Raw genomic sequence first — 144,179 nt, forward strand, 5'->3', positions numbered from 1 at the left:
GCACTCATTTCCTAAGGATAACAGCTTGTATGCTGGAAGATATTATCATAGCCAAGCTACTGATGCTGATACACTCAAGCAACCGAGTACTTGGGCTAAAGCAACATCAATCATATTGTTCTTTCACAGCTGGACCAACTTCTTTACTGCTATTTCCCTCTCAAAACCCAGAATTCCACATCTCTATAATTTTGTCATTTCAAAAAATGTTTTATTAATACAATCATACAATATAGAACCTTTTGTAATTGGCTTTTGCTCTCAGCATAATTCTCTGGAAATTCACTACTGTTGTATGTATCATTTAATTTCTTTTTTATTGCTAAGTAGTATTCCATGATAGGAATGTTTAACTAATAAAAAATGGTTTAACAGTTCACTCATTCAATGACATTAAGCTTGTTTCCTGCCGGGCAGTGGTGGCACATGCCTTTAATCCCAGCACTCGGGAGGCAGAGCCAAGCAGATCTCTGTGAGTTCGAGGCCAGCCTGGGCTACCAAGTGAGTTCTAGGAAAGGTGCAAAGCTACACAGAAAAACTCTGTCTCAAAAAACCAAAAAAAAAAGTTTGTTTCCAATATGCAACTACTATGAAAAAGGTATCTATAAGTATTTGTGTCTAGATTTTGTTGTTGTTGTTGTTGTTGTTGTTTTTTCAAGACAGAGTTTCTAGCTTCTAGTTTCTAGCTAGACAGAGTTGTAGCTTTGGAGCCTGTCCTGGAACTCACTCTGTAGACCAGGCTGGCCTCAAACTCACAGAAATCCACCTGCCTCTGCCTCCCCAGTGCTGGGATTAAACGCATGTACCACCACTGCCCAGCTCGTGTATATAATTTTTGTGTGTGTTTTCATTTCAGTGGATTAAGTCTCCAGTAGAGAAATAGCTGGATCACATGGTAGTTTTGATCTTTAAGAATCTGCAAAATATTTGAGTGCCTGTACACTTTTACATTTCTATCAGCAATGTATTAGCAATACTTTCTTTGCATGACATCTTTTTATTAGTGCTGTACTTATAGGTATGTGCAGTGGTGTATCTTGTGACTTCAACTTGCATTTTGCTTATGCTTAATAATTTTTGAATTTTTGTATATCCTTACCTTCCATCTCTATATCCACTTTAGTGAGATGTTTCTTCATGCCCTTTTCTTGTTTATTAGATTGACTTGGTTGCATTTTAAGAGGTCTTTACATATTTTAGACATTAGACCTTGGCCAGATATGTGGCTTATAATTACTTGACCCAACATGTAGTTTTTATTTTCATCCTGTTGACGAAGTCTATCATAAAACAAAATTTTTGTAGATTTTCAAATTAATTCCTTCTTCAATAATTTCAGACACATATGACCCTATCGCACATTTTCCTATTTGTTTTGTGACCACTGTGTTTAAACAAGGCCATCTGTGTGACCATGGATTTTGAACAATCCATTGGTGCCTGGTGGGCTAACCAATGGGTACTCAACTGATAAAAATGACTCTAGCTCCCCTTGAATTAATCAGTAACCAGTAGTTCAGCACTGAGGGATTGTACTCCCTGAACTCCTACCCTATCCCATCCCTGCTTGACTGTTGACAAACTCATTCTTGTTCAGTCCCAGCACCAGCAAACACAGGTGCTGTGATGTGAGTTCGTGATTGTGTAATCATCATGTCTTGTCTTACCTAGAAATGGTATTTCCCGGCCTTTCTATCTTTCATCTCTTACATCCTTTCAGTTCATTCTTTCACATTTCCTAAGCCATAGATGATATTGCATAAATGTCTTGTTTAAAGGTGAGCACTCCTTATTTGTCATTTACTCTTGGAACCTCGAGAAGCCATGAGTCTCTGTATTCACTGGAGGGGCTTTTCGATTAAGTATGGCAATAGCATTTGTCAGAATATTAATGTACATATTTAGTAGGTAATTTGATATACCAATTTAGCTAAACGACCATATTAATTCCTACTTCCTTGGTGAGTGTGGGCGTATGACTTCCACAGTCATGGGTTTTTGACCTGATTTACAGAGTTCTGACCAGATATTGATTCCCTCTTGTGGAGTGACCCTTGAATCCAATAATTGTTGTTACGATACTGAACAAGTGTATACATCTTACATGAGAGGTATTGTAGTTGGTAGAATTCCAGTTGTGGTATACTGTTGATACATTTTCTCCACCCCTACCCCTGAAGCCTGGATAGCACTTTCTGTCACTATGAAAGACAGCCATCAGGGAGGAAGATGCCAGTATTATTTAGGGGCCTTTGTTGGTAACCAGCAGCTTTCTAACTGAATGCAAGGCTTATCCAAAAAGGGGGAAATCATGCTTGGTACTGAAAACCTAAACAACTACCTTGGGATAGTGAAGTAATGGATCTTGGCAGAGAATCTACAATAAATACACAAGGAGGTATCCCACACTTGGCATTTGGGACTTTTGTTTAATAACCCACAGCTTCCAAGAGTAGCATTATCTAGCCTTGCAAGGTATCTCCCTATAAATGTTTTTAAGTTACATTTTTATAATTAATTCAACTATAAAATAGTAGATTATAAGTGTCCAACATCATTAGACATATGAGAAATGCAAATAAAAACTATTTTGAGAGTCCATCTTACCCTAATCAACATAGCTATCATAAATGAGTCAAAGGACAACAAATACTAGTGAGGATGTGGGGAGACACCTGTACTCAGTGTTGGTGTGAGTGCAAATTGCTTTGTTTAGCCATTATGGAAACCAGTATGGAGGTTTCAAATACAATTGAAATGAAACTACAGTATGAGGCAGTTTTTACCACTCCTGGACATATACCCAAAGGACGCTATATTCTACTACAGAGATACTTGCTCAACGGTGTTCATTGCTGCTCTATTCATAATAGATAGGAAATGCAATCAGCCTCTATACCCAACAGATGATGAATGAATAATGAAAGCATGGTACATATGCACAATACAATTTATACAACTGGATATTATTTAGCTGAAAAGGGAAACAAAATTATGAAATTTGCAGGAAAATAGATTGATGAGGAAAAAAAAACTATACTGAACGTAGGCACAAAAAGACAAATGATTCATGTCCTCCTTCATATGTGGATCCTAGCTTACAGTCTCTATTTTTGTGTGTTCATCCTGGTTTACTTGTGAAATATAGGCAAATAGAAGGAAGCCACTATGGGGATGCATAAAGAGGAGAGGGAAGTAGAACATAGGTGATATAAAAATATAGAGGGGAAAACACTGAGCTTGGATAGGTTTAAGTGGGGAGTGTCATGGAATACAGGAAGATGGAGTATGGAGAGGGAGGGTTAACCAAATCAAAATTGTTTTTTCCTTGTTGATTAGACTTTTTCTAAAAATTCTAAATCACTGTCTAGGCATAGAATCTAAAGATTTTTCAAAACAATATTATACTTTATATTTTGAATTTACATCTGTGTTGGCTAGTTTGGTGTTAACTTGACACAAGAAGGAATCCTTTGGAAAGAGGACCTCAGTTGAAAAAATGTGTCTCCCGTCCCTCCCCCCCCCCCCCAGATTGGACTCTGAGTAAGCCTGTGGTGCATTTTCATGATTGATGATTTGTGGAAGGACCCAAAATACTGTGCTTGTGCAGGTGGTCCTGGGTGCTACAAGAAAACAAACAACATAAGTACAACCTAATCAAACTGTACAATGTTGTTTGTATACGTTTTCAGGACTGGCCAATTGGTAATGAATAACTGATCGGTGGTCTTCCCTGAGGAAGACTATTTCTCCTACTCTCTGGATTCTTTAGGGTTATATGTGAGGATTTGGAGGGGCAAAAGGGGAAGGGGGGATTGATGTGATTATATTATATATCAAAAATAAATGAAATAATTTTTAAAGAAATCAGGCTGAGCAAGTGAAAAGGAAAAAGCCTGTACGCAACATTTCCCCGTGGCCTCTGTACCAGCTCCTGCATCTTGTTCCTCCCCTGATTTCACTCAGTGATGGAGTGTGACTTGAGAGTTGTAAAATGAAATAAACCTTTCTCTCCCCAAGTAGCCTTTGGTCAGTGGTATTTTATCATAGCAATAGAAACCTTGACTAAAACAACATCCATGCTTTGAGTTAATAGATTTGATTTCATAAAATATATGAGGAGCATAAGGCGACTTTCTCTCATCTTTTGTTTTCATTTTTCTAGACAGTGGATATTTAATTGCTCTTTTGTTTCACTATTTAAGAAAAGGTTTCCTTTTCTCTATGAAATGATTTTCTACTTTTGGCAAAAGTCAGTGTGGCACATTTGTGTCTCTGCTTCTGGATTCTCTCTCTCTCTGTCTCTCTCCCCCTCCCCCTCTCTCCATTCATCTGTGTTGGTGCTCTTCAACCAATGCAATACAGTCTTTACTACTTTAGTACTATAGTAAGTCTTGATCAACCAATGCAAAAGTCCTCACTACTTTAGCAATATAGTAAGTCTTGAACTAAATCTTTCCCACTGCAATATTCCTTCTCAAATTGTTTTAGCTATTCTACTTTCCTTTTCATTAAAAATTCTGGTGAGTGCTGTGGGATGTTCTGTATGGCAAATGTGTTGCTAATTAGTCAATAAATAAAACACTGATTGGCCATTGGCTAGGCAGGAAGTGTAGGCGGGACAAGGAGGAGAATAAAGCTGGGAAGTGGAAGGCTGAGTCAGAGAGACACTGCCAGCCGCCATGATGAGAAACAGCATGTGAAGATGCCGGTAAGCCACGAGCCATGTGGCAAGGTATAGATTAATGGAAATGGATTAATTTAAACTGTAAGAAGAGTTAGTAAGAAGCCTGCCACGGCCATACAGTTTGTAACCAATATAAGTCTCCTTGTTTACTTGGTTGGGTCTGAGCGGCTGTGGGACTGGCAGGTGAGAGAGATTTGTCCTGACTGTGGGTCAGGCAGGAAAACTATAGCTACAGGTGAGGATGTAGGGAAAGAGAAAACCCTACTGTAAAGATGTTGTAGGGAATTTCATAGTGGTGTTATTAAATACACAGATAAACTTGAAAAGAATTGATGTTTTTTACCGTGTTCACTCTTCTATTGTTTTATTAAGAGATTTTCTACTCATTTTACATACCAATCACAGATTGCCCTGTCCTTCCTCCTGCCCCCCAGCCTTTATAAATTGGCAAGTGTTTTAAATTTTGCATAGTTACAAAACTGTTTGTTACCTCTTCTATATTGTAGTTTCTGTTTTTGTTTTTAAGGGCTTGAACTAGTTCATAAATGTTGTGAAATGTTTTAGTATAGAGGTGTCTGCAACGGCCAGTTGCTAACAGGATATGTGTACTTACAAGACCTCTATTATTTCTGATACTGTTAATTTATCTATTTTCTTTGGTTACCCTGCTAGAGATGTACACATTTTATCAATCTTTTCAAAGAAATTTTTTTATTGATATTTGTTCTTTGGTCCAGTTTTATTGAATTGCACCCATATTTATTTTCTTCCTTCTACTTGTTTTCATTATTCTGCTTTTGTCAAATTACTCAAATGAAAACATAGATTATTCTAGGATCTTTTTTCTAATATACACACATGGTGCTACTCATTTCTTTCTCAGTACAGTAGTAAGAGAGATATTTTATTTTTTACATTTATACTCACTGCGATGGTTTATTTTCAGTTTCCTTCCAGAATTCTTCTTTGGCTCATGAATTGTTTACCTTTAATTTAAACTGGTACATTAAAATTGCATGTATTCACAGAGTATCATTATTGCTTCAATCAATTCATGTATTGTGTAAAGTTCAAATCAACACATAGCAATCATTTCACTTTTTACTGTGAAAATGTTCAATCTTTTCTTTTGAAAATATATAGTACATAGGTTTTATCAATAATTACCCTATGTGTTCTATTGTTTACAAGTCTTTCTCCAAACCTTCATGTCATAATCTCCTTAATTTCTATTGTTATTTCATTGTTGGTTGATAGCTAACATATTTTCAATAATTTTAATGGTTTTAAATGTTTTGAGGTTTGTTTCATAGATGGAACAAATGGTCTACTTTGTATATATGCTCTGGTGATACTTGAAAGCAATGTGTATTCTTCAGTCTGAGGATGGACTGTTATATAAATGTAGATCTTGTTGACTGATAACATTGTTGAGTTTGCCTCCACCCTTGCTAATTTTATCTTTACTTGTTCTTTTAAATGCTATGAGGTTTGCGGAGAGTTGCAAATATAACTGGGGATTTTCTATAGGTCTTTTAAGTTTCATTAGTTTGTATTTCTGTATTTTGCTTTTTACTATTTGATGCATCCATATTTAAGATTTGTATTTCTCCATGAATAGATTGCCTCTTTTATTATAGCATATTCAATATCTAATATATATATGAATATACACACATATATTTCCAATCTTTTATTTTCAACTTACGCTAACATATACCATCATATCTTAAGTAAATTCTTTATAGTAAAGACAGTGTATATGGTTGAGTGATGTTTCTAAATCAACAATGATAATATGCTAATTGGCACATTTGATTTACCTTTAAGATTCTTAAACTGTTAAACACTATTAGAATTTACGATTATTTTTTCTTTTAATAGGTATTTTATTTCATTATTTTTCACAAACAGAATGCTGTTTCCCCTCCTTCCTCTCTTCCCAGTCCCTCCCCCCATCTCCCCTCTGCCTTCCCCATGGATATCAACCAAACATGGCAGATCAAGTTGCAGAAAGACTAACCACCTCCCCTCCCATTAAGGCTGGACAAGGAAATCCAGTATGAGGGTAAGGGTCCTAAAGGCCAGCAAAAGAGTCAAAGACAGTCCCTGATCCCAGTGTTAGGAACCCCACAAGAAGATCAAGCTACACAATTTTCACATATATGCAGAGGGCCTAGATGAGTCTCATGCAGGCTCCCTGATTGTCGGTTCTGTCTCTGTGAGCTCCTATGAGAACAGGTTAGTTGATTCTCTGGATATTCTTGTGGTGTCCTTGACACCTCTGGCCTCTAGAATCCTTCCTCCCCTTCTGGAGGACTCCCCGAGGTCCGCCTAATGTTTGGCTGTGGGTCTCTCTGCATCTCTTTCCATCAGTTGCTGGATGAAGAGTCTCTGGTGACAGTTGGGCTAGGCACCGATCTATAAGTATAGCAGAATATCATTAGGAATCATTTCATTGATTTTATTCATTCATTTATTTTTTTATTTTTTGCCAGTCGTGTTTGGTTCTGTCCTAGTTCTCTGGGTCCTGGCCCTCCAGGCATATCAGGGGTGGGTTCCCTCTGATGGCATGGATCTCAGGCTGGATCAGTCATTGGTTGGACACTCCTACACTCCCACAATTTCTGAGCACAGCTTGTAGGCAGGACACATTATAGGTAGAAGTTTTCATGGCTGGGTTGGTGTCCCAATCCTTCCACTGGAAGCCTTGCTTGGTTACAGGAGAGGACCAGTTCAGGCTCCATATCCCCCACTGCTGTAAGTCTTAACTAGGGTCACCCTCATAGATTCCTGGTAATTTCCATTGCACTAGGTTTCTAGCTCATCCCCAAGATGCCCCCCAATTCCAGTTGTCTCTCCCAGTACTCTCTCCATCCTTTCCCTCACCTGGTCCCTCCTGTTACTGTCCCCCCACACACACCCTCTCCTCACCCTCGATGTCTATTCGATTTCCCCTTCCCAGGGAGATCCAAGTGTTCCCCCTTGAACCCTCCTTGTTACTTAGCTTCCCTGGGTCTATCAATTGTAGCATGACTGTCTTCTTCCTACGTTCTAGGATTGTATATACTTTTAATAATTCCAATTTATCTATAGCATTACTGAGTGTACCTGTATGAATTTTAGTGGTAGCTATATGCATTATATTTATATAACTTAAGATTTAGCTAATGCCATTTTAGCAGATATCATGAAGTTTAGAAAATTAATCTCACATAACACCAATTTATTCTCTCCATAATTTCCTGCAGTATTTTTCTACCTAACCACATGACAATGTTATATTTTGCTTCAAAAATAAGGCATAATTTATAGAGTTTAAGTCTATTGTACTCATGCCTGTTTTTTTTTTCTAACTGTGTTCTTTCTTCCTTCCTAATAATCGTTCAAGATTCCTTCAGTTGTGCTTATCACTGCTTCTTGCATCCTTTTATTCTAATCATGGCTGTTTAGATGGGTCAGATAGGTCTCACAGCACTGCTTTCCTGCTGTCATCATCTACTAATCTACTGTCTTTTCCCATACACTGCGATCTTTTTAATATCATTTTTATTGAAACCTGAATGTTTTGTGTTGTGAGACTCTGGATTTGACTGAAACTATTTCTTTTCATTGGATTTCTGACACCACTCCAACACAGAAAGTAAAGATGACACCCATCCCTTCAGTGCCAGGTGAAGGCAAAATCCTGGTTCCCCCTTAGACTCAAATGAGATCCAAGGAAATAGTAATCCTCAATAGTACTGGTTACGAGTAAGAATTACAGCTCTTGGGCTGGTTAGATGTCTTAGAGGATAAAAGCACTTGTCAGCAAACCTCACAACCCCAGTTCAATCCCCAGAATCTGTGTAAAGAAAGGAACCAACTAGTACAAGCTGACCTCCACAAACATGCTACGGCATGTGTACACCCATATATGTACACACACAAAGGCATACAAAGTAAATACATAAATGTAAAAACAAACTGAAAAAACACAGATCTTCCAACCCTTCATAAATAACTAACACACTGGCTAGAGAAACAGAGGGTTATGAATAGTCCACACGTAACATTCACTAATGCTTAAAAGGGAGGCGGGATTGCCTCAGTACACTGCTGTTCGATGGTGGAAACTGTGTCTTCTCTAACATTACCCAAACAATGGGTATGAAGTTGCCTCATTGATAAAGGATTTAAGTGGTAATATAGACTTTTATCTCCCATTGGACAGTGAGTTGTTATTACAGATTAGCAGGAAATGAAAGCCTGGTCTCTCCATTCCACCTGTACTGAAAATGATAGAAGTTCTGTAGTATCTCACAGCATAGGAAAGGAGAAAATGTAGACTTTCTACATAACTCTTGGTGGCATAAGAATGGATTGGCAGTTATCTCTGGTGATGAGCCCTAACACAGATCTTAGGGTCAAAGGTTTTCTATTCTAGTAACTCCCCCTTTTCCTGATACTTTGATGATACAAACAGGCTTCTGCTGAGACTTATGGAGTCTATCAACCTGATATCACTTCCAATGTATTTAAAATAACTTCACTTATGATTTTCTTTGTTCTGTTAGTATAAAACTTCCATCAATCTGTTACTACCCTGGAACAGATGTGAGCTAACCTCAGTTTGTGTTCCAGGCCATGGTCACTCATATTTGTCTCCAAAATAAAATATCCTTTATCCCTTTTAATATGGGAATTGTTTTTTCACAAATACTTGACTGTCTTTTTTTTCATATTTAGTTTGGCAGAAGACTCTGACGCTTTATTTAAGTTATGATGTATCATCATGTACCCCTTACAAAGCTGAATAAGAAAAAATATTAATTTTCTGGTTTATGTTTTATATTTCCAGAAAGACTAATTCTTCTCTGGTAAGATTATTTTAATCCACTATCAACCCACTGATGTTAATGAAAAGTCAACTATTAGTTAAGCGTTTTTCATCTAAAAATTATATTTACAGTATCTATTTGGTTATGTAATGCAATTTTATGACTTTTTTCTCTTAGTTTACTTTGAATAACTGAATAAACAAATTGGACACCTTGGGAAGGGAGTACTAGAGTATTGTCTTTTATGTATTCTTTCAGTTAAAAACGTTAACATTGGAACATAAAGATTTGATACAATATCAACTGATGTCTTAGGGTTTCTATTGCTTTGATAAAACATGACCAAAAGCAAATTGGGGGAAAAGGGGTTTAATTCACCTTAAAGCTTGTTATCCATCAACCAGCGAAGACATGGCAGGAACTAAGGGCAGGAACATGGAAGCAGGAATTGGAGTAAGACTAAATTTCTGTCTTTGCTAGTGTTTCTTTGGCTGTGATAAACACCATGACAAAAAGCAACTCGGGGAGAAAGGGTTTAATCTCACTTTCACATCACAGTCCATCAAGGAAGGACATCAGGGCAGGAAATGAAGGCAGAAAACTGGAGGCAGGAACTGTTACAAGGGGCCAGGGAGGAATGCTGCTTAATGGCTTGCCCCTTGTGGCTTTCTTAGCCTACTTTCTTATACCACCCAGAACCACTTGTCCAGGGGTGGCACTGCCCACAGTATTCTTGGTCCTCCCACAACATCAATCAAGCAAATGAATCACAACTTGCCTACAGGTCAGCCTGGTGGGAGAATTTTCTCAACTGAAGTTTCTTCTAAATGGATTCTAACTTGTGTCAAGTTGACATAAAACTAGCCAACACAACTGGAATTACTGAAAGTTATCTAAACTTAATTTAAGTTACCAAATCTACAATAACTCATAGAAGAATCATGGACTGAAAGCATTATATAATCTTGTGGGAAGAAGATAATAAATCATGTCAAGATTCCTTTAAACTAAACTTGGAACAACAATATGAAAAAAACATGAAAAAACAAAATAAAAGATACCACAAGTAAATTCTATGTCATTTTAAGGAAAAGATTGTTAGTTTTAGAATAATATTTAGATGTTTTAAAATTTACATAATTTACAGGTTATAAATTCTAATGTACTTACATGACACTAATTCTATCTATATTAATTATACTTATGAAACAAAGAACCTCATATAGAACCAAAAGTTAATATCTTATTCAAACCCAATCTAATCAAATGTGATAGAAATACGTTTGTGCTCAGCCTCATACAGCTTTGAACAGTCTTAAGAACCAATCTAAAATACAATTCTTCGTGTGAACCCTCTCTATAAAATTAAAAATTGGTCATCAAGTTTTCTTTGAATATCAATAGTAACAGAATACTCATCTCACAAGTGAGTCTTCTCTATGTATGAGCAGGTGTATATACCTATATAATGAAAAGCTGGTGGCAGTCCTATGATTAAATATGTGGATGATAAGGCTAATTGTTAAGCAATGTTACAATATACTATAGAATAGCCAACCTAACTAAAGCACTTGTGTTGGTCTCCTGAGATTACATGGAGAGACAAAGGAGTAGTGTAATCTTGACAGAGAATGTCACCTCTTATGAAGATGTCAAATGTGAAGTCTCATTTCATTAAAAACTGTGCTCCTAAAAACTCATTACTTGCCCAGGTGAAAATTTCACCTTTCAGGAGACAGAAACACAAGAAATCTGACACTCTAAATTAAATTTTGATCACCAGGGGAAAACTAGTCAGTCAGATGAAAGTGGTACAAACATTGAGAACCAGGTTTCATATCAGGTTGACATTTGTGATATTGAATGAAGAAAATACTGGGAGATAGTCATGCACATATTTTAGATGTAAGAAGTCATCTTAGAAAAAGTCACAGATAACTTTGTCAAAATATATAAAGTATAGAAGAAAAATGCAATGAATATTATAGGGGAGTCAGCTAAACTCCGAAATTAAAAAAGAATGATTGAAAGGGAGATTCTGATGAACTTATGTATATAAACAAAATGATATGCTCAAAAACTAAAAAGTAAAGATAACTTTTTTAGCTGTAGACCTCATTTGAGTTTCATACTTAAAATCATTTTTTTTTTACTCCCTTCTTTCATCTTTTGCACTCTCCTGCTGAAATGCAATATATAGAGATTTTGTTTGGCCAGGGTAGGATAAAGTAGATTTTATTTTTAACATGTGTATAATAAAGGGCTGGAAGACGAGGAGCACTGTGAAACACTGGCCTCTGGAATGACATGGCTGTTACACACATGAACTCACACAAGACCTCCACAAGATCAAGAGTTACAAATTTCAACATAGAATGTGTGTGTGTGTGTGTGTGTGTGTGTGTGTGTGTGTGTGTGTGTGTGTATGTTCCTAAGGTCCCACCCCCTTCTTAAGGAGTTATTGACAGTTGATGGCTTCTGAAGAGTCATTTTTCTTTGGTGGGAGTGGTAACTGCTAAGTTTCTCATGCCCTAGTGGGTGACCCATACATATGCATACACCGGCGTCACTAATTACTTACTGGGTTATTATTTTAAAGTCATGAAGTTTGGAGCCAGTTGGGAAATATGTTGGAGTGGTGGTGGAGAGGAACTGGGGGAAGTGTTAGATATGACCAAGATAAAATACACATGTTTTAAATTTTTAAAAAATGCTTACAACAAAGTTGGTGCTCTTGTGCTTTTTAGCACTTTTTAAAAAATATGTAAGGACTATTAGACACATTGCTTATGGAGTATCATACAACTTAAGAATTCATGGCATGGATTTTCTGGCTAACATCTTGTCTATATTTTGCTTACCAAAAATAACTAGCTTCATACTGGAAAGGTGAAGGTAGTAATAATTGAGGCATCAAAAACAAAATAAAATGCAACATGTAATCCCTATGCTATATTCTATGATCAAATATGATTTAGCAATTCTGGGTTTGGCAGCTTGAACATACACTAAACTCAGCTGAATAATCACCTTGTTAAATCACAGGTTGCTGGATCCCAGCCTCCACTTTTAGTAAGTTCTCAGATGAAATTACTGCTCTTGACAACTACTGTCTAAAAATAAATGCTTTCTGACATTTCTGGGAAGAATGCAAAATAGCCTAATGTCAATGGAAGATATTTTGGCAATATCTTAAAAACAATTACTTGTGATGGTTAATCTTTAAAAAGTCAGTTTTTTTGAGAGCTTGAACTACCTGGGAGACAAGGGCCTCTGAACATGCTATGGGAGATGATTTTGACTAGGTTAATGAAGGTAAGGAGATCTACTGTGGGTAGCTCCATTTCCTGGCCTGGGATCCTGTACTATATAAAAGGGAGACAGTGAGCTGAGAAGAAACATTACTCTCTGCTTGACTGTGGATACATGTGGCCAGCTGCCTTCAGTCCCTGCCTTGACTTTACCATGATGAGCCAACACATGTCCTTTATCTCTTAAGTTGCTTTTACTGGGGTATTTTTGTTACAGTAACAGGAAAAGCAACTAAGACAGAATTTATTAAATCAAGAAATCTGGGTTCTAAATTTTTATATTAGGGTAAATAATATACAAGTTAGGGATACATCAACAACATAAAATGTATGTATGAACTTTACTGTACCATTATTTGTGATTGCAAAACATTGGAAACTATCTGTCAAAGCATAGGAGCTTAAATAAAATATAAGAAATATACACAATGAAGAAACATGAACCTGAAAACAAGAATATGAAGGATACGTATAAGCTAATAATTTCCAAAATACATTAAGTGAAAAAGCAAAGTGCAGGAGAGTACAAAGTCTGAGACCTTTTCTAATGAAGAAAGGAAACTGGGAGTGGTTAGCTTTATATAAAGAACATGAATCAAAAAACCAACGATGTTGGTTACTGTTATGGTTTGAATCTGCAATGTTTCCCATAGGCTCAGGGTTTTAGTGCTTTATTTCCAGATTCTGGCCTTACTTGAGACTGTAGAGACTTTGAGAGGCAGAGCCTGGCAGACAGAAGTGGGCCTCTGAATGTCCTATTAGCCCACCAGGATTGTGAGGAGCTTTGGCATATATTCTCATTGGCACAAATTGAGCTACCTTGTCATAGACTGAAATCCCTATGAAGCTGTGAGCTTTTCCTCTTTTAGTTGTTTCTATCAGAGGTTTTGGTTACAATGATGCAAAAGTTACCTACAGGAGGTGTGCAAGGAAGGATACAGTACAGATGACATCGATGGCATGTTTAGTATACTTATCTATGTAGTGATAGCCTTCAGAACTATGTCATTTTCTACATAGTAAACAAACAAACAAACAAACAATTAAATTAGAATGAATAGGAAAAGGAGGTTAATATAGAAACTCAGAAATAGAAATTAACTAAAAATGAAAAACTAAAAAAACATACAAAAGACACAATCAGAAAAGTTAATCAAGGGACTATGTATCACCTAGAGTTCTTGGTCCTAAAGTTACATTATAGAAATAGATGCAACTTTAGGTATTCTCTAGGGAAGACTGGGATAGTATATGCATTTTATGAAAGCATGCATATTTAAAATGGACATGCATACATGTTTATTATTTAAATTTCTATTGATATCATGAAATATAATGATTAAAAATGACTTATGGAAGAATTTATTTTGACTTACAGTTCCAGAGGGAGGAGTCCATCGTGATGAGGAAACATAGAAGCAAGTGGTAGGAGATACCTTCTTCCTGCAAGGCTGCACTTCCCCATAACCACCTCAAACAGTACCCACCCAGGGAACAATTCTTAAAATGCCTGAACCTATGGAGGACATTTCTCATCTAAGCTACCATGATACAGGAAAGGTACTGGGTAAGCAAAAAGAGAATAGCCACTACCACCCTGTTTGCCTTTATATAGTACATCACATTCCATTAGAAATGCCCTATCCCTTTCCAATTTCAGTCAAGTATTCCTTAGTTAACTCTACCTCTAGGAGCTAGGCATGAGAGGAACTAAAGGTTAGACCTGTTATTTCCATCTTGGAATCATGCTGAGTCTGAGTATGGGTTAGTTTCAAAAGTATATTTGAAAGATTGAGGAAACAATAGTTCCACAACAGTGATCAAGACATGAAGCCAAACAATAAATTGCCTTTGTATGTTCAACTCATGAGTTAGGTATTAGCATCTGTAACCAAAAAATCTTCAAAAAAAAGCTGTAACACAATGTGTTAAATCATTATTCTCTTCAGTGGTCCACCATAAGGTTGCTACTGCATTCTTTTTTAAATAAGCAGTCGAAAGTATCTCTTGAAAAATTAGGATGCTTGTCACATAATTATTTAATCTGTTGTTCTTTTCTTGCCTCTCCTATTAGAAGCTCAGATCTAAATTTAATGCTCAAAATTAATGATCTGATAGTTGTAGATATTGGCATAACTCTCATTTTCATAGCTTTGCTGAAGTGTTTCATTTTAAAAGCCTTATTTGTCATTATTCAAAAAAATTAATCTTTGTTTAAAAGAAAATCAGCACCAGTATCTGGCACAAAAATACATGACACATTTGTTGAGTAAAATTGCATCTATTAACAAAGAATTCATTTTGTTCAGAAACTGAGTAATCTGTTATCAAGTATGGTAGTTTATTTAAAACTTTATAAACAAGATAATCTAAAATAGCTATGTTCAGAAAATATATCAACTGTATCTGAGAACCCTGAAACAGAAGGAAGAAAAAGTATAGTGTCTAATCTACACAAAAGCATGGAGATCTGGCAAGTGCAGGAAGGAAAGGCAGGGCTTCAAAGTAGAAGGCTGCCTTGTGCTTAGGTAGAGAAGGTTCGAGGATCCACAAAAATCCTGTGAAACATATAAATTGTACCTTCAAAAACAGGTCCACAGTATTTTCAACCTGTTGCTTCAAGTAAAAGGGAGAACACTACGGGAATCAAAGGGACAACAAACTCTAGTCTGCTTCTTTTATCCTTTTCGATCAGGCTGCGAGGCCTAAAACTTCCCCAAGACCCACTGGCTAAAACTACACTCCCTTATTTGACATGAGAGAAGCAAATGCAGAGCATATTTTTTTAAGGTAGCCAGTGGGAAAGCAAATTCTACAGACTCCCCCAATCTGACCTGGGATATGCCCTGCTTACCTCTAAGAAGCTGGGAAAGAGGTACATGAAGATTTTGATCACTGCATAGGAACTTATGTTTTACAGGTGTACACAGTTGTTACAATGTAACATGCCATTGCTTCCTCTTCAGTTACATTTTTGTATTTATTCTAAGCATACAAGAATTGGTCAGCACTTGGAGACAAATATATTAATGCTCTTACTATAGAAAAGCCTGTCACTTTAACTTGAAGATAAATGCATTCTCCTGATAAGATCTAAAGTATTGTATATCTGCATGCATATTTTCTTGAATATTTTATTTATATTTTATCTTATAAGGATACTAGAATAAGAATCTTCAAGGAAAAAATATTACAGTTCTGGAAATATCAAGCAATATGTATAACCAAGCAATATTTTTAAACAACTGTTATATTTGGATCCAGAATCTTGTGTATACATACACATTCATATTCTCTCTCTTTCTATCTTCCTCTCCCCACTCAATGAATTGTGTAATTTAGCTATGTATTCGATAAAAGCAGACAGTTTTGCATCCATAAATGATCAAGCAAGGTCAAGTATAAAATGTTAGAAAGTTACAGCCTTTTTATTTAGTACCCAGAGAATGCCAGTAACTTAACATAATTTCTTGATAATTGTTGCTCACAGTTTTAACAAGAACAAAAATAAATATAACTTGATGTCATCTTTGGCATGTTGTAAATTCAAAAGGATAGCCATTTCTTTAGAAGCACTGTGAGGTAAAAGAATAATGTAGAATGCACTACTAAATCTAATCTTACAAGATGAAAAATGTACAATGAATGAAAACATCAACGTCAAGAGGAAGTGTCTTAAAGAAAAAATATTTACGAAATAAATGATAGTATAAAACCTATACTAGTTTGGAAAAATCACAGTTTATAGCAACCTGGGGACTTTTTCGTCAATCTCAGCTTTTAGATTTTTAAGTTCCTGGGAAGTAAATCTATATACAATTTCTATTTAACACCATTTCTGTTGAAACGTGCAATGAAACTCTAGTGAATATAAATGCCTGTATCAAAACAATAGGTACATGAATTGCTAAGTGTTTGGGAAGTGTCAGAAAAATGAACTTTTTAAAGGTATGGCAGTAGCAAACTATGCTATTTTTGCATAAATCCTAGCCAACTCAAGACTAGCGATACCAATTCTGTTTTTCCACATACTTTTTTCTCCTTTATATTATGGACTATAATGCAAGATAAATTTGCATACACACAAACCATGCTGGGACTTGAATATTTAATTAAAAGTTTGTGTACAACTTTTAAAAGTGGTGATTTCTTCCTAGATTGTTTTCCTGGTAGTGAAAATAACTTTACTGTACTAAGAAAAGTTTATACCTTTGATATAAGTGGTATGAGTTTTAGAAACAACAAATTTTAAGCAAGAAGTAAAATGCTATCTGAACAATATTAGTTGAGTAAAAGAAAAAGGCAACAAATTAGCCAAATAATATCAATTATTAATAAATTAATGCACATATTAATATATTCTCTAGAACTGTTCCACATAAAATTGGATGTTTAATTACCATTTTCAAGAATAATTAATAGTTATAAATAATCAAAGTAAAAACAAAACAGTCATTTCCAGGTGTCCATGGTTAAGAAATAGGAATATAGAACAAACCTTTACTTGGTATATGTTCAGAGACATATACTAAACATTTAGCTCAAGGTTTTTTTCCTAATCAATTACTAAAATGTATATATTTTCTAATACAATGTAAGCAATTTTGAATTTCTTGGTTTTAAAAGTACTTTAAGTACTTTTCTTTTTGTAATTTTCTTAATATTCCAAAGAAACATGTGCTTGTAATCTAAAATTTATTGTATATCCAAGTATAGGTCTTCTACATATTAGCAGTTAAGTTGAATTTTAGATGATAAAGCAAGATTATTTTACAGAAATTATAGAATAGACTCCATTAGATTGTAAGACTAAAAGCAGGAAAAAATTACTCCATGAGCATAATGGGTATTGTAAATAATCACTAACACAATACTTAATCATCATCTCAGCAATCACTGATCTCAAGATAAAGAAGAAAAACTCCTTAACAAGCACTGAAATGAAAAAAAGGACATTAAATAAATTTAAACGTAACTGGTCAATCTGAATTTACTATGGCTTGAATTATTGTTGCAAAACAATGTAATACAATAGATCTCTGGGTCCTAAAATCTAGACAAAGAGTCTAGAAAAGGAATCCATTTAAAAATAATTTTCGCTGGGCGGTGGTGGTGCATGCCTTTAATCCCAGCACTAGGGAGGCAGAGGCAGGCTGATCTCTGTGAGTTCGAGGCCAGGCTCCAAAGCAACACAGAGAAACCCTGTCTCGAAAAACCAGGAAAAAAAAAAGAAAAATAATTTTCATTTGAATTTCTGTGCTTTTTTCTATTAATACAATTGTGGGTTGAATAAATGTCCTTATGTTACTAAATATGCATTGGGGGAAATTAAAATACAGAAAAATATGAGTTTAACAACATGTAAAGAAATGACTACCAATACCTTTCTCTCTATATACCACTTTGTTATAGAGTAGTTCAGTATATGAAAAAGCTTGGAATATTTTAAGACAAAATACAGAATGCCTGGAAAGGAAGGAACTCTACAAATACGAAACATTTTATTGAATGACTTAACCCTGGGAACTTCTGAGTATGTTCCTTAACCCCCAAACTTCAACAATAACTGAATTTAAAATTATTCTCATTTGATGAGATTGCCTGAAATTCCTGCAACTAGAAACACATTTGCCTAGTAGCATTCTTCACTGAAAAATGCTAATTCTCTACTAGCCACTAACAAGAAAATGTGCATTAATTTAGTGATGCAGCTTTCCTGCCACCTTATTAGCTGAACTCCACTGTTCTTAAAATGGAAGTCTTGATTTGCGGAAAAAAGAAAGGAGTAGATCCTTTTGGAATACTTAATCCTTGTGAGGATTTGGTAAATCTTAATGGTAAAAAACTGTTGTGAGGTGATCAAGTAGGATAGTGAGTGGTTTAGAAAACCACATGAAAGCGAATGTATGAAATGGATAAACTGCCTACTGTAAAGTATATTTTTGCAGTGTGCCTTTTGTTGCTTTTCTTTTTTCTTCTATATATATGAAGGGCCTTCTTCTAGTTCGGATACTACTAATCAAGTGATATTAATGAGTTTCTATGAGCAATATTATTTTAACATGTTTCAGTGTGGAAATAATCAATACCAAGCACCATTGTTAACTTTGTGGGTTGCAAAACAAATTCAATCACTAACCAGAATTTCTACTAAAAAAATCAGAAAACAAAAATAAATAATAATTAAAAAAAACAATATTCAGGCATTCCTATCAAAATAGGTTAAAAGTTTGATACCAGAAAATCAGTCACCAACACTGCTTTCTAATTTTCTTGGAAATCGTTTCCTGAATATTCACTCATGGTACTGTGTGCTTTCAGACAATGGATTCTTAGTCTACCTTAGTGACCTAATGTTTTCTCTTCAAGAAAAATAAGTTCAATATCTTCTCCTTTCTAGAAGAGTAAAACACCTCAAAGTTTTAGCTCAAAATGTGCTGCTGTTTAAATACTACCAAATAATGCAAAATAATTCGTCATGAACCCATCAGGAACTACAGTATGCTAAAGTCTTATAGAAAGTTTAACTGGTCACTCATTTATAGAAGCCTTTTTTTGAGTATTTGAACCTTCACTCACTCTATTTGGACTTATTCTAGCCAAAAAGGACATGATTAGATACCCCACTTTTACAAAACAAGGGTATTGTAATGTCTTTCTTTTATAATAATGTTGTCTCTCTACTACTTTTGTTAAGCTAGTACATCTGAAATTTCTAACAGCAAGTTTTTCACAATTAGGTAAATGCTCTAGCATGCCTGTGTCTTCTGCACAGTAAATACTCACTGGGGGATAAGGAAGTATGATATTCACTGCTTATTCCTTAGTGTTCCTTTCATATCAGGCTGTACAAAAAAACCCTCTGAGCAAACAATTGAAAATCATGATAATCTTTTTAACCCATTCATTATACAAAGGCTGAAGGGCATTTTATGATGATTTTTCATTTTCCAGTTTCATTTTCTCTAATTTTATGAGCTGGAAAATAGATATGGAAACAGTATGTGTCCTAAAAATTCAATAGAAAATTACATCTTTGAGTTTGACAAAAATACTGATAAAAATGTGTAACTGCACAAATGAGACAATGACAGGAACACAGTAACTCAAAGTATATGGACACAGATTTTTAAATGCAAGTACTTAATGTAAGAAAGCAAAAAAAGGGGAAATGAACCACATTGGAACACCAAATTCACAAAATAGGACACTAAGACTAAGTAATGCTACTATGTGGCATCAGATCAGCTGTTACTTAATATTGTTCAATTATTTTAAAAAAGACACCTCAAAGTAAGAATACATCCTTTTATATATCAAGTGTAGGAAACATATTTGTGCATGGATACAGATCTCTTACATTTTAAAGAGAATACATATAGTTTGTTTTATTAAATACCAACATTACATGTCTCCTAGCATAAATCATATACTCAGTAATCAGTTCTTTCTGAACTAAGCAAAGTAAAATGCACAGCAAATAGTACACCTAGCACAAACAAGTATACATTTCTAGTCACTAAACAAAACTGACATCCTCCAGTTTACATTCATGAGTTATTTCTGTCAGTAGTAGTAGTTAACGGTATTTTTCTGGATAACATAAAATGATTTTTTTTAAAATTTCAGCATTCAAAGAAAACAATACATTATTATACAGTGGTTCTGAATCATAAATTTAGTAAAAACAATTTGGCTGGTTTACTATAAATATGATTTTTAAATGTGCTCAAATTTCTGTGTGAATCATTAATGTTTTCCTATTTAAAATCTTAGATTATCTTCTTGAAGTACAACTATTACGTAGAATTGTCTAACGATTACTGGAATGCATTATACGGTTTCATATGTGCTAAGTGCACAAGTCCACTATAATAAAACTTCAACTACATCACCATAGGATTCAAGGGAGATCAATCAATACACTATACTGTAGCTCAAATCACATGGAAATTAGAAATAAAACAGTGTATCTCCATTTATAAAGGGGAAAGATGATCATGAAATTGAACTGGTTAACTTCAAAGTCAGTTTATGTAACACTAAGATCACATCAACACCATGTACTTCATATTCAAAGACTTAACTATGACATATTTAGGAGATTAAAGACCAACATGAAACCTTTGAATAAAAATTTCTTCACTTTTACTACAATTCCATTAGCTGTAAAACACTAGAAGCCTTATGAAAATTTTGTCTAGATGAAGCCACTTACAGATAATATACAAACCTGTCTGCACACATTATTAGTGATTAATTATTCTATCAGAACTTTGGCACCAACCATAACAGGACTTCATGTATCAGCACAAATGGATTTTACTCTGGCACCAAACTACTTTTGCTACATTTAGTATCTAAACAGACTCAAACGAATGGAGTGCTTTGGCTATGCACAAGCTACTAGAATACTTCTGTTTTTCTTTTAAAAACAAAAAAGTTTTTCTTCAGGATATGATATTAAAAAACACTGTCATTGTTTGGCATTATAATATTTATAACATATGAAAAGCATCTTGATTACTATTAATGACTCCCTAAACCAATTTTGTGTAAAATAATAATAGGATAACTTTGTTTGAAAGGAATTTGGAGAGTTAATGTGCAGAGAAGTTGTTAAGACCTTGTGGGCATCAATTATATAGTTAAACATTTGGATACTACTGCAAAATGACATAATATGAATATTATGGACCTATGTATGTTCGTTTAAAATTCAAACCTCCCAAAAAGAGAGGCTTAAATAGAATATTCAAGTAATGTGAAAGGAAAAAAAAATACCTTTGATATAAAATTAGGCAAAAATAAAACAAAACCAACCCACAACACATTTAATTTTCTCTTCATCCAGTTAGCTGAGGAATAGTATGAATCTTACAAGGCAGTTGATGTTCGCTTTTTCATGCTCCGTCTCTGAGCTAAACTTGAAGCAGCAACAGGCTCTAGGACTGGTTGGAAAGTCTGGCGAGTCAAGACAGAGTATGTTGCAACCATTGCTTCCTAAAATAATGACAAAACATTACAAGTTCACTAACAATTTCTGTAGGAAAGAAGTATTTAATAATACACAGCAAGACCTCAACCTATGAAATTTGCCCTTTTATATAGCTGATATAGCAAGGACCCAACTTATAGAACCAGCTAAGTTGTGCGCGCACACATACACACACACACACACACACACAGAGTTTGGAATGCTTGTACATTAGTAGTTGTATTTAGTCATAAAAAAGAACAAAATTATGTCATTTGCAGAAAAATGGGTAGAGCTGATAATAGTCATGTTAAACAAAATAACTACAATCTAAAAATAAACACTGCACACTTTTTCTCATATATGATATCTATGCTTTAAAAAGACAAAGGTACTATTACTATTACCAATGTAGAGCAAGAAAAAGGGGATGAGAGAAAGGGATATCAGAGGGCATTAGAGAGTAAGTATGATCAAAGTACATCATATGTATATAAGAAAATGTCACCATAAATCCCACTATTTGGGGAAATTCATATAAGCTAAAAGATAATTTTATCATAAAAGACATAGTAAAAAAAATAGTTCATGAATGTTTACAAAAAAATCTATCTTCAAGAAATAAAGATACTTAAATAATCATCAGTGGGTAACATGAGATACATATTAAGTGTGTGTCTGTTTTACCGTAACAATATATGGTATGTCATCTGTCTTTGGCTCATCCCTCGGCAACTGTTCTCTGTGAGTTATCCAAGAGTGCTTTAATACTTCTTCCGCAGTATAACGCTGATGTGGGTCCATGTGAAGCATATGAGAAAGCAAATCCTAAATGGATACAGAAATTTATATGAAAGTATATAATTCACATTTCCTCAAAATATGAAAGTATCAATAATTTTAATGTTTTGTTTTCTCAATACTCTGTATAACTAACTCTGTGTGTGCATACACACACACACACACACACACACACACACACACACACATATAATAGTCACAAATTTGAAAGGGAAAAGATGGAGAGAGAGAAGGGAGGGACAAAAGTGATGTAGATGCAGTGCTCATGTATGAAATTCTCAAAAAAATTCTATAGAAAAAAAGATAATCTTGAAACAGATTTTTCATTATGTAGTAAAGATTTATTTTATAAATCAGCGTATACCAAATTTCTAGAACTGGGATTTGGTTAGTAATGAAAGAGGGAAAAACCACTTAAGATAACAGGAGTTTCCCTGGAATGTTTTAAATGGGCAAGAAAACAGCTATAGAACTTTCGTTAGAAAGTTAGACTCCAAGATGTAATGGTTTGTATATACAAATAAAATACAAAGGAGAGGTTGTTATGCAGTTAGCTAATCCACTCAATAAGGGCTTTCTGTATTATATACTATATATACATATATATATATACACACACACACACACACACATACTGAGAACAGCAAAATATAAATTCAATGTCAGCAACTAATGTTTTGATAATGGTCCAGTCATCATAAATCTTTAGCAAATTAACTTTGAATATTTGATTTTGTTAAAATTATAACTATCATAGAACATAACTTCATAGAAATATACAAGTTTAAATACACCAAAGCATGTATGTAACACTTTGAGTAAACTATCTTTACTACTTTTTTTTTGGTTTTTCTGAGACAGGGTTTCTCTGTGTAGCTTTGCGCCTTTCCTGGAACTGGCTTTGGAGACCAGGCTGGCCTCGAACTCACAGAGATCCGCCTGGCTCTGCCTCCCGAGTGCTGGGATTAAAGGCGTGCGCCACCAACGCCCAGCTTCTTTACTACTTTTAGGAGAACAAGTAAAATCCCCTCAACAAGAATTTTCTAATAGATAAAGACATTATTTGTGCAATCTTTTATTACCCAGAATAATGAAACTAAAGATGATAGGTAATAAGAACAGATAAAGGAATAATATTCCTGTATTCTCACAACTCAATAGGCTGAGCTAGGAGGATTACAGTAAGTTAGGGCCAGACTAGGCTACATAGTACATTTAGCACCAGCACTGTTTGACCCTGTTTTTTCAAAAAAGGTGAAGAAAAAATATAATGTTAAAAAGAATTCAGGGCTCTAGATAATCAAAATAACCAACTTGGAATGGAACAGGTATGCAAAAATAAACAGACATTTACTATTAAAAATGAGACAAAGGGAGTAATGGGAAGGGGAAGGATGATAAAAGGGAGAGTGGGGTTGGGGGTATATGATCAATGTATAGTACATATTTGCATGAAATCTCCTTATAAAATCATATAAAATGAGTATATGAAAATAAAATATAAAATAAAATAAGAATTAGTAAGGCACTCTTATTTTATTCATCAAGCCCATTATTACACATATAACCAAAGGAATTAAAATCAGTATGTCAACGAGGTATCTGTACTACAATATTAACAGTAGCACTACTGACAACAATAACAAAATAAAAACAACTCATCTTTCCATCAACTGTTAAATGCATAAAGAAATGTCACGTATATAATACATGGTAGTGCATGTATATATGCATGAGTGAATATTATGTAATGTATGTACATGAATTTATATATGCACAAGATGGAATACTATTCAGTCACAATAGAATAAAATCCTGTAATTTGTGACAATATGGGTGGAACTGGAGATCATTATATTAGTGAAGCAAGCCAGGCATAGCAACATAATTATGATATGATTTCACTCAGTATGTGGAATGCTAAGGCAGTCCATCTCATAGAAGTGAGAGTAAAATGTGGGTTAGCAGGCATGATGCAGTATAGTGGGGAGGAGAGACAGGTAATTTTGATCAGTTACAGTTGGAGAGCATCAAGAATTTCTGGTATGCTACCACAGAGAAGTGTGACTACAGATAACAACAAACACCTAGGGGATTTTTCAATGTTTCATTTAAAAAAAATGACAGGTGTTTGAGGAAATAGATATGTCAACCTACCTTAAACATTACACAATGTATACATGTATTAATGCAGTATAAGTTGTATCATTAATATGATCAAGTTTTCTGGTTTATGTATCAGTTAAATACAAATATAAAATAAGCCTGGTGAAGTGTCACATACCTGCAACACCAGCACTAGGAAGGTATGAGATGGTACTGTGTTACCCAAAATGTTGTGTACCCTAATAAACTTATCTGGGGTCAGAGACAGAACAGCCACAATATTAAACAGCCACAATATTAAACATAGAGGATAGGCAGTGGTAGCACACGCCTTTAATCCTAGCACTCCAGAGGCAGAAATCCATGTGTTCAAGGATACAGCCAAGCATGGTGACTCACGTCTTTAATCCCAGAAAGTGAGCCTTTAATCCCAGGGAGTGAGGCAGAAAGCAGAAAGATATATAAGGTGTGAGGACCCGAACGAAACTAGAAGCATTTGGCCTGGTTAAGCATTTGGCTGGTTAAGCTTTCAGGCTTTTGAGCGACACAATTCAGCTGAGATTCATTCTGGATGAGGACTCAGAGGCTTCCAGTCTGAGGAAACAAGACCAGCTGAGGAATTGGCAAGGTGAGATAGCTGTGGCTTGTTCTGTCTCTCTGATCTACCAGCATTGACCCCAATAACTGGCCTCAGGTTTGATTTTATTAATAAGGCTCTCTAAGATTCCTGCTACAAAGGTAGAAGCAGGAAAGGGAGAAACAATGCCAACCTCCTATGTTTTATTATATAGCCATATCCTTCAAAACCAAACAAAAATATGGGGGAAGAAAGATATCCTGTGTCTCCACTAATCTACAATAGAGCATTAATTATAGTGGCTACAGGCAAAAAAGGCTGATGACAAGAAAAAGTAAGGGAGGGTACTAGCAACCATTAGACAGAGATGAGGTAGAATCTAGGAATGTTCAACTTTAGATTTGTAAAAGAAACAGACCCTGAAACAGCAGGAGAAGGAAAGCATCTCTCCCAGCAGAGCTTTAAGCAAAAGAGGAAAAAGAAAGTCTGTGAGTTCCATAGATACACAATATGGATCTCTGCAAAACAAACAAACAAATAAATGAAAATAAGAGATCTGCAGCCAGGCATTGAACTACAGGCTTGATAGCAAACAGGCATTGAACTACAGGCCTCCTGCTATACTACATGCTCACTGGTGCTGAGAGGGTAATCATTTTGAGGTTTTACAGTCAAAACGTTTTGACCAGAGAGAGCAGTTTTATTACCCTCAAACCCCAAAAGTTCCCCTTCTTCAATAACCGGGCAAGTAAATATCCCAAGAATCAGTATGGGCCCAGGATATTTGTTGTAATCTAGATGCAGCTCACAAACACAGGTCTGCTTAGCTGAGAAATATAGGTATGACTACAGAAGAAAGTTGATTAAATCTGGAGGCCTTCAACTGGACCTCTGGGAATAGACCAGCTGTGGGAGAATACTAGCAGAGACCATTATAGCTAGATCATGCAGGACCAGTCAGTGTTTTGTGCTCGACCCTGTAAAGTGCATATTACTTTGGTCTGATGGATTAATATAATCTCAGAGCAGTGGAAATATTTGGTGGAAACACAGCCTGTCTCAGGCATTTTTTTCTGCTCACACATGCACTGGCAAAGCATGCCTGGTATCCAACTGTTAGGATATCCCTGGGCTCATCTAGCAGAAGCAGTTTAAGGGCAGGTCCTATATACCTGTATTGCCTGGCCTCAATGAGGAAAACACTTTCAGGAATTCAGTTCAGCCAGGGTCAAACATATATTACTGTCTCTTGGAAAAGGCAGGGTTTGTATCAATATGCTACCAGCCTTTTGTTGGCCCAACCAGAGAGAAAACAATTAAATGCCCAAACGCCTCCAATACCAAAAAAATCAAAACATAAGACTGAGACCTCCACATTATGTATCTTCAGGAAGTAAGAAATGTTGGCAATTTTTATTGTTTTTTTCTTGCACTTTCTTTCACATCACTATTATTTCTTATGCTTTCATCCCATATATGCTTCTTCTCTTCCCTGTCTTCCTTCTTCACTCTTCTATCCTTTCTTCATCCACTTCCTTTTCACTACTTAATTATTCACACTTTCAACTTCAGTAAATTTGACATTCCTAGGTTTTATTTTTCTTTAAGAACCCTAACTATCCTAGCTCCTTTCTTCTCTATCTAACCTTTTACACTGGAATTGATACTTCTCATTGTTTTTTTCTACATTTAAACACTTGGTTTGCTTTTGAATTACTATTGTCTGTTTTCTCTCCTCTGAGTGGTAATGGGGATTGGGTTTTGAAGAGAAGGCTGTTTGGCCTTAATTTCAGCACTTGGGAGGTACAAGAAGGAGGATCTCTGTGAGTTCAAGGCTTCCTAGAACTACATAGTGAGACATTGTCTATAAGGAGATAGAAGGCTGTTCATTAAGAGGATATCTATTAACAGAACAGAAAGAGGTATTCATGCCACACTTTCAAGAGCCTGAACCTGAAAATCAATCCATGACGTAGAGAAAGGAAGGAAAAGATACTCAAACTAAAAAGACTGAAAGTCTATTAAATTAAACTACAGCAGAAAAATTCAATAGTGGGAAAGATACATATATCCAATACAAGAAACATTTAAAATCCCCATGGATATGATCAGAGAGAACTTTTCCATCTTATATTATAATGAAAATACTAAGCAATGAAAAGAAAACATTTTTGACCTTTAGCGGATGTGTCTCTTTACTTTTAATCACCAAAGTATACCTCAACACATAAATCGCCTACACAGACTTCAAACTTCACAAGGGAAAACAAAACAAAACTTTCATCTGCTCATTAAAGCTGATCTGAACTTTTCTACTTGCCCAGGGATTTTGAAGGATTTTTGAATGGTACAGATAGTGACAAAAATAAAGCAATGAAGAATAATTTTAGGAGGGGCATGTCTGCAAATATTGAAATGTACTGTCTTATATTTTACTCAGAAAGCTCTCAGTTGCTGATTATCTGCCATACAGCATACTACAGTCATATTCTCACTAAATACTTGAGCATTTACTAAGTGTCACATACGCAACCTGTTTTGAAGTACACACAATACTGATATAACATATATAAGGTATTTAATCTTTCTAATAACCCTGAAGTAGGTACTACTAACATCACTTTTTGATATGGCAACTGACATACAAGTAGATTCGACAACAGTCTCAAAGTCACAAACTTACTAAGCCATAGTCAGGCGATGCAATCTAAGTGCCATCCTAAGTCTTAATTGCTAGTCTGGATGACTTTTCATCTTTCCCCTATTATACTAAAAAACTGATGCACAAATTTAAATAATTACTACAACTTTATTTTTTGTTTCTCTGCTTTCATTTTAGAAACAGATTCTCATATGCTCTAGGCTAGCCTTGAACTTTCATATACCAAGGTCATCCTGTTCAGGAATGACCTGGAACTTCTCTATTGTTTCTTCTACCTACCTAGTGATAGGAACAGAGGCATGTGCCACCATGTTCAGTTTCATGTGGTATTGGGGAACAAGCCCATCACATAAATATAGCAAGCATTCAATATTGGTAGCATTAAGATATAGCAATTATGAATAAAGTAAAATCTCTTATATTTTTGGTTGTGAGTCTAGCCTTTAATGGCTGAGCCATCTCTCCAGCCTTTAGGCCGACAGCTATGGAGCCTGCATGGGACTGGACTAGGCCTTCTGCATAGTTGTGTAGTTGGGTCTGTTTGAGGGGCCCCTGGCAGTGATGATCAGGATCTATCCCTGGTACATGATCTGGTTTTCTGGATCCCATTACCTATGGTTGGACACCTTGCTCAGCCTTGATGGAAGGGGATAGGGGCTTGGTCCTGCCTCAACTGAATGTACCAGGCTTAGCTGTCACCCCCATTGGATAAAACTTTCATGATACTTTTGGCCAGTTTTTGAAAAATTATACTAAACTATAACAAAGAATAATTATGTATAATCAGCTGGGTATTTATACTTAAGGGAACATATTGAAAATATGATCAATAAAAAATTTTTTCTCATCTATATGCACTTTTAGTAAGCTTTATAACCTATATTAAAACAAAAGCACAACAGATTTTTTTATTCACTTCACAATACTCAGATGGTAAACTCACCAGCTGTACATAGTAACAATTTATAAGCTTTCAGTTTTGATCAAATATTTCTGTTCAAGTTCATTTGGTACATGTGATGTGTAACAGAAGCTACAACCAAAAAAAAAAAAATCTCACCAACACGGCTCCCCAATATGTCCTTAACTGAATGACACCAAGAGACATGCTAACATGGAAGAGGAGAAACTCATAAGAACTTAACCCTATCCAAGAACTACAGGCAACAAAGAAATGCTTTGAGCAAGAGAAATTAGTTTTTCCTAGAGAAGAGCACACCAATTAGTTATCCAATACCAGATGCTCAGCCCTGAAAATATACACACAGGTAACATTATACAGACTGAGCATGTTAATTTTCACACACACACACACACACACACACACACACACACACACACACACACACAGCGTACAACTACCAAGATCACCAACACTTAAATAAAAAGAGGCCATGAATTTAAAAGAGAAGAGTGGGTTAAATAGAAGGTGTTGTGTTCTGGGATGTCTTTCTGTATGTTGTGAATATGTGTTGCTCTGATTGGTTGATAAATAAAGCAGCATTGGCCTATGGCAGGGCAGGATGGAGCCAGGCAGGAAGATCCAAAAGAGATAGTGGGAGGAGAAAGGAGAGGCAGGGGAGAAGTTCAGCCTGTCGCCCCAAGAACAACATGCCAGCAGACCAGAACATTTGGCAAAACATAGATTAATAGAAATGGGTTAATTTAAGATATAAGAGCTAGCTAGCAAGAAGCTTGAGCGATATGCCATCCAGTTTGTAATTAATATAAGCCTCTGTGTGTTTACTTGGGTCTGAGTGGCTGCAGGACTGGGTGGGACACAGGAAAACTTCCGCCTACCAAGTTGGACATAAGAAAGAGAAGGGAAAATCAAGTAATTATAATCTCAACAAATAAAAAAAATTAAATACTGACATGACAACATAAGAATAGACATTGGGATATAGTTTCTGGATTTTAATAATTTAATATGAACACAGTAAAACTGAACATATTTATGATTTATACCTTAGCTCCATCTGAAATATTGTCCCAGTTTCCACCACTCAAAGAGAAGTTCCCATTGCCTATACGCAGGAGTATTTCTTCAGGAGTATCATTGGGTCCATTGGAAAATGGAGTGTAGCTGTTAATAAAATAGATTTTAATAAACATGAAAAGCAAAGGTACATTTTATACATAATTAAAAGTGATGACTATAAGTCTATATACAAAGATGAAAAGGAGCCAAGAGCATTACCTAATATTTCCCTTTACTGTTAATATGAAATCATGTATCTCAAACAATGAATTTAATCCTAATAAATTATTAAATGAAGTACAGAATCTTGCTGATTACTTCTTGGCTTCCTTTGATCAGCTAATAAATGCAAAATGAGGGTGGACTTTTATATAAACATACAGTATTATAATGAGACCATGATAAAACACAAAATATTCTATTTTGATAGGCTTAAGTTAGCAAGGAAATATATCTACTATGAAGAAGTTTCAATTCTTCCATATTTATAATGTATTTATTGTGCCAATTCAGCTTATTCATTAACATTTTATTCATTCATTCATTCAGTTATTTTGAGACAGGGTTTCTCTGTGTAGTTTTGGTGCCTGTCCTAGATCTCGCTCTATAGACCAGGCTGACCTCAAACTCAGAGATCTGCCTGGCTCTGCCTCCTGAGTGCTGGGACTAAAGGCATGTGCCACCACCGCCCAGCTAACATTTCATTTTTAAGACTATGATTAGTGTAAACAAGTTACAATTTTCAGTTAATACCTATTTTTTAATATTGATGTCAATGTAATAAAAACCACAGCCTCTGAATTATGTACATAAGATTATTCATGGGCTGAAAAGAGATTCATACATTTAAGGTGGATTTTAAAACTTAACCTGACAAAAGTGATCATTTTTGTTCTACTTTATTAGATGTAACTGAAATTTCTTTATACTTGGGAATCGAAAAGCTGACTTATGGTTAAAAGTATTAGGAGATAGCTTTATGCAGTAATTTTTTCATTCCTTCATCTAACAATTGGGTTTAGATAATATCAAACATATGTTTATATATAATAATTTCTTGTTTAGTCATAAAACAAACATTTAAAAGCAGCAAGCAATTATATCCCATGGTCTAAAACCTATAATATTGACTATATATGACAAGGTATACCATTCTATAAAGAGCTTATAGTATTTAAAATCCTGATATATGCAATTATGCACAGCCAATTAACTGTTTAACATCACTTTATGCTACTAATATATTTTGTTTTTATATAGCAGTCACACCTAGCTGATAGTTACAAGTTAAACATTCCTTTTTAAAAAAAATCAGAATAATATATAGAATCATAAATATTCACTTTTAAATGAAAGTGCTGCTCTCTATTAAGAGTAAACTATCATTTTCATTAACTATAAATTATAAACATTAACATAGTCTAATTATTATTACAACTGTTTTGAGCTTATCCTTATTCTATTACTGGTGGACATGTACATGCATGCTTCTCTAGGTTAATATTGTTAAGTATTATATTTTTATCAATCATTTTACTAAATCTTTGTTGCCCAGACTTAAAGCAATTTTTTAAATAAAATTATTTACTCAATATTAACAAGTCCAGTGGACATGCTCCTATTATAAGACACATCTACTTTATAGTCTAGTAAGTCTATCAAAAAGTAAAGCACTTAATATAAAAATAAAAGGTTTATTCTAAAGCATGTATTCTATATGAAAACTTTTCTATTTCTGTATCTTATTTTATAAGTAAAAACTATAGTTTTGAAAATATTAAGAGGATGTCTTACATTATTTTATTCTGTACTCTCCTGGATGAAAATATTCAGTAAAGTTCAAATAACAAGAGCTTATAAATATCTTACCCAGCCAACATAGTGTACAAAAGGACTCCTAAGCTCCAAATATCACAAGCAGCATCATACCCCTGTTGAGTAAGAACCTATGAAAAAAATACACAAAGTATGAACTATTACTTAATATATAACCTCAGATTTCTTCATACACTAGAATATTGTCTGGATTCTAATAATTTCATAAGTATTAATAATATAAAAATAAAAAACAATTTCTTAAATTTTTATGTTATTTTATACCCTTTAAGGGTAAAGGTAAAATATTCTCCAATCAGCAAACACAGCATAACCTGGGGTTACTATAAGCTGGTAAAGTTATATGAACTACACACAAGAAAACAACAACCCTGTAAGACATAAAACCTAACCTCAACAAGCTTTCATTCTTCTCATTTCAAATTGGATATACAGACACCTAAACTTAAAGCTGATATGTACAGGTGTTTGATGGAACTATAAAGAGTACTGAGGTATTAAAATTGTGATACTGACTCTATGAGTTAGATATTATTCCAATTCTAAAGATGAGCCTGAGGGAAATGTTAAGTAACTGGCCAAACACCATAAAACTGGTCAGTACTGTAGAACAGGCATTCTTACTAAAAGGCAGTGCTTTCAGTATCTATGAAAACTGCTTCATTTTTTTTTGAGATAGGGTTTTCTTCTAAAGCCCAGAATGACTGAGAACTCATTATTATAGTCCATGCTGCCCTTAAGTGTGTGGCAATCATCTTGCTTCAACATCCCAAATGTTGGGATTATTACATCAGATATGAGTCATCACAATGGCTTGATCACTCTTTGCTAGTGGTGTGTGTGTGTGTGTACAAATATTTTGTAAAAGGACTACACATTATACAACAATGAACTCTATGATTTATATCTATGTAATGTGGGTATAAATTTGTAATAAAAATGATAAAACAAGATAAGAAAAGTTGTGATCTTCTGAGATACTCTGAGACACAAGGCTGGTATCTTGAAAAAAAGCAGAATATTTCTGGTAAATTCCCAGCAGCTTTACTACTATTTATATAATAATTTGTGTAACTACTTTTGTTTGAGGGCCAGTATTAATAAAAAGAAAAACTATTTTTACTATAAATTCATGTAAGATCTCTCTATGAACCTCAACAGCATTTGCTAGAAAAACAAAGGGATGAGGAGATAGTAAGATGGCTCAGTGAGCAAAGGTGCTTGCTGCCTAGTTTGATAACCTGAGTTTGATCCTTACTCTTCCAACCCCCACATGTATGCCATGCTGTGCATTCTTCTCATGCACACAAGCACACAGAATAAACAAATCAATGTAAATGTTTTTAAAAATGGAAGAAAGATAAAATGAGGGCATTTTTTAAATTAAAAAATTAAATACACTGCTAAAGCCTATGGCATAAGAAACAAAATTTAAATTTAAAGATTATTAATTCATTAACACCGAAGGCTACATAACCATCAACATGGTCTTTTCATCTAGAAAAGGCTAAAAATATTGTAGTTTTGGCTTTCACAATTATCAGACATAAATAAGTAACTTGCTTAAAATACATTTACAATTCCAATGAATATATTTATTTATATAAGAACACACATGTGGTTATGCATGAGGATGCATGCTTTTAATCCTTGCAATAAAGTAGAGGCAAAATCAGAGTTCCAGGCCAGTCTTGTATGGTGATATTTTATTTGTATTAAAATGTTATTTGTATGTTAATAAATAAAGTTGCCCGGGGGTCAGAGCTATTAGCAAGCCATAGGAAAGTAGGGCAGTGGTGGCTTACACTTGTAATCCCAGCACTTGGTAGGCAGAGCTGGGTAAGTCTCTGTGTGTTCAGGGATACAGCCATTATTGGATACACACGCCTTTAATCTCAATACCAAGCATGGAAAACCTGGAGGCCTATACAGACAGGCCGTGAAGAGGCGGTCATATGGTTGGGTTTACAACCAATGAGAAGGCAGAACAGGGACTCTATATAAAGACTTTAACACAGGGGTAGTTCTGGTTCGGAAAGGTAGGACCACTGCAGGAGGAAGGGTAAGGTTTTAGCTCTTAGCTCTGACCTCTTGGCTTTCTTCTTTGCATTGGTTCTGTGTTTCTTATTTAATAAGAAGGTTGGTTACATCTACATTTGGCGCCCAACGTTAGAAGAATCCATTAAAAACCGCTTGGCTTGGCTTGGCTTGGCGGCAGGTCCGGTTTCTGGCCTGGGCGGTCGGGCTGCCTAGCTCGGGCCCAGGCCTGACTGACCCGCAGCTGGAGCTACTTGCAACTGCTACAAACAACTCAGGCCTGCCCTGCCGAACAGGGCCCCTGCCTGTAAAGCCAAAGCTTGACTCGGCTCAAGCGGCTACGCTTTCTCTCTCTCTCTCTCTCTCTCTCTCTCTCTCTCTCTCTCTCTCTCGCTCTCGCTCTCGCTCTCTCTCTCGCTCTCTCTTTCTCTGGATTCACACCTCCAACACCAGGTGGCTGTTTTGAAATTCCCTGGGATTCTACTGTTCTATCCAGACTTGATAAGTCAATTAACATATCTATTTAAAAGAGAATTTTTTTCTACATTAAAAAAATGGGCTTTATGTGTACATTGGAAGAAAATTGGGCTTTGTTTGAAATTTTAAGCACTCTGACAATGGAACAACTGTATGAAAAGATTAATATTGATCGAATTATTCAGTTTATTACTTTTCTTATCCTCATTTTACTATTTAAAAAGTTAGTCAATTTAAGTGCCAGGATAAGAGTCTTAGAAAAACCTGTTAAACTGGTAAAAATGAATTCTAGAGAAATTCAAATTCAGACAGAAGAAATAAATAGTGAAGTTGTTTCAAAATTGGATCATAAGGTTACAGAAAGAAAGCCAGTTTTCACACAATCACCCTTAATTTATCCAGTAGCCATACAGCAGCTACCTGATGAAGACAATGAACAAAATCCTTGGGTTCCAGTTAAAATGTTAGACTTACGAAGATTTAAGGAGGCAATAGCATCTTATGGCATGCACTCTCCATATGTAAAGCAAATGTTAAACATCAGGTCAACTTTTAATAGGATTCTACCAAAGGACTGGTGGGATTTGGCACAGGCTGTTCTTGAACCCGGACAAAATATCCAGTGGAAAATGTGGTTCAATAATGAGGCTAAAAATATAGAAAAACAATGGAGGGATAGTGGAATACAAGTCTGCCAGGTTCAGCTTATTGGAGAAGGCCAATATGCTTCAGTACAAACACAATGTTCATATGATGTCCAAACCCTAGTTCTATGTCGAACGGCAGCTTTGAATGCATGGGACAGAGTTGAAGAACCAGGAAAAAAAACTGAGTCATTTACAAAGGTTATACAGGGCCCAAAAGAATCTTTCACAGATTTCTTACAAAGATTGACTTCAGCAGTACATAAAATGGTCCCGAATTCAGAGGCTAGTCAGATAATAATTGAATCTTTGGCCTTTGAGAATGCAAATGCAGCATGCAAAAGAATAATCAGGCTGTTAAAGGCAAGATCTGCACCTTTGGAAGATTGGATTAGAGACACAGTTAATGTTGAGGCTTATGACCATGATGATATGTGGGTAGGAAAAGCAATTTCAAAAGGTTTGAGAAATGTTAGATGTTTTGGATGTGGAAAGCAAGGACATGTGAAAAGGGATTGTAAACAGGTCATTCCTAGAAATAATGTTTCTTCAAGGAACACTGGCAACAGAATGCCCCTTCCTTCTGGAGTATGCAGAAGGTGTGGTAAGGGAAAACACTGGACCAACGAATGAAGATCAACAAGGGACAGACAGGGTAATCCTCTGCCTTGAGCTTCGGGAAACTCCCAGAGGGGCCTCAGGCAGGCCCCCACAGTAAATCCAGTTCAAACTTTTCCTGCAGTTGTAGAGGAAACCCTACTCAAAGCAACTAAATAACCAAATGTCTATTGGAATAAATCATGTTGGTCGAGATGATGAAACAGAGAAAATAGGAAATTCAGGAAAAAACATAAAGAAAATTTTTTGGCAAACTTCTATTAATGAACAAAGACCAAAACTAACAATAAAGATAAATGGTGTTTTGTTGTCTGATCTGGTAGACACAGGTGCGGACATTACCATAATTGCACCAGAATTTTGGCATCCAACTTGGCCTCTTCAGGAGGTAAACGTACAACTGTTAGGAATTGGGACATTATCTCGAGTGAAACAAAGTGCAAGATGGCTTGAATGTATAGGTCCAGAAGGACAGAAAGGAAAATTAAAACCATATATGGCCAACATAGCTATGAACCTGTGGGGTCGAGACTTGTTACAACAATGGAATACTCAGATTAATATCCCTCCAATCTCAGAAACAAATCATAAATTAGTACATGTTTCTGAGAGAAATATTAAAAGATATTATTCTAATGAGTGCTCACCAGCCATCCATGTCATACAAGAACAGGGCACAACAACTGATAATCTTCCAAAAACACCAACAGCTCTCCCTTTAAAATGGTCAAGAGACAAGCCTGTATGGGTTCAGAAATGGCCTTTAACAACAGAGAAACTCCAGGCTTTAGAAGAATTGGTAGAAGAACAGTTAAATGCTCAGCATATTGAGGAATCAACCAGCCCTTGGAATTCTCCTGTATTTGTTATTAAAAAGAAATCTGGTAAATGGAGAATGGTAACAGACCTTAGAGCAATTAACAAAGTAATTCAGCCAATGGGCTCTCTACAATCTGGAATTCCTTTGCCTACTCTGTTACCAAAAGAATGGCCTCTCATAGTTATTGATTTAAAAGACTGTTTCTTTTCAATACCCTTACAAGAAAAAGACAGAGAAAGATTTGCTTTCACAGTGCCTACTTATAATAATTCTCAACCAGTTAAAAGATTTCAATGGAGGGTTCTCCCACAGGGAATTGCTATGGGATGTTCTGTATGGCAAATGTGTTGCTAATTAGTCAATAAATAAAACACTGATTGGCCATTGGCTAGGCAGGAAGTATAGGCGGGTCAAGGGGGGAGGAGGAGAATAAAGCTGGGAAGTGGAAGGCTGAGAGAGAGAGAGACACTGCCAGCCGCCGTGATGACAAAGAGCATGTGAAGATGCTGGTAAGCCGCGAGCCACGTGGCAAGGTATAGATTTATAGAAATGGATTAATTTAAGCTGTAAGAACAGTTAGTAAGAAGCCTGCCACGGCCATACAGTTTGTAACCAATATAAGTCTCTGTGTTTACTTGGTCGGGTTTGAATGGTTGTGGGACTGGCAGGTGAGAGATTTGTCCTGACTGTGGGTCAGGCAAGAAAACTCAAGCGACAGGGAATGTTGAATAGCCCAACTTTGTGCCAATATTTTGTACAACAGCCATTAGAAGTGGTACATAAAAATTTCCTAAATCTATAATTTATCATTATATGGATGATATTTTATTAGCTGACTCAAATGCAGATACTTTAGAAAGAACGTTTGAAGAAGTAAAGAAAATTTTGCCTTGTTGGGGATTACAAATTGCTCCTGAAAAGATACAAAGAGGAGATTCTATTAATTATTTAGGATATAAAATAGAACTTCAAAAAATTAGACCTCAAAAGGTGCAAATTAGGAGAGATCAACTACAGACTCTTAATGACTTTCAAAGATTATTTGCAGACATTTCTCATCTAAGAACTATTGTTGGTGTAAAAAATGATGAACTGAATAATTTGTTTAAAACCTTAGAAGGTGACAAGGATTTGAATAGTCCAAGAGAATTATCACCTGAAGCTTGAATTGGCCTTGGTAGAAAAGAAAGTACATGAAGGGCACGTAGATCGTATTGATCCAAAGCTGGATTGCATTTTGGTTATTTTACCTTCTAGGCATTCCCCAACAGGAATATTAATGCAAAGGGAAGATATTATATTGGAATGGATATTTTTACCAAATAAACCAAATAAAAAATTAAAAACTTATGTGGAAAAAATCTCTGACTTGATTTGGAAAGGAGACTTCGTCAATTAGCAGGAATAGACCCAGCAGAAATTGTCATACCTTTAACTAATGAGGACATGGAAAAATTATGGATAGGAAATGAATCTTGGCAAAAAGCTTGTAGTAATTTTTTGGGAGAAATTAACAGCAAATATCCCAAAAGCAATAGAATTGATCTTATAAAGAGAGCTGATTGGATCTTGCCTCAAATTGTGAGGAAAAAGCCCATATCTGGAGTTCGTACATTTTATACAGATGCCAACAAACAAGGAAAGGCAGGTTACAAACCAGAAAATTTAAGTAAAGTGGTTCAAAGTCCTTATAATTCAGTTCAAAAATCGGAATTGTATGCTATTCTGTTGGTATTAATGGATTTTTCAGAACCTCTCAACATAGTTACTGACTCTCAGTATGCTGAAAGAGTGGTATTACCTATTGAGACTGCAGAATTTATCCCTGGTGCTTCAGAACTAACTTCACTATTTATTCAATTACAAGATACAATTAGAAAAAGGAGTCATCCTTTATATATAACTCACATCCGATCCCATACTGGTGTGCCAGGCCCTCTAGCACAAGGCAATGATGAGATTGATAAATTATTGATAGGAAATGTGCTGGAGGCCTCAGAATTTCATAAAAAACATCATGTAAATAGTAAAAGTTTAAAAAAGGATTCTTCCATAACCTGGCAACAAGCCAAAGAAATAGTAAAGAAATGTCCTACTTGTTCCTTCTACAATCAAACGCCATTACCAGCAGGATGTAACTCAAAGGGTACTCAGATGAATGAAATCTGGCAGATGGACATGTTTCACTTTGCAGAATTTGGAAAATTGAAATACGTACACCACACTATTGATACTTATTCAGGATTTCAATGGGCAACTGCTTTGAGTTCTGAAAAAGCTAATTCTGTAATCACTCATTTGCTAGAAGTTATGGCCATTATAGGTATACCTGCACAAATCAAAACTGATAACACTCCATCATACGTCTCTGTTAAAATGAAACAGTTTTTTGTTTATTATAATATAAACCATATTACAGGTATACCACATAATCCTACAGGTCAAGCAACTATAGAAAGATCAAACAGAACTCTAAAGGATATGCTAAATAAACAAAAAGGAATAACAAAAAACCCCAGAAATAGACTACATAATGCTCTATTAACTTTGAATTTTCTCAATGCCAATGAGAAAGGAACAACAGCTGCAGAGAGACATTGGATAAGAGAAAAAAACTACAGAATTAAATCAACCTATATACTTCAAGGATGTGCTGACCTCAGAATGGAAACCAGGATATGTGTTACATTGGGGACGAGGTTTTGCTTTTATTTCTACAGGAGAAGATAAGCTGTGGGTACCATCAAAATTGATAAAGGTTCGATTTGAACAAGAGAGACCTCTTAATTAGAGGAGGTGATAGTTCATCAACTATCATAAACGTCCAATTTAAACTAACTTATACCAGTAACACATGCCTTTTCATTTAATCAGATAATAACTTGTCAAAAAGGAACATCCCAAAAAAACCTTGGGGAAAGGTTTTTGTTTTTGTCTTTTAGGAGAATGAAGGTTAAGGAATTTGAAGAACACTAGACAAATGAGACAACTGAAGAAAAAGGACAAATCGTCTATCCTAAGAAACAGAGTGAAATGGCGTATGGGTATGTTATCTAAAAAATTTTATGTCTTCCTAAATGTTTCTTTCTGTTTTTCTCTAAAGATTTAACATTATTGGTCTTCTAATAGTCCCAGTTCATTTAAAATTTAAAGTTGACTTTGGAGTTGGAGAATGGCTCTCTCCTTCTTTAAACTCAAGCATGTTGTTAAAAGGAAAATGCAAACTCCCTGCATCATGCCAGAAGAAAAGAGCCATCTTCTGCTATGGGACAGGAGAAAAGCCAAATTAATTAAGGGACTATTCTATTACTAATCTCAACGCTTTGATTCTATTCTGATTCTTTAAACTTTTCTTAAAGTATGAATTTTATATCACAATTTACAAGATTAATATATATATATAGATATATATACATTTTAAACTTTGTTAAGATAAAAATGGTCATATAGAGTACTAACTAATTCTAAAAAGCTGCATATATAGTCTTTGTGTTCGAGTCTCTTATCAGTTTTCTGCAGGAAATCACGGTCAGGCCTAGCATCAACTGACGTCTCCAGGAAGAAGATGGGGCCCCACAACAACAACAATTCCACGTGGACAATAATAACATCACTAAGCTGACAAACATCATCTACAGATCAGCTTTGAACTACAAAGTGCTCAGAGCAATTTTGAGAGAGCTAGCTGAGATGATCCAGTCTCAAAGACTACTTGAATAAGGATTTGAGATAAACCCTGAACTTTGGCATTATACACAGACTGGATAACGAAGGATATAGTTACCTTTCCTAGAATTTGACAATTAACCTAAATTTTTTCTTTTCAGGATAAAGATATCTTCACCCATACCCAGCAGGAAGCAATTTCAAGAATACAATGCCCACATTCCCAAAGACGTGGTGTGGGGCGGGTGGTTTTTTTGGTCTTTTAATGGGTTTTGGGTCTGGGATAATTTTCATTGATTAGGGGGGTTGGTTACAAGTTGTTGTCAAGGGATAGGAAAAGGGCTAAGCAAAGGAGATTAGATTTAAGGTTCTTATTTAAAAAAAAAAGAAAAATGTAAATACTTTACATTGGATTGGATTGTTTTATATTGTATACAAATTATATATATTGAAATTGATATTGTTAGAAAATGCTATATGTATATTTCTAATTGTACCGTTCATTTAACAATGTAATGCAATTTTCTGATGCTTGAATGTTGTTATTACCAACTATTAGGATAAAAAGAAATGAAAGTTAGTAGTTAGACATTATAATAGAACTTGTTGTTATATTAGGTATGTTTTCAAGATTGAGTAGATATATTTTAGATAGACAGGTTATCTTCAAACCCTTCAGAGATCTATAGAATATGGCATTTAAAATGTTTTAATAACTTAGAAAATTTTTCTTTTTTGTTATGACTATGAGACATGTCGGTTTCTGGCAGTATCAATCTACTTCAGAGAAAATATGGGCATTGAAAAAAACTGCAATTGGAGTTAACTTTCATTGTGACAAAAGTTAGCCACTGGACAACAAAGTATCCTCGAATCAACTGCTGACAAATAAGACAGATAGGACACGAAACAAAGGACTACTGATTCTTGTCAAAACAAGTATGGTTATGGCTTTATCAAAAGGCATCTTCTGAGGCCAGGAATATGGCACTATCCCTGAAGTGGCCTTCGCAACTCGGAAAAGGTACAGTGCCCTTTTCTTCGAAGGCAGCTGAACAGGCAGTGGGCCGATGGCTTCTGATGTGCAATGGGAAGGTAGCTGAAACAGTTATTCTTGAAGAGTAATTAAGCTCACACCTCTCAACAGTAGAATGGCACTTAATAGAGGGATGTGGAGAAGAACGGGATGCTGAAATGAAGCCACATACACACATAGCCAAGAAGAATGGACAGCTGAATTCAAAAAACATCAACAATTTCCAGAATTTAAAATCCTAAATCATGACATGACACTAGTGGAATTCAGGTGTTTCTGGTATATAGACTGCTCTCACCAAATGTGAGGTTGAACTGTTGACCTTGTGTACATCCTACTTCACAAATGAGTCTGTCAGATACGCTAAGCCTATAGGCTGAAGATGATGCCCCAACACTGCAGAGACGCCTCACATGATTGTCCAGGCAACTGGCTGTTTCTGTCAACTCACAATTTTTTGGAAATTGCTTGCATGTACTTCCTGTTTTTATTTTTTTGTTAGCTAATATTATTTCCTTCTTGGGTCTCTGAGGGAGTTGAAGATTAGTTAGTTATAGTTGAAGATTAATTAGGATAGAAAGTGAATTAGATACAATAGAATAGATAATGGAATTATTTTCTCTGAATTTGTCAAATACAAATGAACTAGACATTGTTTAGGTATTTATTACTTGTATATATTGTATATAGTTATTGTACTTTTGTATATAGTTTTTCTTATGTTAGTTATAAGCTTTTTCTTTTTTTTCCTTTTTATTAAAATAGAAAAGGGGAAATATGGTGATATTTTATTTGTATTAAAATGTTATTTGTATGTTAATAAATAAAGTTGCCCAGGGGTCAGAGCTATTAGCAAGCCATAGGAAAGCAGGGCAGTGGTGGCTTACACTTGTAATCCCAGCACTTGGTAGGCAGAGCTGGGTAAGTCTCTGTGTGTTCAGGGATACAGCCATTATTGGATACACATGCCTTTAATCTCAATACCAAGCATGGAAAACCTGGAGGCCTATACAGACAGGCCGTGAAGAGGCGGTCATGTGGTTGGGTTTACAACCAATGAGAAGGCAGAACAGGGACTCTATATAAAGACTTTAACACAGGGGTAGTTCTGGTTCGGAAAGGTAGGACCACTGCAGGAGGAAGGGTAAGGTTTTAGCTCTTAGCTCTGACCTCTTGGCTTTCTTCTTTGCATTGGTTCTGTGTTTCTTATTTAATAAGAAGGTTGGTTACATCTACAGTCTTGGCTAAATGTGACATTTTCTTAGAAGAAATGAAGGACGCATGTGTAAAACTGCTATGCTATGGACTACAGAAGCCCTAATGAATGCACTGTTTTTATTCTTGTAGTCTTTCTCATTTCTCATCGCCTCTTACAGTTCTAGGCATTCCATGTTTACTCACTTTGCCTACTCATATTTGTATTTTATGCTTTCACAGTCTTATTGGAAGTGGTGGTTTGTCAGAACACGTTCCATGAATGAAGCTGCATGAGGAGGACTCTGAGAGCTTGTGAGGAAACTCCAAGGAAACAAGGCAAAAGTCTTGTAACCTCTGTTTCTCTGTAACATATGCCTTCCTGCCCCTCCCAGGTGCAGTAAATAGAAGTGCATTTACTTTAGATTACCCATATCTTACCCATTATTATTCAGAATGATGTTTCCAAACATAGGTTATCCTTGTGACTGTATACAGCCTAAACTCATGTGACCTTTGCTCATTTGACCTTGCTTAACCCTTAGAATATAAGTTGTCTGGTGCTCTGAATAAAATTGGCTATTGCATGAGACTTCAGTCTGTCTCATTTTAGGCTCTGCTTGCCCATATTCATGCCACAGCAACAGTAGTAGTCCTAGATACTTGGGAGGCTGAGGTAGAAAGACTGCTTAAATCCAGAAGCCTGAGGATTTAAAAAAAAGGACCAGTATTTCTATATCTTTTCTAAGTTATGAGAAGAGCAAAACTGGGCAGTTGGTGTCACACTGTTATAGCTTATCATCCAAATCTCATTTTTGATTTCCTACATACTTAAATACATTCTGTGTGGGTAAAAAGAGACTACAATGAGACAATATTTTTTGTTCTATGATTAGTCTTCAATGTCCTACAATAATGACTATATGAAACAAGCCATGCTGGCAGAATTAATGAATGAGGATGGTAGTCAGCCTGCCTTTTATATCTCTTCACTTGGATCAAGATAAACTGAGAAAAATAAAAGTCACAATTAAAGTAGTCATTTCCATAAGTCTCTCTTTCATTTGGCTTTGCAAGTCTGCAACAGGTAATATACAGACATTGTCATTCCCTTTGCACTAAGTTTAATTCATATTCTATACGAAACATATGACCGCACAGGCCAGAGGAAAGTAAGGTAATTTCAATACTATATTATCAGAAGTTGTGAATCTATCATTCTTCAAATTTGTTTTAAGTTTGATTAATTCATGACCATTCTAAGACTTCATTACACATTTAATATCAGTCACATAATATAATATTCAAGGTTTTGCTTTTATAAAAGTAAATAATGGAGGCTATTTTAATTTTAGTGAGGCAAGTATAAAGAAATGCATATCTATGAAGTAAAACATAAGAGGTTGATTGAAGTGATACATATCCCAAAACTGAGTGAATATTATCTTTATTGTTGTTAAAATTGCAATAACCAGTGATTTTTCTTATAAAACCAGGATTCCTTGTGTATTGTGATGAAATTATGAAAGTACAGCCCTATAAATTTTATTATTTCTTAAAATACTTGCATGGCAATTTCAATCTTTATGATCCCATTTTAAAATGACTATCATATATATATAATTTGATACTATATTTTGACAGAATCTAAATTTAAAAAGAATAATGTATTTCATTTAAAACAATTTAGAAATATTTACTAACTTTTGGCATGGTCTTCAGGACTTGATAAAATATTTCAAAGCACTCAAAGGACACAAGTGTGAGCCAAAGGTAGTTCAAATGCCAGTTGTGGAGAAGCGGTCTCCACAAGCCCACCGGAAAATTCTCACTATTACAATAAACAAAGTGTCTCACTGCAATGGAAGTCTGCTAGGATTAAAAAGCAGCAGTGTACTGTGTCATACTGTGTACATATATTCATTGAAAATGACTGCCTAACCATTCATCTTAAAATGTTTACCTAACCATTAACCTAAACATGCATACACTGTGAGTTTATTCATTTTCATTTTTTTTTGGGGGGGAACACATTCATTCCTACACTTTTTCTTGTAAGTTTCTATAAAATATAAAAAAATAGAACTATACAAAATTAAGCCAAGATTAACAATTTGCCCATTGAAATAAGTAGTTAATACATTATTATTTGCATTAAAGAATCTATTTAGAATATCTATGGTGACTATGTCCCTTATATTTAACAGAAGATACCACATTTCAAATATTCTGTTCTATACTATTAAAAACAAAGTCTAGAAAAACTAAACTTTTTTTTTTATGTGCAAGGTATTATCTCATACATGTGAGGGCAGTCCAAATAAAATAACCTCTTTGGTAATATGTGCCCAAGATTTAATTTTGAAAAGCATAGTTTCTACCCAGTATAATTTGGTAAAAAAATTGTACATTCATTATGAGTTTCATTAAAGTACAGAATAAACCAGTTGTATAATTTGATACAGGCCAAATCATATCTTAAAGAGCTTATAAAAGCAAACATTGTATCTATATCTCAATAAGAGCATCTTAAAGCAAAATTTAAGAAAAATAAAAAGAGAATTGTTCATTAAAAGTTACTTTTCTATATTTTCATTTTAGGAAAATTATTTTCCTAATAGCTAATTTAAAATATAGATTTACAGGTAGTAAATATAATATCTGCTTAAAATGATCAATTATTTGAAATATAATATAAAAAATATATATGAGATAAGAATTCACCTTCAGATCATCTTATTACACTGTTCTGATTTGGCAAATTCAATTTTTCAAGTTTTAGATATGTGGATTAGTATGTAATAATTGCCATTGGTTATCAACATCTATAACACGTTAATAAAAATTCCTGAGTCATAAACAAATGTGATAAAGAACGTTATATAGCCAATGCAATCCCTGACTGATTTTTCACCAATCTTATCTTTACTGCTTCTGGAGGCATTAGTATCAGAAAGCTTCCCAAATGTGCAATCTGTACCCCTCAGCTTTTCCAGCCTTATCTTTCCTTACTCTTCATCCCCCAGGAACAACGATGATTTACCAGGAAAAACAATGTTTCTATTTAAAAACAAATCAAAAGGCAATCTAAAGCTGTATCTCAGTTGTAAAATGCATGATTCTCAGCAAGCCTTAGTGACATATGCCTGTAATCTCAGCCATTAGGAGACAAAGAGAAGAGACTTGCTGTGCGTTACAGCTATGGTAACAGCTATATAGTGAAACCCTGTTGTGAAATCATGAGTTCTGTATTAGTATATTGCCTAATAGAACAGACTACTCTGATTATGAGATATATGTTTGTTTTAGATGCTAGTAACTACCTGACTTTATATTATGAATTATTATAATTCAAATTTTAAGAGTTTTCTAGTTGTGTAAAAAGACAAGTCCGCTTTTACCTGGCTTCACCAAACAACATGACATACTTGTCATCACATAGACTAAATTTAAGGAAAACAATGCACAGGAAATAGTAAAACTTAAAGAATACCTCAGGTGCTACAAAGTTTGCAGTGTAGCAGGGAGTTAACAGAAGTCCATCTTCTCCTCGAAGCTGTTTTGCAAACCCAAAATCACAGATCTTAATGGAATCTGCGTTCGCTGATTCATCCATATACAAAATATTACTGGGCTTAAGATCACGATGAACAACCTTGAACATAAAGAAAACATGTGTTTTGTTTTTTTTTTCATGATCTTGAGTCTATTTCTTTTCTTATTTTTTTTCATTTTTCTTTATTAAAAATTTTCTACTCATTCTACATACCACACACAGATCCCGCCTCTTCCCTCTTCCCATCTCCCAGCCCTCTCTCCCAAGCCACCCCACATCCCCACATCCCCCAAATCAAGGTCTCCTTGTATAACTAAATTTTTGTTAAAACATTTAATATGTTTATAGGAAAAAAAATCTTCCCATTATTTCCCCAACCTATGGCATCAAAAATAATGAAAAAAGTATTCTGCTAGGCAGATATTTCATTATCTACCAACTTTGTTAAGTATTTCGATCTACAATTATTGGTTCTACTTATGAATATAACAGACTGAAGTTTTATCCAATGCCCCACCCTCATGCTGACTATTAACTCTTGATACAGTACAAAAGTTAAGAGCCTGCAGGTCCAAGAGAATTTAGAAAAGCAGAGAGACACTGATAAGTAACACATCTGGTTGAAGGATGAAACAGAGGGAGTTATGGGTAGGTTCTCATATCTGTGGCTTTTACACTAAGAACTAAGAGCAGTCTCTATTATACACCAAGGTAGTACACATTCATTTGGAAAAAATAGTTTTTCTGTTTGAGAAGAACAGAAAAGATATAGCAGAAAAGAACAAAATCAAAGTGGGGAATACTACACAGCAAAGAACCAGCATTGAAACATAAAACAAAAATACTTGTAAAGGGTTTAAGACTTTATATGAAAATAAAGGATATGAAGACATCAAAGCTACTAAACAAAGCAAGGAATTTTCAGTTCAAACTCAGCCAAAAATTATATTTAAAATAATAACTACTCGAGAATAGTAACAGAATATAAATATCTTCATTACTTTATATCACCATAAGATACAATCCCAAACCATCTGATTTACATAAAGAACACAAGTAGAACACAGCCACAAGAAAAAAAATAATCCAGGTCTGAGTCTCAGATGAACCAAGTTATAATTTATAGAATTTTAATAGGTTATAAAGATTCTCAACTAAATAAAAGAAAACGTCTTACAATGCATGAAACTCTCAAGAAAAAAAAAAAGAAAACTAAGTAGAAAAATAGAAATAATGAAGAAGACCCAAATAAATTGGTAAAACTGGTGGAATTCTTCATGTGATGATTTTTCTGCTATTACTATCCATTCAATCTAGTTTTCAGATAAATATGGATTACATCCTACAGTGATATAGAGTTATGAAGATATTTATATCCTGTTACTATTCTCCAGTGGTTATTATTTTGTTTTAAGTATAATTTTTGGCTGAGATTGAACTGAAAATTCCTTGTTTGGTGTATTACTAGCTCTGATGTCTTCATATCCTTTATTTAGCAATGTACAACAATATATGCTCTTTAGGGACAAAGGCAAAATCTTACTTAGTATTTAAATCTGTAATGTGCTTTGCTTACAATGCCTGTCATGTATAATTGTTCAAAATGTCTGTTATTTAAGTGTTCTAAAAACAAGATTTATAGAAAAATCAAACAGTAGATGTTTATCATATTTTATTTTAAAAATTCTAGTTTTCAAAGAAGTCTATTATCCTTTAAAGTGCTTGCAAAGAGAGATGATGAATTAAATTATACTAGAATCATAGTATTCCTTTAGTATTATGCAATTTATTTCCAACTACTGAAGTCTCATCCTTAGGTCACATACATTATTACTTTATTTTATTATTTACAGGTTGGGCTTACACATAATTTATATTTTATCGATTCTGAGTTGCAGTTTGTATTCTTTATATTTCATAGGTATTGTCAAATTACAAATGATTCAAGCTAAACATTTTAAACTATTTTTAACATATATATATATATAAAATACACACAAATGTAAGTTGTTTTTTTATTTCATCTTCTGCCTTATATATGAAGTGAGAAAAATAGACAAGTCTTCTCCACAAAATTTAACATATTGATATTTCAAATGTTTAGAATAAAAACTTACTGTCAAATTTAGGGCAGTCGGTGAGAGTCAATCTATAGTCTTTTTGGTGCTAGAATATAACAGTTATAGAATAATTCTAATAATACTTGATATTCATGTGAATATTTCTTTTTTATTATTGTTAGCTTTTAGAAGTCTAGGCTTGCATGGAACTCACTATGTTCAGGATGGCCTCAAATTTTAACCATTTATTTGCCTCAGCCACCCATGTGTTGAAATTACAGGTGCAAGCCACAAAACCCGGCTTGGCTTGGATATTTCTTTGATGATTCACACTTTAAAGTTTGATTAGGCTTAATAATACACACACACACATATTTGAAATACATATATATATTTATATATTATATACATTTCATATATATTTCAAATCACTTTCTATAAACTTCACTATAACAAAAACTTATTAGGCTATCCTGTATGAAAATATACAATATAGGTCCCATAAATGAAGGAAGAATTCAATTATAACTTACTCCTTGACAATGAAGATATTCAACTGTCTTTGTTATTACATAGAGTACTTCACTAGCTTCCTGTTCTGAGAAACACTTTTTCTTGAGAATACGATCCAGTAGTTCTCCTCCTTTCATCAAATCCGTAACAAGGTAAACATATTTCCCATCATCAAAGACCTAAAAAGGAATGTGTTTTAAGGTATTATGACTTGTAATCATTATTCTAATTTTTTTAAAGTTATTTTCACTTTGTTTTGTTAGTACAACTCTAGAATCAAAGCACACACATCATTTCTTTCTTCTTAATGTAGTACAGGCTGCACTGAAGAAAGAACTGGAAAAATAATCCCCTGTGCAGTTCTGTAAGATAACATCACATATGGAGTTTTGAAGTTGGAGGTTAGAGAGTTCATCAAATCACATAAATAAAGGAGTTCTTTTCACATAACATGTATATACTTTTTAAATTATATTACAAATACTTTTTCAAAAGTAATCATCTTTGTGATAGTAAACATAGCATTTATTAGTTAATTGATTAGTATGGTATTATAAACAAATGTTGAATGCAAATAATGCATTAAAAGAAATAGATAAGAAAACCATTTCTATTTGGTATGTGATATGTTTTTAATACATTCACACATACATGTATATACACAAACTACTGTTCACATATAACAAATCAAACTATATATCATATTATCTGAAACTGATCAAGATGATGGTTAATAGTTTTCCATATTCACAAAAAAACCTATTTTCTAATGTAAAATCATTACTCAGATATATACATCAATATGTGTGTTGCATGTTTATTTTACAAAACTGCAGACTAATACTATTTCCTTCAAGGAATGATCCATAATTCTACAGCCAATTACTCTATAATCCAGAAAGTAAAGTTTCCAGAATCAATTTTCTTTATATTTATAGAGATGAGAAAAATATTTTTAGTTGCATTATTACTGAGTTAACTATTCAGAATATATTCAGATTATTAGGATATTCTTTTATCAACAATCACAGTTCTTTACTAAAATCTTTAAAAAGAGAATTCATGTATTGAATCACTGAAGAACGAAAGTAGGAAATTGAGATTTGGCAGCATAGCATTGAAAGTATCACAGTTATAAAGTTCTAGTCCATAACTTTATTAACTTAGGTGACACTTAGATTTTAAAATACTTACATCCTTTAAAGTGATAATGTTGGGATGTTGTCCATAGCGCATCAGAATTTCAATTTCTTCTGAGGGGTCTCGTTTATTTTTGTCAATGATCTAAGAAACAGATCAGAGAAAATTCTCCAAAACAGTCAAACGATTTCCTTTATCAAGTAGAAAGAATTATTTTCTGGCTGGGTGGCAGTGACACACGCCTTTAATCCTAGCACTCAGGAGGCAGAGCCAGGCAGATCTCTGTGAGTTCAAGGCCAGCCTGGTCTACAAAGCAAGTTCCAGGACAGTCAGACTTGTTACATAGAGAAACCCTATCTCAAAACACAAAAAAAAAGAAAAAGAAAAAAAGAAAGAAAGAAATATTCTGTTTATCTATCTATCTATCTGTCTATCTATCTAGAATTTTATTGTTATTGTTTTGAGATGGATTGTGCTATATGGCCCAAGGGGTGCTGGGACTCATTATATAACCCAGTCTGGCCTTGTACTCTCCAGTGCTGGAATTATATGTATGGACCACCATGCCAACCTTCAATTGAGTTATATTATTAAAAACATACTTAAGAATTATACACCATCATTCTCTAATTGTTTCAACCTTAAAAAATTCCATACAATGGAAATTTGACAGAAAAAAAAACCACTAAGCTAGACCAAGTATATTGCTTTTAACTAAGATTATACTAAAATAATATGTAATTTCTACAGTTGCTCAGTCTTAACATAGAATGCTACAGATTAGTCAGAAAACAAAAAATAACAAAATAATGCTCTTTCTCCAAAATGAAGCTTTGCAAATAAATTAAAAATAAAACCATAAAATCAAACTGTTTTCTCATCATCTTACTTGTTTCTCCTTGTTCTAGTAAAACTGGGTATGAGCTAATCTGTGCAAATTACATACAGCCAACAATAAATTAGGCTCAGAAACAGTACCTTCACTGCAAACTCCATGTTGGAAGCTGAATGTATGCATCGCTTGCAAACAGAGTAAGATCCAACACCAATATCCTCTTGCAGTTCATAGACTTCACTAAATTGAGCAGCATTTCCATTTATCTGTTTTTTTAAAAAACAAACACTAAGGATAATGAATTTCACATTTGCTTCATTTTGTCCTAACAATCACATATCTTAAAGATTAAAAAATACAAAAATTCTAGAAATTTTACCAATACTTAAAAATCACCTATATAAATTCTGAAACAACTCTATATTGTAGGCTTTCTAAAATCCCAAAACAATGTGATGAATTGACTAGTTTATAAATAACTGACACTTTCTTGCCAAAAACAGACATATAAATATAATTAAAGGTAATTACTATCTGCTCTCCCCCCAAACATACAGAAACACCTTTAACTCAGTTACACTGATAAAATGAAGTCATTAACAATTATCTTTTAATAACTATTAAACATCCATTATTAAGAAGTGAGAGAAATACTTATCCTGAAACTAAACATTGTGATGATGATACAGAATTTACCTGGATGATTGGTAATACATTTGCACTTGTAACAGGAGTGATTTTATATTCTTCTGCAATGGAAGTTGCCACAAAGCTGAATCCTTTGAAGAGTTGATGAGTATTTGCACTGGCTGGCAGACCAGGAGAATCTAATATTTAAAAAGTTTATATTTTACTAGAATTACGCAGAATTTTATGATTAAAATATCAAGAGTTTTTTAAAAAAGGAAACACTAAATGTCACAGTCTGACACACTATAAATATGACTCATACTTTCTCTTCATTCTTTGTAGACAGACATGTTTTTTATGTGTTCAATAATTTTTATTAATGGCTGCATCCTCACTACCAAAAAACACATAGTAGGCATTCAATATTTCTTGAATGAGTACATGAAACAGATGTAACTAAAAGTAAATTAGATCAAATTCTAAACCGAACCAATGCATAGCTCATGTTTTACCTCCTACTATTACCTAGAAAATTATTAGCCTGTGAAGGAATTTACAAAAAAAAAAACAAAACAGAAAAAAAACTTCCATATTTTCTCCTTCTTCATACTTCTGTGATAAATATTTTCCAATCAAATTGTAATAATGCTGGATAGAAGACCTACATTTCCACAAACACCAAACTAATTTTCTACAAACATATTTTTACTGAAAAATTTAATTTACTTAATAATTACTAGAACAAAAGCCTTGGTTATGAACAAAAATGTATTACCTTTAGGTGTTTTGGTAGTAAATTCAGGATCAAAACAAAAAGTATCATCTGCTTTTCCAGAAGCAGGTCTGAAAGGAGGCTGGACTTCTCTTCTATATAATTTCTAAAGGTAATGTAGTAATGAAAAAACATTTAACATTTTAAAATTCATTAACACATATTGGGCATTCCTAATACAAAACCTAAAATTCAAATACTCTAATATCTAAAAGATTTTGAATGTTAACATGATAGCTTAAGTGGACAAGCTGTAGCTAAAAAACAGACACACTAAATTATGGTATGAAATTATCTTCGAGTTGTATGAATAAGGTATATATTAAACACAAAATAATTTCATATTACTTGGGTTCTAATGTCAAATTCATGCACTTCCTTTCATATATATGCACACATACATACAAACGCAATACACACACACATACAATAAATTCCAAAACCGAGAAAAATCTTAAACATTTTGAGATATGCAACCTAGACTCAGTTTGAGAAAACATCATATGATATTGACAATCAGAAGCCTTGAAATATTTACACAGGTTTCAGATAACTGTTAACTAAATTCTATAACAATTGAGATGTAATGTCCAAAATCTAATGAAGCCAGAGAACATATATGACATTATAGTGATATTAACAGTTTGCACTGTAAACAAGTAAAGATGTTCACTTCTGGATATCAAAAGAAATTCTCCCTAGAGCTATGGCCATACAAAGAATATCACAATGTAAAAATTTTGAGATAATTAACAAAATCAATAATTAGACTATTTTCATGAATATTTCATCTAAAATAGTTTGTTTCCATATAAGATTAAATACTCTTCTTACTTAATAGTCTAAGTTCCTAAACTGTGTATGTTTTAAAAACACAGATAGGTAAACAAGATCGCAGCTGAATAAGATGCTCTGACAATCTCTTGTCCATAAATGCACCAAGTGGAACTGCCATTCACTTACCAAGCCAGCTTCAACAGATAAGGAAATGAAGCAAGTGATCATAATGCAAAATAAGGACTCATTCAAAGATAAAGGCAGGAAAGAAAACTGCATGCTGTTTACAACAAATCCATTTCGCCATTAACAACATGCAGAGTGAAAGTGAAGTCATGGAGTATAACAGTTTATATCAAATGAATTGATAAAACAAATTCTGAGTGGCCATACATCAAATAAAATAGAGTTGAAGTCCTAAGTACTAAAAACAGACAAACAAGGTCTTTATATAATGAGAAAGAGTTCAAGTCAGCAAGAAAACTGACACAACTAAATGTACATTGTAACTAATATTAAACAAATAGATAAAAAATAATAGATCTAAAGAAAGACCAAGCTCACCTGGAATAATAGTCAGGAAGTTCACCACTCCACTCAACCAACAAGACACAACAATGCTAAAACTTTCCCTATAACAAATGGACTAAACATATATCTACCAAAAATTCCACCGAATAGCTTCAAATAAGCACGGTGGACTTTCTCCAGGACAGACCATAGGACAGGCCATAAAAACAATTCTCAATGAATTTGGAAGCACTTAAATCACATAAAGTATCTTTTTCATAATAGTACAATAAAACTAGAAGCCAATAACAACATAAATTTTGGAAACTTTGCAAATACAAAGTAATCAAATATTTTACATTTGAACAATTATTGGATTGAAGGAGAAAATCCAACAAGAATTTGGAAAATTTGAAACTAATAGCAGAAACAAGTAACAAAAATACTACCTATAATGCCTACATTTAAAAATCAAATAATTTTCAAATAAATAACTTATTACTATATTTTAAGGAACTAGAAAAGTTCTTCTAAGACAAGATTATCAATCTTGGCACATAAATTAAAATATGGATAATTTAGCAGAATTTCTCAATGTTTTTATTTCATATCATCCACAAACTTAAGTATCTATAGTAAGTTTTTTTTAATTTAATTTGTTCTAATGCATAACAATGAACAATCTGAAATTAAAGAATACCTGGGTTTATTATTATGATTTATAAGAATCTGTCACAGCCTGACTCATTTTTTCCTATCTTATCCTCTTTTCATCTAGAGTAGAAGTATAACATTAATCATATTATAACAGTTACAACTATTTCCATACATCTACTACTTGAAGGTATTGCCATGCTATGTGATAACTATAAACAAAAATGTGAGACTCGGCCGGGCAGTGGTGGCGCACGCCTTTAATCACAGCACTCAGGAGGCAGAGCCAGGCGGATCTCTGTGAGTTCGAGGCCAGCCTGGACTACCAAGTGAGTTCCAGGAAAGGCGCAAAGCTACACAGAGAAACCCTGTCTCAAAAAACCAAAAAAAAGAAAAAAAAAATGTCAGACTCAATATAAAACAAATGTATTATGTTTATCCACAGTCTCTACTTTGCCACTGATTCTCAAGAAGTTTGCTCATTTTAATATAACTTATTTACTAACATACTTATATTCAACTTACATTCCAGTCAATAGATGCAAAAAAACCATGTTTTTTGACTTCTTCAACTCCTTCTGATCCTATAATATGGAAATAACTTTAATGGCATCATTTTTTTAATCTTTCTAATTGGCTTCTATGCTATTAGATATTAAACAAGACTCTACATTTTCCCTAGATTCCTTATAGTGAAATATCTATGATTTCTTGTCTTGTATTAATTTGTCCTTTATCTACTATTCATAAAAAAGAAAACTGATGCACACAGTGAACGGTATAAGTCAAGACGAAATACTAAGTACTCAAATGTTTCATAACAACTACAATTTGTTTAACTATAATATTAAACTAAGTAACTGCTATTCACAATTCAACTTATGTCTCGTATTCATATACTATGTTAAACTCTACAAAAGAGAAACTAGCACTGTAATTTTAACACAAGGACATAGATATCAGGATCTAGGAAAAGGCAATATAACTTTGAAGTTTCTTAGGAGAGGTAAATTATTCACTCTCAAACATCTGAAGGGATTATCAATACACAGTAAACTGCATTTTTTTCAAAAGATAACCTATATGATGTACATGATACTACATGTTGAACAAAACTTTTCATTAACTAGACTATTTCATGTTTTAATCATAAGCAAATTTTTTATTTTATATAAATTACTAAAAGTCCACAATGCCAACATAAATATACAGTAAACATAAATGAAGTTAAACTAGAATATATAAAAATACAGTTACTTGTTTAGTATATGTAATACATTGTTATAAAGGTTAAAGAAGATTAATAATACCTAATCTATTCGCTGGATTCCTTTTGAATAACATCCTTAAAAGACTTTGTGCTTCAGCACTAAGAAATTGAGGCATTCCAAGTTTTGCTCTGAAAAACATTGTAGAAAATTTCACTTAAATCTATACACAATAAGTCAATAAATCTCAAAGTTAATTTTAAAATTTTAATGAGTCCCCAATATGTTAGAATGAGAGAAAAACACAAAAATAGTTTAAATTTTTGCTGAAAACCACACTAAGATTTTAATACTAGAGGCAAGAATTTTTTCCCTATATAAAATAGTGTTTCTACTTACTTCAGTATCATATTCATGGTCTCATTTCTGTCTTTACCTTGAAATGGCAAAGTGCCAGTAAGCATTTCAAACTAGAAAATAAAATAACCACAATTTATTACAACTTAGAATACCTAATTACATTTGTTTTAAAACACAAGACTTATGGTACATGATTATTAAGTCATGCAGGATTCAGATGACAGTGGCTGAAAACACAATTAGAAATGAGAACAAGCCTCCTAGCCGAGCGGTGGTGGCGCACGCCTTTAATCCCAGCACTCAGGAGGCAGAGCCAGGCGGATCTCTGTGAGTTCGAGGCCAGCCTGGGCTACCAAGTGAGTTCCAAGAAAAGTTCCAAAGCTACAGAGAGAAACCCTGTTTCAAAAAAACAAAACAAAAAAAACAAAACAAAAACAAGCCGGCTATGTATATCTCTATTTAGAGGTCAACAGAGTTGAGCTGCAGCAGATGGAACCAACCACTTTTATTTGACTTCTAACATTTCTAAGTTCTCAAACTAAATGCAACCTGAAAATAAGTTGTTTCATAAACAAAGGTATTACTTAGGCAAATAACAATGGAAAAATTAAACACGCACCAAAGGATCTGGGATTTACTAAGGCGAAGAAAAGTTTTAAATAGTAACCATTCCAAATTCCTTTTAATCCCAAAACAAAAATATAAAAATTAAGAAACAGAATTCAAAATTAGAGGTAAGGTCAGGCGGGGTGGTGTATTCCTATAATATCATTTATTCTGGAGTATTAAGCCAAAGAATTACATGTTCAATGCCTCCCTGAGCTACACTGTCAGTTTAAAGCCAGCCTGGATACTTTTAGAAGGGTCTTACCTCAAACTAATTTTTTTAAAAGGTCTTGGGACACCAGTCAGTGGTAGAGTACTTGTTAGCATAAGCAAGACCTTGGGATTAAATCCAGTACCCCAAAAGGTAGGAAAAAGTAGAACATAAGAGGCCCATACACATGTATGTCTATGTACAATAATACATTTTAAAAAAGAAAAAAATGGAGACATTTGCCACACAGTTTGGATCCCCAGTACCCAAATAAAATCTGGGTGTGGCAGGCATGCATCATTAACCTCAGTACTGTGAGAACAGAAACAAGTGAATCTCCAATTGTACCCCTGGAGCTTGCTAGTCAGCCCCGTCTAGCTAAACTGATGAGATACAGGTACAATAAGAGGCCCTCTCTCAATAATAAAGTTAAGTTCAACTGAGGAAGACACATGTTGTCAACTTCTGCTCTGCCCGCCGAGACACACACACACACACACACACACACACACACACACGAATATTCACACAAAAATTATAGCACTAACAATTATATTTCAAACTCAAACTGACTAATGGTTTTGGCGTCAGTCCTCTGTTCATTTAAGCTGAACTCATAACCTTAGTTACTTTATGCATTAATCTCTCTTATACCATGACAACATCAAATTGCTGTTCCAACCTCATCCTCTATCAAGAACTACGTTTCTCACCCAAATCTATAGCAATAGATTATATGATGGTATACATACAAAATGGGAGAGAACATCTAAGAATTCTACCTCCTCATAAAAAACTTGGTTAGGCAGCGTCCCCCTCAGTGTTGTATTATCTTTTCACAATCTCCAAATGATTCCAGTTTTTTCTTCAGCGTCCCTCTTTACTAACAGTTAACCTGTGCTACATGTCAACGCATTACTTCCCTATCAGTTGCCATTAGTTATTTCTACCAGTATAGCTCTTTTACTAACCTACTATTCTTTCATATCTCTAAATTCATATTTAGAAGTATATTTTAGAGGTATCATTATCTTTGGATCATCTCCTTCTTTTTATCTGTGTCATTCAGTCAGCTACTAAGGTTAGTTATATGTTATCTGAAATGCCTTCAAAATTTACTTTTTCATAAATTCTAATCTTATGACAATATTGAAAGATTTTATTTTCCTGTTTCTGGGGATTTTTTCCCTCCCATTTCCAATCTATTTATAATGCTGCCAAAGCTGATCTTCCTAAAATATAAATTTTCTTCACCATCCTGATTCAGACTATAAATAGTTTACAAATACCAAAAGAATTGCATGGAAAGTGTATAGGTTTATACCTGCACTTTCACCCTTACTCTTGACTTCTCTAGTCAAACCGGTTTCCCGAAGATTTGCTAATCAATACGATCACAATAGTCAGTTTTTCTTAACATGCAATTATGAAATTTTATCTATCCTTCAAGGCTTAAGTCCCACCTCTTTCATCTATATCAACTTTTAAATCAAGTGTTCTTCAAACTTTAAGATACTTTTGGATAGTTTCCTTAGCCAGATCGTGTGTGTTCTGTAAATTGAAAACAACGTTGTGATTTAATTAGTTTCTACACTACTGCTTTCCGGGAATGCCTCCTTTTACCAGATATTTAGGATATGGCAGTGTCGTGTCATGTATCAGACTTCATAAGAAAACTGCTGGGATTCATGCATAAACTAATATAGTATCCCCTGTATTTAGAATTTATATAAATGCCCCCATATTAGTTTCTAAGTGAGATAAAGAAAATATTATAGGATACAAACTAAGTATTTCTAGGACAGGTGTGAAACAAGTGGACGAATAAGATGGTGATAAATTCTGTGATACCTAATAAAATAGCATGTAAGTGTTGGTAAGAGCTAGAGTCACCTAGAGGTTTTCTAAAATTCAGATGCAAATAGTTTATATAGAAATCTTGCCATTTACCTTTTCAATAGCAACATTAAAAGGAAGACATTAAAACCCAGACCTTATTGCTTGCCAATCACAACATCGTAAACATTAGTCAAAAATTATCAGAAGAAACCTTTTCTGAGCTGACACAAAAATTTAACTGAATATCCTAAATAGTATTAACCATATATTGATATAATGAAGGAAAATAATACAGCTTACCATAAGTACACCATATGACCACCAATCAGCACTCTGAGAATGGCCTCGTCTATTTACCACTTCAGGAGCCATGTACTCTACAGTACCACAAAATGAATATGCCTTCTTTTCTTGATCCACTGACTCTTTGCTAAGCCCAAAATCTATGTGTTAACCAAAAATAGAGGTTGGAAAAGCTCAGGAAATAGGAAATACCAAAAGACAAAATAATTAATTAAATATTCAAACAATTTACTTTGGCCTAAATTACCCTTGAGAAAGATAATTTGAAACAAATAACAGAAATCAGTCTATATTTAATGTTAAAGCTCTTTAAGAACATTTAAAGATTGTTGAGGCAAATCTCTCCCTCAAAATACATTTTATCAGGTCTATAATTTTGAGGGATGAAAAATTTAACCAAAGCTGTCATATTATCCTAAGTATAATATAGTAATTTGTACTTTAAAAATACTACAAAATCACAGTTCGTATGGACAAACTTGCATTTGTGTCTAAAGCCTTCACAGAACAAATGGTATCAATATGAAATCAATATTCTCTGCAAAAGTAATAGAAAACTGGAAATTTGAATTTAAAAAGGAGTATTATAGTACCACTAAACACCTTGCAAATAGCTTCTCAGCATACATAAGATATATGTAAGATATTTATACTGAAACTAGAAACAGTAATGAAAGAAATGTCATTCTAAATAAATGCAAAGATATAGTGTGTTTATACACTGGTGATTCAATATTGTTAATTTTTTAATTCTTCTAAGAAAGACCAACACAATCAATGAAATATTAATAAAATTTCTAGTAAGATTTCTTTGGGAGAATCAACAATATAAAAATAATGCAGTTGTTATATACTCAATTATTTGAACATGTAAAATAGTGTTCTTACATTTACTTTCTACTTTTTTTTATCATGTGGATCTGAGTAAACATTTCAGTGGTGGCTCTTGTTTTTTCCCTAAGTCCTGTAGTTTTTGTTTTGTTTTTTAAACATGATTTTGGAAAATGAAGTGATTAGGGTCACATATATCTATCATATAACAAAATTGGCTTCATTTCTGGTGAAAATGAAAAGCAATTCCATTGAGGAAGAGCAGCCATTTAAACAAACAGTGCCAGAACAAATTTGTATATAAATATAAAAAACATTGTATTTATATCATAACCGAACCTTAACTGAAAATGCACCACAGAATTAAATATAAAAGTTAAAACTACAAAAAGAAAGTAGGGAATAAAATCTTTCTGATTCTGTGTTAGACAAAGATTTCTTGGGCATAACATCAAAAGTATAATCCACAGAAGAAGAAAAATTTAATGCACACCATGTCATCAAAATAAAAAAATGTGCTTAAAAATAACTGTGGAGATATTTGCAATTGTTAGCTGCTGAGAGAGAGGAAGCCAGCTGGCTCAAAGAGTATAGCCTTGGTAGGTTGACTACTCTCCAGGGGAAAACCACACATCCATGAATATTTTGGCAGCACACATTGGTCTTGAAGGATTTTTTTTAAAGGGGTACAAAATTTTTAACAAGAAGGGCACAAACTTGAGTAGGTAGGAATGGGTGCATGAATCTGGGAAAAGTTGGGGGAGAAGATGGAATATGATTTAAAAAAAACTATATGAAACTCTGAGAACTAATAATTTTAAGATATATTAAAAAAATAAAAAACAAGACTATAGAGACATATTTGTATATAGCATTATCTGATTTGTATTTGGACCATTAAAAAAAATCTAACATTAGCAAGAAAACAATCCAGTTTTTACAAATGGTCAAAAGATTTTTGTAAACATTTTTGTAAAGACATAAATACATGAAAAATGACAATATCATTAGTTATTAGCAAGAGAAAAACATGTTGAGAGGTGTGCTTTTTAGAATAGCTAAAATAACTATCACACTTTCAATAGGTTTGGAAAATGTACAACCACTTTGGAAAAGAATCTGGAAGTTTCTTATTAAATATATATTTACCATAAAAGTAAGTAATGGAGTTCTTAGCAATTTACTCAAATAAAACTGTTCATTAATGCTTTTCCAATTAATTAATTAATTGCTTATTATAGCTTTATTCATAATTGCTCAAAATATGAAACAAGTGTCCCTCAAATGGGAAACACCAAGACACCATCATAAATTCTAGTTTTTAAAACACTAGTAAATAATTTTAAAGAAAGCAAACCACTGACCATATAACAGGATGGATGAATTTCAAATGCACTATCAATCCTAAGATAAAAGCTAGAGTTAGAAGTCCTAGAAGTCCTCCATGCACCACCTAGTTATCCCTCTCTACTCCTCCCTCCCTCATTCCCTGGAGAACGCTCATCTTTCTTACTATCCCTCAAAGCTCCGCTTCAATAGTGTACCATGGTGGACTCAGTGTGTGACCATTTTACCATAGCTTCTTTCAATTTAGCAACAGGTGTTCAATGTTCCTCCATGCGCAGTAATCACTTCATATTGAATTTCTTTTTAAAATTTCATTTCCTTTAAATTTTTAATTGACATAAAATATTCATTGACAGGTTATGGTATTAAATGTGATAGTATATAGTAAAGCAATTATTAAATTACAGTAATTAGCATTTTAATTTCCTCAAATATTTTAAATGTGTTAGAATCTTCTAAATCTCCTGTGGTTATTTTGAAATGTATACTTAATTGAATGCTATAGGACATTAAAGTTACTTTCTCCCCTATAAAAAAGGAAAATAGAATAAGGATCCATCACTAGAAAGATCAGAACAATGATTTTACTGTATGCAAACTACTCCCAATTTCCAAAATGAAAAAAATATAATCCCAACGTTATTCTCTTCAGTTAATTAATTCAGGCTCTCAAAACTGATTTCCAAACCATGTTCAATATTTTCATTTAGACAATCACTTGTATAAGTTTGTGATCTTATTAAACTATCTCCATTCTCTTCATTTCAGACATAATGCATGCCTATACTTAGAGCACTTAGAAGACAAAGGCAGGAACTCTACAAGTTCCTGTCTCAAAACATACATATGAAAGAGATGGAACAGGATATATTTGAAGTACTTGGAGGTGTATACTCTCAAGTTCATGTTTACTTCAGTCTACAAAGTAACAGCTTGATCCTTTCTTTTTACATTGATACATTATATTCCATAATTTAGAGTGACTTAACTTTAAAACATTACCAATTCAAACTTCTTTGTAAAAAATACATCTTCATTTTCTTGGTTATAGCTTTCCAAAACTTAAACATAGAATTTACTATGTAGTGAAAACATATGTAACTTTTTGAGCTTAACTCACTCAATATAATGCCTTTGTCATCTACCTAAATTATTGGGAAATCAATGGTTCCAGCCTTTAATTGCTCAGTAGCCCATCACAAGGTAATAACACATGGGTTGTTTATTTATTAACCCTTTAAAAACATTAAGGTCGCTTCCAGTCTTGACCTATTGTAAACAGATGTCCTGAGAAGTGCAAATATCAAATTGCTCCACAAAACTGTGTTATATAACACTTTCAAAATAGCAAAATCATTGAGATATAGAACAGAAAATTTACTGAAAATTTAGGGATATATAGGAGTTTATCACCATTTTTTCAGATGTGACAAGTACTTAGTTAATTCCTTCAGTATAGAATAAAACTAAAATCTACTATTTTTACCTAAAATAATTTTAATTAGTACAGTATCTCCACTGTAGAATTTTGAAATGTATTCAGAATTCACTGAAATTAAGTAACCTTTAAATGAATCTTAATAAACTAGAGACACAAAATGCAACTTAAATAAAGCCCAAAACAGATTGTAGGTTTAGAAAAATATGTACCAGAATGATGAAAAATAATTAAATAATATGCTCAATAGTATATAAGAAAATATGCATACCTGTTAACTTGATATGTCCTATTTCATCAAGCAAGATGCTGTAAATAAAAATTCAAATTAAATATGATAAAAACAGAATACATAAAAATCATAAATATAAAGTTGGTCACTATTTTCACATTCAGCATTTTGAAACCAAATACATAAAAGTGATAAATATAAAATTACTCACTATTTGATATACTGGGAAATTTTCAATTATTATTTTAAAAATAAAAGTATATTATGGAGATTATTTTGAACAAGTAAATTTTATGTAACTGTATCATGCATCAAAATTTCAGATAATTTGTAAATGCTTAATAAAATATGACAAAATATATTTGAGTTTAAAAACTGTACCGTATATATGTATAAGGATGGGGACACAGGAAGGCACTTGCAACCAAGATTGACAGACTGATATCTGGCTCCCACATATGGAAGGAGAGAAGACTCCCAACGAGTTGTCCTCTGACCTCCATATACATGTCATACCATATACATGTACATGATCACACATACAAACACACACAATAAGTCAATGGAATAAAAAAATCTTCAAAAGCAATATAGATAGCAAATAGGAAATAGAACTTTACTTCTCTGGCTTCAGGTCTCTATATACAATTCCCAATCGATGCAGATGATCCAAAGCCAGGGCCAACTCTGCAAGGTAGAATTTCACATCTTCTTCTGTAAAAAGAACCTAAAATAAAAGAATAATTCATCACTTGATATTTCTTCTAATATGTACTTTTTAATTTACTTCTTTAAAAACAAGCAGACAGAAAAATCTGGGTATATAGTAAGAAAATAGACATAGTTAAATCTTATTTGATTGGTACAGCCATTAAGTATACCAGAGAAATTTTCTAGATTAATGGTATGTCTTTAAAAATTCTTCTCTTTAAAAATAATTAGCAATTTATGTATTAATTCTTTCTGAAACACATGCTGTTTATATATCATCTTACATTAAATGCTCTTCAAAAAATTTGGGGTTTTATTGAATCTTTTTAATTTTGGTACACTGCATTGGCACAGTGGCTGTGCTCACACAGAGTAATTGAAGTATTAGGGGTATTTTGTTTTTGTACTCGTACTTCCATTTTTCCTACAATTCTCTCTGTTACCACCTATTCTCAGTAATTTCACATTTAGTTCTACTAACTCTAAGCTTCTAAATCTACCACTACAAGTTGTAAAATTAATAAACCTTATATCAAAATTTTAAGCTTACATCTGACCTAAAAGGGATCCACCTCTTCTCACCTGTAAGTAAATTTTGTGAATTTAATGACAATGGATTTCTCAATCTTTGTGTGTTAGGAAATAAAGACATTAAGACAAAGTGAAAAGCATATGAAACTTGAAGTCAGAATTAGAGGTTCAGCATCAGACATGCCATTTAACAATCTGGACCTGAGTTTTTAAATTTTTAAAATAAAACAGTATCTACTATATTTAACTAAGAACATTGTTCTAAGAATCAAATTCATTTAAACGTACCCAAATGTGCAACTGTATGGTGTTATTAGTACAGGTATGTATCTTCATTCATAACTGAGTATTTAATCTTTACACACATTTGTAATTACTCAATCACTAGACATTAGAGTTATCAAGGGTTTTCAGATCGGCCAAAATACTTTTTTCTAGAAACATGCTATTTTCATTAAAGAAATCTGGTTTATTTGAAAGGCTCAAATTTGAATAAAATACCACATAGTTAAAATCAACTTGCCCATTTAAATTATAGTCACTGTATTTCACAATGCAGATTCATGCTACTACTAAAACTGAAGAAAATGAAGAGTTAATATTATTTGTTGTCTAAGTTTTAGGGACATTTCTTTGAATACTCTAATGGTAAAAGTATAAGAACATCAGTTTCAACTTCTTATTGTGAATAAAAGTACTTGTTACTCATTTAACTTCTGTGGAAGAACAATCAAAATGTTCACTGAAACCTAACACATGACAAAACTCCAAATACTAACTATAATTTCAAGGAAAAAACACTGCCTAGGTTACTTACACATTATGTCAAACAATCTTATCCTGATGTTGTCTTGGTAGAAAGCCTCATGATGGAAATAAATGATAAACTTGCTAAAAAGCAATGATGCACCAGACGCAATTAATTATGTGCGAGCACTACATATTCTTTCTGTGATTACACTCTTCCAAACAACTCTATACTGTACTATTATTAACATCGTACATATGTGAACAAGACTCAGGGTGACTAACTTGTCCAAAGTAACTAGTAAGTAGGAAGCATAAGATCTGAATTCAGGAATACTTGTCCCTAAAAATAAACTTTTCTCCAGAAACCACTTCTATCTTACTTATAGTATATTTTTCCCTATGTTTCAGTTCACAATCAATAATGCTTTTATATTTGGTAATTATCCTCCTCATACCCCCCCCCAAAAAGTGAAAAGTCCTCTAAGATTCTAGTACAAGGAAAAGCATTTTTAACCTGAGGCCTATTAATGTGTGAATGGGACTATGTATATTAAAATAATTGAATCCTTACTACATAGATAATACAGATATCTCCATTATTCCTACTTAATATTATATCATAAGCATACTCCCATACATTTCAAGCTATTTTATGAACATTATTAAATAAATGCATATCAATCATATTAATTCACCATGATTTACCTAAATGTCCTCATTCTGAACAATTAGAATATTTCTAAAATTAATTCCTATAAATATTATAGCATGCTATATTATAAATGTATTAGCAAATATGCATAATTCTTTGTATTTTGCCAGAATGGATGCTTAAGTAATAAAACAGGTATTTACTGGGTCAAGGAACATAGTCTGGATTCCTGACATATACAATAAAATTACTTTCCAGTAAGGTTACAACAGTTCCCGTGCCCATCAGCAATTTTTTGAATACATATTAGCCTTACTTCATCTATGACAGAACCAAATTATCTTTTATTGAAATTTTTAATTTAATATATAAAAAGAATATAAAATTTGATTTGATTAAATTTATTCATAGGCCAAACAGTTTTTCATGTCCTGTGGCCTTTCCTGTTTTCTTGAACTACAAGAAATTTGTTGTCTATTTTCCATTATTAACCTACTATTTTGTTCAGTTGGTATAAGCCCTTCAAGTATTAAAAACGTCATGACTTTATCATATTAAGTACAAATGTTTTTCAAATATTTGCTGGTTTTGATGAGTTGTTCTTAATTTTATAGTCAAATTTATTTTATACTCTTTGTTTTTCCCTTTATTTTAAAGGGTACCAAATGTCTATTCAGCGATTAACTAAATACTCAACTGTATTTTCTTTTAGGATACAGTGATTACTTTTAAGATACAGTTATATCATATAGATAAAATTTAATTGGTGTGTGATACAGGTGGTGTTTTACATTAGTTTTGAAATATCTATTCAAATTCTCATATACTGTTTTTATTGAACAATCAATCTTTTTAACGTAATATATGATTCATCCTTTAGTCATAATTGTATGTTAAATAATATATAATAAGATTCATGGCTTATACAATATGTTCCTGATCCTGTGTTGAAACTATGATATTTGGTTTACAGAAACTTTAAAATATACACACGTGTATAAAAAACAGGTATAGAAGAGCACACCTATAATCCTATCACTTAGGAGGCTGCAATAGGAAAGAGTCTTCGTTCAAGACCAGTTGGCTCTCATAGATAGACTCTCTCAAAAACCAAACGAACCAAAAGTAAATTTTAAGGAAGTTTTATCAAATGACTTTTTTCTGGCATTTGTTTACTTCTCTAGATAAACTGTGAAACTACGCTGTAAATTTTAAACACACACAAATTTCTATTGAGAATCTGTCTGAAATTTTATTAAACTAATAAATGAATTTTGAAAGCACTGTTAGCTTTATAATAATGAATACAAGATTTTTTTTGATATTAGCAAAAAAGAAAGACGTGGCTTAAAATTTTATGTGTTTATGTATGGATTTATTTGAGTTATGTCTCTGTGCATTTATAGAGAGAGAAATCTGGGAGGTACTTTTTCTTTTAAAATGTAAGGAACAAGCGATATAAAATTTCTTAATACATACTAAAATGAATTTTAAAATTCTGTTTCTAAAGCACAAATACTTCTTCAGTTTGGATTACTCAATTTTTTATTAACAAGTGAAATATAACCAACAATCAACTACTTATAATATGCTGCCTATAGAATTAATCACTGAATCAGTTTTTTAAAGTCTATTCAATGAATAAACTAATTTATTGTCTTTGGGGAAATGCATTTAAAATGCTTGCTCTTACCTAATATTCCAGACTTAGGAATCAAAACTTACTGACTGCATCTCTGTGCTAGTATGAGTTTAGATAGTCCCACATCGAGAATGGAGGTCTGAAGAGTTTAAAAGAAAATTAGAAATGACTACAGGTAAGAATTTTTCAAAAACATTTGTGACACTTCTATAATCTAACACAAAAAAATAATGAATGCTGGAGCCTTGATATACCATTGTCCTTCTACACTTTCTTTAAAGACTTTCCTTGGATGAGATTCATAGACAGATCCTATTACATACTAAATTCTGTCCTAGACTACAAAATAAACACTCATGCATGCCAAGTTCTGCACTGGAGTTAAACAGATATAAGCCAGAGACCTCAGGCACTTAAGCACTGACTATCATCTCTAAGTACATTTTTCCTTTATCACAAGTTCCAAAGCTCTCCTACACTTAACATGATAAATTCTGTAAGTTAGATGTTGAAATACAGTCATCCAATTTAATCTCTGCTACCAGACTACCATTTCAAGACAAAACATCCAAAACACAGGACAAAATGTATGAAATGATATTTCTTAAGACACTGGACATCTAGCAACAAAAGACAGTGAATACTGAGATATGAGTAACAAATGTGGTATGCCCTATAATTTTCCTAGCTTACTACCTGGAAAGTTAGTGGTAGTGTAGAGAGGTCTAACTCAAGTAGAGCTCAGAGATTTTCTGAAGTAATTAGTTAGAGCCAAGAGTCTTAAAGAAGAAAATAATTCACAGAGGACTGAAGCAAAGGAAATTACACAACAACCTCTCAAGATATGTATTCATTCCCAAGTAATCAGTTGCGGATGCATAGTATGTAGGAATGAGGACACTATGCTGAACCAGAAAAAGAACCAAGGGCTACACAAAACAATCCATGCCACTCACATTGGGCAAGTGACAGTTCCTCTTATATTTAGGTAGAGCAGGAAAGATCTCACACACACAGAATCAGAATAACCAGAAGGACTTTGTTTCAATAATAGATCAAAATTAATCCTGAATAAATGATGTTCATGTTCATTCTAAAAACTTTAAATTTAAGGAAGATATGAAACAATGAAACTAGTTCTAAAAGCATCAGTGTATTTCTAGAAGCACAAAATACTCATCATCCAATACCTTAACTTTCACAAAGACTGCCAAGAAACAAGAAATTTCCAATCATGGATCAAAGGGATCTACCTGCCATCAAGGGAAAAATATAGTCTTAAGGGATTAAAAGAACTCACTAAGCTCAAAAAGATGAAAGCTATGCCTCATTTGAAAAGCAAGATAATAAATCATTGTAAGTCAAGGATGTTGGTTAGAGTAATTAAGAAAGGTCATTGTTTGACTAGTGAGGAAAATTAACTCCATACTAAATGCTGTCTTAGCCTTAAATGAAACAAACTTAAATGCAAGACCTAGAGTTGGGGGTACAGCTGAAGTGTAGAGTGGATCCCTACCATGAGAAGCTCAATGTTTGATTCTCCAGCACTAAAGATAAAAAAGTAAGATCCTAAATGATAAAAATGACAAAACATTTAGCATGTAAGAAAATTAAATCCACAGTCTACCACCTAATACAAATAGTTATAACTATGTGTTGGTGCACACCTGTAATCCCAACACATTGAAGGCTGAAGAGGAAAGATTTGGATTCACATCCAGTTTGGGCTACACAATTATACCTACCATGTCTTAATAAATGAAGGGAGGAATGGAAGGAAAGAAAGAATGAGAGAGAGAGAGAAACAGAGAGAAAAGAAAAAAATTTGCAAGTATGTTGTCACTGAGCTACAAAAGAAGTCATAGAAAACACTTAAATGTTTGTAGCTTTGTTTCTATAAAACTTTAACTTATAAAGAAAAGCAACTGGTCTGAAGATAATATATCCTTGATCCCAAGTTAAAAATTCATATTATAAAACCTAATAGAACTACAAAATAACAAAGCAATGTTAGTTAATATTGCCAAGCTAGCATAACTAAAAATGTAATTGTAACAGAATAACTGATTATAATGCATACTTGAAACAGTTAAAAACACCAAGAATAAATGATACTTACAATTTAATAAGATGGAAGATCTAAATACTACCATATCAAGATATAAAATTACATGTTAAATGTATTAAGTCTAATACCGCACTTTAAAAATCATATATTTTCATACTGGATAAAAATCAAGGATGTCATATGTACTTAACTGCTACATGGAAAACTACAAGTAGTTTCAAGTGAAGACACAGAAGAAGGTATACTGAGCTCATACAGCTATTTTAAGAGAGTCATAAGCTAATATTAATGCATTAAAGTAAATCATTTAATAATGATACCATGTCCTTATCAAGAAAGAATATCACTCATAAAAAGTTCCTTTAAAACTTTGGTAGAAATTCAAGACATACACAAATCTATAATTATAATAGAAGATTTCAGGTGTTTCTCAAATATAAAAACATGTATAGACATGTATCAAATTCTCAATTAACAAACCTGATCTAACAGACATTTAATGAACCTTCCACCACCCAACAGGAGATTACACATTTACAAACATATATCATGTTTGAAGGAATACAATAAGTATAAACAGATTTAGTAGGATTCAGGTCATGAAAGGTATCCTTTATGATTACAGTAATATTGGGTTATGAAACAATATTAGAAATATATCTGGAAAATAACCAAATATGGATAAATTAGATAACATGTTTTCAAATACCCAATGAGGCAAATAAAGGAAATTAGAAAGTATATTAAACAAAGCAAAAGTGCCACATTACAATATATCATGAACAAAATGAAAACGGTACTTCAAGAATTTGTAACACTAAATAGTTACATAAGAAAAGAAAGGCTTCAAATCAGTAACCTGTTTCCATCTAGGAACTAGAAAAAGAAAAAGCTAGTAACTACAAAATAGTAATAAAGATTAAAGAAACGGAAATATAACAAAAATCAATAAAGCCAAAAGCTCATATAATAAAAAGAAAAAATAAAACTGATAAACCTCAAGCAATGCCAAGCAGGACTATAGAAGAAAAAGACAAACTACCACCATCACGAGTGAGAGCCTTTCAAAAATAAGGATTCTACAGCTATGAGAAAAGATAACAATGGAATATAATGAACAGTTGTGCCTGGAGTGAGAACTGTCTCATAGAGGCTCATGTAGTTGTCACTTAGTCCCCAGCTGTCGGCACTATTTGAAGAGGTTATGAACCATTTAGGGCAAGAAATATTGCTGGAGAACTTCTTTTAGCCAAACACCTTACCAGACCAAACTGCTTTCACACATGAATTCTATCAATCATTATTAACAATTAATACTTAATCTAAATAAGTTCTACTGGAAAGTTGAAGAAAAAGAAACTATCCAACTTAGGAAGCAAGAATTACTCTTACTAATAAATGAAGAAAACGTGAAACAAGGAAATAAATATTCCTTATGAACGTAATTGCAAATATGGAGAGATGGTTCAGCAGTTAAGAGCACTGGCTCTTCTTTCAAAAGAGCCACATTCAGTTTCCAGCAACCCCATGACTGGTCACTATCTGTAACTACAGTTCCAGGGGAATCTAATATCCTCTTCCGGCCTCCACTGGCACTACCTGAGTGCAATGCCTAGACATACATTCATGCAAAACACCCATAAAAGCTGAAGGAAAAAAGTAAAAAAAAAAAATTGCAGAGATCATCCAATAATATTTCAAAATAATTATTCTGGATGTCTATGGGGGATTCCTTCACAAATGCAAGATTGGGTTACCATTTCACTTTCATTTAATTCACTTTTTTTAAATTTCAAATTAATATGCTTCATTTAATTGACCATATCAGAAATTAAGCAGGAAAAAGTCTCAATTAAATGCATGTGACAGTTTGTAATATCTATTAAAACTTCTTTCCACAACTTAATAAGAGATGTTAACTCAACCCAATAAAGTACACATAAATATACAGCTTTAAGTTTTAGAATGAAATTAAGCTTCCCTCTGTTTTGAAACACTAAGAAGACAAAAATGTCTGCTTCCCATCAAATTTATTCAACATCAGAATGAAAATTCAAGCTAGTGTTAATAAGTTTATTAATAAAAATAAATAAATACAATATATCCAAAGTGGAAAGAAGTAAAGCACTTTGTCAAGAGTAATTAATATAAAAGCTTTTGAATCTACACAAGAATCAGCCAAAATATGTAATTCTACTAGATTAATTGATACAAGCTCAATATAGAAAAACTCTATTGTTTTTCCTACTGAAACTGAAATTAAAAGAACAATTTCATTTGCATCATTAAAACAGGAAGCACTAAAAGATAAATCTGACAAAAGTTGTGCAAGACCTATATGCTGAAAATAATCATTGCTAAACATAGGCAACTTCTAATGGAGTGGAAAGAGAAGCCACGAAGTCAATATGTTTTAAATATCCATCTTGTGCAAACTGACCTACAGGTTGGATGAAATGCCAATCAAAATCCAAGTAGGCTTTTTTTAGAAAGTAAAAGTTGACTTTAAAATTAATAAAGAAACACAAATGACCTACAAGAACCTAAACAATTTTCACAAGAAAAGCAAAGCTTGTGGATTGGAATCACTGACTTCAAGATATATTCTAAAGATTCAGTAATCAAGACAAAGGGCACTGTCATGAAGATAGACAAATGAGTCAGTGAACAGAACAGAGTATCCAGAGATAGGCAGGCCTTCACATATATGAAAATCTGATTTTAAATGAAATTACAAGATAAATCAGTGAAGAAAAGATCATTTTTCACAACTGTGATGTTAGAAGTGAATACCTCTATGAATTTTAAAAAGATTTCAGTGCATACCTAAGTAGCCACATATTAAAATAACCCAAAATGAATTAAGAATACAAATATAAATAAAAACTACAGACTCCTCTAAAATACACAGGAAAATTCATCACCTAGAATTAGGGAAACATTTCTTAATTAGAATTATTAAAAACCATTAATTTAATGGGTAAATTATAAAACAGACTTCACCAAAATTAAGAAATTCTGCTTTCAAGAGATATGAAATTAAGAACAACCTACACACCAGAAGAAAATATTTAAAAACAACATGTATGATAAGAGACTTCCATCTAAACTATATCAGAAACTCTGGAACCTCTATAAGAAAACAAATAATTCACTTCAAAATGGGCAAATGTTTAAACATTTTATCAAAGAAGATCGATAGCAAATAAATGCAGGAAAAGATGCCCAATATCATTAGTCTTTAATGTGATGAAATTCAGAACCACAATTAAGTAACACTATATACTTAACAGATGTTCAAAATTTTTTAAAAAGAAAAATAAAGACTGATCATACCAAGTGTTGGCAAGGATGTGAAGCAATTGAAATTCTTATTTGCTGCTGTTGGGAGTGTAAAAATTATACAAGCACTTTCGAAAACAGTTTGGCAATGTCTTTAAAGTTAAAACATACACCTACCATGTGACCCAGCCATTAAACTCCTAGATATTTATTCATGAGAAATGAAAACATATGTCAATACAACCATTTGTACATGAATGTTTACAGCAGCTTAATTGGTAATACCCAAAAACTGCAATAACTCAAACATTCATCAGGTAAATAAACAAAACATGGCACATCCAAATAATGGGTACTACTCACCGATAAAAGTGAATGAACTGATACACACAACATGGATAAATCAAAATAATTAAAATGATTTAAACCAGACAAAAAGAATGTGTATATATGTCTATGTACATATATACATACATATATGTACATATACATATATATATATATATAAAAATAACAGTTTTACTTTTATAATCTATTAGAAAACACAAACAGTGGCAGACAGCAAATTCAGTAGAGGTAGAGTGGGAAGAATACATTATAAACTTTTGGAAATAATGTTATTTTATTTTAATAATGATTGTACAGTTACATGAAAAGGCATAAAGGTATCAAATAGTGTAATTCGTTGTACCATTTATTGTATGTCAATTATAACTCAATATATCCACTTTAAATGAATTAATTAAACACTCCACCAAGAAGCAGTTAGATAGCTTGAGGAGCCAAAGTCCTAGGGCTTGTTCCTATCTATTTCATTCAGTTATTCATAATGCCCTTTTGTCTCAGAGAAAAGTAAAAAGAACACTGTGATTACCTAAAAGACACACAGACAAACTAAATACTATATACAGTGATTTCAAATTTCTACAGAAAAAGTATATGACTTTTTAGCTTTGTTGGAATAAAAAATACTAACAAATTTATAAGGAAATTCTCACCTCTTTGGATAATCTTGTGAAGACATCTCCCCCCCTGAGGAAATCCAAGATTAAATACAGCTTTCCTTCAGTCTGAAAGGCTAATTAGAAAGCATAATGTTATAGCAGACTAACCCTAAAGACTGAAAAATTTACCATGCTTTTATATTAACATGTTTACAATTTTATTATCAAACATTATAAAACAATTACATATTAACATGGACCATTGGTAGATAATGTATCAAAATTAAACCCACTGTTTAATCGAGTGTTAAAATAGCTATAACTCCTTTCCAGAATATATTCAATGATGCATGTGGCTTTACAAAATCTCCTAACACTAAAATTTTCCTGTTAAGGAAGATTTTTTTTCTAGTGCAGTTGCTTAAAATTTGTCTCCCAATCCCATCTATTGTACTCTACAAAGCTCAAAAAGAAGGTCACCTCTTCTAATAAGCCTCCCAACTTTTCACATTTCCCTATAGCATCTTTAATCTCCCTCAAAATTATCCACTAATTCTTTTGATATTTAATTGTACTTCACGCCTCTTTTGTGGTATTTATTTCACTTTCATTTGCACAGTTTCACTCTTTTTACATTACTAGAAATTAGAGATTATTTCACTTCAGTATTCCACTTCATTTAATACAGTATTTTGCCACAATAGGAGTTTACTATTAATCTCATGGCATGTGAGAGACTCAAAGACATTCTATAATACTGCAATTTTTATTCCATTACATTAAAAAAGGAGTTAAAGGGGTCAGAATTTCTTGTACTGTTTGAATAAATTGGGTAAATATTTAAAATAATTTTTTGTCAAAACTTGCAGTAACAATAAAATCAATATGTGCTACATTTTAAATGCACAGAATGAAATGGTATCGTAAACGGCATTAATGCTTTATTTTGGTCTATGTATTCCTCAATAAAATCATATCTACAATCTATTTCATATATTAACAATGGAGACATGATTCAAATTCATAAACATCTGACTCCAAAACTCATCCTCCCATTATTTCTGCTGCTTCTTACTGATCTCGCCTCCTACCTAATATTACAAAACAGTTCAAACTAACATAACCTCATAGCCTTCTTGATTAGAACTGGAAAATAAAAATAGTATTACACTTATAAATAAACATCTGAATGCTTTACATAATTTATCATAGTAGCCTATGATCACTGGAGGTACTATCTCATCTCTCCTAGAAATACTACTAGTTAAACAAGTTGAAGACATTTTCATTTTTCATTGTTTGGGAATTTCATATATACATATAATGTGTTTTCATATATACAAACTTACCCCCATTTCCTTCTCTCCAATTGTTCCCATAGCCTCCCAACACTATTACCTCCCAATTTCATTTGCTCATTTTAAATTGATAGTCCACATAGAGTTACTAGTATGTGCATGGGTGCAGGTCCATCTACTGAAACATGGGTAGTCTCTAAGATTCTGCATAGCTGAAGAAAACTGACTCTACCATGCTGGGCGGTGGTGGCGCACGCCTTTAATCCCAGCACTCGGGAGGCAGAGCCAGGCCGATCTCTGTTAGTTCAAGGCCAGCCTGGTCTACAAAGCGAGTTCCAGGAAAGGCACAAAGCTACACACAGAAACCCTGTCTCGAAAAACCAAAACCAAACAAACAAACAAACAACAAAACCTGACTCTACCAGTAGTCATCAACTGCCAATAGTTCCTCAACTTAGGATGAAACTTCATGACCCCCCCTCCATGATACTTGATGGGGTTTTGGAAGAAATTATCATGTTACCTTAAATGAGTAAATAAACTTAAGACAATGAAATTCAACTAAAAGGTAGATATTGATACATTAAATAACTTTGAAGTGTTTATTTGTTGTTGTAGTATCTGAAAAAAATGCAGTTCTTTAATAGTAAAAGGGTTACATACCATAGTGTAATTTGACGATAAATGGATGGTTTACTTCCACCAGAATATCCCTCTCCATCTTTGTGCGAACTCGGTCTCGAACTAAAATCACAAAGATTGAAATGTTATACTCATTCATATTCTCAGTAAAGACCTGTCATTTACTAATCAAAATATAAATACATAAATAATTTCATAAGTAACCAATGTAATTAAACCTGTGTAGTCCTAGACAATAACGATTTTCAGAAACAAGCAGATTTTGTTTAGATCTACAGAGAGGCTAAAGTAGCATATTTGGCTAATATGTATTTCTTGAATTTTTCATGTGAAATAAAACTGAAATTAGTTATAAACTTTGTCCTCTCTCTTCCCCCCACCTCTCCCTCATTCTCTCTTTCACTGGGTTTCAGAAAGTCCATGCTGGTCTTGAATATGTTACACAGCAGAGGATGATCTTGAATCCACCTCTCTGAAGCTAGGATTACAGGTACATATCATCATATCAGGGTCAGTATTAGTTTTCTAAGACTAGAAGACAGTACATATAAATGTATGGAGTAGTCGTGCTTTCTACACGTGTAACACCCAGACAAAACAGTAAAAAAAAAAAAAAAAAATGTTGAAAGAAAAGAGTAAAGATTTTAAAAAAAATGTTGAAGTTCAGACTGAATTGAATGAAATATGTCATATTTCCTGGTTTTAAACTTTTATTCAAGTACACATTCAGCAAGTTAAGTTATATGACAAAAGAGGACCCCAAAAGTATAAATTTATACTAGAAAACTGTAATAATTAACAATGCTAAAAGCAACTCCAACTATTCTCCTTATAAGCAATACACAGTGTATTTCTTAAAACAAGTTATGCCAAATTATATTCTAATATTCTTTTTAATTTGATACCTTTTAAACAAGCTTTTCTTAACACCTTCATTGCATAGAGCTGCCCAGCATCAGGACCAGTCTTCTTTCTAACAAGAAAAACCTAACAGAGAAAATATTTTTAAGTGAAATTTCAGTTGAAGCCACTTCATCACTTTAAATATATTTTCTTATATATTCATATCAATTTCAAACAATGCATTCTGATTACATCCACCCACTATGCTCCCCAATTTGTCCCACATCCATATCTCTCCCAATGTTATGTTCTCTTTTTATATTGAACTTAATCCAAATAGTGCTTCTAGCATGTGCACAGGTTTAGAGCCAACTATAAGAACATGAACAACTTACTAAACAAAACTGACCCTCCCAACCACATCCCTGTGGAATTTTGACCAGCTTGATACTGTGCAAGTCCCCTACTGACAACCACAGTTTCCATGAGTTCATGAGTGAAAGAGTCTTGTCATACTCAGAAAATACTGTTTCATAATAGTCCTCCCCAACCTCTGGCTCTTACATCATTTGTTTGTTGAGGTTATTCAGGCTTTACTACGTTACATAGAGAAGAATTAGAAACTATAGTAGTTGACAGAAGATAATAAAGGAATGTACATCTCAAAAACCTAAAAGATGGAATGAAATCATTCACTTTTTTTTTTGAGATTATAATTACATCACTTCTCCCTTCCCTTTCTTCCATCCAAATACTTCCATATTACCCCTCCCTGCTCACTTTCAAATTCATGGCCTCTTTCTTACTGTTATTGCATATATATATACTTTTAAAACTATAACCTCAGTTCACACGATGTTCCTTGTACAGATGTTTTCAGGACTGACCATTTGGTAATGGATAGCCAATTGGTATGCTCTTCCCTGGGAGAGACTTCTTTTACAAGTTATTGTTTGAGTATTTTGTACAAACATTACATGCATATAATGTGTTTGGATCAAGTTTATCCCCTCATTGACTCCCCTAAAAATCCTTCCATAGCACCCCACTAGTATTCCCTCCAAACTTGAATGTATTCTTGTTCTCTACATACTAATTATACATTTTCTCTTACATTCTGTTATAAAACACAGAAAATATAGTTATGCTATAATGTATATTTAGTTAATTTATATTTGCTTATACACCTCTTGATTTAGCAAATCAAACTCTGTATATACATTACTTTAAAAAGGAAAATTTTATAAGTAGATGGCCTTTTCCTGGACTTAGAGAAGTTTGTAGCTCAAGAAATTAATAAAATGAAACAGATTTGAGGCACAGATTTCCTTTTAAGACTGCATTGCCTAAATAAAGACTGACCAAATGCTATCACCATGAATATTCATTTGTTTTAGAAGTTCCTAGACATTTTCTTTTATAACAAACAATAATCAAAGGCAATGCTTACCTGCCAGGTAAAATAATCATAGCGGTAAAATAGCTCAAGAAAAAATATGAACAATAAATCTTAAGTTTACCAAATGAGCTTAAATAATATTTTTTCAAACTGAAACTATAATTCATAAAAGCTAGAATTTTACAATGCTTTAATTATAAAGATAGATATAGATACAATTTTGTATGAAGTGAGGTGAGGTGAATGAGCAGGTAACAGTGCTTGGTATCAACATCTGAGTTTGGTCCTTGGGACCCACATGGTGGAAGAGAGAACTAACTACTGCAAGTTGTCCTCTGCTGAGCCTGACTCTTGCACATGTATATTCATAAACAGAGGGGACACACATTAGGGATGGACTGTTTTCTTTTTAAATTAACAGAAAGACCTTGTTTTATCTGCCTAAGCCTGACATCACCAGCAGCACACTTCATACACTGTAATCAAGTAGTGTCACTAAAATTGGAAACATACCTAAATAAATAAGATAGCTTATAAAAAATTGCAAATGGAAGAGCTGTTAATTGGCATGCCTCCTCTGCTGTGGGATGGACTGTATGTCAAATGCTCTGATTGGTCAATAACTAAAACACTGATTGACAAGTGGCCAGGCAGGAAGTATAGGCGGGACTAACAGAGAGGAGAATTGAGAGAACAGGAAGGTGGGAGGAGTCACTGCCAGCCACCGCCATGACAAGCAGCATGTGAAGATGCGGGTAAGCCACGAGCCACGTGGCAAGGTATAGATTTATGGAAATGGATTAATTTAAGCTATAAGAACAGTTAACAAGAAGCCTGCCACGGCCATACAGTTTGTAAGCAATATAAGTCTCTGTGTTTACTTGCTTGGGTCTGAGCGGCTGTGGGACTGGCGGGTGACAGAGATTTGTCCTGACTGTGGGCAAGGCAGGGAAACTCTAGCTACACTCCTCTTTGACAAGTATATCTATATCAGCTATGTAACAATTACATAGCAGCAAAATCTATGACATACTATATATACCTGCTGTGGGATGTTCTGTATGGCAAATGTGTTGCTGATTAGTCAATAAATAAAACACTGATTGGCCATTGGCTAGGCAGGAAGTGTAGGCAGGACAAGGAGGAGAATAAAGCTGGGAAGTGGAAGGCTGAGTCAGAGAGACACTGCCAGCAGCCAAAATGAGAAACAGCCTGTGAAGATGCTGGTAAGCCACGAGCCACGTGGCAAGGTATAGATTTATAGAGATGGATTAATTTAAGCTGTAAGAACAATTAGCAAGAAGCCTGCCACAGCCATACAGTTTGTAACCAATATAATTCTCTGTGTTTACTTGGTTGGGTCTGAGCAGCTGTGGGACTGGCAGGTGAGAGAGATTTGCCCTGACCGTGGGCCAGGCAGGAAAACTTAAGCTACATATACCTTTCACTCATCCACTATGGTTGAGCACACAGCTACCTATGTTTTTGTATCTCATGGGAGCTCTGCTTTTTTCTCTTCAACTGTACCTGAAGTATCACTTCAAGGTACAGTTTTACACTTACCCAGGGTGGTACTTTTCACATATTCTGATTACAAGAACCAGTCTTTTGGTTCCTTTCCCCCAATCCATTGCAGATCATACTTTTACAAAATATAATCAAATGAATTTAAAATAATGAAATTTAAAGCTATATAGAATACAATCATTACTATCCTACAGATCAAAAATTACTCCTAAGGAAGTTTTTAAATGTTTACTATCTCTTTTTAACCATCTGCAATAATGAACTACTAATTAAGGGATGATAACCACACTTGGAGTAGACTAATGAAGAATCCACACATTAACAAATGGAACAAATATTGGTGAACAGAGAAGCTTCAAAGTCAAACCCAACCACATTTTGCAGATCAATATTTGTGTATTAAATGAACAGATTAAAACTACTAGCCGGGCGTTGGTAGCGCACGCCTTTAATCCCAGCACTCGGGAGGCAGAGCCAGGTGGATCTCTGTGAGTTCGGGGCCAGCCTGGGCTACCAAGTGAGTTCCAGGAAAAGGCGCAAAGCTACACAGAGAAACCCTGTCTCGAAAAACCAAAAAAAAAAAAAAAAAAAACTACTATAGTATGTCACTTTCTAATTTCAAAACTAATCTGAATGAACTCCAAGCAAGTTTTCCCAAATAATGTACAACTGAAAAAAAATGTGGCTAGTACCACAGATACTTCAAACTGGCTGTTCTATTTGTTTCTTTTTCTTTAATACAATAAGCATTAGAGAAAATAGTGTCAAAATCAGCACACCCATCACCCACCATCAGAACCATTTATAATGGAAGCATTAAAAAACAAAATTAAAGTCTTATAATTTATTAGTGCTGAGTCAGTACTTTTAATCACAGAAACTTATTTTGAAAGCTGGTATACAGAATAGACCAAAGAACTTGATCAGTTATGAAGACAAGATGTCATATAAACCCTATATTGTTTAAGGTAAAGAGTTACAACTCCATAAGTATATTTATGCTTCTAAGTTTTGGCCAAGTTTTGTCTGTCAGTGAACAGATGGGTATGTGTTTATACAACTGATTAAAGAGGTACTCTTTACCACCTTTAAAGCAGTAGGTAAAATGGATTTTCATAACTAAAAAAATAAACTGCAAAGCAAAGCAAATGTCATTAACCCTAAGTACCAGGCTCAAAGGTTTCAGGGTTTTACTAAGTACAGGAAAAGTTTCCTTTTATATAATCAAAATCATATTATGAGGAAATTCCAAACAAAGAAGCCAACTCATCTGACAGGTTTTGACTCCACCACATATGAAATTATGTTTCATTTTTATAGAAAAGCAGTTTTCTCAATCTTTGGGGCTTAAAAACATCTTTTAAAAATTTTTAAATTATTGGAAGACTCCAAAGACTTTGACTGTGTGGGTTACATCTATTCATATTTACAGTATTAAAATTAGAAAAGAAGAATATTGACTATGTATTTATTAATGGAATAACACTAAACATGTTATATATAATCATATATGATTTTGTTTTGTCTTGTTTTTTTGAGACACTTTGAGACATGGTTTCTCTGTGTAACAGCTCTGGCTGTCCTGGAACTTGCTTTGTATACCAGGCTGGTCTCAAACACACAGAGATCCACCTACCTCTGCCTCCGGAGAGCTGGGATTAAAGGCATGCGCGACTACCACCCATGTTCATCTATGTTTTTTTTTAAGATTTATTTATTTATTATGTATACAGAAGAGGGTTCCAGATCTCATTACAGATGGTTATGAGCCACCATGTGGGTGCTGGGAATTGAACTCAGGACCTCTGGAGGAGCAGCTGGTGCTCTTAACCTCTGAGCCATATCACCAGCCCCTCATCTATGTTTTTAAAGGTAATTGTATTTTCTAAAATAAGTAAATGAAAAGTGTGACACTGAACTACATTTTTACTAATACCTATTATCTAGCTTAAAATAAGACAATTGGATTCATATATCTGCCTCTATATTCAACATGTTGAAATCAAGTTGTTTTGCAGGAAATAGTTTTGTTTTGTTTTGTTTTTTGTTTTTTTTTTTTTTGGTTTTTCGAGACAGGGTTTCTCTGTGTAGCTTTGCGCCTTTTCCTGGAACTCACTTGGTAGCCCAGGCTGGCCTCGAACTCACAGAGATCCGCCTGGCTCTGCCTCCCGAGTGCTGGGATTAAAGGCGTGCGCCACCACCGCCCGGCTTGTTTTTTTTTTTTTTTTTTAATCGCGGTTCACAAGTATGATTTGGGAAAGAGACAATTTTAATAATTTTTTCTTATAATTTTGACTATTCTGATAAAACATCAGAAACTGGCAACTAGCAGTTTCATTAAATGTTTCCTTGTAAACAAGAATCTGAAACCATATTTATTTTAGCTAGCTATGACCTGTTACACAAAAATATAATGGTCCTTCTTGCACTTTCAATGTATTTGGTACCTATACTTGATTTGATGCACAGGTCAACTGAAAAACACTGATTCACTGAGTTACAAACACCTTCCAAATACTGACATAGCTATCTCATCAGAAAATTATATAAGCGATTGAAATATTATGATTCTGTGGAAGAAAAAAACTCATGGACACTAGTTATGGAAAAGTATGTAAAGCTAATTGTTGTTCTAGTCCTAATTTTGTCATGGATTTTTTTTTTGTTTGAGTGGTGGATACATTCATAAAATATATTTAATACTGAAAGTATAAAATTTAATGTGAAGCTTTGCAGCTTCCATTTCAAATGCCAATTTGAACTTAATGAACTGTAGATAAGTGATTCAGCTGTATAGACTTTCAGTCTGACTAATTTTGGTATGACATTTTTCTTTATTTACAAGCTCTATATAAAAAGATTTATAAATTAAAAAATAAAAATTTAATAATCTATTTTTCTTCAAACTTCTACTTTTAACAGACAAAAATATGACCAGAATTTTTTTTTTTATTTTGCAATACAATTCAGTTCTACATTTTTATTTTGCAATACAATTCAGCCACGGATTCCCTTGTTCTCCCCCCTCCCGCCCCCCTCACATTCCCCCCAGCCCACCCCCCATTCCCATCTCCTCCAGGGCAAAGCCTCCCCCAAGGATTGAGATCAACCTGGTAGACTCAGTCCAGGCAGGTCCAGTCCCCTCCTCCCAGGCCGAGCCAAGTGACCCTGCATAGGCCCCAGGTTTCAAACAGCCAACTCATGCAATGAGCACAGGACCCGGTCCCACTGCCTGGATGCCTTCCAAACAGATCAAGCCAATCAACTGTCTCACCCATTCAGAGGGCCTGATCCAGTTGGGGACCCCTCAGCCATTGGTTGATAGTTCATGTGTTTCCATTCGTTTGGCTATTTGTCCCTGTGCTTTATCCAACCTTGGTCTCAACAATTCTCGCTCATATAAACCCTCCTCTTTCTCGCTAATTGGACTCCCAGAGATCCACCCGGGGCCTAGCCATGGATCTCTGCATCCAGATCCCTCAGTCGTTGGATGGGGTCTCTAGCACGACAATTAGGGTGTTTGTCCATCCCATCACCAGAGTAGGTCAGTTTGGGCTGTCTCTCGACCATTGCCAGCAGTCTGTTGTTGGGGTATCTTTGTGGATTTCTGTGGGCCTCTCTAGCACTTTGTTTCTTCCTATTCTCATGTGGTCTTCATTTACCATGGTCTCCTATTCCTTGTTCTCCCTCTCTGTTCTTGATCCAGCTGGGATCTCCCCGCTCCCCCAAGCTCAGCATTTTTTTCCTATTAAATAGAATCAAATCATTCATTTTTTTTTGCATAAACAATGACAAAAAACTTATCAATACTTAAATTTAAGTAAGTATGTTCGTAACTCCTTTTTTTCTAGTAAGACTAGAGATCCACAAGAGGACAGTTGCACAGATAAACTCCCTTCAATTACGACAGAATGCAGAAGACTGGTGCAAGCTCAAGCCAGATAAATGCCCGCTTAGAAAATGAGAAGTTGGCATGAAGTTCCACCTCTAGCTTTTAGGAGCCTTTGGGCCTTTGATCGCTAGGAGATGGATAGTCAGTTTTCTTTAATGGAGTGATCCACGAGTAGGCTGACCACACTATAGGACACGCCCCACTCTCAAGAGTAATTGGACAACATGGGATAGATTCGATGGGTTTAAAAAAAAAAAAGCAAGAAAAACTCAGAAGTTGAGTGGGTAAGAAAATGAGGGTGGATCTGGGAGGAGTTGGGGTAGGGTAGTTATTATGAGCAAAATAAATTCTTATGCAATTTTTAAAAAAATTAATACAGAAATATAAAATAGTGATCCATGAAAAAATGGCTAGTTCACCTCATAATTCAAAAATGTACACTTGTATTCTGCTTTGAAAAAACTTGTTATGTGATCTGCAACTAAGATGTTTTATTGTATTTTCTGTTCAATATAGAATATGAAAAAGATGTGAATTCAATGGTTGAGATATAATAAAGGAAATAACTGATTATATCTCATCAAGGACATTCTTTAACTAAGTGTGAGGCAGTAAAGAATCTGATGACAAATGTACTATTGGGAGTGTCTTCTTTTATTGTGCCAGGGTATAGCAGTTCTAAAAATACTGGGATTATTATGAAATCATTTTGACCTAAGGCCTCCTTGAAAGGGTTTGGAGGTGCCTAGCAACACACAGATTGGAGAACTACTCTTGTAGAACACAGTCATTAATAGTATTGCAAAGAACAGCATATAAAGGAAGAGGCAGTTAAGGAAGGGTAAAAGAGCCCCTGATTCAAGAAAGAAAATGTTGTGCAAAGTAGTCACTTCTCATAGCTCTTCAAGTGTTCCCTGGTATTCCTAAATGTCAAATAAAAGATATCATCATTCATAATCTGAAAAAGTGACTGTTTACTAATTCCATAATATGCCATTTTCAACAACAACAACAACAAAAACCTAGCTCTATCTTCTCACAATCAACTACAAATATAGCTACTGTATCTATCATGATCTTTCTAGGTACATTAGACTGTGGGAACCCGTCCAGAAGGGAAATGAGTGAGTTACCTCAAAGTATTTTTTTTCAAACACACGGACTTTTATATTGTCCATTAAGAAGTACTGAACAAACACTTGGAGATGAATTAGATCACATATACTTAAAAGTTGATTGCGGAGACAAGACCAACTATAGACTATTTCAAGACACAACCATGTATTTTAAAAAAAAAAAAAAAACTATCACTTGATAATTGATCAGTTATATAAAAATAAAACAGTTCAATGTTCAAAATTCATTAAGTCCTATATCTAAAGGCTTATCATAAAAAGAAATAGTATTTGATAATCCATGAGTATATGTTTTTATTGTATAATTGATTTGGCCCATGCTATAAAATCTAGTCTGACAATGCCAGATTTTTATGTTTGTTTATATTTTAAAATAATGTAAGTTCAGGTGTACTACCTTTCATTAGTGGTCATAAGTAAAATTATATTTCACATGATCACTACAGAATTCCCCATACATTCTTCATGGGGATACTGCTTTTTCTATATTTTACTCATATAAACAGGTTTCATTATGCCATAGTCATATATACATAGCATGATGTCTTGTTCTAATTCACTTCCACTCTGACTCTTCCCATCCCTACTGCCTCTTGCTGGACCTCACTCTCCACTCAAGCAGTTCTCTTCATTTGATTTAATAGTACATATCTTTTATTGCTCACTCTTTTTCAACACATTCCCCACTCTCTTTGAACTTCTTCATCCCTCTTTACCCTCCTATTCCACTCCATATATACAAGCACATACATGTTCTGCATATGAGTGAATACATAAGGAGTCCATCTGGTACAGGACTTTTTTATTTAACTTGGTAATTCCTGCTTCTCATTCTTGGTATAGGCATATTTGCATTGTTTGTGTACTTTTGGTTTAATTCTGGTTTATATGTCAATCAATTCATCCATCCATTTCTTCTGGATTTTTCAATTTATGAGTACAAATTTTTAAAGCACTACCCTAATGATTTTGTGAATTTCAGTAGTTTGTTGTCCCCTTTTCTTTTCTACTTTTATCAATCTGGGTCTTCTCTATATTTCTATTAGTTAGTTGGGCTAAGGATTTGTCCACTTTGTTTACATTCTCAATGAATCAGTTCTGCTTTATAACATTTTTTGAATTGTTCTTTTAATCTCGTCCCCTTTTCATTTCTACTTTTATCAATTTGGGTCTTCTCTATATTTCTATTAGTTACTTTGGCTAAGGATTTGTCCATTTTGTTTACATTCTCAATGAATCAATTCTGCTTTATAACATTTTTTGAATTGTTCTTTTAATCTCCATTTAATTAAACTTGTTTCATTAATGTGCAGTTTTTATATGACTTTGGCATTAGTAGGATTTTGGTCCCATTAAATAGACTAAAACATTTAATGTCATAAAACTTTATAAGATCTAAAACTCCCCTTGCTTGAATGTTAACAATGGAACCTTTGCTGAAAAACTTAAGATTGTACAGCCCTAGGTTTCTTGGAATATGGCCTACACATATCTGATTCACAGCATTGGCCAAATTCTTGAATATGTTCAGCATATTCACACACAAGTCACACCCACACAATGCCTACACAAATGATGCAATATTGGCAAGCAAGTATGTTCATATCGTAAGAAGCAAAACAAAAGCTACCTTCTTAATAGCTTTGGTTGATGAACTGCATAAATCTCACTATTCTACATCTTATTACTATGCATTTAAAAGGGGTTTCAACAATGTCTTTGTTAAAGAAACCTTTTTACACAAAGTATTCCCTAAATTTAAGGACTACACTGACAATTTGTTAGCATGTTGTTAAATTTAACATGAAGATAATATGAGAAAAACTCATTTTGTTATACATTATTTTTTTATGAAAAGCAATAAAAAATTTTTTTCTGGTCTGTTTAATGTTTCTAACTTAAAGATATTGTTAATACTAATGCATTTGAATATGTAAGCTTTTTTATGATGGCTGCCAATCTTATTTCTGACCTGCTTAAGAAAGGCTTCCAGGCCTTATGTTATACATTTGTAAACAACAGTGTATAGATCAGACTTTATCTAATCTTTCCTGCTCTGATTTTTCTTTTTCCATCTACATTGTCACTTGTTTTTAGTCTTGTTTGTGTTTGTTTTTTTTCTCCTGTCTTTGACTTTTGGATTTGTTTGAGAATGGGTCTCATTATGTACTCAAGCCAGGCTCAAACTACTCGGTAGCCCCCCCAGGCTGGCTTTAACCACAGAAGCAGCCTATTTACTCAGCCGCCTGAGTGCTAGGGTTATAGGCAAACAATACCATATCCAACTTGTGCTACTTACTTTCAATTTTGATTGTTGTTTATCTATGGAATTTATAAATCTTTTATGAAACAAAGCAAGTAATAAATGCACAGATGAATACATATATATATATCATACATATATATTATATATTGAGTAACAAAACTTTTAATAACTTGAAATGTTTCTGTGGTATCATTTTGTCAAATAATTAAGCATTTAGACTTTGAGATATAAAAAAAATTATCTTTTCTAAATTAATATCTCAGAAACATTAAAAATAAAATTATATAGCATACACACACACACACACACACACATATATATATATATATATGTATACCTAATTTACAAGTTAGTTTTATAATACCTGTGTAGATGTGGTAGGATGAAAGGGTAGATTGATGAACCTACTTTTAGAGAACAACAACTTGTTTAGAAATGTTTTACATTGCTATGGATTTTAGTTTATTGGTACAAGTTTAAACTTAATTTTGTTATACTGAATATATATTTCTACTCTCATTTGAGTATTATGTTTATGTAACTCATTTAGATTGTAATGGATAATTAAGAAATACAGAATAATAATTAGTGTTCTATGATAGTCAAACTCGTAGCATGTTAGTTAAGTTTTCTAGCTATACATAGATATATTTCAGATAGATAGGTAATCTTCAAACACTTCAAAGACCTACAGAATATGGCATTTAAAATGTTTTAAAAATTTAAACTTTCTGGACAGTGAGACATGTCTGCTCCTTGCAGCACCGATTTACTTCAAAGAGAAAAATGGGCATCGAAGACACTCTGTATGGAGTTTATCTTCTTCTTGGCAAAAATAGCCATTTGGGCAAGAAACTGTTCTTGCCTGGACTGCTTAAAAAAATGTATCGACTAGACATGCAGGACCCATAGGAAGGTGACCACTGAACTTGGCAAAATGATCCTTTGGGTTCCTGCTTCACAGAGGAAATTGCCAGACATTCTACAAGACACAGAGAGAAGTGACTGAGACTCTAGGTCTGTGGGCTGAAGACAGATGCCCCAACTTTACAGAGGAACTTTGGATTTCTGTTCAGGCAGCCAGCTGTCTCTGTCATGCTAGATTTTTGAAAGTTGCTTATAATGTACTTCCTGTTTACTTAGGCAATATTATATCCTTCTGAGGTCTTTGATGTATTGAAGACTAGACAGTTATAATTTCCTTAGTTATGATAAAAGATAAGTTACATATGAAACTTTAGACTCACAAATATAGGATAGATAGGGTATCTTCTTTAATTTTGCCAAATACAAATAGACTAGATATTATAAATAGACTAGATATTGTAACTGTAATTCTTGCTTGATAATTGTTGTTATATGTAATTTTACTATGTTAAAGTTAAAACCTTCCTTTTTGAAAAAAAATAAAGAAAAGGGGGAAGTTCTGTGGATGAGTGATTGATAAATAAATGCTGATTGGCCAGTAGCCACACAGGAAGTATAGGTGGGACAAAGAGGGAGGACAATTCTGGGGAGTAGAAGGCTGGGGGAGGGAGATGCTGCCAGCCACCATGATGAGTAGCAAGATGTAAGTTACCGGTAAGCCACAAGCCACATGGCAAGGTACAGATTAATAGAAATGGGCTGAGTTTAAGTGTAAGAGCTAGACAGTGGTAGGCCTGAGCTAATGGCCAAGCAGTTTAAGTAATATAAGCATCTGAGTGATTATTTTATAAGTGGGCTGCAGGACTGCAGGGGCTTGGCGGAACCCAGAGAGAAACTCTCCAGCTACATACCTCTTCTACCAACACCAGCAACCTATTAATAGGCCCTTCTAGTTTTTCTTTCCAGGCTACTCTTTATGTTTTTATCCCTGTCTGACTTTGTTTTCTGCTACTGTGATAGGCACCACCACAACAAAAAAAAAAAAAATTTGAGGGTCAAAGGGTTTATTTAGCTTACACATTACAGTCCATCATGGAGAGAAGCCCGGGAAGGCTCTCAAGGCAGGAACTGAAGCAGAGATCATGGAGGAATGTTGCTTACTGTCATGCTTCCTCTGCCTTGCTCAGCTACCTTCCTTATACAGAACGAACTCAACTATGGTAGCACCTATAGTGTGCAGGGCCTTCCTACACCAAACATCAATTAAGATAATACCTGACAAACATGCCCATGGGCCAAACTGATGGATGCAGTGTTTCAACTGAGGTTCCCTCTTTCCAGGTGTGTCAAGTTGATAACCAAGATCATTCATCACAATCACTTTGTCATTCATTGAAAAACCATAAGCCATCTCAGTTTGTCTTTTGTATCCTAAAAATATTTCTATGTATTTCATATATTCTATACCATATATATACCAGACTACATTCAAATAATGTCTAGTTTGTAATCACCAATATATTTCATAAAACTACTGTGCACACGCTAAGTACTCAGTAAATATATTTTCTTAAAAATGTCTTAATCACTGTAATCACGACCAATTGCTTTAATTTTCCTCCTTGTAATGAACTCTCAGCTACTGTGATATTTTATTTCTCCCATCTTTCTCCCAACAAATAGTGATTGCAGCTGTTTCCTAAAGGCTATTACTTACTGTATGCATTCAATAATTTTCATGTCTTAGATTTTAGGTATACAAGCTACAGGATCCATATCCGCATACTTCCTTTCTGAGAACATATTACCAAATACTTAACAAATACAATAATGAGTATATGAATTAATTTTTCTCAAAGATTCTTCAAAGCAAGAATCTCATATCATTTCCAAATCATCTACGCTAGTTCTACTTTACTGTAAGAAATGGTGGGTTAGCTCCTGATTCCATACATAAATTATAGCATAAACTCTAAATTCTCATACAGAGCTAAGAAACAAAGATAATATTACCAGGAGATAGCCATCTATGTTACATACAAAATATCTTCATAAAAATCAAATATGTGATTTAGACAAGCAGCAATGAACATGCCATGTTTTTTACCTAGAGAAATATAAGCTCAGGTGATTAGAAAACAGTGACTGCTATAGAAGAGTATAAAGAAATCTGAATAAAAAACAGAAATAAAACATATAAAACTAAAGAATCATTTTTGCATCCTTTGAGAGCCATAGAAATGATTTCTATGGATGCATACACATTTTTTGTTAAATATCAAGAAGAAAAGCAAATGTAGGAAAAAGTATTTATTACCTTTCCGAAAGATCCCTGACCAAGAACCTTAAGCAAGTCAAACTGTGCAGGATCTGCTTTCTCATATCCTTCTTTCACATGCTGTGTAATAGGGATTTCTTTAAGATCTTCATTCTGAAAAAAAAATAATAATAATTCAAATAATACTAATGTACAGTTCCAACATCTTGTGATTAGTACCATTTCAAAAAAAAATCACACCATAAATTATACAATAATAAACCTTATCAGTCTTGCAACTCCCATCTCCTGATATAACATATAGATATAATTTCATTTCTTTTGTTGGTGGGTTTTGTTGTTGGTGTTAATCATTTGAGGCAGTCTTGTTATGTATACCTAGCTAGATTGGAACTTGCTATGGGTATCAAATGGGCCTCAAACTTTTGACAATTCTCCTGCTTCTGCCTTCTGCCACCAAGCTCAGCTCCTACTACATAATTTCATGTAAATGAAATCATCTGAAATGAATTTATGCAACAGCTTTACAAGTAGATAACAATAACAAAATAATACTAAGAACTAAGACTTTAACAAAATAATATTAAAAACTAAGACTTATTTTAATTTTTATTTGTGATTTTTAGATGACTACTGTATTTACATAATTCCCTCATCCTCCAACTTCTATGTACTCCCTACCATGCTCCCTCTCAAATTTATACTGCTGTGGGATGTCCTGTATGTTGTGAATATATGTTGCTATGATTGATTAATAAATAAAACACCAATTGGCCAGTAGCCAGGCAGGAAGTATAGGATAGGCAGGACAAACAGAGAAGAGAGGCTGGGAGGTAGAAGCTGGGAGAGAAACCAGCCTGCCATCCAGGGAGTAGCACGTAAAGGCAGCAGGTAAAGCCACGAACATGTGGCAACATATAGATTAACAGAAATGGGCTGAGTATAAGTGTAAGAGCTAGACAATGGTAGGCTTGAGCTAATGGTCGAGCAGTTTAAATAATATAAGCATCTGTGTGTTTATTTTATAAGTGGGCTATGGGACTGCCGGGGCTTGACGGGACCTGAAGAGAAAAACTCTAGCTATATTATACCCTGTTTTATTATTATTATTATTATTATTATTATTATTATTATTATTATTATACATATATCCATATAAATATATAAATAAACCTGCTGAGTCCATCTAGTGTTGCTCATATGTATATGTTGTTAGAGTTGGTGACTTGGCACTAGATAATCAACTAGTGAACTCATCTGGGAGAGGTACACTTATTCTCCTCTCTCAGCAGTCATTCATTGCCTGCAGCACTTCATCTAGGGGTGGGACCTTGTAAGATTTCTACCATCTATGATGGCATGTCAGCTAGTGTTATCATTGTTTAGGTCTCGTTTATGCAACCTTACTGTTGAGATTTCATGGGTGCAGCTTCCCTGTCCTATAAAGAGAATACTATCTTGCATCAGACAACATCCCCTGACTCTTATGATCTTTCCAACCACTCTTCCATGTTCTTTCAGCCTTAGGTATAGAAGTTGTACTGTAGATGTATCAACTGGGGTGGAACACACCAGTCAGTTGAGAAACTAAGATGTTTAAGCACCTCACTGAAGTGCAACTTATGAGACAAAGACAGAGGAAGTAAAGATAAAAACTTGCAAATCATGAGAAAGCAAACATAAAAATCTCAAAAGTCCTTTTGAATAGTAATTTACTATATTCTTAAGTATCTTAATACCCAGATCAATGCAAAGGAAACTCACAAAAATATAATTTACAGAACTCAAAATGTTCCCATGCCATGAAGTTTTATTAACAATGTGAATATAAATGATATACAAGTTTCCTACCATCTATGTTAGAAAGAAAGAAATACTCCCAGGAAATATTTCTGCCCCATAATAGAAGACTCCTCTCAGGTGTTACGACTATACTCAAATGACTTGTAATTCTAGTCCCTATGGAAAGCACAGCGACTAACAATTTTTTTAATCTGCATGAATTCCCTATCACAAAATAGCAAAATATAACCTCTGATCCAACTCCATCACTGTCTAGAAAACAAAATTAACACACTCAAAGCTTGAGTTCTACAATGTCAAGTCAAATGTTCTTTATCTATTGGCCCTTTGATTATCTGACTAATTAATGGTGGCTGTGTCTAAAGTGGACAAGAGAATAGTCCCAGTGAGCTAGTCTTGACAGTTAAAATCACATCAATGTCACAAAAAGTCAGATATACACACTCAAGAGTATTATGTTGAACTGAGTATTACTGTATTAGGGACATTTAAGAAGATGATTAAGAAAAAAATAACATCATATGGCTGTGCCCTAATCCCAAATGACTGATAATCTTACACACAAAAAAGCCTGTGCAAGCAAGCATGTGTGTACACATACAACACACACACACACACACACACACACACACACACACACACACACACACAGACACACACACGGGGCATAGGGGGTGTGAAGCCACAGACCATCACAAACTCAGGAGAAAGTCCTCAGAAAAATCAATTTTGCCAACACCTTGATGTCAGACTTAATAGAATTCAGAATTGTGAGAAAATTAATTTCTGCTGCTTAGGACACTCAGTCTGTGGTCCTTTATTAGGGCAGTCCTAGAAAATATATACAGTGTCTATTCTTAGTTGATCTGTGAAAATGAAGTTCTTACTGTAAAATAAACATTTAATAACTTCCAAACAGTGTTCACTACTTTTTTCACATTAAATGACAAATCTGAGGCACAAGTGTCTACAGGGTTAAGTATAAAGTATATTTAATATTAAGAAAAAATTAAGAAGGCTGAAAAACAGCTTCTATATTCTGATCATTTTTGTTTTACATAAAAGAAGCCAAGAATGCTGTTAACACTAGAAAAATGCACTAATAAGCACAAAACAATTAATCAAATACAGTACTGCTTCATTCATTTGACAACCGATTTGCTTATGGGGAAAGAGATCAACTGTTAGGATAAAAAGGAGAGGAAGACAATCTAATAGCAGTCTATTATACCTCAAATACAGAAGGCTCACAAGACTATAAGACTAGCCTCCACAACAAAAGGCTAAACAAAAAAAATGGAGGGATATTTAAAGACTAAATACATTGGGGTTTATATAATAATGCAACATCCATCTGTTCAAGCATTTGTTTTATTTCAAGGCAGAAAATATATTTTAGTTAAAAAAAACCCTAAAATTCAAAAAGAAGACATTTTGTTGTGGACTTGTGAAAGCACATGTGGAAACACAAAAGAACATGTGAGAATACTGCAGTGTCATTAGAAGCCATGCCAGTATCAATGCTCTCTGAACAAAGGCTAACAATAATGATAATAATGTAGATAATGCAAATAAAGTGCTACTAGCTTGAACTAAACACATGAAAATAATGAACACATTGGAAAATAATCACAGAATACTTATACTGCAAAATTTTATACCGATGACTGTAAACCAAAGGATGACAGCAAACTAATTCTTACTTAGGTTTGTTTATTCTAATTACATCAGTCTTGGTTCCCTCATCTATAAAATGAAAATAAAACCTCTATCTATTTCAAATCTCAGTCACATAGGATCTTTACAAAAAAACAAAATAACTATAAAAATAAGTTACTGAACTTATATGTATCATCTTTGTATACTTTATTATGAAGCATAAATTCCACCTAATAGTAACTGTTCAACAGTATTGAGTTATGATTATTCATGGGAGAGTTTTGCACATTTGTAGTAGAAGAGTTTTTTTAAGATTTTGAAAGAAAGGAAGTTGAATAGAAGGAAAACTGATTACCACCACTGTAAGAGAACAAAATACTGAAGCACAGTAAGGCTTAATATCCATCAAAAAAGAAAGGCAACCAAGCCCAGTGGCATAAGTCTATAATCCCATCTACACAGTAGGCTAAGCCAAGATAACTACAAGCAAATCAAAGCCACCCAGGGCTACAGAGTGACTTCAAGTCTAACCTGAACAATTTAGTGAGCTTCTATCTGAAAATAAAAAGCAAAAGTATAGCTAGGTCTATAGCCCAGTGGTAGAACACTAACAGCTACCTAGCAGGTATGAGGCCCTAGATTCAATATCCAGTATTACCCAAAAGGAACAGAAATGAAAACAGACAAGCAAAATCTACTATGTATGAAGCATCCATTACAGGCCTGAAATACTCTGTATCTAATGTTTTGTGTGAATTTAAGTAAAACATACTTAAGAAAGATTATTTTTGAAAGAATTTGTCTGAGAGACATATTTCAAGCATGGTTTTTAATTTTTGAAATTTGGAGCTAAAATATGGAGAAACTTACTGGAGGTTTTCAAGTACATTTTTAGTTAAATATGATATTTATATTTCTGATTAATAAAAAATAAACACCTGATCTTAGAGGAGTGGCATCAACAAGATATCTAAAAGTAAACGTTCTTTAAACTCCCTAAGGTATTGGCAGCACTAAATAAGAAATATTTTATGAAGCTGTAAAAAGTAAACATAAGCCACATAAATTGGGCTAGAGAGATGGCTTGGTGGTTAAGAACATTTGCTCTCGCATAGGATCTGGGTTCAATTCCTAGCACCTACATGGTGGCTAACAGCCATCCGTAACTACAGATCCAAGGGAACCAACACTCTCTTTTGACTTCCAAGGGTATGCACACAGTCCACACACATGCATGCAGACAAAACACTCATATAAAATAAATATAAATATCATATTTTAAAAAATAAACATAAATGAATCACAAACTACCAAATACATAACTATGCTTATTTCAGCAGCATGTATGAAGTTAATTCATGTCAGCCACCTAGTAATGAAGAACAAAATACTTATACTTTTAGCCTTGATAATGTTAGAAGCAGAGGACTACGTGGTAAAATGTTATATCAAATACCTTTTAAATGCACTAGATATTTAGAGAATCTAAGAAACACTTTATTTAATTTTCCTTGTTTTAACTGGATAAAATATATCAAGTGAATGTGAAAGTCTAAGGTACCAATAAATGAGATAGAGTAAATTAAATCTCTAAACACAAAACAGCTTTAGACCACATAGGCAATACCAGCAATTTAATTTTGTGTGTGTGTGTGTATGCATGCCTGTGGTTTGTGTGTAATACTGGGGATGAAATACAATGCTTTGGAATGAAAGCATATATTTTACCACTGAGTTATATTCTCAGCCCCTCAGGTTCACATTTACAGAACAACCTTTAAAAAAATCAATATATTGCACAGCAGCCTCTACTATCCCACACTATTTTAAAATGACAAAAAGTCAACAACAAAAAATAGCTATAAACATTCCACTGAAATCCACAATCATAACTCTTAAATTCTACATTAAAAACACTCTAGTGATAAATTTATATGGCATTATTACCACCTATGTAGTTTTAATGATACAAACTGTTTTATCAATCAAATGCCAAAGTACATGGTTTTAAGTTTGGTTATCAAACTAAAACAAATCTCTACACATTCTACTATTAAGATTGACAGTATGCAGCAAATGATATTTATATCTAGTACTGTATATGTTAAATGTCTTCCTACTAAAAAGAATACTTTCATATTGTAATTAGAAAGGCAAATATCAGCCGGGCTATGGTAACACATGCCTTTAATTCCAGCACTTGGGGGGCAGAGGCAGGCAGATTTCTGTAAGTTCAAGGCCCGCCTGGCCTACAAAGTAAGTTCCAAGACAGTCTTGTAAAGAAAAAGAAAGAAAGAAAAGAAAAAAGAAGACCCTATAGGTCTATGTTTTGAATTTTATATTAACTATATACACACACACACACACACACACACATCTACATACATACACACTTTTTCCTGTCCTGTGGTGTGGAGTTTGGTGTTTCCTTGCTGATCACTGCTAAAATATGAGCCATTCTTTTCCAATGCCTTTGTAGATACTTATAATTCTTATCTTTAAGAAAACAGCAAGATAATTATCACTATACCCTTTAATGTTCATATGATCTGTACATTTTTAGATGTTCTTGATAGGAGTTTAAATTTTATTATCCTCAAAATTAAAATGTTACTGATATTAACTAAATTGTAAATGCCAAAGTGACATCATACTTTTCATCTTGTCAACCCTAAGTGAAAGGGATGTTTCAAAGTCACTGTCTACTGAGTTAGTAGCAAAGAACATTTCAAAGGGCAGTCTTAAATTCAATTTAAATACCTCTGCTGGTTTCTATGAAATCAATTTACCGATGGTCACGTTTTCTAAGGGATTTCTTGACTATCTGCAACACTACATAAGAAAAGAATGGTACTCTTATCTATACAATACAGTCATCTAATGAGACAGATTCTAATATGTACTGGTCTTACCTCTCTAAATCTCAATAAATAAATCTATACTGTGAAGAGAAAATAACAAAATAATTTATTTGAAGTTCCTTCTAAATAAAAAAAAAAAAGGCTATGAAAATACCTAAAAAGATGATAACTATAAAAGCATAACATTAATGGAAATGCCTATATTAGTCTGACCGTCCTGAACATCTTAAGAATACTTTTCACAAAAACTAGATCGTATAGATTATCTCTTTTATACAGGCCTTAAATACAATGACCTAATGGGTAAACAATATTTAAAACTAGCTAGAGACTTCTGAAATACTTTAAATACAATCCTTTTGAAAGCTAGAAAATGGATTTTAAATATTTCAAGCTATCTATAGTCCAATTGTGTTAAAGATAGATCTTTCTATTCTGAAGTTGATGATAATCTCTTTCAATTTAACCCAGGGGATACTTCATTTAAATACCTACTTTTCTTATATACTAATAAGTAAAAATGCCATTTGTTATGCTTAAAATTGGTGATTCTTATGGCCTGTATATTTTCAACAAAGCTGGTTTTTGAAAAGCCACACATGGGGCAGGCTGAATCTGGAGGTGTGTTAAATGTTTAAGGTGAGCCTGAACTATAGAGTGAGATTCCATATCATCCAAAAAAAAAAAAAGAAATCACAGGCTAGGGATGGAGCTTTGTAGTAGAGTATTTACCTAGTGCATTCATAAAAAGAAAATAATTTTTTTTAACTTCAAATGTGAAGTATGGTGGCACATGCCTGTAATCTCAGAAATCAGAAGGCAGAGGTTAGAGAATCAGGAATTCAAGGTATACTCAGCTATAGTAGAATATTTTAAGGTGTGTTGCTTTTGTTTATATTGTATTTGTTTAACTCTGTGAAGCTGTGTTATTGTGCCTGTGTAAAACATCTGATAGTTTAATAAAGAACTGAACAGCTAAGAGCAAGGCAGGAGAAAGGATAGGCAGGGCCGGCAGGCAGAGAGGATATATAGAAGGAGAAAACTGGGAGGAGAGATCTAAGAGCTAGGGGCCAGAGAAGGACTCCAGGGGCTAGCCACCCAGCTACACAGAGAGCCACAGAGTAAGAGTAAGATTTACAGAAGTAAGAGTATGGGAAAAGCCCAGAGGCAAAGGGTAGACAGGATAAGTTAAGAAAAGCTGGCTAGAAATAAGCCAAGCTAAAGCCAGGTATTTATAATTAATAAGTCTCTGTGTGTAATTTATTTGGGAGCTGGGTGGCGGGCCCCCCAAAAAGACCAAAGACCAACCAACAATACTCAGCTACATTAAGTTTGAGGACAGCTGGAAGCACATAAAACCATCTCAAAAAATTGACATTTCTTACCAAGTTCCTTAAGTACATTTCTGTAACTCATTTTCTTTCTTTATATGCTACAAATGATGTTGACTAAATTAACCTGAGTACTTACCAGGCCAGGTGCTGGTTCTCCCTCTTCCATTGGCTCCTCAACCATTCTAAGATCATTTACCTGAAGAACGATTTTCAAAAAGTGAAGTTCAGTGCTATCAAAACTAGAATAATAACAAAGAAAAATACAACTCTGGGCATTTCTCATCACAATTTACTTACTAAAAAACAAAAGGTCAAGGGTACAAAGAAATTATTTAGAAAAGGAAATTTATACATATAGTTCACACATTGTCCTTAAAGCCTTAATTTTTCAGAGCTTTATGTTTCACTACATGTTTCTTAAGGCTATGCTATGACCAATGACCTTCACATACAAATAAATCTCACAAACATCTACCTTAGATACATTCAAAGAACGTTAGAATAGGAACATTTCATATGATTGCACAATGGAAAATCTCATATGGTTCAATTTTGAATTCATAAGATACCATACAGAACAAAGCTTAAATTACAGGAGATTTGAGCTGCTATGGAAACATTTTCACGTGCAAAACTTTAAAAAAAAAAGTAAATAAAGAAGGCTTTGATCAAGGGTCTATAACTATGACCCATAGGCCAATCAGGTTAGCTATCTGGTCCTGAATAAATGTTATGGAAATACAGTCACACTCATTTATTTCCATAATATCTATGGTGGCTTTCACATTACAAGAGCAAAGTAAAGTAGTTGTGACAAAGATACTAGGTGTTAAATATTTCTTGTTTGGCCTATTACAGAAAATGTATAAAATGATCTCACTGATCTAAGGAGTTTGCAAATTAAATAACAGTAAGTCGGTCTAAATGAAAAGGAATTTAACCAATGCCCATTTGTAAGAGATCACAGAAAAGTAAAACTAGATGGATAGACAGAAAGAATGATGAATTAAATAAAGCTACCAGTGACACCAAAAATAGAATAAGCTCAATAAGTCTACCTCTCCCCTGATTATCAACTAAAGTATCCTATTTAGAATACTAAAGAAACCATCTTTGGACTCTAGGAAGTAAACACTAACAATAGGAAAAGATACCAAAATTTGAAAAACAACTCAAGAGTTTATTTTCTACCTGTATCTCCTGGCTTTGGCCTGTGGGGAGACTGAGTCATAGAACCCCTCTACTATAGGCCTAAACAAAATTTCCCAAGAAGGATATAGTTCTGAAGTAGTTAGCATAAGGATAATACTAACTTTCTAAATTTATCCATACTTTTCCCTTTTCAATATCCGACCACATTAAGACATGTACCAATCAAAAGGAAAAAAACCTCTCTTATTAGAGGAAGCAGGGAAATAGGTTCCTGTGCTAAGAAAGGTATAGGTATAATTCCTTTTTATTCACTCTCTTTGTCACTAAAGGAACAATTCCAACAGTACAAAGGTATGTGAACCAGGGCTTTGAAAGAAAACCCTATTTCTGGCCAGAGGAACAGACTAAAGCCCCTGGAAAATGGATAATTTATAAGAAATTACAAAGGAGCTATTTCTTGATTCTAGGTTTGAACTAATCCAAGTATGGGCTCCAACAACAAACTGTATGTGTAGGGACTACAACATCAAAATACAAGAGCATCTTTGAAAACTGAACTACAATATTAACCAATACTCAAAACTCAGACTAACCATGAGTGAGAAATTAGATTCCAGTAAACAGTGGAAGAACATTTATCTAAGACTCATGTTAGCAAATCACAGAGCAGCTTTATCAGTAAATGCCATAAATTGTACACAATCTGTGTGTCCGTCAAGCAGTCCTGGACAAGCACTAAAAGATCACACGTCAACAAAAAGGAAGAACTACTGAAACTTCTGACAGATCACATGATTCTTTGGACAATTCCTAAGTGTTCATTACTGAATGGATGGCTCTAAGAATGCAATGCTGAAAAACAAACAAACTGTAGGGGATCAATAAAAAATAACTGATATAAAAATTAATCAGGGAGCCATTCTGTATCAGTTCTTTACCCAGGGTTCCCACTTTCTGTATATGACACCACTGTCTTATACCTTGCCTCAACAGATTGAGAAATGTGGTATTAAAAACACAAGCTATAAATCTGTCATTAACAATCAACTTTCAACAAACAATACAAAACTCAGGAAGATAGTATCCTGATAGTCAAAATTTTACAATAAAGTGATTCTCATATTTATCTATACATAAACAGTTATGCATGCAAAAAGATTATCTATACAAAAAGGAAACTACGACTATGACCTTCCTCTGTTACCTAGCTACTGGTTACATCCTAGTCATATCTTATGACTAATTTATCATGAAGCTGTTAGTCTGGAGGAACTAGAAAGAAAATGAATCAGGATGAGTCAAAAAATATCACTGCATCCTGGGACTCATCCCAGTCACAAACAAACACCTAACTTTTCCTACTTCATCGACCTTCAAAGAGCAGGTTTTCAATATAAGAATATTCATCTACAGAATACCACAGAAGTCACTGGTGCTTACTAAAACCCAAATCATTTTCACTCATGGGAAAATATTTTGCCCCCAAAAAGTATGACATGAAACCCCAGCCTGGTACCTATAATCAAAGCACTTGAGAGACTGAGAGGAGAATTGTGAGATCAAGTTCACTCTGGTTTACGTAACAAGATCTTCTCTCAAAACAACAAAAGAATTAAATAGCCAAAACCCTAAGTGAACAGCTCCCATCAGTCTAATAAAGAATATTTTTAAATTATCTTAATTTTCTCAGAAAAGAATGTTATCACTTTCTAATAGTCTGGAAACACCATAAAAATAAAGATATACAAATAAGAAAGAGGCTAATGATAAGGTAAGAAATAATAGATGATGTAAATTAATAATTTCATTAACAAAACATATATATGTCATCAGTTTTCACAACAAATATTATAGTATTATTAACTTACTAATAGTTTCTAGGATCCCCCAAAATACACCTACCAAGGAAAATGACTGTATGCATATAGTATACAATATTAATATACTAAGAATGTGATAGTCTAAAGAAATTATGTTCTCAAATAACCTTCATGACATGTTAGGTACTGATGGCTTCTGGAAAATGTCAACTATTATTATTATTATTATTATTATTATCGGCTTCTGGAAAATGTCAATTATTATTATTATTATTATTATTATTATTATTATTATTCCTTCTCCTCTACATCCCCTTCCTTCTTCACTTAAAACAACTAGAGCAAATTAGATCTAAATTTAGAGGTACATTCACAATACCTAGAATAATAATAATCTATGTCTACATATTGATTCAAAAGCTTGACAAAACTGAGAAACTTTCAAGTTATTCAATACAGCAAGCACACTCTAAGATACTCCCCATGATCCTCACCTCGACATGCTCATATTCATGCATGGCCTCCGTTGTCCTCGGAACAAACACAATCTGTGGCTGGATTCCAAAGAGAAAGAATAATTACAAAGGTGATGGGATTTCATCTGTATGGTTACATTATGCCAAAAAAAGTCTAGAGACTCTCCTTATTGTCTTGATTGAACTAAGTGATCATGTTGAAACCCATATGACAAAGAACTATAACCATCTTGTTGCAGTACTAAGCAACTTGAGGGAAGCCTCCAGCCAATACTCATCAAATTGGCCAGGCTTTTGACCTTACAGGCACACAGAAAAGAACTGTGCCAAAAACCTTTGAGAGTTTAAAAGTAGACCTTCCCCAGTGAAGCCTCCAGATAAGAATGCAGAAAAGCCGAAACCTTGATTACAGGTTTGTATGACTAAGCAGAAGACTTAATTGAGTCATGCCCATATTTCCAACCCATACAAACGGAGTGATAATAAATATATCTTTGTTTAATCTGTAAATTGGCCGTGGAGTCTTATGTAGCAAGAGATATTTATTATAACCAATATTACTGTTCAAAAGTGCCTAGGAATAAAAGTTCTCTTCTAAAAGATTTTCTAGGGAAAAATTTTACAGCTTTAATATTTTAGAAATATCTTTATTAAACTCATATCTTTGTTCTCATTTTATAGACAAATTGTAAATTACATCTTACTATCTTACTAAGTAACCTAGGAAAAACAGCTAAAATTTCAAAACATTTGCATGATAGTTAAGACTAAGAAGTTATGTTGTCCTTTAATGCTGTTTTCTTAAAAATAAGTTACTAAGTTAATAAGCACAGTATAGAACACATGTCATATTTCTTTCATACTCACAGATCCTTGAGAAGTTGAGGCAGGAGGACTACTATGGCTTTGAGGACAGCCTGTGCTGCACAGCAAATTCCAGGCTAGAATGGTCTACAAAGTGAGATCATTCTCACTATATCGTTACTTCTGAAATATTATTCATTGAAAGATAAATTATAAAAATCACAAAAATACAAGTTCAATTAACAGCAGACCTCAGAACACATCCTAGAATTTGCTTTTTAAAAGGACAATTCCACCATAGCTACAGATGTAAATAAACTGGAACATTTGTATACTGCTGATAACCATGTCAAACAGCATAGCTGCCATAAAAATGTAGCTGTTCCTTGCTGTGGGATGTTCTGTATGTCAAATATGTTGCTCTGACTGGTTAGTAAATAAAACACTGATTGGCCAGTAGCCAGGCAGGAAGCAAGTATAGGCGGGACAAGCAGAGAAGAGAATTCTGGGAAGTGGAAGGCTGAGTCAGAGACACTGCCAGCCGCCACCATGACAAGCCACATGTGAAGATGCAGGTAAGCCACGAGCCATGTGGCAAGGTATAGATTTATAGAAATGGATTAGTTTAAGATATAAGAACAGTTAGCAAGAAGCCTGCCACGGCCATACAGTTTGTAACCAAATATAAGTCTCTATGTTTACTTGGTTGGGTCTGAGCGGCTGCAGGACTGTCCAGGTGATAGAGATTTGTCCTGACTGTGGGCCAGGCAGGAAAACTCTAGCTACAAATGGCGCCCAACTTGTTGGCAAGAGTTTCCACCTAAAACCTGAGAAAAAAAGATTCTAAAACAGAGCTAAAAACAGTTCCTTGTTTTCTCTCTCAAGTTAGCTGCAGCCTGCATGTTTGAGCTACTATGGCAGGTTCCTGGCATGCGAGCTTGACCTGCAGTATGGCGGGAATGAGGCCTCTGCAAGTGGCACATTAAGCTGCGTGGTGGATTTAGCCTTTGCTAGTACAAAACAAAAAAAGAGGTTTCTGGGCTACACGCTGCTTTGATAGAAGCATAGACCCACTATTTCTGAGAGTTGATAGCTCCCAGAGCTGGCGGAAAACGTACCACCTCCATGTTGGGAAGCTAAAGTGGGCGGAGCCAGCAGCCACAGTGCTGTTTCAGGCTTAGAAGGCTGCAGTTTAAAGCAATAGCTTCACAATAAGACTGATTCAGATAAAATAGTTTACAATGTATGTAAAAATGTACGTAGGCTTAAAAGAGAGAAAAAAAGGAAAATATACAGTTGTATAAACAAATAGTTTTTAAAAATAAAGTCTTTAAAGAAACATTAAAGATAATAAGCCGCCGGGAGGTGGTGGCGCACGCCTTTAATCCCAGCACTCGGGAGGCAGAGCCAGGCGGATCTCTGTGAGTTCGAGGCCAGCCTGGTCTCCAAAGCGAGTTCCAGGAAAGGCGCAAAGCTACACAGAGAAACCCTGTCTCGAAAAACCAAAAAAAAAAAAAAAGTAATAAGCCACGTGAAGATGAATGTTACACAGAGAATCTGGATTGTGTTGTCTTTGGGATTTTTAACTGCAGAAAAACATTTGATTGTAAAAGCTGTTGAGTTATGCCAAAATGTATATTTTAAAGGTACCTTGACTTCAAAATTTGGATATAAGGATATGTTGCTTTGGAAAGGAGACTCTGCTTTTGTTCCCACAGAAAGCCAGAGGCTATGGATTTTTTCAAGATTAAGATACATCAGGTTTGACCAGCCAAGACCCCCTGAAAGGTCTCCGATGACACCATGGCCCAAATGATCCAACATCCAGAATGGTTTCAAGGCAACTGGCTCAGAAAATACAGCCTCATGGACTAGTCCATAATCCTAAAATTTTCTTTGTGTCCCCATAAGATACAGCGCCCCCCTCCAGCAGGAAGTAGTAAGAGAAGCTAAGCCCAAATTCCCAAATTATATGTAATTTTACTTGGTTAAGGTTAAAACCTTCCTTTTTGAAAATAAGAAAAGGGGAAGTGCTGTGGGATGTTCTGTATGTCAAATATATTGCTCTGATTGGTTAGTAAATAAAACACTGATTGGCCAGTAGCCAGGCAGGAAGCAAGTATAGGCGGGACAAGCAGAGAAGAGAATTCTGGGAAATGGAAGGCTGAGTCAGAGAGACACTGCCAGCCGCCACCATGACAAGCAGCATGTGAAGATGCAGGTAAGCCACGAGCCATGTGGCAAGGTATAGATTTATAGAAATGGATTAGTTTAAGATGTAAGAACAGTTAGCAAGAAGCCTGCCACGGCCATACAGTTTGTAACCAATATAAGGCTCTGTGTTTACTTGGTTGGGTCTGAGCGGCTGCAGGACTGTCCAGGTGATAGAGATTTGTCCTGACTGTGGGCCAGGCAGGAAAACTCTAGCTACAGTTCCTCAAAAAAATAAGTAGAATTAGCATATTATACATAATTGTACTTCTGGTTGTGAAACCAAAGGAACTGGAAGCAAAGTCGCAAAGACATTTTTGTGTACTGCATGAACAGAGCAGCATCCATCTAATTTCATAAAAAATAAACCTGCATTTTCTTTGTGTGGGGTGGTGATAATGGTGCTACAGGCCCATGTTATATAATATAAATGGCCCGGTACTCCGTATGTATCCCAGACTGGTCTCAAACTTAAAGAAATCCTCCTGCTTCTGCTCTCAGATACCGATATTACATGTGTGCCACCACAAACCATATCCAATTAATTTTCTTTCTTTCTTTCTTTTTTTTTAGATAGCACCTCACTATGTAATTCAGGCCAGTGTAGAATTTTCTACGTACTCCATGTTGGCATTGAATTCATGATGCTCCTGCCTCTGTTTCTCAAGAGCTGGGATCATAGGCTTGTACTTAGCTCAACCTGTAATTTGAACTTACTTTTCTGTAGTGTTTTTTAAATAAAAATATACAAGAGACAAATATTGTGGTACACACATGTAATTCCAGCACCTAAAAGACTAAGACAAGAGCATCACAAATTCCAGACCTTAAAAAAAAGACCACCAAAATGGATTCTTAAGTTTTAATGCATTTTAAATGCTAGCTAGACAATCATAACTTTAACTGCAGAAAACTGCAAATGTATCTCCCTGAATGTAGGAAAGTCATTGCATTAGATTTTTGAAGCTGTTAATCCCATTAAGAGACTAATGGGTTAAGAATATTTAGTTCAATTGTTGGAAACAGCATTAATTCAGCCAAATCACTTTCAATATTTTAGTTGTGGCATAAATTTCAAAAGGATTTAACACCAAAAAATGTCAAGCATGCTGCATTATTAAAAAAATAATTAACATTATTTAAAAACTTTCAAATAATGCAGAACTTAAAAATATAAAAGCTAAAAATATGATTATACTTAACTTTCTATCATATGTCATCAAGTTGTAACATTCATCTTATTTGGATACCTTGCCAAAACACTACAGCAATTCAAACTACTACCTTCAGAGACAGAGATGCTCTAATTTTATAGAAAAGAAATGGCTACTGTGGTCTTAACAATCTTCCTGAATCATGGCACCTAACAGTTTAAAGAAAATGGCTGAAATAAAATGTCATCTCTGTGTTATCTAACCAAGGTCATGTCTAAATCTACCAAGGACTGCTTACACATATCTCTCAAAGCCTTGGGTTCAATACCTAGGGCTTCTGAATATATAAATAAATAAACAAACAAATGAATAAATGCAGCAAAGAATCTGACAAGCTGTCACACAACATTCTTTCAGCTATTTAGGAGGATCACTTGAGACAAGGATAATGAGATCACTCTGGCAACATAGTTAAACCCTCCCTTTAAAGTCATTGTTCATTTTAAAAACTTCATTATAAAGTTATGAGAATCAGCATAAATGTTAAAATCTACTGCTATTCCTACAATAGCTATTTACGTCTTCTGCCATAATTTCTGCATATACTTCTCCAATTTGACATGGTATGTATAAAATCAAACATGACTAAATTAAAGAGCTAGCATTAGTTCCAGAATAGCTTGCTAACTTAGAAAACAAACCTCTAGAACTCTTATTGTTTTACTATCCAGGAAGTCTAGTGTACCTATGAGAGCTGTGACAGTAAATCTCCACAAAGAAACCCTGTCTCGAAAAAAACAAAAACAAAAACAAAACAAAAAAACTTTTCTTTCATATATGGCAGAAATAATTTCAGAACACTGAAAAACAAATCAAGATGGGCATGTTTCTAAGCCCTCTCAAGAATAATGGAAATAATGTAAGGTAATAAGGCACAAACTGAATTGAAAGATGTACACTGAAGCTGCATTTTCTGCTTTTAAAGCTCTACTTCCTTGACAGCTTATTTAAGTAGGGAGAAATCAAGTACTACTATTTTTTAAAGCAAAAGAGTAAAATGCATCACTTAGTCTATGAGTAATGGCATAGAAACTAAAACATTAACACCACAGAAAAATACTTTAAAGCTTTCTGTAGGCCAAAATTTGTTGGTATTTATAACATAATATACTGTCTATTTAGACATTTCCTTGTGATTATAAATGAATGAACACACATACACAAACATGTCACTCATCTTCAGTTATAAAGGCAGGAATCTGGAACAATACCCAATGAAGCCTATAAAGCAACTATCATTATGTTATGCCTCATAAATAGATACCACTCATTTGATAAAGGAATATCAAATAACATTTAGAATTAATTAAAACAAATCCAAAAATCATTATGCTTTCAAAAATACTACTACTTATAGCAGTACTAGGTGGCTGCTGAATAATACTAAGCATATCCATACAATATACATTCAAATGTATTTGGAGATCTTCTGGGTTTTGTAATTCATTTAATCACACATTAAAAAAAATCTGCTTTCTATATGGGCAGGAATTTGTTTACTATGCTTAGCTGACATCAGAGCTAATAAATTGAACACATTTGAATAGGTTCAACGTATTACAAAAGCCAAGGCATATGCCATCATGCCAGACTCATAAGGGCTATGGCATACACTTTTGGAAAGTTACTTGCAAAGAATACATGTATGATATGTGGCATAAATGAGTACATATATACATAAAACCTGTCTACATCCCTGGTATTCTTTGTAGAAAATTCTCACTGTAATAAGCTCTTAGAGATATAATGTCCATATAATTACATTATAATGTCTTGAGAATATGCAATGAGTATAAATTGTCCATTATTTTTTTCTCAAGGTTAAAGAATTTTGCTATGACAAACATTTTTATTTTGTTCAAAAACTCTATACTGTTCTTATCAAACATATATAAAGTACAACTACTCTATTTCTATCTCAAAATAATCATAAACTAATTTACATTTTATAAATGAAAAATTTCAAGTAACTAACACCTAAAAACATACATCAAACCAATCCCAACCCAAGTCACAGTCTGTAAACATACAATACCATAGTCTATTCACCTCATGAAAAAAATGGTTAAAAAAAAGGATAAAAGCTATTTTAAAAATAAGTTTCTGCATGAAGAAAGCTACTACAAACTATTAGCTGAAGATGAATTCTTACCCAAAATGTTTTTCATTAGTAAAATTTTGCTTTTGTTTTTGTTTTTCGAGACAGGGTTTCTCTGTGCAGTTTTGCGCCTTTCCTGGAACTTACTTTGTAGACCAGGCTGGCCTCGAACTCACAGAGATCCGCCTGGCTCTGCCTCCCAAGTGCTGGGATTAAAGGCGTGAGCCACCACCGCCCGGCTTTCATTAGTAAAATTTTGTGTCAAAATATTAACTGGAAGAAATCAGGATTCTAGTCTATAGGAAATAGTAGCTTAGGTAACATAACAAACATGTTCTATAAAAGCAGCACTATCCTCTTATAAAAAGAATAAGAAAAGAATTCTTACTCTAACTAATCTGGCATACAATATTTCAAAATTCAAGCCACATAGAAAATCAAATATGAAAGAAACACTGATTTGTCAATAAAATGCCTTTAAAGAAAAATTATAATCACTTCATACACAGGATACTTAGAATCATCTTGTACAAAAGCCATCAAATAGTTAATTTTTTAATTTGAAAATCTATTAATCATCAATATTTGGACTGCAAATGAGAAACAGTTAAAAGCAATATTTTTTTACTGAATTCCCACAATTGGAAAAAAGTACCCTTCTGAGTAGTTATATGTATTATGTCTTATCATTAATCCCAATTGTACATATAAAGCAACTAAGTCAAGCAACTTACCAAAGGTCACAAAGTATAGAAATAGAGAAGATGGAACCCATATTCCGGTATTCTAGCTTCAGAGCACTTACTGTAATAATATTATACGTTCCTGAATTCCTAGACAATCTGAGAGGCCTAAGTAACACTTTATTTTTTTCCTAAAAAAATGATATGTACATTATCAAATTCTTCTTGAACAGTATTCAGTGGAGAACAGGTAGTATTTTTAATAATGGCATAAGAATACTGGATATCAATATGGGAAAAAAAGTGAACCCATCATTTATAAAATTTACCCTTCATTTATAAAAATTAATCAGAAGTAGGGCCGGGCGGTGGTGGTGCACGCCTTTAATCCCAGCACTCGGGAGGCAGAGCCAGGCGGATCTCTGTGAGTTCGAGGCCAGCCTGGACTACCAAGTGAGTTCCAGGAAAGGCGCAAAGCTACACAGAGAAACCCTGTCTCGAAAAACCAAAAAGAAAAAAAAAAAATCAGAAGTAGATCAAAAGTCCAAGAAAAGCATACACTTCAAACATAACATCAATGAAATAAACAGGGAAATTTCATGACCTTGGATTCAGGCAATTTTTTCATATATATATATATATATATGCAAAGTAAGATTCACAAAAGAACAAATTCATAAATTAAACTTCATTAAAATAAAAAACTTCTACTCTTCATTAAAAAAAATAAAAATGCAGGCCACATAATGGAAGGAAAAGGTCATAAGTCAAAGCCTGATAAAGGACCTATTTCCAAAATTCTCAAAACTCGTAAGAAAGCAAACAAGTCAATTTAAAAATAACAAAAATTTTAAAAAGACAATTCACTGGGAAAAACATGTGCATGACAAATAAGTGTTTCAAAAAATCCCCAACAATATTTTTAATAACAGAAATGGAAGCTCAAAAAATAATGTGATGCCACCATACACCTATCAGAATGAATAAATATTTTTATTTTAACTGGCAATATCAAGTACTTACAAAAATTCAAAGAAGCTGGAACTTTCACATGGTAACTTCATAAGTATGTGCCCAAGGTAAATGAAGTTCCATTCAAATCAGTATCTCCACACAAATTTATATGACTTTAGTTATAATTACTACACACTAATAACAATCCAAATGTTTTACACTGAATAATGGATAAGCCAAACTTATTAAGACCACATAACAGAACACTGTACAAGAGTGAAAAGAAAGATCTGGACACATACAGCATCACACACAAGGAACAAATGAAATCAAATTAATACTGTTTAAAGATCTGATCGACTAAGTGATCCTATCTTTTCTGAATATCTATATCTCCTCTAAAAGGTTCTCTAAGCATTCATTTATTCTTGCAGTCTTGATTTGCACACTCTAAAAGCAAGGAACTGAGCTGCTCTAGCACGTATTCCCTGCCATGACAGACTGAAATCCTGACAGTGTGAGTCAAAACAAGTGATTACTCTACTTGTTTAGCTAGCTAATACAAATGAGATATGTGTTAATCAAATTGGCTGCTATTCCCTTACTTAGCTAATATTCTGGGCTTTGGATCTGAAATGGCCCCCAAAAGCCATATGCTAAAGACTTGGTTGCCACGTGAGAGTGTGGTATGAAGGTGGCGGAAGCTTTAGGATGTGACACCTAGTAGGGGGAAGAAGGTGGCTGAATGTGCACCTGACAGTAAGTCTTATTTTCTCATTCCCTTTTCTTTCCTTCTCCCTCTCTTTCTTTGCTCCCTGGCAGCCACACAGAAAGTAGTCTTCATCTACCGTGGCCTCCCCACCACGATGTTTTACCTGGACACAAGCCCACAACAAAGAGACAAAATGATTGTGAACTGAACTCATGGAAACTGTGAAGCAAAATATCTTTCCTCTTTTTAAGTTACTTTCCCAGATATTTTATTAAGTGACAGAAGAATGACTAATACAACTTTCTAATTACATGGCCACACTATATCTAAATAATCTATAACTCTACAATTTTGTTTTTCATGCGATGGAAAAGTAAACCACTTTAAACTAAATAGTACTAGCCTATAAAACAGCTCAAACATCTCCTTTGGTCCCAGTCACATCTTTAAAACAACAGAACAAAAACACTCAGAAGCAAATCAGAGTTCACAGAAAATTTATTTCTCTAATTGCTACCTTAGGAATTGACTTTTTATCTTATTGCTTAACAAGAACTACAGGACCATTTTTCTTATTACTTTGGCCTAGAGTTGTTTTCTTTACAATGTCTGGATATCATAATCGTCTGGAAAATGATGCTGAGGTCCTTTCCAAAGCAGTTAAGTATCAACATATCTAAGAGTACAGCACTGGCATGGGCAACTTTAAAAAAAAAAAATCCCAGTGTTAATCTGAAATACAACCAGAATTGAGAACAAAGAAACTGAGGGCCAAATTTTATAATTCAATTCTATTAAAACATAGAGCACCCTAAAGTTTGCTTACCTGGCTTCTACTTCACCCTCTACTTCCATCCTCTCTCTACCCTTTTCATATATTTGCTATTTCCATTTTAGTAGCTAGCAAAAGTTTATTAATTACATTTCCTATAAACCATCTCAAATACCCTGTGAAATAAAACTTAAGCCGCAAGCTTGCTTTCTGTCTCACACCCACAGGGGGTCGGTGAGGGGCAGACGACTTCAAATGTGCAGGTTAAAACACAGCAGTAAAATTAGTTACACAAGATACCTGCAGGAAAATTCAGAACATACCTCTATGATAAGCAAAAGCTAGATTAAGTAGTTTATCTCTTAGATCTTTTTCCTGTGTAACTCTTTTCCCATCTAAAGAAAAAATTTTAAATGCATATATAAAATAACTATCAACAAGAAAAGCAATTAATCCTTAGAAATAACGTAAGTAAGCATATGTCAAATGCTGACAAAGTACTGAACTTGGTGTGCTTACTAAGTCTTTAGAACTATCAATAAATACAATGATAGCACCAACTAAGAAAATAATCTCAGGAAGAAAAACACCTTGATTGCCTTCTCTAAAGTAGAAATGAGAAGACTATGAGTGGGTAGTTCTAAATAATGTGGCCCAAGAAAGCAGCTGTACCATTGGTAGGCCCCATTATGGAACATCAAGGTAATGATTACTTCTCATGATGAATTAATCAAGGTAGGGAAATGTAGAGGCCCTGCCCTAGAATGAACTGACCTAAATATTTCGAGACCAGACTGCCTTAAAGACAAACTTGGAAGAACTAGGAAGTGACCTGCATGAGAGAGAGGTGTATTTGATATAAACTTGGCAAAAGTATATAAGAAATGCAGATGTTCCTCTTTTTCCTAGATTCTAGAAAAGCATTCAGCATATATGACTATTCACTACTTCAAACAAATATTGGTGAAATAAGAATAATGTACACGAGGATCATTTTAAAAGCATGAATAAATTTAGCTAATAATAAGTATATCAGTACTAAATATTTTAAACCATAACAAAGATGGCCAAATAGGAGCAGTCTGCTATTGTTCAAGCCAATACTAGAGAGGAAGGGTGTTCACCTTACTTTTCTTTCTCTTGCTACTTGAAAGATGTATTTATCTCTACTAGTCTGCTGGCTAGCATAGATTTACATTAGCAAGCACACATTAACTACCTGTTAAACTTAATTAATTCCTACTATCAGGCTTCTAATGCCAGCTGTTCTGTCTACTCTCTTTTTCCCAACATCTATTTATTTACTATGCTCTACCTATTTTTCTTCTGCAAGATCTCTCTGATCAGTTTTCTTGCTACCCTGTAAGTTCTCCTCCAAAAAATCTTACTCTCTTTCTATGAGTACATCCGTCTCCTAACTGATATCCTCACCTTCAGTGCTTCTCCTGTGCCAATCTATCCCCCACACTGCCACTGGTCATTTTTCAAAGCACAAATGTGATGTTATGTAATGTTCTAAAAATAGTTTACATTTATAATTTTATAAAATTTTAGCCATAAACTTGCTTTAAAAGGCCCATACAATCTGGACACATGCAATTCACAAACTAGTCCCACTCCTAGAACACAGACTCATATCCCAGGGATACCAAATCTCTCCTTTCCAAAGTAAGTACAGTTTTGCTTATAATGTCTCCATCCATTTCAATTGTTTCTTTCACCACTATGGAGATATTAGCACTCTAAAAAACCTCAATGAAATCCAACCTCCTTCACAAGGCCTTAGCAGATCTATCCCTAAACCACCATTGCCATCACTGCACTCCTTTAACGGTCCTGGGTCATTTACAATAACAATTTCTCAGACTCCTGTCTTGCTCACCTAAATTAAATAAATGAAGGAAGAATATAATTCAGGAATGCATCTTCAGGCATTTCATATTATTGCACTATGTGTTGTCTGTACTCAATACACACTGTAAGAATTCCAAATACAACAATAACAACAACCTAACAAAACAGAATGTCAATGAAATACCTCATTAGCCACTTGCAGGAATAAAATTTGTCTCTTTGTATCCCTCTAAGTATTCCTAAATATGAGCTCCTATTTATTTCTGTATCATCTTATCTGTGATCACAAAGATGCAAAGTGAGAACTTCAATACCTTTGAATGAAATTATCAGATTTAGGGAGGTCTTTAAAAAAAACATCATTGTAGAAAGGCTGGGGCTATGGTTATAGCTATCTAAACCCCCAGGGTTTTTATATAAATGATAATAAGAATTTAATGGGAAAACAAAGGAACTATTATATATTAGACATATTCTATATGAAAGTCAACTTGCTAAGTGTATTAAACCCAGCACTGAATTTCTTTTACATAAAACTTTTGAAAATATTTTTTCTTCCCATTTATAAAGGTAACATGTAATATTACATATCTATTTGGGGGATGGAATACAGATTCATCTGCTTTCAATGCTCATGTTCTTTCTTTTATTACTACAGAGTATCATAAAAATTTATCAAAACTTGCAAGTTTTCTCAATCTACCCTGGTTAAAATTTTAATGATTATAGCTTTAAGCTCAAACTGCTTTCATCAATGAATTAAATTACTCCCCAAACTAACTTCCTTAAACAAAAGCATATTGATAACATATAAATACCAGAATTCTAGTACAATATTTATTATATGGTATGCAAGTTTAAAACACTATAATCAATTCTTCCATAAGGAACCAAATATTCCCTCACCAAAAAAAAAAAAAAAATCAAAAAACAAACCCCACAAACTACTATACAAACTGTAATGTTCATGGAACTAATTCATGAAGAATTCATGGTACTCAAGCTGTTCTTTATGACCCTTGCCCAGGAACAACCAATACCATCTCAAGTAACACCTCTTCCCTGATCCTGACAGAATCCAGGCAAGAGCTAAAATTGCAGCTGCCTGAGGGGTGATGCCCTTTGAAGTCATTATTCCCAGCAGACCTAATTGAGACAGTCCCTGCAAGGGCTCTCACAACCAGAGCTTCTTGCTTATCTCATGTCCCTGTTTCTAAGAATTTTTCCCCAGGAGCCAATGGAGCCCATTTTTCCTTTCTGCAGGCCCATTTTCTACTTACTATTCACTGGAACCAAACTAGTTTTTGATTGAAACCTTGACACATTTTCCCATAGGAAAAATTTTCAAACAGTAATTAGGTTCTTCATTGTATGGCTTGCTATTGTGCATTGATCTAAAACTGTTACTGCCCATGGTTTTCTTGTGGGAAAACATGTTAAGATTCTGAAACAATCAATTTACACACTGCTGAAAGATAATTCTAAAGTTGTCAACTGCTCATATAAGCAAGAAAGGGAAAAGACACTGGAAAACACTTTGAAATATAAGAATGGCTATAATTTAATAATTCTTATTTAATCTTACCAGTATTTAACACACAGAAATTATTTCTTTTGACATCAGAATTAACCCTACATTTTCTTTAAGGATTCCAGCACATTTTATATATCCCATTATATATAATAAATAACATAGCCACATATATAACACAATGAAAATACCTTTGTTCTAAAAACTATCACAGTTGAGGAATGTAAAGTTCAAACTTAAAAAGCTCCAATTTCTAAAGTCAATATCAAAAGGTGTGATGAAAATAAATATCAATTCTATAAAGGAAAACTCGTTTTTTTCTTATGAACAGAGCATCCGTACAAGAAACAAAAACAAAATGGGGTTGCCAACATGTAGCACTAAAATTTCACCCCGACTAGTTTTAATGAAGTTCTTTGCTGGGTTCAATCTAACCAATCCTAATGGTTTTAGATGAAGAAAGCAGCATATTGCCTTCACCTTTTGTATTACCTCATAGGTTTACCAATCTCTACTGGAGTAGTTCTCCAAATAGCAGAGGTAAAGAGACCTATTGTTAAATATCTACAACACCTAAAACATACTGCAAATTTAAAAGATATGTGTGCTAATTACAATTTACAAGGTAGTACATTCAAAGTTAACCAAAAATAAAAATAAAATAGTAGACATTTGAAAGATCCCGACCTCCTATATAAATTATAGGAGGTCATGAATGAAACAAAATCCCCCCACCCCCATAGTCTGGCTGGACATTTCTACATGCAGTTAGAATTTCCACACTTTAAGAAAAATTAACATTTTTCATTCATCTCACTTTTAACCAATTCTTAAGAGATGTAGAATATTAAAACATGTTGGGATCAATTAGTTTAAAAATATTTATCTGTATAAATGCCTCCACTCCACAGTACTTCTCAATTTATTTCCATAAAATCTCTTGTTGCAAGTTATTCTCACAATGTAATCGAACTCTAGTTTAAATTAAAATAATGTAAAGGGAAAAAGGACAAGCAACCATAAAATAATCCAAAGTATGTCTTTCTAAAGCTGGAACAATATTTGAAGACAAAGGCTCATCCTTGAGATTTCGAGGATTCTGACTGAGTCTTACCTCAAAACATTCTGTTATGAATCAAACTGGTATTCAACAACTATTTTAGGAGGTGTGTGGTGGCCTCTACTGGAATACTATGCTTATGATTAAGCAACTAGGAAAGGATCCAACTTTCTGTCACAATAGGTAGGTTTTTGTGTTTAAACGTGGCTCGCTTTTTGTAAGAAAACAATAAAATACCTGTGCACATCTAAGTTCTCACGGCCCAAGTGCAAAACACAGCCAGTACAGTTTCAGAAGAACGGCGGGAAAGGGGGTTGAACGGAAGGATTTTGGTTCAACCTGGCTAAGCTTTACCAAAATCGGTCTTACAAGGTCTTGGAATCACTTTGCCTGTGGTACCCACCAATGGGTCAGGTATGAAGCCTGGGAAAAGGTAAAAGGGTCGAAGTAGAACTGTAGGAGTAAGGGGAACTGAGAACAGGCAGCAGCAGATCACCTACACATATTGACTGCCAGTTCCTCACTTAAGGTACAGAGAAAGAAGCAGTCTGCAAAGAAATAAGAATGCTGTTACCAAGGAACACTTGTCCTTCGGGGTTAAAGTCCCCAGAGTTAGCCACCTTGGTATGTTTTTGTTTCCCTGAGTTCATAAAGCACTGGAGTTAAATAGCAAGCTCGGGTCCCCAGCTCCAATTCTCAGAAAGCAGAGGCAGCATGGTGCGAGAGGAACGCAGAGTCAAGTAAGGCACGGCGCGTGTCCCCAGTCCCGCTCTGGGTTGGAAGTGAAGAAACTTAGAACAAACTCTAGCGTGGCTGCACCTCCGGAGCTCGGAGCTCGGAGCTCGGGAGGCCAAGCCGCATCTGGGAGTTGGGAGCTCTGCATGCTGGAGCCCCGTCCCCTTTCCCGCCCTCGTGCTGCTAGAGGTCTGGGCCCCCGGGGAAGGGGGTAGGGGGCTTGCTTGGCACCCCCGCTCTCCCGCCCCGCCAGGATCTCCCGGGACACAGGGCTGTAGACTTCCAGCCGGTCCCGCCCACCACACTAACCTCGATGCCGCTCACACTGCCGCTCGCACTGTCGCTCGCACTGCCGCTGCGGAACACCTCCATTTCTTGGTCCCAGAGATCCTCCAGAGGAACGAATGGTAGCATCGCCACTTCAGGAGCACTCGAACAGGAGCTGCCGGTCTGCACCACCACGCATCCCGTCCGTGGACCTCGCTCGCTGCTGAGTCCGAGACTCCGCACCCCGTACTCAGTGATCGCTGACCTCCTCAGCTGCGGGTACCTCAGAAGCTGGGAGAGTGGGGGATCCGCTGCCCGCTGTTGTGCCCAAAAAGAAGACAACTCTGTACTGCCTCCCCTCGAGCAGCCGCACGGCTCCCGCCGCCCGCCCAGCAGAGCTCCACGGGGCCGCCCCCCCCCACCCGCACCCCCCCCCACCCCGCGCGCCGCCCGCGCCGCTCGCCCCCCCCCCTCGCTCCCGGGCCCCCTCCCCGCTCCCTACGCCGCCAATATGGCGGCAGCCGCCGCGTTACCTGTGCGGCGTTCGGAACCCCCCGCGGCGGCGGCGGCGGCGGCGGCGCGCGGCGGCGTCACCGGCACGTCAATGGAGGTTCCCCAGCCCGGAGTGGAGGGGGGTAGGGGAGGAGGGGCGGGGTGGTTGCGAGGAACGCGTGCTGGGGGCGGGAAGAAGGGGAGGGGGCGTGCTGGGCGGGGGAGGCGGGCGAACCGTAGTAAAGCCCACAGCTCGCGCCTGCTAAACCTGCCCACTTCACAGAGCATGCGCGGTGTTCCCTACACATGCTCAGCAGGCCCTCCTAAGACTACCGAACAGCCTGGCTGGCGGGACGATTCCCAGATAGGATGAGGGGAACCCAGGGGCTCTGCAGAGAGCGTCAGGAGTCCAGACTCTGCCCCAGGGCCAGCTTGCTGGGCTCAACAAAACTCAGGTGTTTAATATACAAAGCCACGCCCATTTTAGTACCTAGTAACCAATACTACTAGGGCGGGGATTTTAGACTATTATGTCAGCCACCTAGAAGCTAGAGGCAGCAGATAATGCATTAAAAAAAAAGAAGAAAGAAACAAATCAGTATACCTGTGCTCCCCATCCTCCCGCTCCACCCAGTTTGTCTCACGTAAGATGTTCCTGAGAGTCGCCCTCCCAATAGGAATGAACGCACAATGGTTCAGTCTCTTGTGTGCCCCAACACAAGAGTACACAATGCATGCACATACACCACTAAGCAGATTCTACCCATTCTAACAAAGGCAAGGTATCTAATTCTAACTCCTCCCCACCTCCCTGAGAATATGTGTGTGTGTGTGTGTGTGTGTGTGTGTGTGTGTGTGTGTGTGTGTAGAGACAGAGAGAGAGAGACAATAATGTTTCAATCTTCATACTGTGCTTTATTTACTCCTTTGCTACTCTATGTGCTTTCCTTGGCTCTAGTAATGTAACAAATAAATTAAGTTCCATCTTATACATGGAGTAGATGATCAAAACCGTCAGCAAAACATTTTAATACTTAAAAAAAAGTTATTTCACTTTTTTACACCTAGAGACTTGAAAGCATTTGCTATAGCAGCAAAACCAGCTCAGTACCTTGGAGAGGTTTCTAACATGTTGCTTATACACACACCACCTACTTGCCCCTTCTACATTTAGAGCTGTTGTGCTGTGCTACTAAAGAATACTGAACTGTGCCTTCCATTTATTTTACCATCTGCTGTGGAGTGCTAAGAAAGCAGAGGTTACAGAGGTTGGCAGTGAATTCAAATAAGAACTACTAATAATGCTCTTAAACTATGCTTAAAATCCAAAGCTTTAGGAATATCGCTCTGCAAAAGTGATACCTTTGAAAATGAGAACTTCATAAGGCTACAGACCTTGAAAATATGTGTGTTTGTGTGTATGTGTGTGTGTCCATTTATGTTGGCAAAAATGACAGTGTTCTTAATGAAGTCCAATTCCATTGAGTTCTGAGTCTCATTTTCCTATTGCTTACCAGCTCAGTTCTAGAATTCTCCTCTCTCTTTTCCACTTCACCTATTTTTCTCTTTCTACTGGATTATTCCCATCAGCAAAACATAGTTTCTAACTTCTACTTACTATCATTTGGTTCATTTTATACCTTCCTATTCTTTTAAATATTTTCTTCACTTGGCCTCCAAAAACAAAAAAAACTGTGTACATTTTCCTCCTACATACTGATTTCTTGTCTGTTTTTTCTTCATCTTTATAATCTCCAACCATTGAAACTTCAGTACTCAGTCCCTGACTCCTTTACTAACCTTTCTGAATGTAAGCTTAAGCTAGCTCTTGCATATCAATCCAGTGATTAAAGTTCTTGAAAGATTCTCCATCTTATCCAAACCTCTTAGCTCTGAATGTAAATGCTTTGTTATCAGCCTTTGTTTTCCACCTTCATAGTAAAGTTCACTACTCATGGTCACATACTCTAGTAAAATCCACACATGTGTATTGCCTCTTTCCTTTCTCAGACATCCTTATGTAGTTTAGTATTTTTCTTTTCTCTTTTACATTTTATTTTCTTTATTTATTTTTACTTTATTATCTTTTGAAAACAGTCTTAGAATCACTCTGAAGCCTAGGCTAGCTTAAATTTAGTATAACACAGGTTGTCCTCCCATTGACAATGATCCTCCTGCCTCAGCTTCCTAAATCTGGGATAATGAGCCATACCTCCTGCAATTTAGTCTTAAAAACAACCAATACTAACAACTCCCATCTGTTAAAAGTTACTATCCTACAGGTATATTATTTTCACAAATTCACCTAGCATTCATAACAATTTTCAAAGATATATTTTGTAGCACTTGGGAGGCTGAGGGAGGGGGACTACTTCAGTTTAAGGCCAGCAAGTGCCAGAGCAGCAAGGGCTACATAACAAAACCTGCTCTTAAACAAACAAATAAAATTTCTATTTTCTGTATTTTTAACAAAGAATCAGGGCCTTGTAAAAGTTCAACAATTTTTCTGTATGACATCACAGGTATTATGTAGCACGAATTGTTAGAAAGTCTTATTAATAAAAACAAACCCAGAGCCAGGTATCGGGGTGAACACTGAAAGATCAGAGAAACAGAACCAGCCATAGCTAACCTCACCTCGCCAATTCCTCAGCCGATCCTGTTTCCTCAAACTGGAAACCTCTGAGTCCTCATCCAAATGGATCTCAGCTGAATTGCTGCTAGAAGCCTAAAAGCTTAACCAGGCCCTAGTTCCTGGTCCTCACACCTTATATACCTTTCTGCCTTCTGCCATCACTTCCTGGGATTAAAGGCATGAGTCACCATGCCTGGCTATTTCCAGTGTGGCTTTGAACTCACAGAGATCCGGATGGATCTCTGCCTCCAGAATGCTAGGATTAAAGGTGTGTGTGCCACCACTTTCTGGCCTCTATGATTATCTAGTGGCTGTTCTGTTCTCTGACCCCAGATAAGTTTATTAGGGTGCACAATATATTGGAGAACACAGTATCACCACAATATTAAAAATGGGAAACCTCAAATTAAAACAGGTCTAATTGAAGCCTGATCTTGCTCACTCTGATGCTCTCTAAATCACCTCTGCTACTCAGTTCCTTTGTCCATAAAGTCCTTGCACTTGTCTCCTACAGAAAATCTAGTAACCTTTCTTCTGTATTTTCCATATCTTTAATTACTCCTTAATCTTTTTCTTTGTTTTGTTTTGTTTTTTGTTTTGTTTTGTTTTTCTGAGACAGGGTTTCACTGTGTAGCTTTGCGCCTTTCCTGGATCTCGCTCAGTAGACCAGGCTGGCCTCGAACTCACAGAGATCCGCCTGGCTCTGCCTCCTGAGGGCTGGGATTAAAGGCATGTGCCACCACCACCCCCAGCACTCCTTAATCTTTCTCTTGAGTTTTTTGGCACAGTGAATTAATATATTAAGATTTACATTCATGACACATAAATGGTATCCAATAAATGCGATGGATGGATCGAAACACTTCTGTACTCTAACTATACATTGTGTTAAAACTGTGGGCTGATATGAAACTGATCAAGACTTAACTCTTTAAAGTTTAATAGTTATTTGATCTGTGCTGACCATGGCAGAGATGTGTTGTGTGGTTTTAATTAATAGTAACCAGGGCTCATGAAATCTCAATTCTACTAGCACAAAAGATACTTGAAATGTTAGTGAAATTATAAAGGCATTTTTATTTAAGCATAAAAATGCAAGTGTTAGTGAAGACTTGAGCTGTTCAGTCTTCTGCAAAGTATATTTAAGAGAGGGTTATTTTCTTTTCAGTCTTCAGGAAGTTTTTATTCTGAAATTGTCTACTTGTCTGCAGTCTGGGTTTTCAATAAGTATACCATTGGAATTTTAAAAATGATTGACAATATTTTAGTGGTTATAGGATTATAATACACTATATCTAGTTCTTAATTAAAAATTGTTATCTTGAAAGTTGACAATACAGGCGACTCTACCAGCATTTTAGTGTATTTTCAGAGCAATTTCAGAACTAGGGATAGGGTACACTTAAACATCCACACTGACTCTTCTACTCTGACAAATGGCACACATTGGATGACCTAGGTCAGAGGTGAAAGGGGGTGGTCACGTAATTTAAGTGAAAAAAAAAATGCTTGACTGACCCATCTTGGCCTCACTCCTGGGTGTGTGTGAAATATGAAGCGATGGTCTTTGATCACCAGCTCACAGACCACCCACAGATCACTGTGGTTCTAGTTTCTAAACTTTGACATACACAAGGTAATATTTGGTGGCTGATTATAGAAAGAACCACATTACCTTGCATTATTCTCTGACTATTTATTTCTACAAAGATATTAATGTAATTAGAAAATAATGTATATATATACAGATCACTAAAATGATACTAGAAAATATTAAAATATTTTAGAAATATCCTAAATAAATATTTAGAAATATGTTTATTTAGAAATAAACACACGAGATTTGTATCTAGAAAAAGAGAAATTTTAAGTGTTTAAGTGTGAATAAGTACTCAATTATCTTTAAATCATACCTTAGCAGTTTCAGAGACCCTTTACTTTAAATATGCTAATATTGGGTCTCTAAAAATCAAATTGCAAAAAGGAAAGGGACACACACTTACTAGTAAAATGCAAGCTCACTATTGTCTGCACTATAGAATGAATGATATTAAACAATAAGTAAGTTATAAATAAGATAGTAATTTAATTACATTTCATCTTTAGACAGTTACTAAAGTATATATTATGTAGAAAGTGAAATTCATTTGCATTATTGAAGTCAGTGAAGAATGGCAGAATGGTAACCCTCATTTGTTGTCTATTAAGACTTTTAAGAAAGGTACTTATATTATGTGATTTAGCTAAAAATTCACCCTCGCTTCATTCTAATAGTGGTATTTTTACAACATAATTCTATAATATATATAAACAAAATTTGGAAAACCAAAATCTTGTGCTCTCTTTATTTCTAAATCTCTTTAAGTCAGAACACAATATATGTTTATATTGTTATTTTCTAGGTCTCCTGGTAGTAGGTTGATCAAATATTAGAATGATTGATCTACTGAACAGGAAATGAATTTCTAGTATGATATAAATAAAAATGATAGCAAGCCATATTTCAAAAAATAGATACATTTTTATAAGTCAATGCAATAACATCAGATATAAAGCTAATCTGGATGCAATATCCTTTACAGCATTGTTTACTGAAGTTGAGTAAAGAAACCTGGCAGATTATTCAGTCAGTGTCTCTTTCTAAACTTACTGTTTGCAATTTAAGTCTCTTTGAAAACTTGACCTTTACTGGGGAAAATTCTGAGCATTAACCATTCCTTGATTAAGAATATGGGAGTAATTATGTAACCTTGTGCAAGCATATCTCCTAAATCTGTAATAATACAATGAAAATTATAAACATTTATATCTACCAAATTATCCCAATCCTGATTGTCTTTTACATGCAATTTACAAAATTATTATCACCTAAAGAAAATATATCATTAGAATTCTCACTACTAGCCTGGTTGTACATGCTTTTAATCCTAGCACTTGGGAGGCAGAGGTAGCCAGATCTCTGTAGGTTTGAGGCCATCCTGTTCTACATAGAGAGTTGCAAGCCTACAAAGTGAGACCCTGTCTCAAAAGAAAAATTTCTTATCACTGAGGCTCATTGTTGAAGCACTTACCTAAAATCTCAGCACTCAACAGACAAAGGCAGAAGGACTGTGAGCTACATACCAAACTGGACTACACATCTCTCTCTCTTTTCCCCTCCCTTCCTCTCCCCTCCATTCCTTTCCTCTCCTTTTCTCTCCCCTCTCTCTATTTCTGTCACTCTCTGTCTCTGTCTCTGTCTCTGTCTCTCTGACACACATGTGCATGCACACGCACGTATGCACACATACACACACAGACACATACACACAAATCAGCATTTTTAATTGAAGAGAATTCTAATCACTGCTTAGTAAGTTTATAAATAAAACTTAAATTAGAACGAAACATATAATTTCAGACTTATTAACATGTTATTCTAAGTGATTGGTAAATATGTGTCAGGATCATTTGCAAAGCTCATCAAAACAGATTACTGAGTACCTCCCCAGTGTTTCTGGTTCATAAAAATCTAGGTTGAGGACTGATATTTTTCAATTCTATCGATATATGTGGTGATTTTGATACAGCAAATAGAGTAGAATCTAAGAACTGTTGTTCTAAGTCATAATTAGTCAAAGTAAGAAAGATACTCTAGAAAAAATTTTGGTTCCAAAAGCATAGATTATTCAGTCAAATTTCAGGTCTTTAGAACTCAGAGCAAAAACTAATAGGAATTTGTAAAATGAGTGCAAATTTAAACTACAAAGGATGTTATAAATAAAATATTTTATAAGAGCAAACACTATAGATGCACTTTGAGACTCCATTATATAAATTGTTGGCACCTTATATTACTATACATAGCTGAACATAATAAAGGTGTCTTTTTTTTTTTCCTGATGGCCTGGTTAGCAATTCAACTGGGAAATTGGGCAAAAATTGGATGTGTCTACAGAAGATAAATACAAACATACACATATGTATATATTCAGAGTAGTAACAGACTGGGTAGGTGATACATAGGTTATTTATGGCCAAAATGTCAGAGATAGCAGCTTGAAATATAGAGCAAGATTAGAGGGATTTTCTTTTTGGCCAGTGTTAGGACAACTTCAGGGAAATGTAGTTTAGCACCCTGGATAGCTCCTTGAAAGGCACTCAATTTTGAGTCCAAGCCTTGCTTCACTAAGTAGCCACCCACCCTTTTTTTTTTCCTTATCAGAATCTTTGTTAAAGGAGGCCAAACATTTATATAATGTTAAGTTCCTGAGAAATCAAAGGTAGAAGTTACTTTCATTTCCAAGCTTTATACAGTGGTTCTCAACCTTCCTAAAGCTGTGACCCTTTAATACAGTTCCTCATGTAGTTGTGGTTTCCCCCAGCCATAAAATTATTTTCGTTGATACTTCATAACAGTAATTCTGCTACTGAAGGTGTGTCAGTTCCTAAGAACATTTGGAATATGTGCTTTTTAATGGTCAAGACACACAGTTTAAGAACCACTGATCTGGAATATCAAATGAAAGGAAAATATACATTAGTGTAACTTGAGAAACACAGAGGTATTCACAGTCCCAAAGAGGCCTATAAGAGTCTTTAGGCAAAACAAGACTTTTCAAACTAGGTACTGAATTCATCAATGTGGCATATCCATATAATTCCAGCACTTGGAAAGCCAAGACAGAATAACTGTAGCTAGTTCAAGACCAGCCAGGGCTATAATGAGACCTTGTCTTAAAAGCATGGTCGAGGAGGGCATACAGTTGAATATGATGATGAACACTTGTAATCCTAGCATTTGATAGACTGAAAGAAGAGGATCCCATGTTTGAAGTCAGCCTAGGCTATGTAGCAAGATTTTGTGCTATAAATAAATAAGTAAAAAGAGATGAAAATTAAAATTTTCCTCTTTATAAAACCAAATACATGTGTTTCTCAGTATCCATGGTAGTTTAATGCGGGACCTTCCATAAATAAATACTGAAGTTCCTTATATAAAATGGTATTGTATTTGCACAAAATGTATATATGCTCTATGTACTTTAAATCATGTCTGAAATATTTATAAAACTTCATGCAATATAAATGCTACATAAATACGTATGCTATGTTTCTTAGTAAGTAAAAAGAGAAAAATCCCACATATTCAGTACAAGCACATATTTTTTCAAGATTTTGTATAGAATTTGTGCACAGAAGCTATGAATACAGAGGCACATGGATATTTAGTAATTCTGCACTCATTTGGCTGTGTGTGTGTGTGTGTGTGTGTGTGTGTGTGTGTGTGCATATCAACCCCAAAGCCTTTCATAAACTATGGGCATACTATACCACTAAGCCACATCCCTAAAGCACCTCAAAGCACCTTTGAGTTGACTTAAATTCCAATTTTGAGAAGACTTTAAGGTTATTACAAAATATAGTCTTATAATATTCCTCAAAAAATGCACCCTATTTTTAAAACATGCAAAGGCAACAGAGCTCACCTTTGACTGGTCTATTTGAATGGAAATTTAATAGAACAAAGATGAAAACCTACTCTCCAGCAAAACTACAACAGTAGTATTTCTTGTCTCATAAATGTTAATTCATTTGATGAAAATAATTTAAGTAAAAGTCTTCTTATAGTAGTTATTGAATTTGAATTTAAAATCTATCATATAACACTTCATTGTTTATCATAGGACAATAAGATGAGGAACTATATTAAAAATAAAACTAAATTTACAGATTAAGTGGACTTTTTTACAAAGTAAAATATTGACATTGTAATATATCTTACAGCCAGAATAGATAACTAGCCTTATATGAAAGAATAGCAGTATGGTATCATAATAAACTAATCAGCTATCTTTTTTCAAATTCACTTTTTAGCAGATATAAATTAGAGTTACACTTTATTTTACTGTACTGAAAAGTGGAAAAATCTTTGCTTCCTAACAACAACCACTTAGACAAAAATATAAATAAGCAACAAAATCATAGCATTCTCTTTTTTTTTTCTCGTGGCCATGTGAATCAAATCTCATGGATAGACAACCATTCTACTACTTAACTTCATTCCAAATCCAAATAGACTTCAACATTCCTCTCTTGAAGTGAAGAAAAAGACCCAAAATCATTAAGGATACAGATCTAAATAACTCTCTCAATCAACTTGATCTGATTGACATTTATGGAATAGTTCAACCAAAAGAAGAATGCATGTGCTGTTCAAGTGTTCATGGGATATTCATAAATATAGATACAATCCTAGGTCACAAAACCAAATTTTAGCCATTTCAATGTTTGAACTAATATAAAGTATGCTATAAAATAACAGTGGAATTAAATTTAAAACCAGTGCTTGAAAGATATCTGGAAAATCCCACATATTGAAAGTTAAAAAGTTCTCACTAAGCCATCAATTAAAAGGAAGGTCACAAAGGTGTTTTTAAAATAATTGAATTGAATACAAAAGAGAGTAGGATGAAGGACATAATTCAGCAGGAAACTGCTTGCATAGAATGTTCAAGATTGAAATTCAATCCTCACTACCTCAAAATCAATACATTATTACATAGAAAAGGAATATGTTACAACTTGAGGAATTCATCAAAAGAAGTCCTTGGAATGAAATTGACAATACTAAATGCTTTGATTAGAGAAGTAATATCTCAAGTCATCAACTGAAAAATTTACCTTACAAAAGTAGAGACAGAAGAAATTCAAAATGAAGTTAGAAGAAAGAAGGAGAAAATTAGGTCCTCTATAAATTTAATTCAAAATAGAAAACAAAGAATATTAATAAAACTCTCACCTCTTTGAAAAGATGAATCAAATAGGAAAACAATAAAATCTTTGCCCAAAACCACAAGATACAAATTGCCAATATCAAAAAGTGAAATAGAGGCTATCATTAAAAATTCTTTAGATGTGAAAAGAATAATAAGGGAATATTAAAGACAACTTCCATCCTGTAAAGTCAACAGCTTATAACAAGCAAAAAGTGTCACTAAAGGTTAGATTTACATTTAGTGTGATATGTAGCCATAAAAGAAATAATCTACTAACTCATGACATAATATGAAAGAAAATTGAAAATATTATACTAAGTGAAAGAAAATGTACACAAAGAGTACATAGTATATTTTTGTTTATATAAAATGTCCTAAATAGTCGAATGATAAAAACAAAAGTAGTGGCACAAAAGAGGCACACAGTCCAATATAACAGAATAAAGAATAGAGAAATAAACCCATACAGCTACAGCCACCTGATTTTTGACAAAGATTCCCAAAATATTTACTGGGGAAAAAAAGAAAGCCTCTTCAACAAATGGTTCTGGAAACCGCATATGCACATCTCTCAACTTGCACAAAAGTCAATTCAAAATGGATCATAAAGTCCTTAATATGAAACCATAGACTTTGAAACTATTTGTAAAGAAAATATTTCAAGCTACAAACGTAGCCAGGGACTTTGTGAATGAGACTATAGATTCTTGGGAAATAGTAACAAGAATTAGCAAATGGGAATGCATGGATGAGGCCTATTGAATGGGAGGAGATCTTTACCAGTTATTCATCTGCCAGAGGATTCATATCAAAAGTAAAGAACTCAAAAAAGTAAACACCAAAGAAACATTTAATACAATCAACAATGAAAAAATAAATTGAACCCAAAGTTCTTAAAAGAAGTTCACAGCCAGTAAATACATTAAAAATGTCCAACATCTCTAGCCATCTATGGCTGAGGGGTCCCCAACTGGATCAGGCCTTCTGAATGGGTGAGACAGTTGATTGGCTTGATCTGTTTGGGAGGCATTCAGGAGTGGGACCGGGTCCTGTGCTCATTGCATGAGTTGGCTGTTTGAAACTTGGGGCCTATGCAGGGTCACTTGGCTCGGCCTGGTAGGAGGGGACTGGACCTGCCTGGACTGAGTCTACCAGGTTGATCTCAGTCCTCGGGGGAGGCTTTGCCCTGGAGGAGGTGGGAATGGGGGGTAGGCTGAGGGGAAAGTGGGGGGGGGGCAGGAGGGAGGAGAACAAGGGAATCCGTGGCTGATATGTAGAACTGAATTGTATTGCAAAATAAAAAAAAAAGAATAAAAAAAAATTGAGAAAAAAAGAAGTTCACAGCCAGTAAATACATTAAAATTGTCCAACATCTCTAGCCATCTATGAAAAGTGAATGAAAACTACACTGAGATTCCATGTCACCTTAGTTAGAATGATTGTAATAAAAATATCAAATAACACATACTGGCAAGGATGCTGAAAATGTGGACCCTACATACTACTTGTATGAGTACAAATTAGTGTAAGCACTATAGAAATCATTAAACAGGTTCATAAAATTAGAACTACGATGTGATCCTTTTCTACTACTCCAGGTTATGTCTCTGAAGAATCAAACTAGAGATACCTGCAGCATCCATGTCTATTCATTATAGCCAAGTTACGCACTCAGTCTTAGCATCATTTGTAGGAAAACAGATGAACCTGGATGACATCATAATAAAAGAACTTACTAATCTATCTATCCATATATATATAATTTCTCTCACACGTGGAACCTAGAAAAAGACATTAAGTTAGAAAGAGGACTATTTGGGTAGAACAGGATTAGTGTGAGTGGGAAAAGTGAGCAGAGAGAGAGAGAGAGACATAAGAATATATACAGACTCAATCAGATATACATAAATGGAGATGCAATAAAATCTATTATTTTATATAAGTGACACATACTAATGTAAATGTAGAAAAATCAAAAGTTGAAAGGTTTGTACTGTGAAACTTCAAGATTTTGTAAGGATGGATTACTCACCAGATTGTATCATTTAGGTCAAGAAATATTAAGGATAGAGTAAAGGAGCAGAATACATACACAGTCAGTTGACATTAAACAAAATGAAAATGGCAATTTAATGAAGAAAGGATAGACATTTTGATAAATTATATTATAAAATTGGATATCCATGTGGAAAACAAAGAACTTGGAACCATTATTTGCAAATATACAAAGAATAACTAAAACAAATTAAAAATGTATGTGAACAATTTAACATCTATAAATTTTTTAGAAGAAATGGTGCAGAGAAAAAATATGATCTTTGGTTAAGCAAAGATATTAGATTTGTCAGTGAATTCATGAAGAAGTAGACTTTATTAAACTTTATAATATGTGATCTTATAAAATATTATTAAGAGAAAGAAAAAGACAGACCCAGGAAGAGAAAATAATTTGAAATTCATGCCATTTTTATGTTTAAACAATTTGACAATCCCCCTACAGAAGATGATACACTGATAAGGGGAAAATAAATAAGGATATATTAAACGTTATTAGCAATTATGGAAATCTTCATTAAACCCACAATAAGATACCACTACACACTAGAGTAACTGAAAACCAAACCACCAAGAAAACTCAAGCAATAAAAAGTTCTGAAGAGTATGAGCATAAACAGAATTCTCTTAAATTGTTCCTGGAACTGTTAGTGGCATGGCCAATTTGGAAATATGGCTGCCTGTTTCCTACAGTGTTAAACATACACTTATATGACTTATCATCCCACTCCAACACATTCACTCAGGGGAATTAAAATGTCTGTTCCCACAGTAAGCAGTATGTGAGTGTTTAGAGGCTTTCACTTGCTTTTGTCTTGCTTTGTTTTCTGGTGCTGGAGATTCAACTCGGTGTCCCATGCATGCTAGATCAGTGCTCTATCACTGAGCTGCATCTGTGCCCCTTTCAGTATTTTTAAATGTCTCACTAAATTTCCCAGTCCAGTTTGAGTATGCTGTGGGGCCCAGACAACCCTTGAATTTAGGATCCTCCTGCCTCAGCCTCCAGAATAACTTGGGTTACAGGTTTAAACTATGACCTTTGGGTGTATGTGAAAGTATTTTTGTTTTTAGCAACTTTTCTAATAATCCCCCAAACTGGAAATCCCCAATGAGGCCTTTAAGTGGAAAAATAAATAAACAATGTGTGGAACATTAATTCAAATGAATACTAGTCAACAATTAAAAGGCTGGAACTAAATGGAAACAAAAAATGGCAAATTACAAATTAGTTTTTTTATGTGAAAAAATCACACTGGAAAAGCTTCACCCTCTAAATTATGGATGATGTCTTGGAAAACAGCAAATTCAGAAGAAGAAAGAGGCTAAGTGGTGGCTGGAGACTAAAGGAGAAGGTTCTTACTCAAAGGCCTGAAGTTTAGTGGAGTGATGAAAATGTTCATTTTCATGTCCAACTACATGTTGTAGTTACATTACTGTAGGCATTTTAGTACATAAAAAGTATTCCTTAATAAGCCTGTCATATAATACTGTCTAGTACATAAACAAAAAGGATATACACACCCAGATACACAACGTATGACTAATAGTTTAATAAAAGCCAGATGTAGCGACATAAACCTGTTATTCTAGTAATTGGGAGGCTGAGACAGGATTGTGAATTCAAGGCTAGCCTAGACTGCATAGTAGGCTGTGTTTCAAAAAAAATACTAAAAGGTAATGTCGAGAGTGTTGATGATGGAGTAGTGAGTAAAAAGAAAAAGAGTTTGCAAGAAAGTATTCTGAGGTCCAAGCAGAAGATTTCAATGGGTAAAGATGTTTGCAACCAAACTAGCTCTTGCAACCATAGCTATGGGTGGAGGTGTTTATGTCCTGATTGTATAAGCACACTTCCACTCCTTTTTAGCAATAGCCTGTTCTGTCACCTGATCTTTCCCTCCCACTAACATACTGAGTCACTGTCCTTTCAGAGTTTCTATGCAACACAAGCAACATACTCCCTGCAATTGTACAGAGCACCTAAAAATTGAAGTGATTTGCCTGGAGTGATTGCCCTGACATGCTATTTCCTAGAGATATCCACTCCACCTAAAAGATTTTGATAGCTATAGTAAAAAATAAATACATATAGGCAAATTTACATATTTTAACTCATAAATTTTATTTGGATGTGGCCACATATTCTTTCAACTGCTTTAATAAGTAATAGAGAAATTACTTACCATCCTAAACATTTTACTGGCTTTCCTTTAATATTATACAAGAGAAATGAGAATGATTCTTTGAGTTCTCTTAGACTTATTTTCTTTGAACTCAAAGAAATGTGGCATATATATGTACATATATATGTGAAAACCATTTCTTTAAAATGCAATATCAATATATGATACTTTGTAAATACAACTAACACTAATGCTGGTAAAAATACAAGATAATACTGCTTCTTCTGCACTGATTTTTATAGTTTCTTATGACCATTTGGGTCTGGTATGGACTTTTAATCGTCACATAATTACACTGTAACATTACCACTAATTTGAGATGGAAGTATTTCCCAAAAAGTAGTAGTACTTTAAACATCTTCAAATAGAAGTGATCTAAACATATTCAAATAGAAATGACAGCCATAAGACTAGGTGGCTGCATGCTATTGCTAATTATCCAATTGCTTAATCTAAATTACATCTGTTTTTTGGAAAGCAAATGAGTAGTAGAAAAGGTAGAATTATTTATTAACCCATTTACACACACAATACATAATACACACACACACACACACACACACACACACACACACACCCCAAAATCTTGATTTCAGCTCCTTCTGCCCTTTCATACTCCTTCTTGACACACTTACATCCTGCTGCCCCTTGAGAATTCCCCCTTTCTATTCCTTAAATTATCTCCTTACTAACTCACTGTATCTTTACCAGGCCCAGTCCCCAACTCTATGTCTCTGTTGCCCTTTATTACCTTGTCCATTTTTCTGGTTCCCTGTCCTTCCTCTGATTTAAGGGCCATCTATCAATAATTACCACCTATTAACTGGCACCATCACATATACATTTCAACCTCCTTTTCTGGGTGTCTTTTTTTTTTTAATTTCTGAAATTAAGGTTATTCCAGAGTAGACACTCTAGTTTACTGGAACTTGTGAAACTCAAGCTACTCACCTCTAATGGCCTTTGGCACATCAGGGCTTTGACTGACTTCCTATTCTGATTTTTTTAAAGTAGTAAACATATTCTCTGCTATTCTCCTTATAATATTATTAAGTGGGGGTGATAGCATGAGTGTGCTTAATAAAGCATATAATGTATTCAGAACATATCATATGATAAACAATGTTCATAAAATTTATAGCAAAACATTTCTTTGTTGATCAAAAGCACGATTTTAGTAAAAGGACTAGAGTTTTGAGTTTTAAATATGATAGTATCTTGATTTTAATAAACAAATGACTGATAAACTACCTACTTATATATCATAATTTTCTTATTTTACCAATGTCCTACAATAAGAATTTCTATTATGTGGCTGTGATAGTACTGTGGAATCCAAATATTCTTCTATACTTACTGAAGAATGGGTAGTAACTAGGCTACAGAAAGAATAGCAATGATCTGTATTTATAAAAATACATAAAATTTGAGGATACATTCATGCAAGCCTCTGAAAGGATGGTGGCTAACATATTATCTCTAGTAAATCACTTAGAATGGCAATAATAAGGTCCAGTAGCCTAAAACAGTTAATATAACATATTTATTCAGTAAAAATATTAAGCCTATCATCAGAAAATAAGCAGAGGTCTTCAGAGTATTAGGCTACATAAGCTCACCCCTGACTACCATCTGTTACAGGCAATCGACAGGCTCATCCATTTACACAACCACAGTTTTTCTTCCTAGAATACTGAGTCTCTCTCATTCTTATTCAGACAGACTCAGGCTCTTGTTATTTTATAAACCATACACAAATGACTAGATTGGTGATGGGAGCCTTCAAAATTTATCTACTCTATGTTTGCATTCATGTTAACATCTCAAATAATGATACTTATCAGTCCTAATTGTCTTCCTCTAATATGGCTATTTACTCAGACCTGAATTAGCGTCATACATTTATTTAGTGTGTTGTATAGAAAGGGAACAGTGCACTATTGATCTCAATTTGATTAGAACCAACACTTGAATACTTACTAGAGGCATGAGATTCTGTTTAGATTAGATTATCTCCATCTAGCATAGAAGCTAATATGCCTCCAATTTTAAAAGCAGATTAGTTTTGCTTTTCTGCTTGAATTTCTAAAATAATCTGTATTCTTACTTCCATGTATAATAGGTAAAGCAGAATTAGGTCTATTATATATGGTGCATCTTCTTTACTTGAATAAGTATCCTGCTTTAGAAATATCCATTCATCATGATAAATAATCCTGTCTTGTTTTCTGAGATAAAAATCGAAGTGCCAGAAAATATTTAATCAATCTGACTTTATAACCATTATAGAAATGAACTGTGTATCATCACCAACACAGACTCTGGCAAGTTTTGTTTTTCAATATTGGTAAGAAGAATTATTTCTGGCTAAACTATTTACAAATGTTTCTTGCTTTAGTCTGCCCAAGAACTAAACAAAATGAGCAAGTATGGCTTACATAAAGAATATAAACTTATTCTATATTTCTGGCACTTTCCCCCATTGAGCCTGAGTTATCAATATGGGGCAAAAAAAAAAAACAAACAGTGCTGCAAAGAGCTTGGCATGATCCAAGATGATCATGCCAAATCTAACAACTCCCAATCCTGCAACTCTCTTCCCTGCTCTGAATCTTCTCTCTCAGAATCTTCAGAATGCTTTCTTTCCTATGCCATATTTATGATGAGGGCAAGTGCTGGAACTGTTGTTTCCAAAGGCTGACAGAGTATATTAAGGAAAGTCCTTAGCTACCGTCCGGCCAGCAATATTTGGCCACAAATTTCTGTCAGCAACATTAGTGTATACAGGAAATTTTACATGGCAACATTTGATCCAGAATCATCTGTTCTTCCCATAGAAGCCACAAATCAAAAGAAGATATGTTTGTTAAATCTTACACTGCATCCATTTGCTTTCCCTTCCTGTCATTTCTCCTTGTTGACCCAGCCTAAGACCTAATATACAGGAAAAATCCTAGCACTTATTGTGTGTACAAGCCCTTGTGTTGTTCATCTCTATTCGGTGAAAAAGTATAGGATATCAGGCTGGATAGACAGTGCAGTATACTTAGAACCTAGCATGCTCAGAGCCTAGGGTATAGGGAAGAAAGATGGAGTGAGAAGGAAGAAGGTGGAGAAGGAGTATGAGGAAGATAAGAGAGAAATGGAAGGATTCTGAAAAAGCCTTACAAAGAATATCAGATGACAGAAACTCAAGGAAGTAATCTGCCATTTAATTATTAAATTTTCTGTTTCAATGAATCACTATTCCAGTTGGCATTCATTGTCACTTTGAACGTCTAATTTTATAATAGGGATTTTAATCATAAATGATAAAATATGAAGTATACAATTTCTAAGAAGATGAAGTCAAAAGTTTGTTCTATGGTTATATCAAGAGAGATAAAAATCTATCTCTGGCAACTCTTCCCTAAATCACTATACTTGATAATATTTTGAATATCATCATGTAACAGTATATGCATTTATTCTTCTATCTATTCAACCAGTATTTCCAGAGCATCTGCAGACACTGTCCTCATTCCTTATCTTCATCAAGGCTTCTTAAGCCACTCTGTACTCCTTGTTACTTATTCTATTTTGCCAGGCATTGGTGCCAGCAAAGCAACATGACAAAAGAATACATGTTAATAAATAATCTAGGACATATATCACATAGAAGGTGATATCCTTGATGAGAATCTGGATCAACAACAGCAAAAAAAAATCTCCTAAAAACTAAGATCTGAAGAAACCATTCATTGTAGTTAGTAGCTATGCATAGATATCACTTGTTACAAATATACCATATTAATAAAAATTTTCACTAAAATTTGGAACCAACCTAGGTATCTGCCAATAGATGGATGGATAAAAAATATACTATACATGCACAATGGAGTTGTAGTCAGTCATAAAAAGTGAAACTATGCCATTTGCAAGATAATGAATGAAGTTGGAGATTTTATTGACAGGAAAAAAGCCAGACTTTGAAAGATAAGTAAAAGGTTGTCTGTTAAATGCAAACACACACACACACACACACACACACACACACACACACACACATACATACATATATACATGACATGGAAGTAGAAAGGGAGCCATCCTGGATGGTCTAACATGAGGGAAAAGGGAGAAAGGAAGAGGGAGGAGGGAAGAATACAAGAAAGTAACAGATAGAAGATAACTATTTTGTATTTCTTCTCATATGAAGATTCTCAATTTATATACATGCATATATGGGTATTTACATTCATAGAGATATTTAATGAATGTAGAAAGAAAATTATTCATGGAAAAAAGGAAAGCAGTGAGGGGGAGAAGGGGAAAAGGGGAGATAATAAGGAGCAAATTTGAATAAGAACAATTTTATACACACACACACATATATATAATACATACATACATATATATGGGAGAATGCCATAAGGAAACTCTTTCATTGTATATAAAATCATAAAAAATAAAATAGAAGAAAACATTATGTGTAGGATATATAGTCTTTATGATATCTTAACTATTTTCTATAATCTTAAACTGTTCAAAAATAAACACTTATAAGAAAAAGAAACAAATTAGTGGGAGAGAAATAAGGGAATATATGAGCTATACTTCTTTAATAAAGTTTATAATGAAGATATATGTAAGGTAAGTTACAAATATGTGGTGATATATTGTGTACTCTAATAAACTTGCCTGAGGATCAGAGGACAGAGCCAGCCACCAGATTAGACACAGACATCAAGCAGTGGTGGCACATACCTTTAATCCCAGCACTTGAGATCTCATGCCTTTGCTTGGGAAGCACACATGCCTTTAATCCCAGGAAGTAATATGGCAGGGCAGAGAAAAGTATATAAGGCACGATGAAACAGGAACTCACTCTCTTTAGGCTGAGGATTTTGTAGAGGTAAGAACTAGGCTGTTCTGCTTCTCTGATCTTTCAGCTTTCACCCCTGATACCTGGCTCTGGTTTTTTGGGTTTTTTTTGTTTTTTGTTTTTTGTTTGTTTGTTTGTTTTTTTAGTTAAAAGACCATCTAGATTCAAACAACACAAATACAGAAAGAACCAGAAATAGTTTGGCACTCTCATAATCCCAGTACTTGGAAGGTGAAGATAAAAGTATCAGGAGTTTAATGGCCAGCATCAGCTATATAAGTGAATTCAAGGAAAGCCTGGGCTACATGAGACTCCATCTTAGAAACATTCATACATACACAGAGGAAGACACATGAAGGTAGGTATTAGTGGTATACATCTGTGATTCTAACATTTGAGAGGCTGAGACAGGAAGCTTGTGAGTTGGAAGCCAGGTTAGGTTAAAAAGTCAGACTTTCTCTCAAAAATAAAACAGCAATGTTCAAAAAGAAAAAAAAAACCCAGCCATGTTCTTGCTGTTCTATTTATAATCGCTAAAAAGTAGAAACAACTCAAATGTCTTTCAAACTCAATGGATAATGAAAATGAAGTACGTATACATGATAAAAATACTATTTAATTGTACAGAAAAATGAAATCATGAACTTTGCAGGGAAAATGGATGTAACTAGAAAATATCATACTGTGTGAGGTAAGCCAGACCAAGAAAGACGAAATTCACATGTTCTCTATCATTAGAGACACCTAGCTCCAAATCCTCAGATATTAGTACATAGCCTTGAGTGACTACAGAAACCAGGAAAGTAAACAAGAAACACTGTCAAGAAATGGGGGGCTGAGGCAACAATAGAGGGTGAAGAGCAGGATAGAAATGATCTGATAGGAGAAATGGAAAATGGGGAGTTCACTAGGGAAGGGAGAAGGAGATAAATGCATAAAAATACCAATAAGGGTAAAAAAAAATAATGAGGGTATCTGAAAAAGTCATAAGGAAGTATACTATTTACCCACACCAAAGGGCCTATAATACAAGTTATTCCATGCATAATATGCATATATAGTTTTAATGAACCTTTCTCATCTGGGCTGACGTGCTCCTTCCACAAGGCAGAGGTCACCTAACCAAACCTCCAATAACAAACATTAGAAGCTTTTATTTGAGTTGTTGGCTAGGCTATCCAAAAGACTCCCAAAATATACAGTCTACTACTTGTTTACAGCTCTTTCCCCCAAACTCCCAGAGGTAAGTGTGCTGTGGGATGGTCTGTATGTCAAGTGTGTTGCTGATTGGTCAGTAAATAAATCACTGATTGGCCATTGGCTAGGCAGGAAGTATAGGTGGGACAAGGAGAAGAATTCTGGGAAGTGGAAGGCTGAGAGGGGAGACACTGCCAGCCGCCACCATGACAAGCCACATGTGAAGATGCCGGTAAGCCACGAGCCATGTGGCAAGGTATAGATGAATAGAAATGGATTAATTTAAGCTGTAAGAACAGTTAGCAAGAAGCCTGCCACGGCCATACAGTTTGTAACCAATATAAGTCTCTGTGTTTACTTGGTTGGGTCTAAGCGGCTGTGGGACTGGCGGGTGATAGAGATTTGCCCTGACCGTGGGCCAGGCAGGAAAACTCTAGCTAAAAATGGTGCCCAACGTGTTGGCAAGAGTTTCCACCTAAAACCTGAGTAAAAAGATTCTAAAACGGAGCTAAAAACAGTTCCTAGTTGTCTCTTTTAAGTTAGCGGCAGCCTGCGTGTTTGAGCTACTGTGGCCGGTTCCTGGCGTGCATGCTCGACCTGCAGTATGGCGGGAATGAGGCCTCTGCAAGTGGCACATTAAGCTGTGTGGTGGATTTAGCCTTTGCTAGTACAAAACAAAACAAAAGAAAAAAAAGAGGTTTCTGGGCTACACGCTGCTTTGATAGAAGCATAGACCCACTATTTCTGAGAGTTGATGGCTCCCAGAGCTGGCGGAAAACATACTACCGCCATGTTGGGAAGCTGAAGTGGGTGGAACCAGCAGCCACAGCGCCAGCGCATTTCAGGCTTAGAAGGCTGCAGTTTAAAGCAATAGGCTCAAGCTAATATAAAGAAATAAGCCACGTAAAGATGGCTACCACACAGAGAATCTGGATTATGTTCTCTTTGATATTCGTAACTGAAGAAAAACATTTGATTACAAAAGCTGTTGAGTTATGCCAAAATGTATATTTTAAAGGTACCTTGACTTCAAAATTTGGATGTAAGGATATGTTGCTTTGGAAAGGAGGCTCTGCTTTTGTTTCCACAGAAAGCCGGAGGCTATGGATTTGTTCCAGATTAAGATACATGAGGTTTGGCCAGCCAAGACCACCTGAAAGGTCTCTGATGACACCAAGGCCCAGATGATCCAACATCCAGAACTGTTTCAAGGCAACTGGCTCAGACGATACACCCTCATGGACTACTCCATAATCCTAAAATATTCTTTGTGTCCCCATAAGATACAGCGCCCCCCTCCAGCAGGAAGTAGTAAGAGAAGCTACGCCCAAATTCCCAAATGTACCAAGCTGACTTTGGAGATATGCAAAGGTTAAAACCTTCCTTTTTAAGAAAAGAAAAGAGGAAGTGCTGTGGGATGGTCTGTATGTCAAGTGTGTTGCTGATTGGTCAGTAAATAAATCACTGATTGGCCATTGGCTAGGCAGGAAGTATAGGCGGGACAAGGAGAAGAATTCTGGGAAGTGGAAGGCTGAGAGGGGAGACACTGCCAGCTGCCATGATGAGAAACAGCTTGTGAAGATGCCGGTAAGCCACGAGCCATGTGGCAAGGTATAGATGAATAGAAATGGATTAATTTAAGCTGTAAGAAAAGTTAGCAAGAAGCCTGCCACAGCCATACAGTTTGTAACCAATATAAGTCTCTGTGTTTACTTGGTTGGGTCTAAGCGGCTGTGGGACTGGCGGGTGATAGAGATTTGCCCTGACCGTGGGCCAGGCAGGAAACCTCTAGCTAAAAAGTGTCTATTGCTGACGACACTACTGCATTTCAGAAATAGGGCTCAGAGACCCCTGAGCTGAAACTGACCTGAATGTTCCCTCCCTGAGGACTGGTTTTTAGGGTACAAGAAGGCACCATGTAAGCTTCCAAAGGAAGGAGACAAACAATAATCCTATCCAGCTATTATGCCTATGAACCATATCCATGACTAACATGGGACAGTAACCCCAAGGGTGCGTTTGTGGAACTCATACTTGGTGGTAATTAATAACTCTGTATTTGGACTAAAGACCTGTTCAACAAGAGGGAAACCATGCCTGGTACTAGAAACCTAGCTAACTACTCAATATTGGTGAAGTCAGCGTTTTCAGAGGAGAATCCACAACCACTAATTTACTAAACCAGCATAATCTCTAACAACAATCTACAAATATATGTACTTGTGCCCACAGATAATTATAGTCTTCACCTCTCATCAAGGAAACTCTACTTTGTAACAGATGGAAACAACCACAGAAAATCATAACCAATAAAAATTCAGAGTTGTAGATCCCAGTCCTAATGGATACATCTACAAAACACTCACACACCTGAAGCTCAGGGGACATTTTTTAAGAGCCAGAGAATTGGAGTGTTTTCTGTGATATCCTGCTTCCTTATAATGTCTGAAGCTACACCTATAAAATCTTACCAACATGACTGTCCAAATGTGAGCTGTCAAGGATGGCATGAATGACTGTGCCAAAGAGGACAGGGAAAAGCTCACACAAAGGCAACTGACAAAATCTGGGAGTCAAGGAGGTAGCCTTCCCCAGGAAGACCACGCTAACTAGTTGTCTAGTGCCAAATGGTCAGCCCTGAAATATACATACAATCAACATTACAGGGACTGAGCAGATTATATTTAGTATATATGTATATTCATGTATATGATATATGCATATACAAACACATACATATATGCATACAATAACAATTAATGATAAAAGATCCACCAATATGAAGGAAAGTAGGCAAGGGTGAGTTGTGGGAGGATTTTAAAGAAGAAAAGTGAAGGGAGAAAAGCTATTATTATATTATAATCTCAGAATTTTTTAAAATAAAAGAAAGTAATAAATAAACAGAAAAAAACAACATAAAGAAAACAGCGTAAAAGGATGTAATGTGATTGATAGTCTGAGTGAGGGAATAAAGGGCTGAAAGTGAAAAGAAAATATGGCTATCATGAAATATGTTTTTCCGGAGGTTTAAGTGGGAGGAGAGAAATGAGAGCTAAACGAAGATAAGGATGTCCTAGAAAAAGGAAAGGACATGTGGGAAGGTCCTCAGTTGTTATAAAGTCTACAAATTTAAAGAGAGTAAAAACATTTATTTGCCTTGGAGAAAGGGGAAAGATTATGTGTACTGTTGCATGCTTAAAAAAATATTTCTGAAAACTATGGATTTAAATACCACCAATTCTGCTTTTGTACAGCAATTTGACCAATTTATTTTGATAGATCACCTGTTCTGTGTTATTCTTCTGTTTTTCTAAGCATATTTAATTATCTAAATAATTAAATTATTAAAATTATCAATATTAAATCTTGGCATGGTGGTGCAATTGGGAGGCAGAGGCAGGCAGATCTTTGTGAGTTTGAGACCAGCCCAGTCTTTACAGAGAATTCCCAGGAAAGAAAGGGCTACATAGAGAGACCTGTCTCAAAAAATAGCAATATTTGTTGCTCAATTGACATAATCTACTTGATCCAGACTGAATGGTCAGGTAATTTTTCAACAAAATAAATTAAATATTAATCTACAGGTGAACTGACTTTAGAAAGAGTTCAGATAACTGATGATTACAGATTTCATTAGGAAAAATAATTATAAAGGTTTTTGTCAGTGTGTTCAGTGATAACATCAGGACTTGAGCTAAATACCCAAGCATAAAAATAGAGTCTGAGTATGTAGCTTGGTGGTAGAGCATTTAGGTAGCATGTATGAGAGCCTCAGTTCAATCCCCCAGTAACACCTAAGTAAATAATCAGAGCTTCTTAGAAAGCTGAGACTGCAAGATCACTTAAATCCATGAGTTTGATGCCACCCTGTATGTACAGTAAGAAATCATTGCAAAATATAAAACAAAACAAAATATGCAAAAGCAGAATAGTAATCCATTTCAAACTGTATCCAAAAGACTAAAACTAGTTACATTTTACTATAACTTAGTCTCCAGTTCAGTAATTCTTTCATCTTCATGTTCCTTCCTAACTTTCTGACCCATCCTAAGTCTTTAATGATGACTCTTTCTCTAAGCAGCTCTCAAACATAGGCATTATTTTCCTTTCACACACACACACACACACACACACACACACACACACACACACACACACACACACACTTTCTCTGTATCTTAGCATCTGTCATCTACCCCTACAACTTTAACTGTCTTATTTTCTACCAATGACCCTTGTCAGTACTCCCAGTCAGACCACACACTTGAGTTCTAAGGATGTTTTCTGAATGTCTGTTAAACATCTAAGAAACATCACATTCACCTTAATTCAATGTGTCACAAAATAAATTAATCATTTTGCCTGTCATAAGAATTTCACTATTGGCCTTTGTGCTCACTTCTGTTAATGTCATCATCTTAGTCATAATCCTTTACACTAGAAACATTGTTGTCTTTAATTCCTCCATCTTTCTCAACTTTCACATATATTAGTTAAATCGTCAGTTGTGTGCAAATAAAGCCAAATTATTTGTAGTTTTCTTTTTTAAAAAAATCACTTGGTCTTCAATATTTCAAATACAAAATCCAAATTATTTAAATGGTCTGAGGTTTTGCATATAACTTTATCCTCAGTTTGCAGTGTTTTATATTTAATGTTTTTATACCACCCCTTTTCTATGGTCTCAGAATTTGTTCAGATAATTCTTTCTCATATATGGATGTCCAACACACAATCTTCTTTTCCTATGAATACTTTTCCTAACTCTTTCCCTTCATCTAGATTAATTAAGTACTTGAAAGGTACCCTGAGTTTTACATTTGTACCACTAATCAATAATGACTAACACAAATAATATATATTAGAACTTGACTTCAAATTGTAGCAGTTACATAATCAGTGGTTAGCACCAGCAAGTAACACCATTCCCAAGTGCTTTGAGAATAGAAAAACAGTATTTGTCTTGTTCGATTCTGTATCTTCAGCATTTATATTGGTCTCTGACCCATAGGAAATATTAACGGCTATTAGCAAAGGAAAATTCACAAATGAGTGAATTTCTTGACTGTTTGCTCTCTATTCTTCTCTGCACTGCTTCTAGCTTACTCATCCATCATTTCTCACCTAGACTATTTTGAGGGCTTCCAAGTGGACTTCTTGACTTTTCTTTCTTGACCTGAGCTGTGATTCTAGCTTGCAAATTTGCTAAGGTGTTTCTCTTTTAATTTCTCTGGTTTCTCACAGATGTTGTACTCTTCCAGATAGGTTAGAAAGGAGACTGGGATATTTCCTGACTTTCAGAATTTCATGGTCTCATATATATGAGAGACTTATGTATTAGTAATATTGAAAGAAATCAGACTACATGCTGTCAGTATGGGGAATGAACTATTTTTGGCAGAATACAGGAATATTAAAGATGGGATTTTAGAATTAAAGTTTTAGATTGTGTTTTGAAATAAGGGTAAGATAGCTTTCTTAATACTTACATTTGGTTGGATATAGATAGACATGTTATCTTCTAGCTTTAAAAAAATTCAAATATAATTTATCACATTCAAGACCAAATCTAAATTCAGAAGCATACAAGTTCTTGTAGGAACTGCTGTCTGCATCCCATTCTAGCATTATCTTCTGATAATTTTCTTTGGTATTTTGTATTATTCCAACAATACTACCATTCGTATATCTCACCCTTTCATTCTGTATCCACTCCTAATAACTCCTGTGTTTCTGTGATAGGCTATTTCAACTTGCCTCTTAAGTCTTCATATTGACAAACTAGCTAGAATTTGTCTGCCTTTTTATTCCTTTAGTATCACATATATTTTCTTCATAACACTTCTAGTCTGTATGTATATATTTACTATGAAATTACTTGACTGTTATTTAATTCCCCAAGTGAAGTGTAAGCTACAAAATTGCAAGGCTCAGGGCAGAAGAGATGGCTCAACAATTAAGAACATTTGTTGCTCTTACAGAAGACCTGAGTTTTCCTTGCATTACCCACATAGTGACACACAACCTTCCATAATTTCAGTTTCAGGGAATCTTAAGTCCTCTTCTGGCTACCACAGACACAAGGAACAAACAAGATGAATATATGTATGCATGCATGCAGACACTCATACACGTAAAAACAAATCTAAAATGAGTGCAAACCTATGTCTATTCTTTGTTGCCATTGTATGTATCTATCATGCAACATGACAAAATATCTTAGTTCCTCTCCAAATAACTTTAATCAAAGAGTATCATTTTTTATCATATATGTACTTTCATTGATTACATAAGTCTTTATACATGTTTATTCCCTTTACTACCTTAAAAACAAAAAGATACTGATCCAATTACAGCTACAGAAATATGAAAACATCAAGGACAGTATTTGTGGATTTTCATATTTTTTCTATAACCATACAAAGTTAAGCCCAAAATTTTTAAAGATTTTCCCACTGCCAATGAGCAAAATCAGATTCCAAAATAAGCTGTCAAAAATATAAATTTATTTTTAAATGGTAGCCATCTATCAATTAATGATTCTTTGATGAAACTCCTCAATACCCCTTTTCTCATAAGCAAGTAGTGGGATGATGTATCTTCTGAGAGACTTGTATGAAAATTATGGTTTGTACCATATTCTGTATAACTTTAGTCACTTTTGTTGTCTTAGCTTTCTTTTTTTCAATTTCTAAACTTATTTAAGTTATTATATGTATTGTATAGAGTACTTTTGAGAATTATAAAAGATAACGCCTACCATTACTTTTGGGGGGGAGGGAGTTGATGATGAAAGGTATTTTATAAATGCTTAATTATTCCAATTATTCCAGTGGATAGCCATTTTGCCATTGGTTTGTTTGATCACATGTGGCCAAAATTCATATAGTCCTATGGTCTGCTTCTTATGGTTTAAATACATCTTCAATTCCAAAATTCAAAATTCAATGAATCTACAACTTGTGCCATAGTCACACTATCAGGGTAGATTTGCCTTCCTGGATTCCTGCTTTTCTAAATAATGATAAAAAATTAATTATGTTGAACTTTCTATTGCAAGCACTTTCAGCTATAAAAGAATATTGTTGCTTCATTTCTGTTCATAGTTTCAATTAACTGACTTTGGAATAAAAATGCATGTTTGCAATGTGTAAGGGGTCATCTAATTATTCAACCACCCCTGTTTGTAGCTCCTTATTAACAGGCTCCACATTGTTTGTCTTGCTTCCACTTCAAATGCTAATTTTAGAATCCCATTTTCATTATCAAACACCTTTAGGAAAAAAATCTTAACAGTAAAAAAAGAGACCTCTTGAACCTGTCATATTTCCCTCTTTCTTAATAAGTTTGTTCTCAAAACAAATTTTTTAAATTCATACTTATTTTCAAACAATATCTTTCTTCTCAAAAAATCAGTGAATCCCTCATTTCATTAGTTATCACTAGTTTCAGACCATATAAACCAAAGGAGAAGTTGGGGATTTAAGCAGTTTTCTGAATAAATGTAACATTTGTAAATATTTAACACTAACATTTTTTTCCAGTTTTCAAGCAAAATTCACAATTTGCTTAAAATATACAGGTACTATAATTGAGGTCAAAGAGGTCATCTTTTTGTTTGAATCATGTAGATAATTGCTTCAATTCTCCACTTCACTTTGTGTGAAGTAAGTAATTGAGTGAAATTTCAACTGAACATTTTAGTGAAAAAAAAAAAGTCAAAATGAATGTTGATTATCTTTAAGCCCAAACAAGTAGCTAATTGCCTGAAATTACCAGTTGCTTGGTCATGCAACCTTGGTACATTTAGATATATCTATGATGAAATTGGAGAAAGTCAAATAAACATCACTTCAGCATGCCTACCACAGCTTTCAATCACATGCACTCGATGAGTTAATAGCACACTAAAAACAGCCACTTTTCTCCAATTTCTGGTTTTATCTCCTAAAATAAATGCTTAAAGAACTTATGTCTATATAGAATAAAAAATTAGAGCAGCTTAGGAGCCTAATTTATTTCAACAAATTGTCACAAACATCTGTTTTGCATACAGAGAAAAATTATGAAGGTAGAAATCTAAGTAAGAACTATAGTAATCTCATAAAACAGAAAGGTGACGATTAACTAGAAATATTTTCACATATTTTTATTTTGCTAGAACACAGCCTTGCAACTTAGGATAAACAAGTGAAATATGTGTAGGCACACTGGAAACCAGGGGGCGGGGGAGGGCTGGTGTTAAATATTTACAAATGTAAAAGAGGTCTGGGAAATCTTCAAGTCTATGAAGCTGTTAAAAAACACCCGAGGGCAAATGCTATCAAAATTCTAATGAGAAACAAAATGGATGTTTAGGAATCCAATTTTCCGTTTTGAACTGGTGAATGAACCTTATTTCATAAACTTATATTACTTAAAAGGCTTTCTAAAAATCTACTAATAGACTGTCCACTTTGCTATATGACCAGTCTGTACTAAAATCATTTCATAATGGAAGCTTTCTGTTTAATTCTGACAAAGCTCAAAGGGGAAATTTTTCATCTTTATTTCAAATAATGTTAACTTTTCAGTATTTTGAAGTGAGAATTATGCTACGGCAAAACAAACTTCTGACTTACTCTACTATATTAGTCATCTCAAGTCTCATTTGATTGGAAATGTTTAGGGGCTGTGTGATCCATTCCTTCTACCCTAATATAATATCTCTCCAACTAGTTGAAGACTTGTGATTAAACTAACCCTCCAGGTCTTTTACTTGTCTTTTATAAGGACAATTTTCTTTTAATTTTCTAAGAATTTGAAAGAAATAACTTTGGCTTGCTTTCCCTAGACCTTGTCCAAAGACACCATATCTTCCACAGATAGGTCATAGATAATGAAATTGAGCACATTACCCCCTATGAAAGGCACAATAAAAACTTAAATACAGAATATGTCAAGGTTACATCCCACATATATATATTATAATAATTTAGACCATGTTCATTGTTTGTGACCATAGGACATTCTATTATTGGCATGTTTGACCTATAGTTCCCATGGGTTCTACACAATTATTTGCTATATTTATACATACATAGTTCAGGACCATCTTGTACTCATTTCTGTAATCTGGCATTCCTCTGCATTTGAATTTGCCTTTAATAGACTTTGTCATGTTTATTTTTACCCACATCAGCTTGTCAAAGTTGTTTG

The 144,179-nt window shown here is 34.4% G+C and overlaps 1 protein-coding gene across 1 annotated transcript; it reads right to left on the reverse strand.

Annotated features, from left to right (window-relative positions):
* Positions 1-6,367: 6,367 nt before the first annotated feature.
* Positions 6,368-115,580, reverse strand: Rps6ka6 (ribosomal protein S6 kinase A6). The gene is made up of 25 exons (XM_059251488.1): positions 115,303-115,580; positions 114,843-115,158; positions 99,924-99,983; positions 96,594-96,653; positions 88,840-88,953; positions 75,498-75,579; positions 74,614-74,694; positions 72,707-72,786; positions 62,693-62,799; positions 62,112-62,149; positions 58,222-58,364; positions 55,305-55,375; positions 55,008-55,096; positions 54,223-54,281; positions 51,760-51,862; positions 51,051-51,181; positions 50,498-50,620; positions 49,574-49,663; positions 48,400-48,558; positions 45,744-45,905; positions 31,792-31,868; positions 29,910-30,027; positions 22,483-22,623; positions 21,700-21,821; positions 6,368-7,108 (listed from the first exon to the last, which is right to left on the reverse strand). Exons 1-25 carry the CDS (start codon positions 115,578-115,580, stop codon positions 7,060-7,062), a joined length of 2,853 nt encoding a protein of 950 aa, XP_059107471.1. The 3' UTR covers positions 6,368-7,059.
* Between the last annotated feature and the right edge of the window lie 28,599 nt (positions 115,581-144,179).

This window comes from Peromyscus eremicus, chromosome X (assembly GCF_949786415.1).
Source record: "Peromyscus eremicus chromosome X, PerEre_H2_v1, whole genome shotgun sequence".
Classification (NCBI taxonomy): domain Eukaryota; kingdom Metazoa; phylum Chordata; class Mammalia; order Rodentia; family Cricetidae; genus Peromyscus; species Peromyscus eremicus.

Excerpts from the sequence above, each read along its gene's own strand:
- Rps6ka6 (XM_059251488.1), bottom strand. The coding sequence starts at position 115,580 with ATGCTCTGTGAAGTGGGCAGGTTTAGCAGGCGCGAGCTGTGGGCTTTA. Across the intron at positions 55,376-58,221 it reads GGTCATATGGTGTACTTATG|TTTGAAATGCTTACTGGCAC; the intron begins GTAAGCTGTATT and ends TTTATTTTCTAG. Across the intron at positions 50,621-51,050 it reads ATGTATTACCAATCATCCAG|ATAAATGGAAATGCTGCTCA; the intron begins GTAAATTCTGTA and ends TTAAAAAAACAG.